Source organism: Anticarsia gemmatalis, chromosome 1 (genome assembly GCF_050436995.1).
Source record: "Anticarsia gemmatalis isolate Benzon Research Colony breed Stoneville strain chromosome 1, ilAntGemm2 primary, whole genome shotgun sequence".
Lineage (NCBI taxonomy): Eukaryota > Metazoa > Arthropoda > Insecta > Lepidoptera > Erebidae > Anticarsia > Anticarsia gemmatalis.
Window position 1 is genome coordinate 7,993,385 of NC_134745.1, and position 110,589 is coordinate 8,103,973.

At 36.9% G+C, this 110,589-nt stretch overlaps 9 protein-coding genes across 14 annotated transcripts; 4 read left to right on the top strand and 5 right to left on the bottom strand.

Annotated features, from left to right (window-relative positions):
- The first annotated feature begins 12,798 nt into the window (after positions 1-12,798).
- Positions 12,799-13,857, top strand: LOC142974350 (uncharacterized). The gene is made up of 2 exons (XM_076116627.1): positions 12,799-12,922; positions 12,999-13,857. Exons 1-2 carry the CDS (start codon positions 12,883-12,885, stop codon positions 13,604-13,606), a joined length of 648 nt encoding a protein of 215 aa, XP_075972742.1. The 5' UTR covers positions 12,799-12,882; the 3' UTR covers positions 13,607-13,857.
- Positions 13,858-13,943: 86 nt separating this feature from the next.
- On the bottom strand, positions 13,944-21,502 carry hui (hase und igel). Of its 2 annotated transcripts, none has more exons than XM_076116648.1 (4): positions 21,348-21,502; positions 19,986-20,138; positions 16,853-16,964; positions 13,944-14,335 (listed from the first exon to the last, which is right to left on the bottom strand). In XM_076116648.1, the coding sequence occupies exons 1-4, from the start codon at positions 21,400-21,402 to the stop codon at positions 14,212-14,214; spliced, it is 444 nt and encodes a 147-aa protein (XP_075972763.1). In that variant the 5' UTR covers positions 21,403-21,502; the 3' UTR covers positions 13,944-14,211. The 2 variants fall into 2 exon arrangements, with proteins under 2 accessions (XP_075972763.1, XP_075972754.1); XM_076116639.1 differs by having other exon boundaries at positions 19,986-20,141; positions 21,348-21,475.
- A 2,611-nt stretch (positions 21,503-24,113) lies between these two features.
- On the bottom strand, positions 24,114-30,204 carry TRAM (translocating chain-associated membrane protein 1). The gene is made up of 9 exons (XM_076116662.1): positions 30,047-30,204; positions 29,785-29,934; positions 29,492-29,680; positions 29,212-29,365; positions 27,452-27,629; positions 26,406-26,521; positions 25,773-25,918; positions 25,311-25,425; positions 24,114-25,133 (listed from the first exon to the last, which is right to left on the bottom strand). The coding sequence occupies exons 2-9, from the start codon at positions 29,917-29,919 to the stop codon at positions 25,036-25,038; spliced, it is 1,131 nt and encodes a 376-aa protein (XP_075972777.1). The 5' UTR covers positions 29,920-29,934; positions 30,047-30,204; the 3' UTR covers positions 24,114-25,035.
- Positions 30,205-30,644: 440 nt separating this feature from the next.
- On the bottom strand, positions 30,645-39,833 carry Pfk (ATP-dependent 6-phosphofructokinase). Of its 3 annotated transcripts, none has more exons than XM_076116674.1 (15): positions 39,757-39,833; positions 39,314-39,624; positions 38,903-39,107; positions 38,386-38,540; positions 37,487-37,595; positions 36,460-36,648; positions 35,537-35,680; positions 35,241-35,375; positions 34,754-34,917; positions 34,183-34,324; positions 33,613-33,795; positions 33,230-33,299; positions 32,791-33,015; positions 32,220-32,421; positions 30,645-31,884 (listed from the first exon to the last, which is right to left on the bottom strand). In XM_076116674.1, the coding sequence occupies exons 2-15, from the start codon at positions 39,595-39,597 to the stop codon at positions 31,743-31,745; spliced, it is 2,349 nt and encodes a 782-aa protein (XP_075972789.1). In that variant the 5' UTR covers positions 39,598-39,624; positions 39,757-39,833; the 3' UTR covers positions 30,645-31,742. The 3 variants fall into 3 exon arrangements, with proteins under 3 accessions (XP_075972789.1, XP_075972805.1, XP_075972797.1); XM_076116690.1 differs by lacking the exon at positions 37,487-37,595 and adding an exon at positions 37,916-38,024; XM_076116682.1 differs by lacking the exon at positions 37,487-37,595 and adding an exon at positions 38,131-38,239.
- A 434-nt stretch (positions 39,834-40,267) lies between these two features.
- Positions 40,268-43,583, top strand: ari-2 (E3 ubiquitin-protein ligase ari-2). The gene is made up of 9 exons (XM_076116755.1): positions 40,268-40,407; positions 40,475-40,745; positions 40,833-41,079; positions 41,490-41,665; positions 41,842-42,027; positions 42,443-42,625; positions 42,739-42,855; positions 42,949-43,101; positions 43,277-43,583. Exons 2-9 carry the CDS (start codon positions 40,530-40,532, stop codon positions 43,445-43,447), a joined length of 1,449 nt encoding a protein of 482 aa, XP_075972870.1. The 5' UTR covers positions 40,268-40,407; positions 40,475-40,529; the 3' UTR covers positions 43,448-43,583.
- A 526-nt stretch (positions 43,584-44,109) lies between these two features.
- Polr2A (RNA polymerase II subunit RpII215) lies at positions 44,110-51,720 on the top strand. Its single transcript, XM_076116702.1, has 7 exons — positions 44,110-44,236; positions 44,756-45,025; positions 45,107-45,413; positions 45,941-46,232; positions 46,339-49,766; positions 49,843-50,031; positions 50,142-51,720. The coding sequence occupies exons 1-7, from the start codon at positions 44,156-44,158 to the stop codon at positions 51,275-51,277; spliced, it is 5,703 nt and encodes a 1,900-aa protein (XP_075972817.1). The 5' UTR covers positions 44,110-44,155; the 3' UTR covers positions 51,278-51,720.
- nAChRbeta1 (nicotinic acetylcholine receptor beta1) lies at positions 51,721-56,086 on the bottom strand. Of its 2 annotated transcripts, none has more exons than XM_076116724.1 (9): positions 55,979-56,086; positions 54,834-54,970; positions 54,381-54,535; positions 54,192-54,282; positions 53,762-54,109; positions 53,476-53,669; positions 53,230-53,388; positions 52,878-53,121; positions 51,721-52,562 (listed from the first exon to the last, which is right to left on the bottom strand). In XM_076116724.1, the coding sequence occupies exons 1-9, from the start codon at positions 56,037-56,039 to the stop codon at positions 52,398-52,400; spliced, it is 1,554 nt and encodes a 517-aa protein (XP_075972839.1). In that variant the 5' UTR covers positions 56,040-56,086; the 3' UTR covers positions 51,721-52,397. The 2 variants fall into 2 exon arrangements, with proteins under 2 accessions (XP_075972839.1, XP_075972830.1); XM_076116715.1 differs by having other exon boundaries at positions 52,878-53,142.
- A 746-nt stretch (positions 56,087-56,832) lies between these two features.
- On the bottom strand, positions 56,833-67,661 carry nAChRalpha7 (nicotinic Acetylcholine Receptor alpha7). Of its 2 annotated transcripts, none has more exons than XM_076116735.1 (11): positions 67,098-67,661; positions 64,281-64,420; positions 63,646-63,690; positions 63,354-63,463; positions 61,806-61,986; positions 61,428-61,503; positions 60,622-60,816; positions 59,664-59,860; positions 59,205-59,449; positions 58,833-58,935; positions 56,833-58,747 (listed from the first exon to the last, which is right to left on the bottom strand). In XM_076116735.1, the coding sequence occupies exons 1-11, from the start codon at positions 67,174-67,176 to the stop codon at positions 58,595-58,597; spliced, it is 1,524 nt and encodes a 507-aa protein (XP_075972850.1). In that variant the 5' UTR covers positions 67,177-67,661; the 3' UTR covers positions 56,833-58,594. The 2 variants fall into 2 exon arrangements, with proteins under 2 accessions (XP_075972850.1, XP_075972858.1); XM_076116743.1 differs by having other exon boundaries at positions 59,238-59,449; positions 67,098-67,660.
- An 8,369-nt stretch (positions 67,662-76,030) lies between these two features.
- bbg (PDZ domain-containing protein big bang) lies at positions 76,031-109,861 on the top strand. The gene is made up of 8 exons (XM_076116766.1): positions 76,031-76,469; positions 83,781-85,510; positions 96,737-96,801; positions 104,525-106,905; positions 107,131-107,256; positions 107,519-107,600; positions 107,941-108,129; positions 108,375-109,861. Exons 2-8 carry the CDS (start codon positions 83,832-83,834, stop codon positions 108,545-108,547), a joined length of 4,695 nt encoding a protein of 1,564 aa, XP_075972881.1. The 5' UTR covers positions 76,031-76,469; positions 83,781-83,831; the 3' UTR covers positions 108,548-109,861.
- The last annotated feature ends 728 nt before the right edge of the window (positions 109,862-110,589 follow it).

Here is a 110,589-nt window from a genome sequence, read left to right on the forward strand (position 1 = left end):
TTTTTTGCATTCTGTACAGGTCTTTCTATACAGTATACGCTTTGATTAAAAAAGGATGGCGGACAAATAATTTAATGCTTACTTAACTTATTTTTAACTCTGGCCACGACTTTTTTGACAACAGACTAATTTAAGTCTACAGTTATCCTAGTTACTCCTATTAAACAACAACTAACATAATGACGCTGAACAACAATTATCCCGTTTTCTTAATTATAACGGTTTCATATCAATAATCTTCAGCGTCGACTTGATACATAAGTGCGTCAACATTCTGGATTTCCCACAAAAAAAATATAGATATCTAAATGGCCGAGGAAAGTAGTAAAAAATAAACGTAAACATTGATCTTTTTCTGTTAACGTCGAGGACTATATTATTTTTCACTGTCGGGTTTATCCTTAAAACCAGTTAATATTATTTATACCTGTCTGCTTTAAACATTAGGTACCTATACCTTCTAGCTCTTCTATCATAATTCATTTACATAATATCCTTAAAATGGCATGCAAAATAAAAAGATGAATACCCTTATCAAACAAAATTCGTTTCGGTTGGATAACTCTATTAATATTTTAATTCAATGTATAATACAAGACCATATATGGAAGCGAAACCATTTAAGCATAAATAACGATGAGCTCCACCCACGTTAAAAATTGGACGCACGAACTAGTCCTGGGTGAGATTGTTATCAGGGATTATAATAAGACGAAGCAATTTTATTCAAACATTTTACCAACCGATATCCCAGACAAAATAAAGAAGTCATAACTATAGGAAGACCTAAAGTTTCTTTAGCGAAATTATTTAACTAGGTTTAAATTGGGTGTTGGTACTTTGACTAGACATAAAATATATTGAGGCCAGACGGTTGCTACGTGAGTCGCATTAACTTGAAATGCAAGCTGACCCGCACCTAATTGAAAAAGTTTCGGCATTAGAGTGTTTAGAGATGCTAAATGTTTGAAATTGCTTTTTTTAAGCTTGGTTCGTTCCTGTACTTTGTATTTTGAGTTTCAAAGTCATTTTACTTATTTATTGTATGCCTAATTTGTACATAGTATACCCAATAATACCCATATCCATAGTAAAAAGAAAAATGAAAGCAACTTTGTAAAATTGAAACTTTTACCATAGACCTAAATACTGTGAACTTTCTGCCTAGACCAGATTATTGTAAAAATGTGATATCTGAAACGGGAGCAACTCAATCAGCAGTCAGGTATTTGATAAGATTCTATTAGCTATGAGCATATTAAACGTACGTACATTGCCATTGCACATGCACATGGTTGAATCATATTGAAGTCATATTGTAGTCTTCAATGGCCGGTACCTACTCTACAACCTATTTTTAGTGTAAAATGAACTCAGAACATTAACTTGTACTATCGTGGGCGGCAAGCGTGACGCGATGACCCTGATTAGCAAAAACAATAAAGTTCTACAATGTCAGATTAGATTCCTTCTTATTAATAGATTAAATTGATAACTGCGTTGTTATTTTTTTATACAACCTACTACTCCTACGCGTATATTTTTTGCCCTTTTCAACTTAAGTAAACTAAGTCAACGCTTTTTGTCTAAACCTTTTAAGCCGCGTAAGTACCGGAAACATAGTTCAACTAAGAGGCTGATAAAAAGATGTTGGTACTTAGTTATAATACGCGGTTAGGTAACAACTTAGGTACAACTAAAAAGTTAGTAAAAGTTTCAGATGCTAGGTCAGTACACTAGCGTCTGAAATGTCACAGGTTGTACCTATTTTTATAATTTATTTGGCAGCTTATTAAAAAGCAAGCACGACAATGCGTCAGCAATAGTGAGCAACATATTTATCTCGTATCCCGCTAAACTGTGAACATTGCTGATTCATAAGTTGGGACATTAACCAAAGTGCCTACAGAGGTAAATAGCCTCAACTTACATTAAGCTCCATTATGATTCGTAGTTGAAAGTGACTGAAATTGTGCCTTTATGAATCACACAAGATCCTTGTTGCTATCCTATTAGCCTATTACCTAGAGCCAAATCTAGCGACTCATAATAATTTCCAGTCCAAATACAGGCACACCTATTTTATTTTTTTGTTATGGTTTTTTACACCTTTTAAATCCTGTTATGTGTGCTCAAAATAGAAAAAATGACAAATTACGCTATTTTCTTGATTAGCCGTTACGAATCTCCAAGCATGAGCAGTCTTTAGTAACAAAACAACTTTGTTTACGGACTAATAGTCTTTTTACGATTCTATATTAGGTACTTTATGAAATACCGTATATTTTTAGGTAATTTCTTCTGTAGATGATGTATGTATATTAACATCAAAGTATCACATTGAATATCGTATTATTTGCAATATAGCTTGACTAAGTTCCACGGACAGGGGCAAGCAGAACTCTTATAAATAATAAAATATTCCGAACTCGAGAGCGATACCAATAAACTAATATAATTATGCGAAACGTGTCACGAGTGCAAGTACAAGACGATTAAATAAAATGAAAATATCGCAATAATACATATTTTATTAAAATTTCCTTTTATTTATTCAAATGACCTTACTACCCATAGAAAGACTACCCACGCAACCTATCGACCATCAGGAAAAATTGCAGTTGGTGTTGATATTCTTAAAATAACATCTGAACGAGTATCTGCCTCCGTGGATGCAGAGACGACTACAGATTAAGATGTATTGTGTAGAGTTCGATTGCTGAGATAGACAAAATATTCTTGTGTTTAAAGTATATACTTAACAGATTATTATTGCTAGATATATAAGTGATAGTCTGTAAACGTGTAGGTATAGTAAAAAAATATTAAATTCGGAATTTGTAAATACTTTGTAAAAAGTAATGCGTGATCAATGTGATCATACCCAAAAAACATATTCCTCCTCCGTTTTTTTCATCGGTTACAAAAAAAGAAGATCGATATAGAAACACATCTAAAATTACCGAAACAAATAAATCCGTAGTCTTTATGCAGTCTTAGAGCAAATATTAGTTTATGTCATCAATTGCGGTGCAGTCATGAAACCTTATTAAGCAAGTAGGTGTTATATTTCTAAGAAGAGTCTATTTGCGAATCCTACATCATGAACAGATTGCAAATTCCAGCTAACACAACAGCTAAGTATTGCTAACTATTGATTTCTTTGTAACTACAGCCACGCACTCAACAACATTTTGCACGTAATCAAAATATCCGGCTTCAAAAAGCAATAGTAACAATTCAATGTAACCTTATTATAATATGACTCAGCCGGTATTTCACTGCGACGTCATCACAAATAATAATTCATTAAAATTTGCTACGTAATAAACATAATTATCAGACTGCCAAAATGTATAATGCTCTCAATAATACATCCTACAATTGGGATAGAATATATCTTAAAGATTAAATTAGTGTTACCGCCAGATTTCTTTGTTCCTCCCGAAAATTAAATTACTAATTCTTAATTGTTTTTTTATATAGGTTCCCAATATGCGTAATATAAAGAAATATATTAACTTTTTGACATGTTTTTGAGAAATAATCATTTAGCTTGGTTTAGATGAAATTACACATAATTTGTAGGTATCTAAAATTTAACTGTGGAGTAAAAATCTGACAAACATCCTTTTAATTAAAACATCAACAGTCTATTAGCTTCTGTTGCAGTCTCCTTCGCTTTTCTTAGATCAAGCTAAAGTAAGTGTATCAATGTACTAACTACTGGCTGTCCAGTAAATAAAGTATTAACACTATTCCGTATGTATTAGAATACTAGTAGAGACATTCACCTAGGCCACCTGCGGCATTCCTTCTAGTTAGATCTACGTGAATACTGGAATTGAATTCATATAGTTCGTCGCTCCACACCCACACAATATCGACTAAGGTTGGTCAGGGCCACATCCTGTCATACAACATTACATCCGTATAAGGAACTCTACTATCAATGAATAAACATCGCGTATTTACTTTTACGTATTGTTCTGTTTCATACGCTATTCAGTTCATTCCTATGTTATTCGCCATAATCTTACTTATTATGTGTAAAAGTCGACTATTTTGTTAGATTAGTAAGAAACTTAAATGATATTTAATGAAGCTTGGTAGGTACACAGAGCTGTTTTATACTTACTTATGTTCTATCAATGGCCTAGCGTACTCAATTTTACGCATTGTTAAGTAAATATCATTATTAAATTAATTTGCCTAGGAAAAAAAACATCTTAAAATCCATACTTTCATACTAATATTATAAATGCGAAAGTAACTCTGTCTGTCTGTCTGTCGGTCTGCTACTCAATCACGCCTAAACTACTGAACCAATTTGCATGAAATTTGGTATGAAGATATTTTGATACCCGAGAAAGGACATAAGCTATATATCATCACGCTACGACCAAAAGGAGCAGAGTACCATTAATTAATGTTACAAAAACGGGGAAAAATTTCACCCATTCTCTCTTATTGGACACAAGCGCGGGTGTCAAGTTGCGCGGGTCAGCTAGTAAAATATATGTAAAAGTCGACTGTATTATTACCTTCATTATTTTTGATGTAATTAACACATTGATGTTTTCTGCCTTATATTATGTTTATTGTAAGTGGTCAGCTCTACCTGTAGGTATTCATTAATCATCAATGGTGATGACATCTGAAGGTAGTTTATTAAAATTTAATCTTAGGATTAAATTAGAGTAGACTGTTGATTTGATTGGTTCTAAATCAAAGTTATTTATTTATAATAGAAATACAAAAAAACCTTTATATTCATCTCAGAATAGTTTAGAGCAAAACTAAATATCGTTGATTGTAATTTAAGTAAAGATTTCCAAACAAACTTTCACATTGCCTTCATAATTAAGAATTTTCGAATAGACTAATCGCTTTGTGTAATTATTTCGTAGCTTAGAAAGGTATGTGGTGCCTAACGTCTGTGTCCACAAACCCCAGACTTATTACTCAACTAAGTCAACTTATTGACTTAGCTACACATTTTACCAAACGTTGCATGCGATATCGGTTCACTAAATAACACAGTCATAAACGCATATATAAAAAAAAACAGCACATATATAGCAAAATACGGTACCGGTAAGATTCAATCCGGTACGGTAAAATACCTTCCATATTATAGAACATTATTACGATTTCAATATAAAAAATCGGATTCTTTTAAAATATTATTAATCAAATACCCATACGTCATAGATTTATTTGAGATTTATTGAATTTAAACTAATGGATATAAAAAAGAAATAAGGCAAAACAAATATAAGCATTGTTTTGCAAAGCATTTTGATTAACCTTTCGAAGATTTACCTACAGAATAACTAAACATTTTTTGTTGCGGCCACGTCATCGTGTGCTCTATGGTGTATTTAGTTTAAAAAAATTATAATACGAACTCATCTTCGCGAGTCACCTTGTGTCACCGTACGATGACCGCAGTTTTTTATTAACTTTAATAACACCAGGGCTGTCAGTTTTTTAAAAGCTTACGCATAATATCACTAACTTGCCAAAAACACATTATGCTTGAGACTGCATGGTAAAAATATCATGTTGTACATCTATAGCCGGACAGTTTAGGGGTTCACATTTCACACGATATCGTACCTATGATGATCACATAATAAAGGTTTTCATTAAAGTAATTTAATCAAATCATAAGCTGTTGCCTAATCATTTATATTTTTTTTTACGTTCTGTCCAAAAACCCCAATAACACTCTACATTTTAACGCGGAACTTCACTATGAGTGCTTGCGAATGCGACCTTCAAATAAATGATGCAGTCTCCAGCGGTAATGAAATCATTATTATATTTTCTGTTTATGAATATAATATTCCTCCAATATAACTAAGACTTTTTTACGGAAGTTCAAGCATATTATGACTTATTATCATCAGCAGCAGCCTAACAAAAAATAACATATTATTATTTGCACGTTTGACGGTGACAGCCCTGAAGAAATGTTCCTTTAGTTATTATTGCAATCTTAATAACATCATCTAATCAAATGCCAAACCCATATTGAATAAATAGGATGTACATACAATACATTTGTTCGAAGTACAGAGGATTTAAATCAGTTATGCTGTCACCCTACAAATTCATCACAAGTAGTTCTCCAAGCAGTTAGCATCGCTTGGCACTCGAATATAATTAGCCAAAAAACAGCGAGAGAACATTAGCACGTGTTAAAGTGTAATTGGTCTACTCGTCACCTAATATACTATAAATTATGGAAGATTACAATGTTGTAGCAGCTATATTAATCTACTTTAAGATGCTGCACCTCGGACTAAATAATAGTACCTACCTATTTACATCACAGGTTGCGAATTACATTTTGTAATCGAATGATGGAAATTCTTACTTGGAAGTCTTACTAATGTTATTAATGCAAAAGTTTGGAAATGAGTCTGGGTGTATGTTTGTTACTCTTTCATGTCAAAATTATTGATCAGATATTGATAAAATTGGTACGCAGGCAGTTCATAACCTGGAATAATCCAGGTAAAAAGTATCCTTTTATAAACCAAAGGATACTTTTTACCCCCGGAAATCAGTTCACACGGGCGAAATCACCTGTGTTTTATACCTTGTATGATATGTTAATCGTATTTCGTGACGAATATTCCTGTATAATTTTGACAAGTAACGTAACCTTTACGTGGGTATTGGTATTCCAAAACAGGCTTGCGGAATTAAATGCACTATATCTATTGTCGTGACTAATGTTGTTATTACATCATAGACACTACAGTTTGCACATTATTAATGAGATTTATTTAAAATGAGCGATAATTGTATTAAACTGGCGTCTGCTCGTCGACGACGTCTTGGTGAAAAGATTTCCTAGGGTAAAGTTTTTTGTATTAATTCAGGTTATAAGCTGTTTATGTGCCTAACCTAACATTAATGTTTTTTATGCATGAAGGAATGACAGCCACATTTCTATCCTCACAAGGCTTTCGCACTTATGCTAATACCGTACGTTAGGTACTAATCGTTAAATTACGAAAAGGAAAATAAGTATTCTCTATAATCAATTTTATAAATATAAAAAACCCCGGTAAATAGGTAAGGGAAATACATTACAATGTCACCTACTCTCCTACTCATCTATTCTCATTATTTCCTCAAAGAAAAAAAACTCAAGTAGAATTAGATAACCACGACCAAAGACCTCTTTTTTGCAGAATAAGGAAAATTGTATGAAATACTTCTAGGTATTCAATTTCGTATAAATCTTTCTTAAATTTGAACATAATGCTTTTTACATTTTAAAACAAGAAACAAATCAAGTAACTTCGCGATAAATACACCAATTACAGAAGTCTTTAAGTAACATAAATAATATAAAATCCAAACTAAGCAGAGCTTGTTCTATAGTAATATGATAACTGGTAAATGTACTTATATTCTTCTAAATACATGCTTATAAAGACAAATTAACTGCCGCAAAAAAGGCAAAATTTTGCTAAAAGTTAACCATTTAAAGCATTGACTATAAATTGCTTCAATGGATAGAAAAAAGTTTCTGAGTTTCAACCCAAGTCTGCACCGACTTCATAAAACATAAGGTTCTTTCCAATAGTCTAAACCAACACTGTATAGAAACTGGAATTATCTGACTTGGAATAATAGATGGTACTTTCTATAATGCCCTCTGCCTTACCGATGTTATAGGAAAGTAGTCAAACAAAACATACTGGTGTAAGAACAGATGTGCTGTGAATATCAAATTACTTTTAATGAAAATTTGCAATTTACGATACCTTGAGATGAATTCATGTAAATAGGTACAAGGCAAATGGAAAGATGGTCTGAGGAAAAATTTTACAACAGTGTTTTTTGGTATTTACCTTAAATGAAACACAGATTATAAAACTAGCTTTTTTTTTTCAAAGAAACATGTGACCATGTAAACATGTCGACGGTCCCTACGTACAATAACCTAATTGCAAAACGCAAATTTTACAGGAGAGCGGTTTGAAGTTTCAAACACTTGTAACTCAAGTTCTATCAATCGCAGAGCTATGAAATTTTGCACGAAGTCTAAAAACGTTAAAATATATTCATTTTATGTTCCATTGGTCACAACCGTCGTTTTAGATCGGAACATTCTGACTAGCATTTACCTAAGTGGTACTTACTGATCTTGATCTTTACTGTACTTGGGGGATTGAACAACGATCAAAATAGTAACTGCCTTTTACTAAATTTTACGTTGAGTATAATATTCAATTACGGTGTTTTCATACTGGGAGCCATGAGATAAGGGCTGATAATAAAATAAAAAGAAATATTTTTAAAACTTTTTTTATTAAATTCACAATAGGCAACCCTTTTCTTCATCATAAAGATATAAAATATTACATAGTAATAATATTGAGCAATCATAATTAAGTACTTGTTGAATATGGTTGCTCGAGAAAAATGTTTCAAGTATACATCAATACTTCCAAAGAAGGATGATGAAGCGGAGATCGAGAAGAATCAAGAAGCATACACGTTAATATGCCTTCACTTAGAATCTCATCTGTATCCGAATGTTCAAAATCTTACTTACGTAAAAGAAGTGTGGGATGCATTGACAATAATTTTTAAAGACAAGGAAATAAATAGGCGCATTACTCTGATGAATTGTCACTTGGATGAGAAGCTGGAAAACCACCGATCTGCTGTCATGAGTCACGCTCAAAAGCGTAAAGAAACCAATCAAAGTTTCGATGACAATTTGGTTGCCGTGGTACTTTTGCGAGGTATGCCTGATGTTTACCGACCATTACGGATGGCACTAGAGCATTCAGGAATGAAGATTACTTCTCAAAATGTTCGGCAAAAGCTTCTACAAGAAGATAGCGCTCAGTGCTCTTCAAATGATTCCTCGTCGAACTCGGCTTTAGTAGTGAAGAAACAACAGTCAGTATTAAGGCTCAAGTGCTTTAACTGTGGAAAGAAAGGTCATAAGAAGTCCAATTGCCCGATGCTGGACAAAGATGTGGATGGTGCACGCTTACCAACGGTATCCTCGAAGTCGAAGAAAGTTGCGTTATGCTGTTCAAGTGTTCACTGTCGGTGCACAAATCCTTCAGCCCCTCGACGTTTTATCTCGATAGTGGAGCCTCGACACACATGAGTTTTCAGAAGCAGTGGTTTAGAGACTTTAAGGTTACTGATAAGAATGTTGTGACGTGTGCAAATGATGATAGAATGTCAAGTGAAAGCAAAGGTGATATTATAGTTAATGTGAAAGGAGTTTTGTTAACTGTAAAAGATTGTTCCTTTGTGCCTGGCTTGAAAGTTAATCTTTTGTCGGTATCTAAGTTGGTACAGAATGGATGGAGAGTTATTTTTGATTCTGATGGCTGTAGGATGTTTCACCAATGGACAAGCGGGATAACGAGTAAACTTGTGGTTACTGCTAGTGAAGTCTCAGGTATCTATAATTTGGATGATTGTTTTCCTATTATAGATGGTGTTTTGGCTACGGTTCAAGTTGAAGACTCGTTGGCACTTTGGCATCGTAGATTAGGGCATGTTAACTTAAATGATTTATTTATTTGTTAAGTTGCCTAACATTGAGGTTGGAGGTAAAAGTGTAATGGAACCTTGTGCTGCTTGTATAAGAGGAAAGGCACACAGAATAACTTTTCCAAAGGGTGAAGCAAGGCGAGCGAAAGACAAACTCAGTTTACTACATGCTGATTTGTGTGGTCCCATGTCGGAACGTTCTTATGGTGGAGCTCGTTACACGTTATACGTTCGTAATAGTAGACGATTTCACTAGTAAATTTCTTTCTCAGGGAGAAATCTCAAGCGTTGAACATTTTCAAAGACTTCGTGAGGCATGTGGAGAACGAAACACGTCATGCAGACCAGACAGTATTGAAGATGCGGAGGAGAGCTCAGACTCAGCAGATGTGGATACAGATCCTTGTGTTGAATCTGTGGAGCCTGTGAATTCAAATGAATCTGATGCTGAACATTGTGATACAAGAGTCAGAACAGTAAGTGTGAATATCGAGGAAGAGCCTAGGTATCCTCTGAGGAATAGGCTTCGTCGCGCACTAAGTGGACTATATTGCTACAACAGTACATGCAAGTTAGAGGAAGAACCACGTTCGTACAAAGAAGTCCTTCGAAGACCTGATAGCCATGAGTGGATAGCAGCGATGAAGCGAGAGTTGGAGTCCATGAAGGTACACGGTGTTTGGAAGGTAATTGAGAAACCCCCTGCAGCCAAAGAGAAGACGTCGGTTGTGGCGATTCCAATATTTCTACTATACCTGAATCTGACAGTAATTTATCACCGAGCAAATTTGAAACTAATGGAGCTGAGGGTGGCGTAGGACTCATTTTTGCATGGATTTGAGCCACGGCTTCAATCGATGTATCTTAGTGTTAGCAAAAATGGACCCGAAAAAATCACGTAAAATAACAGAAATGGTAATTACTTACATTTTTAATTTAATATTCCCGATGTAAAATAACTTAAGTGGCAGTTACTTAAAACAGTAGTATATGTTCTCCCTCGTAAAAACATTTATATAACACTTAAGACTTTTTTGATTCAAAACATTCCCAAGTAAAATAACGTAACTACCAAAAGCGACTAATTACGTCGGAATTGAATAAAGCTTGTTTAGATTACCAAAAAAGTAATTTAAGTTGATAATTTAATTAAAAATATACTTTTTACTGACTAATAATTAAACTTGAAGAAGGTACAATAAAATAAAACGTCAAATTCAGCTTACCTGATGATATTTTGATGGTTTTACCTTTATCTTTTACATTTTTCATTTTCTTTTTTGCGCGAGCGGAACAAACCCGCATGTGGGAGTTACGGGGGAGGCGCGCGGGGGTGTTGTTGACTTGCCAATGTAAAATGACTTAACTCTCACTAGTGACATTTTACATTGGAAGTGTTGTAGTTCTGGGGTTTGTCGAGTGTTGATTTAGGGTAGAATTAAAGCATTTTTACTAATTTTTTTTTAATCAATCGAAAGTGTATGACCACCGGAAGGTCACGGAAACAAAAAAGGCAAATCCCGTAAGTACCACTTGAGGGAATGTACGTAGGGACCGTCGATGTAAACTAGGACGACCTGCGCCGAATCGTTAACACTCTAAGGTGAAATGTTTGCGTTAAATCCAGTAAAATACGCTAACTTTAAACATCTTCCTGTAATAGTCTTCTAGTTATAGCCATTAATCCCATTATTGTGAATGCATATTATTCATATTATAACACAAGCAGACAATGCTTCTTTTACATGTCTGAAATAGTGAAATTACTTACAGCTTAGTGATATAGGTACTTAGTGTAGAAATCGAAAACTCTTTCTACACAAGAGGTCATCATGTTACAAAATTCCAAAAAATATTCATCATTTTTTTTCCAAATATCGAAATCTAAAAGGAGCTACCGTAATAAATATGGCCAGTAGCTTAATCTATGTCAACAATAACATGACCGCACACGCAGTGAAACTCGACGCGGGTCAACTGACCACTTTCCCTAATACCCACTCTGATTGAACTTTAAGCTGGTCAGATCTTTAGATAAGATCTCTGACCCCTATTAATCAAACAGACTTAATTCAAATATCAAACAAAATATTGCAACTCTAAGGCACATTATTGTTGGCGCTAAAGATTGATATAGTCGTTATTATCTCTTTACAAATTAATTTGGGTTTGTAATGACGTGTTTGTTATGAGATTATTGATATTATTGAGAAATAAATAATTTCCTTCATATTACATAAGCGCCTAACAATAAACATTTGCTCTAGAGAATAATATCTGAGGTTCAATGATTGTCGATTCACACGTACAATAGACATAAACGCGTTATGCTTTAAAATATGCGCAGGCGCAACTTAGTTCTAGATTTCAATCTTAAGCACTAAATTAGTATTCGAACATACGTAGCATGAATCAAAACCGTGTAAACTTTCATGTAGGCCTACAATGCGACGCAAATTATGAATAAGTGTTCACGAATTTCGTGGTATTGGAGAATCGTGAGGCGGGACCGTGTAAACATCCTTATCTATTCCGTATGAAGTCTGTGTTCGTATGTGAAGCTCTGTGTTGAGCAACGTTTCGCAAAACGCTTCTGCGGGCGACAATACCGTGACAAGCGGCGAAGACAAACACCTACCTCGTTATCTTATGAATAATGCCGATTATGTTGAGTAAACACACGCACACGCGACCGAGTGCATTTTTCACGAATCTTTATCATGTACAGTATGTGACTTTTTGTTTCGATAATCCAGGGATTAACATAAATTATTACTTTAAGCAGTTTAACGTTGAACTGCAATTTTGAATGGTTTCTTAATTAGCGTTGATCTGAAGAAAGGAGATGTAATATTCAAAATTTATATAAACGGCGGTCTATATTTTCATAGTAGCGTTCAGCGTAGTTAAAGTACCATTTGATTTAAGTACTTTATAGGTTATTCAACTACTGCCTAACAAAATTGAGGATCAAAAATATATATTATGGATTTGTTATTATGCCACTTTCTGATTATTTTTCTCTATTTCTGAAAATTTTGAAATTGAAATAAAGGAAACATTCTGACGGCTATTTTGAATACATAAAAAATCGTTGATTTCCATACAGCCTGTGTGTGGCCGGCGGGCGGCGGCGCACGCGTCACCTAGATGTCGCACCTATTGTCCACGGCGGCGTCCAGCACTGGGTGAGCCACGCCATTACCTCACACTTTCAATACTGGGTTACGAGAATTTTACTTCAAGGTCCTCGTTTAGGAGCAAATAGAAGAGGTATAAATGCAAAGACGAGCAACAATGGCACGCAGTTAGAGTTCAGCAACTCGTCCGAAAATGTATGCGTACATCGGTTTAGTAATGTGCTTTTTTGTGGGTACGTGCAGTGAAATTAATTATTTGTGAATGCAATTGTCTATTGTTACGATTTAACGATTTGAATTTGTTTATAGGTAGTAGTGTGGCGTACTATCCGCAAAGAGAGGTGCAGTACCAAGGGGGACCGAACGAGCTTTATGCTGAAATACTTAACTCGAACTTCAATCAAGAACCTTCGCAGCGTCTTTTCTGGGGTAACCAAGGCAGCAACCAAGTCGGAGGAACGGGATTCTGGGCACACTTGACCAATAAATTCCCGTTTCTTGGAAACATGTTTGGACGAATGGAATTGCCGACACAATATGGTGCTCCGAATCAGTACGACGTGCCTTCAACACAATACAATGTACCTTCAACACAGTACGGTGCTCCGGGCTTCAACCAAGTGCCGCACTATCCGCAACAACAGCAGCAGTTCTATCAACCAGGACAGCAGTACTACCAACAGCTCCCACAACAATTTACGAGGCAATTTGTTCCATCGGCTCGTGACGTAGGGATAACTGACGACGCGATTATCGTGACTCCTCCGTTTGTGCCGCCAGTGCAGCCCGCACCAGCGCCTGTTCCAGTTCCTGTGCCAGCGCCAGCGCCAGCTCCAGCCCCTGTACCTACTCCAGGAGGTGACCAGGGGTACTCGTACAACAAGCCACAGTACAGATTAGAACTACCTCACAAATAAACAGTAGGTTTGAAGGCCCGACTGATCGTAGGCAATAAGTACTTTTTCATCTAATTTAATATGTAGAAAATCTAATAGCAAATGTAGCAACGTGATTTGCTATTATTAAAATGTTTGCTTGGTAACTACGCTTTACTGGTTGTAGATATGCGATTTACTTTGTCGGTTGATTTTAATTCGATACATCGATTTAGCAAAATTATTTAACACTTATTCATTGTTCTTGTAGCTTCTGTCGTCTGTAATAAGTATACATTTTTAAATTATCATCTAATAGGAATCACGGGTATTATATTAACTTGAAATGCACGCTCTCTCAAATGTGAAAAAACACACGATACTTAACAAAAATAAAAGTATTTTTATTTAAATTTCTTATTTAATCAAGTCCTCAATTCCACCCTAAATGCTATTGCTATGTTTTTGTTTATTAAACCATTGGTATTGCATATAATTAAATGTTAAAACATCCCTAAAAAATACAGTCATTCGGAAAAAATATGAGAAAACGTCTCTACAATGTTTATTAGTTATTATATTCTTAAGATTATGGTTTGTCCATTGTACGCAAGCATTGGTTTTGTATATATTGTATCTGTTCGGTTCTAATTCCCCACTGAAGCGCTCTGGTCATAGTATCCGCGTCCCGAGGAGTCCAAGCCAATAGAAGAGCTGGCGCTCAATGATCGTCCTTCCACTGGTCCAGATTGCCTGCGTGTTTCACCAGCTCTGTAATTATGTAGTATATAAAGGACAGTTAACAACAGCCGCGCGGATCGATCTCTGAGGTTAAGCTACGCTTGCTGAGGTTGTTCTGTGGATGGGTGACCATCTTATACATATCGGGTTCCTCCGTGTTTCGGAAGGCACGTTAAATTTTGGGTCCCGGCAGTCAATTTCGAAGATCTTTGACAGTCGTTAACAGTAGTCAGAAGCTTGAAAGTCTGACAACCAGTCTTACCGAAGGGTATCGTGTTATAACCCAGGTAACTGGGTTGTGGAGGGCAGATAGGCAGTCACTCCATGTAAAACACTGGTATTCAGCTGCATCCGGTGAGACTGGAAGCCGACTCCAACATAGTTTGAAAGAAAGGCTAAGCCATGATGTTAAAGAGCAGTTCTATTTATAATAGAGAGTTTACAAAGAAGTTTTACCACGATACAGGCAATGACTAGTGTGGCTATCAATCATTGTTTTAAAAATATTGTAGACGTGGACAGAAATAAATGTTTTTGATCTTTTTTTTTTAAGTGTGGAGATGCGATGCACAACACGACCGTAACATAGCAGATAGAACTTCGTTATGAAATAATGTGTTAGTAAGTATAATAGTATATTCACATTAGTATACCTATTGTAGGTCATATATATACTTATTATGGATAGATACATAAAATCTATTTTGTATCTGACTCTAGAAAAAAATCTTTGCTGGTGTAAATATGTACTCTACTCTATGTAGTGAAAATAAATGAATTATCATGGACGTAGTTAAGCAGAAAGGACTCAATCCACACTTTGACCACAATGGAGTTAAGTATGCAATCATTGTCCTAAGGGTCAAATCTATGATGTAGTGAAATCCCTATTTTTAAAATGTACATGAACATTACTTTTCCTACTACCTCGACTTAACCCACAGTATCAAGAGTGTCAAAATTTACCCTCAGGAGAGTCCAAAGAAAAGACCCAGAGAAAAGTCAAAGTGTGGATTGAGTCCTTTCTGCTTAACTACTATCCGTTATCGTATGACACGACATAAGTTTTATGTTAATAAATGCACTTTATGCACAAGATTCACATTGTGAACTATTGACAGTCAAGTTTATTCACATACGAACCGCGCTATCGGGGTAACAAACTATAATAACTAAAAATACGCGGTTACGGGGTGGAATAACGTAGAAGGTTCCATCGTTCCAACTGCTTCTCTTCTGAGCATACTGTCAAGTCAATAAAGGGATTTGAGAGTCTTGGTATTTTGTAGGCGATGGGCTGACCTCCTGTCAATATTTTTACCAATGTCTTCAATCGCGAGCAGTCGCGAATGGCGATGTTATAAACGAAAGGCTTAATATATGTATAAATATGCAGGGAAAATAATGTGTGAAAATAATATCAATCATCATTTTTTTTAAATAAAGCTGTGTAAAAATTACAAAAACAATAATGAAAATAAAGCAATCTTATTTAACACATTTATTAAGCTATCAATTTAGAAATTTTAATTATTACAATAAATAGGAAAATTATCTTCCGGCAGTTGCACAGCGAACTCGTGGGTGCGCGGGCGCGGGCGAGCGCGGCGCGTGCGTGCAACTGATGGAAAATACGCGTTCAGGGTGGATGAGCCGACACCATGGAGTTAATCTACGTTATGTTGCCGCCATACTAATGCCTATGAACACACAAAATTATCATAGTTAGTTACGAAAACGTATAAAAGCTATTATTATATATGCCTGTCATTGCCTGTCTGATGGGAGACAGACCTCCGCATCTGTGACAATGATTGTGAAAAATCTTATAATTATCACAATAACAAAGTCAAACTAGATTTCAACACTTAAGTTTGCAGTTCGGCTAAAACCATAAGGTTACTAAAGCACAAGTGCATTGCCATCAATGTCAATCAACCTTAGATTACATTAGAATTTCTAAACAGTGTAAACTAATCTTTTAGTCATTATAACTTGGGTGCCAAGCGTTCATGGTAACACGTTAGGTAATAATGAATTTATGCATGGCAGAAAAGTAATGAGTTCCTCTTTTACATAGCACTTTAAAATCATGGGAAAATTGTAAATATATAATGTTCGTTACTAGTTAACGATTCAATATACTTAGATCACTTACTATAACTATAAAAGAAATCAACGTGAAGAAAGGTGATTAAGAGTAGACGAAGGGAAACCCGTTCTCAGCAGAATGCCGGATATAATTTAATTGCCTTTAATAGAGACTAAATAAAACTAAGAACACAAAGCGTTCAACGAGAAATGTTTGGTAGATCAAGGATTAAATTCGTCAAGGCAAATTAAAATGACTAAGGAAATAGTGAAAGACGGAAAAGTCATGACGAGCATACGTGTTCCCATAACAATGCGACAAAACAATCATAATTAGGTACTATTATTACTGTAACGTCTGCCGTATAGCCTATTTGCAAATCTATTTTGCGTCTACCAACTACCTAATTTTAAGATAATTAAAATTTGTAAATTTTTGTCTTATAATGTTCTTACCTAAGAGCAGGGTTGGAAGAGCCGTAGATTCCACCAGGAAGAGCCCAGACAGGTCCTCCCACGGCAGCTTGGGCGGTGGCATGGGCGCTTGCGCCAGGAACACCAGGGCCCCCTGAAAATTAAAAAAAAAAGGTTAATTTCTTTATTGTTATTAGGTATAAACGATTACCAATCATACTAAAATATTGTAAACACTTAAAACTTTAAACAAAATTTCAGGTTTTGTAAGAATTTCTTTACTGCGTCGAAGAAGTCGAGGTCTTCAAAAAGATTCTGTGTATAAATAACACCTATACAAAATAATAAACAATCTACATCTTACGAGTACCTATGTCGTATCAATCTTTACGCTCAAGTAGGTCACAATTATAGACATTAAAAAGAAATCTATGGCGTAGGCGGTGCTTATTCTACTTTTAAATTCGTTGGCCTAAAGAAAGTGACGTTTATCGATCATGTTTTTGTGCGTATAGATGACCGGCTGACCGGTGGCTCGAGAATTCCGAGACCGTTAGACGAACGGCGCGACTCCGGTGGGACGCAAGACACGGCGCTTTTAAGCTCACTCTACACGTAGTGTTCTACATTTACTAACAATTATATTGCGTGTATTTTACCATGTTTATGCAGACAGTGTTAGGAAATGCAGTTAGTGCGCATAACAATGGGTTAACTGGAATTCTTATGTGACGATGTTGAACGGTTTCGTTGAAGTCTTTAATACGCACGCACATGAATTTGAATTGCCTTCTTTTGCTTATTCAGTATACAATAAAGTGGATAACAGACAGTTAATTTAAACTATTAAAGATGTAAGCCATGACTGACTACTTAAAAAATACACGTAGGTACCACATACCTATACATTTAATATTAAGAAGATCGTGACTGCGGAAAGACTTCTATGCAAAATTCAAGGATCACAAAATTGATGCTACATTCAAGTCAGAAAATCAAACATCACGCTTGTTATCTTCGCGTGTATTAATAAATAAATAACAAAATTATTACATACATAGCCTTGGCATTCATCAATTCATTTCTACAATAACCATATTCTTTTCTTGTCGCTATTTCAAGTACAGTTGCTTCATCAATCTTTCCAACGGAACGATGTATAAAATCCTTGGTAATTGTCAGTGCCTAATTAACAAACAGCGTCAATGTTGCCAGTGACATCTTAAGCTCTATTACTAACTAGCTGACCCGCGCAACTTCGCTTGCGTCACATAAGAGAATCATAATTTTCCCCGTTTTTGTAACATTTTTCACTGGTACTCTGCTCCTATTGGTCGTAGCGTGATGATATATAGCCTATAGCCTCCCTCGATAAATGGGCTATCTAACACAGAAAGAATTTTTAAATTGGACTAGTAGTTCCCGAGATTAGCGCGTTCAAACAAACAAACAAACTCTTCAGCTTTATAATATTAGTATAGATTACGTACTTGAAAAAAGTACAATAATGAGTCATTCGTGTTTATAACATTTTATCAAACATAGCGGTAACTTGCCGCGGTCTCACATTAACTAGATTAACATGCAAAAGTCGTTGAAACATGCTAAATAAAAACACGCAGACTGCAGGATGTCTATCAGTGATCACATATAAACGTAATGAAGCTCTTCCTGATTCAGTTTTCATTTGTTGCGTAGCAATTATATTGCAAGTAAAATAATCCTAACTTACATTGCTAATTATAAACAATTTTCCGCGGTAAAATGTTATTCAAATTCAATTATATAAATGTTACTCCGAAAAAACTAATTGAAAGCTACAAACATGTACCTAAGTGAATACAATTTTCTTGAACGGGTTTTTCATACAAAGCAATTTTAAAGTATTCGCTAAAATAGACAGCTTACTTAATTTAGCATGATCGATGCATTTTTTTATGAAATTGACTTCTAGAATTATATATCGTTTACTAAAAACTCAAATCGATTAAAGTTTTAAAGTTATTACCATAAATTATATGCATCACGATCGATGGTTATTGATAAGATGATACGCTCCTTGCAGAACAAATTCGTCATCAGTAGTAATTAAAATAATAAATAAATATTATTGTACAACTCACACACGGTCATTTGATTCCAACCTAAGCAAAGCTTGTACTATAGTTACCAAATGATAAACGTACTTATATACTTCTAAATATAACGTATATAGATAAATTGACAACCAAGCTCAGAGCAAATACTCTTGCTCATCACACAAAGATTTGTCCCGGGTAGGATTCGAACTCACCACACGCGGCGCTACGGTTGTTGCGGCGAGATGACCGCTTGAACCACTGCGCCAAACGTGCAGTTAAGTTAATTAAATAGATTGACAGGGCCATGCAGTAACCATGCATTTCTTAAAAAGTATATAAGACCAACTGGACTTGAAAATTTTTACGAAATTAATCGATCAAGATAAGTATTGACAAGATAGATACGCTGGGCTGGCCCGATTAATATTATACAGGTACCGCTCCAAACAATATGCAGCGTCTTTTTTGAAAAATATAGTAATTATTATTTTAGTTGTGTCTTAAATATCCGGTAACTTATCACATAATATCTACTCAATTTAATTTTATATTGAAATGAATTTAAACAAGGCAGGTACGTTGTAAAGTCAAAGAGATTGAATGTCTGTTTGAACGAGCGTTGTCTAAAGGGTCCTGTTTGAAAAGTCGGATGATACAGCTTATCCCTAGCTGCTAGGCGTTAGTTAACTAGTTATTAATAACCAACCTGGCGTTTAGATGAGCTGAGCCAGAGACCGGTAGGCTCGACTATGCATGAGTACTTACTAAGAAGCCTCGCTTCATAAGACTGAAGAATTTACTGGGAAAAGCCTACTCAGTTACGCCAAGAACACGCTAACTTACTCCGGTACTCGAATTCGTATCTAATCGTGTTCGTGTTTGTCAAATCTGACTCTTATATTCCAAACGTGGTTTTTAAATCAATCAATATTATTGTTGCATCGGATTATTTCCATTTAAAATCACCGGTAAATTTCTGAAGCGCAAGTTTCGACTAGAAATTTAATTTTGACGCTTGAATCTGATTGGGTTCGAATTCATTTCGGGAGTATGCCAGACGGCATATAAATAAAGAAAACATTGAAACTACTTACAAGCACCAACGTTTGAGCCTGCGTTGGGGTTTCCATTACCTCCGACGTAAGGGTAGGGCTGCAACGATCTGCGCAGACGACGCAGAGGCACTCGGGCTGACTCGTGTCCTTCCGCATCAATAGTGTAGTATGCGCGAGGAACATAGTACTGACCTTCTGGAACAAGGCATGTGTCAAGCGATTTATACGAACAAAGCATGCACGTTGCGATTGTAACAGAGTGTACACCCGTCGTATCGCTGGAAGTCCATAGAGTTCAATGACATTTTAAGATTACAAATGCAATTGTTTTTTTTTACACTCTCATTGAGCAATCTGACTTGGTTATTGAAAAGTTCTATGAAACCTTATGAAACTAAAACGCTTTTAAAAACTGTCCTTATAAATCTTTCAACTTCATCGACGATCACCTCATGCTTGCACCACCTCAGATTGTACTTGATACCTATTAGATCTATCTGACGATTGTTACTAGAGATCCTTAACGCACACCAACGTTGTTTGTTATAACTAAGTTGTTATTTCTTAACAAAAAAAGGTTACACGGTGAGCAACAATAATTTAACAAGGAAGCTCTTCGGTATTACACGTTGAGATCATCGCTAATCACTGTGGTTAGTTACACGCACGAATCTCCAGCTTTTAACTATGACCTCAGCAAGTCGTGACCGACAGGATTTGAACATTCATCGCTTAGAAAAAACTTGAATATAATTTATATACGCATATCGTAATTAAAAGCTTAATAAACGATAATTACAAAACTATAGACATTTTTAAATCTATAATTTTTATCAGACTTCTAAATCAGCTCTACGTCTTCGGTTGCAAGGGTAGGTACCTCAGTCATAATATAAGAAAAATATTAACTTTTTGTATTTATTAACCGTGGTTAAGAATTGGGAATGAACCAACCAAAATAAAATTGATTTGTTAGTCACTGATTCTTGTTTAATGCTGACACTCATCGGCTTTCGTGATAAACCCTCAAGAACGTTTCTGACTCATTCTTTATGAGAAAAAAAACGTTAATGGAACAAAAAATTGCCTTACAATTAATAAGTCTTTGTGTGATTTTAAAACTCTTCAGAAGTGAACACAGGCAGTCGAGGTGGAAGATCTTGGTTGGCACAATAAAAATATACTCAGTAAAAGGAAAACTAGTAAAAGTAAAAAGCATCAACCCTGTCTCATAAAAAAATGAAGTTGTCGTTCCGAATCCATTAGTTATGTTTCCTCGCTATGCGTTAACGTTGTATGTAACTAATGGGAAATCGTAGAGTGACATTTTAAAGTAAACTATGTACCTATGAGTACACTCGGACCAAACGGCGGTGGCGGTAAAAACTGGAGGGCACTAACCTGCGAGAGCTACGGCAAACACGGCCGCCAAGATGAACAAGGTGATTTTATGCATTTTCAACGTCTAGACTCTACAAATGTCGAACAAGAACTGGCTTCACCGCACTCACTCACACATTTTATAAGGCTTTATATATCGCGGCATTGGAAGCGTCTCGGCGGAAACTCACGCGCATCTTGATGCACGGCCCGACAATAACGGTCGTCGCCGGTAAAAAGCTATCACTGAATTGAATGGAAACCAAAAAATACCAATTTGCTTGGATGAAAAGCTCAGGTTTAAAATGAAAGTAAGTAGACACCGCTTAACTGGGGTATCAGAATACTATACTAGTATACTTACTCGTTTTGGTTTATAAATAGCTCAAGTGAAACTAAAAATAGATTATGTACTAGCCATGGTATTTCTACAGCTTAAACATCATAACTGTAAGTAAAATATCTACTTATTTTATGAAGTATCCCCTTGAACAGGCGGGCATTTTACTTGTTGTGAATTTCCAACTATTTGTACTCTGTATGTTACTACTACAACTGGACAAGTTCTAAAGTTTAGGATGCTGTGACCGTGTCACCTAGAAATATCGTAGCCGAGGCATGAAAATAACCAAATATGCATGAAGGATTTAAAAAATATTTATTTAGAGAGTGTTGAATCTAGCATTTTTATTGTTAACAAAATATTATTACAATAGTTTGCGTTTTTATATAGCGTTGTTCATCTAATACGCAATTTCGTATAGACCTGCCAAGATTGGCAGTTAAGCTGCTGGCTGGTATGCTTTTGCGACGCAGATTAAAAAAATGGAAATATATTATAACAAGGAAGTATTCATGGATTACCTATTGCTCGTCTTCTGATAGTCACGTTAGTTAATCAATTATGCCGTGACTCCTAGAATTTTCCAGATTTCTTACATATTTCAATGTTGTTTTATTCCTTGTCTTACTTAAATAAATAAAATCTCTTAGAATCTACACGTTGTGATCCATAAGGTAAGAGATGTTCTCTGCTCAGAGACAATCAGTTATAATATCGTTAAGGAGTACCTATGTATGTATGTAGGGAGCAACTACCAACAGTGCCACTGATGGATCATTTGGTTTTGGGATGCCCCGAATAACTTAGTACCTATATGCCTTTTGCTTTATCTGGTCATAGTGTAAAAAAAAGTGCACGTCGAATGATTTTTAGGTAATTTCGCGCTCCCGTAACTGCTGAGAATACGCGCCCTCGTACCCAGTATATTCTGCATCAAATGGGGATTTTATGTCGAAAAATGATTAAACCTAATTCGAGCTATCATGAAAAGACTGGCTACCGTTAAAAGGATACCTGTGTATTAAATTATTTTTCCTTAATATTGATTAGCTTCTGTGAAATAATCACATAAATAGGGTTAAAGTTTAATGCCTCCTCGTAAAAATAAGTACTTTACTTGGTAAATACACCTATCTAGCCCATCTCATGAGGCACTTAATTGTCCCGTTAAAGTTGGTTTAAATTAATTCTTTGTTTCTAACAATTGTTATTACCCATTACTATTATTGATTTATAAATGACTAATAAATACTAACACTAGCTAATACACAGTAACGCTGTAAAATCTGTAAATTGACGTAAGAACATCCATCGATATTTTATTACTGGTTTTTTAAACAATGAGCGCATAAAAGTTAGTGTTCATATTGTGTACGTTATTTTCCATAGCGTATTTTCCAGTAATATAATCATGAAAAGAATTGTCTTTTAACGGAGGTTTATAAGTCTAGTACCTAGATCAGAGGAGAACATTAGTCTAACTGCCCCCGTAAGGTACCTACCTATAAACTAATTAACTAAAGTGACCATTCGCCCCGCTTAAAAAGGTATTTTTCCTCTTTCAGGCTGTGCTCTTGCAGGCTACCCTGACTAGTGAGAATATAAATGACCCGATTTTCAGGTATGAAATGCGATAACGTGTGTTTTTTTTTAATAAAGGTACTTATAACTTTATATGTAATTGCTAGGGTGATCAAAGCGCTCAGAAATTCAAGTCAAGAAACAAAATTAAATAAAACATAGTCATGCTAGTGTAAACTCACATCGGCAGGTTCGCTTATAGGGCCTTACATAGCCTTTAGGAGTCAAGCTTTTGTGCTAAAATACTTTAAATTTTCCATTCACGTTCCATAACATGAATAAAGAGAGCAAGTGGTAAGATACAATGTATTCGTACCTGCACCGTCATTACCAATGATGGGAATATGTAAATTCGTAAAGTACCTACTTACATGTTAACGAATGCAAAATAAGCTCGCTGTCAACGAAATGAACTTAGGAAAGCTTATACCTACCTACTTAGTACACCCGTTCTCATAGTTCATTGACCTTGTATTGATATCGTAATTCGTCTAACTGATTTGCATACCCTACTTGTTTCAAGTACATCTTAGCATGAAACGTCTCAAGTTAATACAAATAGTAGCGATTCTCGTCGAATTTAAGATAACGATTTATACGTACAATAAGAAGTCTGAGAGATGTAATTTAACAGCAATCAGTACAGTTTAATTATTTTCTGTGACGCGCTAGTCCAAAAATTTGTACCCACTTAACTAACTTTTTTTTTATTTAGTACTGCAGGCAATGAAGTCTTTGTAGGGGCCACTCAGATGTGCAACATGCAATTATTGATTCTTAGGTTAACTTCATAGCATCTTCTTGTAACATAGAATATTCTGTGCAGCTCAGCTCTAGTAATATATAAAATAATAACAAAAATCTTAATTCTTACAAAATTTATTTTGAAATAAAAATAACATCAAGCTTTTAAATTGACAATTCTCATTGAAAATTATATAATAATTTATGAGCACAATTTCACATTTAGGAAGAATAATTTCATTATTTCTTAATTCCACATTAAAGTATAACAATAATCACGGATTCAATCTCATAGTATAATACGAACTTGTCGAGACGATCACTCCAAGAACACTCGAAGTTAGAGAATGTTTGTAGAAAAGTAGAGCAGCGGAACTGAACAGCACCTCAGTAGAATGTTACAGCACGACACATTGAACATTTACGCGTTTACACATTTCGTTAAAAATATACAAACTGTTAAATTATTGTAAAAGTATATGGTAAATATAAAAAATATAATTTAAAATATAAAACTGTATTGGAATTCTTTATAACGAAAAATAATTTCTTTAAATATTGAAATGCAAAATAAAAATGGAATTTTCATCATTTAATGTGTATGAACACACAGTACTTCAATATTCTTATCAATATATTCATATAAACAACAGTTTAAACCTAGACATCATTTTTTACACGTTAGGAGATATTTTTACAACCCTGTATCCACTATACTTTTAATGACAATATGTTCCACAGTCTAAATTAATGTTCAATAAAAGAAAATACAATATTAATAACTACGATAAAAGTATGTTTTGTCACGTACATGCTTGATACTTACGATTAACATCAATTAAATAGACATCGTTACATCGTTACATATATGTATCGTAGACTGTTACGAGTCTCGATATACAAAGTCAAGTTTGTGCTATAATATTCTTGTTCGAAGGAAGATGAAGTAAATGTAGTAGTGGAAAGACTCAGTTACAGCGGGATGACGACACGGAGAACCTAATATTACAGATTAATGTCAAAATATTGTGTAGTGAGCGTTCACTTCGCCTTGGCGGCGGCGGCTCGCTGCCGCAGTGTCTTGTTTGTGTTCTGATCCACCTCGGGCAGGTCGGACTCCTCCAGCATGGACTTCTTGGCTGTTCACAAAATACAAACATATTTAGTCACAATACCTTCTACAAACTAAAAGTATTTAACAATACTTAATAATGTTATAACTTCACGGGACCAATAATTATGTTTCAAGATGTATCAGAATAATGCGCAAGGTGTCAAGTAAAACATAAAATCGAATGTCAGAATATTACAATTACCTTTCTCCTTCCTTGGCTTCTCCTTTTTCTCCTTCTTGGGCTTGGCTTGAGCCTGCTGGCGGCTATCCTGCCTTTGCTTGATGGCTTCAGCAATGAAGTTGAACATCAAGTATACCTGGACAACAAAACAACGGAATTAAACTTTTTGTTTTATTATCGTTTTTAAATAAACAGGTACCATAATTGGGCTATAAACGCGATGAATCAGAGTCAAATATTATAAACAGGAAAATTTAAACTTAAGTACAATTAAATTACGATATTTATTTATCAATTTGGTTCTTATCATTTATTAATATAAAAAACTAAAATTATCGGTAACATGCACACATCAGCTCATAAAGCAAAATATTTTATTTTACAAATCTAAACTCTGGTCTCAACACCTCTGAATAAATATGGGTTGGCTGTCCTTAATTCTAAAAATTGTGTAAAATATAAGTGTGGTGTGTTGTGTTTTACCTGGAAGGACACGAGCAGGGAGAGAGCAGCGACGCGCAGCACGAGGGGCGCGGCGCCGGCCAGCCCGAAGTAGAACGTGAGCACGCCCAGCACCAGCGAGCACAGCCGCACCGCCACGAACACTGAGCCGTTGATCACGCTCAGGACTACACGGAAATAACAACAGTATTGTATAACTTCACCAATTTATAGACTAAGTAACTGAGTTTGCAAAACTAAAATAAGCTTTTATCAATTGTGTTGGTTTCATATGAAAAATAATCGAAACTAGTTCATATTTCCACTGTCAATGTTACCCAAATGATTCAAAGTTACCCAAGATGACTGTAACAAATGGCTAATGTAGAAGCCTTTTTCTTCAACTCTCAATCTAACAAGTATTGCCACAAATCCTATGGGACCGAAATTATACGACGGTTTATGAGTATTTACTCTTTATTATTGTATGACACACCTTAGGCTACTTTAAGAAGATAAAAATGGTAATAAAATAACAACATCTACATAATGTAGAGATACTACAACGAACAAGATAAGCTATCTTCATTACACACTAAACAAGATCATTATCTTGATATTATCTATATTTGCTCTATCATTGAAATGTAAATAATGAATAAGTGATGTACTTACATTTATCTAAGAAGTCTTCGAGCTCTCCCCTAAGAATGCTGTTGAGACGGTAGCAATGGGCTACAAACTCGGCAAGAGAGTGCAGCACCACCAAGCAGACGCCAGCACGTTGGAACCTAGGAGTAAAGGTAACACATACGTTATTACACATAAAAAATATCACGCCTTCTTTCTATAGGGGTAGGCAGAGACCAGAGACACCTATATTTTTCATTGTTAATACGTCAGAGCTGTAAACACCCGAAGATGTAGACAAAAGTGGAAGAACCCTTTTACTACTACTATTGAAAAGTCAATATAAATTGAACAGAGGTATTGCCCTTCGTCCGAGCCAGAAATCGAACCCAAGATCGCTATCAGCAATAGCATAGATATATGGCCTAACGGCAGAGGTAGTTCAAGTAGCTCAGTAAGTTCAGATCAGCATAACACCTAACAAGTGTAAATAAAACCTTATCTTCAGTGTACAATTACTAATAATATTTACTGATTATGCATTCCCATTGATCCAATTGAACATGCTTCTAAAACAGTAGTAGTACTTTATCATTTTATACACAATATAGTTGAGCATTAGAGATTTATATCATCCGTGTTTTAGTGTTCGGAAGATGTAGATAAACAAACAAGTCAAGATAAACTGTGATATATAATAGATACTACAATTATGTCTTTATCTTATTACATGATGTATTGATACATTGAACTGGAAATCACCAAAAATATACAACCATCTCTTTAAAGTCTCCATTTTAACAAGGGCACTGTTTTAAAAAATTTCTACTGCTGAAGTTTTAACTCAAAAATCATCTGCATATTTCTTTTGTCACGCCTTCATTGTCATCTAAAAGCATCACCTTAACCCTTACAGTAGTCAGTCCAAAAACCAAGTCTTTAATATCAATATGACAATAATTGTGCACAATTCCCTGAAATCCTTTTTCTTCTTCTTATCGTATCGTTAGTGGTCAACCTAGTGCCAAAGTTGTTCAGGCCGCCCGAAATTCCGGAATGGAATCTAAAGCTAAAGCTGTGTTAACACTTACTTGAATCCATAAGCCAGAGCGACGAAACCGAATGCAGCAGCAGCATGCCTGATGCGTCCAGCCCACTCGTCCTTCTTGATGCGTTGGAAGTACAGCTCGGGAATAGTATGGATCCAGTACGAAGCCTGTACAATCCACCACAACTTCAGCAGGAAGCTCATTGGGTGGTTGGGGTAACCTACAAAGAAAAACATCCTATATAACAAGAGTTTACTGCCTGGCATCACTATTTACAGATAAGGGTCAGTTAGCTTAAGAAGATGAATGTGACCAAACATTTTCTTGCATTTATGGCCAGTTTCACCACTCTAATATAAGTATTGTATAGCATCAGGTGGAATGTGTAGTAGTTGATAGTATTTTTCATACATTTTCTTGCATTTTATGTATTGGATAGGGTATCAGCCACATATCCATAAGAACTTAACGAACAGCCATTTTATCTATTACATATTTCTCTTAAATCATTAAAGTGGCCCCAAGGCTTTGCACTGCTAAATTGATTTAAACCTACATAGGTTTGAAAAAGGTTTTTTACACTATATATTGATTTTCTAAGATACCTTTACAATTGCACCGTCTATTGTAAATTACATTCCTTTGAGAACAATTATTTGTGAGACAATGACATAATTAACAATGCATTTGTATTAGGTGCATCAGGTGAAGTCTATGATGTGCTCAGAGTTGTATTCGTAGAACCCTGTACAATACAATATGATATATCTATGTTTAGAAATGTTCAATTTTCAAAGAACAAAATCATAATAAATAATAATATATTGTAACAACCTTAAGTCAAGTTAAAATCATATCTTTATTATAACTTTACCCCTATTCATAATTAATGCTATTTATGTGAAAATGTGTTTGACCATTACAATGGCTAAACTCATTCACATAAAATTCAACAGAGTTGACAAATTACAATCTGAAGGTGTATATAGGTAACTGATTCCACCAAAAACAATACAGCACTGAGAGAATTGCAAACATAAGCTGCTACTACTGTAGATACTTATCCTTATATAGCATTAATGAATTATGTATTAAGTTAATATTATCTATGCCTAACTACAGTTATAGTGACCCACTGACAAGAGAAAGTTCCATTTCTATGTAAATAACATATTAGCACATTTCAATGCCATTTCCTGTAGATAAAACAAGCAGTTTAAATAAAGAAATAAAATTATCTTTAATTGGAGCTGAAACAATATTTGCCTGAGGGAAGTAAATTTTTGAACACACAGTTGTATCAATATAGTTTGAACAATTACCTTGAATTGCATTTCAAATTACTCATTAAAATGTTATCCCTAATTTAATTATATCATTACTAAATGCTACCAGAATGGTAAAATAATTAGGCAAGGCATTACTGCAACTGATATCATATCTCATTATGTAATCGGTCATTCATCAATTGTGTAATAAAAATAAAAAGATAATACTGGCTACTGAGATAAAGCACACATTGTTTTATACTACAGTGAAAGAATGCATCGCTATTAGCTTTCTGCCTTCATGCTGGTCACATATTATAAAAACAGGTTATATTCTAAAATATTAAAAACATCTCCCATTAATATTTTTATGACTCATAGTCCGAAATGGGATAGCGTTATTGCTATAACATATCAAACCCTTTTCCACTATTTATATACTGAAGCGCTTATAGGATTCTGCTTACAAAAAAACTATTGAAATATTGTCATGTAAAACCTAAGACTGAGAAGAAACTGCTAAAAGATTCTTACCGTCCCACAGCTGAGAGATATTGAAGACAAATCCTTCACGCAGAATAGCATCACCACCCCAAAGAAGGGTCACTAAGTGGAACACAACCAACTGGCCAGATTCATTCAGGGCGCTCAGTCTTGATTTGGACAGATGGAACTTCTTCGAGATTTTCTACAAACAAACAGCACTATTAAAATCAAACACCTTTTTTGGTTTTTGCAACTGTAGAGAAAAATATATTCACATGACTTTTTAATGTATTAACATATGTTATGACAATGAATTTGCAATACTCACATCTAAGACATATTCCTGTAGAATAGCATGCATCACAATGCAAACCAGCGAGTAGAAGAACACAGCACAGGCATCTTTCCATCCAGCTTCATAGAAGAACGGGTCTCCCTTTGGTGATTCTCTGGTTGGCTCTAGTCCACTTACATTGTGATGTAGACTGATGAATAAACTCGCGATGGGACTGGTCGACTACAAGATAATTATTACGAATATAGCATGTGAATAAAACATACAACAATCAGCGAATTTTTCGCAGCGGTACCTGGCATACGTGGCACCTATTTGCTACTCACCTGTACCATCAGTCCGACCAAAAACACCATAACAACACACGACACAATGTCCGCATGATTCTGAATCACAAATTCATGACTGAAAATTGGTGGGTTTTTGTTATTTTTTCTTCCAATCGCAGGCTTTACAGGCATTTTTCCGGCGATAACCTAGGGCAGAAAAGTACTTATGTTTTGACAAAATTGAATGTAACAATCAAGTTATAAATGAAAAAAGGATTAAACAAATGTTTAATTCAAAATACAGAAGTAAATATCGTACCTTCTAGCGAGCAAAGAGTAATAATCCCGATTAATATTATTTCTGACAGGAATCCAATCGACGTGACACTTTCACTTGCTACGCGGTGAAACGTCAACGTCGTTTGTTGATTACGGAAACACGAAAATTGTTGTGTTGGCAGTCGACGGCATCATACACCTGCTTTATTATTACTAAAAGTTGCGAAAATTATATTATAATGCTAAGATGGTTGCTTTATCCTAATTTGGTTCTTAGCAATGCATTATAGATGAAAATTAGCTCACATGTTTTTTCCGGCTAAGTAATAAACCGGATGTCACTAATTTATGTGACTCAAAAGACAGGTGTCCACAATGTAAACGCAAAAAATAATATATTCTCGATACATTTTTCGAATTGGCGGGACAAAAAGATCTGAAGATAATCCAAAGATGCTTTTATTTATAACCGACTTACTACTGACATTTTTAGACGAATCACAGAGTTTACGAGCTTAATATAATTCCACTTCTACTAAATGTTAGCTATAGGCATTCTATTGTAAATTTAAAAAATCTATTAGCTTAGGACTAGGTTCCCAACTTCCTATTAGGGACTTGAGAATAAAACAATAAAAGCTAAGACAAAAATTTATTACAAATTTCAAAATAATTTTAACAATATATTCAAATATATTTATTTTCATGATTAATTTCATGTATTATGTAGCCATTGTATTATGATTGCAGTAAATTAATTTACCAAAAATACTGTTCAACATAGTAATCTCATAATTTATGCTTACAAGCCTAATAGTCATATTTTATTAAATCTCGGATAAATACTTTATTGCCAATTAAATATATCAAAATAAAAATATTATCCTTATAATAATAACCTATTCACAAACAATCATCTCAAAATAAATTAGTTTGATCCTAAAGATTAAAATAAATTAACACCATTATTTGCACAAAATTAACAGTCTGTCCACAGCCACTCAGTTGTATAAATCGGTGTAATATTAGTTCCTGCCTACGCCCATCGGTAGCAGGTGTGATGTTAGCTATGTTTATTTAAATTATCACTGCATACAATGTGTATCGCATTAGAATCACTTTGTGGTAACTGATATTAATGCCTCTATAAAAATAAATAAAAATGTATTATAACAAAATATAATGAGTGTCATGAAGGGTTATAAAATATGATATATATTCTAAAAACTTATATCAAACTCGTCTTTTTATTTTTTAGTCGTTGTTAATACTTTTGTTAAAACACGAGTGATAATTGTATATTTTGCGTATCTAATTATTCCTAATATAATTTCAAGTGTGAACATACTATACCATTCACTACGAGAACACAACTACTAGAGATTACAGTAATAATGACGTCTATCCAAATCATTATAAACAATATGACACTGCACCATTTCGAAAGCTTTACGAAAACGAATACATATAAATGAACTATTTGAGAACAACCCAGAGAACTTTTATCAAATCAAACATTACAATCAGCTGGTTTAGAAACACTCATTTTACGAACACTACATGTGTTGTATTAGTATACGTAAGCACGTATACGTATATACGTAATGCGAATGTTCGGACGCAAATCATTATTCTTAGCCTCTATCAGTCCAACACTACAATCTACATTCCACCTTCTAGGTTATGTCTCAAATAGTCCAAAAACACATTCATAGCTTTGATAAATTCTTGCTGATTTATATGACATTCTCAGAATCAATTTCTCCCTGTTCGACGGTCATGTACATGCCCTCTTCTTCGTAGGTAGACTCGTGCTTGGCTAAGATACGGAGTAAAGGACGCAGTTTCATCCACCATTGCTGCTTTGGTATTCTTTGACTGTAAAAAAGGGGAAGCAAGGCCTTTTTATAGTACCTATACTTTTAGTATGCCACTGCGGCATTGAGGAGTGCAATTATTGTATTAAGATACGACCTGCAGTCAGTTCTTTTTAAATTTTCGTGGTTTTTACAACAAATGAAAAATCCCTTCTTTTCCATGTTGCTACGTGTAATATTGTGTAGCCGACACAGTAACAATTAACTATTTATCTTGATTTATACTGCAAATTTTACTATATTAATTTGTATGAGTAATTCAAAATCTTTTAATGATAAGTGGTAAAAACATTAATATATCTAGACACTATATCTAGATACAATATATAAACTTACGCAAAGTTAGTTTGAGCCTTCAAATCCTCAAGGGGTGTGAATCTGTACTGTCTCTTGACAACACCGAGCAGACACGCGGAGTCGGGCGTGTTGGTCGGTCCCTTTTGAATGGTCTCCACCAACCAGTGGAGGCACTTAGCTGCCATCTTAGTGCCCATGTTGCGGTCGAACGGAGTTGGAGAACCACCTTGTTGCATGTGACCTGACCAAAGGAATAATTTTATAAATACACTGAGTCATGAGCACAAAGTTTAAACTTTAAGATTAGTTCAAATTCAAATAATCTATTCAGACATACAGACTCCATAGTGTAAGTGGTCACTTTGTGATCATTATAAAAGTATTAACCAACATTTTAACTTGGCTATTAAAATGGAAACATTTGGTATCAAAAATTGGATCGAAATTTTGAATAAAGCAATATTGTCTATTTTTACTTCAAAAATATATTTTCAGTCTACAGCAACATTTATCTAGAGCTCTTTTGACAATTTTGGTTTATCTTTACAGCTATTAAAAGGTTAGTTTCGTACGTAGTTTTATAGACAGTGACACAACTATTTGAACTTACCGAGCACATTCATCCTGGCAGTGAAAAGTCCTTTGCCCTCTTCAGAATAAAGGCGATAGATGAAGTCAGTGTTATAATTGTCATTGGCCTTCTCGTTACGCAAGATAAGACCGCGTTGAATTCCGCCCGTCATCTTGGACGCCATGTGGTACACGTCTTGTTGCAAGTCCTTGATAGAGAACTTCTCTTCGTAAATGTATGCAGCGTCAGCGCCACCCGCCAATCCTGAATAATAAGACTACAATTTAAACTGCGTGAGAGCAGGGATATTGTATTACGGTGACAGCCACTTAGGTAATACCTTTACGTATGTAAGAATGTGACTGTAAATTGCACCTATTTTAGAAGCGTATAAATTAAGTATACAAGCCATAACACGCACTTATACGACATCGTACGAATATGAATGCTGTTTTTTTTATGAAGTATTGAACATTACCTGACAAAGTAGCTAAGTAGCCGCAATAACCGCCCATAGTCTCGATCACGAACACACGGCGTTTGGTTCCCTGTAAAACAAAGAAACAGCTTACCATGAGTAATGGTATACATAATATATGTATTATAACGCGTTTAATGTGATATAGTAGAAACAACAGTGATAGCCGAGTGGTTTAAGTTGGTACCTTCCACGCAAGTGGTTGTAAGTTCGAACCCGAGACAACACACCAATGACTTTTCGAAGTTATGTATGTATTAGAAATAATAATTATCATTTGCTATAACGGTGAAAGAAAACATCGTGAGGAAACCTTGCATGCCTAAAATATGGAAAAAAAATGGGTTAAAATAAATGATGACTAGAGAATACTCTCCACGTACCTGTGCGGATTGACGGATGCGGTCACAAATCTCAGTGATTTCATTGAGAGCGGTGTCAGCGCCGAGCGAGAAGTCAGTGCCGGGTACGTTGTTACTGATCGTCGAAGGTATTATCACCAGCGGAATGCAGAACTCCGGGAACTGAGCGCGAGCCTCGTAGATCTCCATACCGGCTTGGTAGGCCTGATGATATAGTAAAAAGTCAATTTTTGGAAAATGTACGTAAGACATTTGATTTTAGCGTAGCGTAGTTTAACAAAGTAAGCGAAAATGTTTCATTTGAGTCCATACTAATATTATAAATGTGAAAGTAACTCTGTCTTCTGTGTTACTCAATCACGCCTAAACTACTGAACCTATTTGCATAAAATTTGTTATGGAGATATTTTGATACCCGAGAGAGGACATAGGCTACTTTTTACCCCGGGAAAATTCAGGTTGCGGACGAAGTCGCGGGTAAAAGCTAGTACGATATATTTATGACACATTTACTAACAGTGTGGTGAAGCTATACTTCTGGGGAATGTACATTGTAAAAGGTAAAAAATAAGTATCAAAATCATATCGTACCTCAAAGCCTCCAATGAGAAGTAATCCTTGAATATTGAACTGCTTGATACGCGCTGCTATTTCACTCTTCTTATCGCCGGGCAGAGTACGCTTAGTTCCCAGGAAAGCACCGCCCTGTGCTACCCAACCGGTCACGTCAGACCTGACAAAGTTCATTTTCAAATAGTTATTATGTTCAGTTGACTGCTTTTACGACGCTATTTATTTTGGCTGGCTATAAAGAACGCTATTTGATTGTAGTAGAAACGCTATAATATGCAAGCGTGTCTTTTAAATAATCATGTTTAGAACTTTAAGATTCTTGATTATTTAGCATAGCTTTAGCATAATTCCTTCATATCATGCTATATATAAACGTATGACATAAGAATAGAAGTAAATCACTACAAAAGAGTCCGAGAATTTACGAGAACACGCATTTAACTTGGAATGCGTGATGTTTTAGCGCAGGTTACACTGGCTGTGGCCACGACCAGTCCAAGTTATGGAAGTAAATCACTGCCAAGTGCCAAGCAAACAATCTTTCTAGGAAACTTTGATATAGGTATGTAGGTAGTGTAGGTCCACTCACCAATCCATCTTAACGATATTGCCGCTGATGAATCCCTCAATACCGTCGTGAATACCGAGCACGGTGTCGCCGCGGTAGATACAGTTACGTACGAAGGAGCGCACGGCCGCGTTCATGCCGCAAGCGGGCGCGCCCACGTGCATCACCGCGAACGTAAGACCCTCCTGTAGCAAAAAATAAGCACAAATTGGCACTAAATTCAAGATGATCTTGAACTTTCGCACCAACAGTGAATCTGGTGTTGCAAGAACTTTTACAATCACATAAACAATGGACACAAAGTACAACCAGCCCCGAAACAACTATCTGTGAATCACAGATATTTGTTCTGTGTAGGAGTTCCGAGTGCGAAACCACGACCTCCTGACGCACTGGTAGCGGCTTGGTGACAATCGTAACCACTGAGCAGCGTATGCCATAATTTTTGGCTCTAGATTTTAGGCCTCATATCTATATCTGTGTGTGTTGTTTCTTAACAGATACTTACAGCGGGTTTGCCAGATTCATCGAAAGCTTCCTTAGGAGGTTTCAAGCGCGTCAACATCTTGTATGTCTCCAAGTTGCGTGCAAAACTGCGCCCGCGCAGTTGCACTGCCAAGTCCCAGTTTTTGTCTGCCATAGCCTGAAAATAATAACATTTAAGAAGATATAAATTTGTTTACCCGTAAAATAAGAGTTTATGCGAATCATTGGCATACATACATAGGAATCGAACTAACTACTAATGAACTACGAACTAACTCGAATATTTTAGACAATAGTTTTTTTTTTTGTTATTTTTACCTGAGCGACAGCCTTAGTACGTCGCACGCACTCCATGAGAGGCAGACGTACGGCCTGGTTACCGTCCAGGGTGACCACACATGGCTCAGTGTCTGGAGACGCCTCCATCAAAGCCATTACAGCTTCAGCACCCATACGACATCCCTGGAAAAAAGCATCCCATCAGTAGCCGTAACTTAAAAATATAATTATTCAAAGATAATCAATCAAGAGAATTATTAGAACTTTATTTTTTAGTAAACAAAGACCATTATTCTAAATCTCTATTTTTCTTTATGCTCTGATAAAAAAGGTCGTGTAGGCGTTCTTTATCGATAAAATATACGTCACAAAATAGACACAGGCATATAAAAAATAAAACGAATCAGATAACATTATCTGTGTTCAAACATTTTCCTTGTATCTATGTTTATTTATCCTTAATCGGGTAAGTTTATAAATAGATAGTAATTGTATTCGATTTTGATGAAAGATTAACTCTGTCGCAACTACAAGTATTTACTTTTTACTTCTACTTATTTATATCAAAAATTTCTCAAATTTATTTGTCAATAGAATTATCTTTCGTTTTCCTAGAAATGCTCTTCAATAGGTGTTGTGTTTGAGCTTACTGTAATTAAACGACGTCTGGTTGTGAATATGTGTGGACTCATAATTTGTCATCCTCGTATCGGTCAAATACTTAATATTATCAACGACAAGGCAACGACAAGATATATAACTTGAAATACTACACTTACTATACAATAAATTGGTATAAGGCCCTTAGATTAATTTATACGAATGACAAAGGAGAGTGATAAATATATATCATCACATTTATTCCATAAGTAGTAAGAAAGGTTCATTAGAAAATTGGCATAAAACTCTACCAGGTTAAGACTACTTTATGCCTTTTTTCAAAAAGTAGGATAATTCCTTACCAAGATCCTATCGAAGGCCGAAGGTGAACCTCCTCGCTGCACGTGACCCAGTACAGTGATACGGGTGTCTTGCGCGAGATTGTCTACAACCACCTTTTTGACCAACTCTGCAGTGATAGGCTTGCCTTCGCGGTCAATCGCACCTTCCGCAACTATGATAATGTTCAAACGCTGACCCGACTTCCTTTCCTAAATAAAAACTATGATTACAAATATGAATTGTTCCTACTTAATTCAATACAATGAATTAGGTAACAAAAGTTAAGGTGCGAGCTTGGAAACAGTGATTGTGAAAAGAAAAGGCAAAGGAGGTTTATAAGAAGAAGCTACAGTGAAGCATCACATTTAGTAGACTCATGCAGATATAAATATAGGAATGTAGGTATAGTGTAAAGAGTATACATTGCACAGGAACTACCACCATTACATTTACATGTTTTATAAGCTCTTTGAATAACACACAATTGAAGCGCTTTTATTAAGAAAGGTTAATTGAAGACAATTACGTTTTCAGCCACTGCAAATAACTGAAAACAGCTTCAATTAGTCAATTGAAATTAATCAGAAGTCACTAACAATAAAAGCTAAGAGAAATTACAGTACTTTTGCTATGGATTATATGAAAATAAATATGCTTTAACATCTTAGTTGCCATTAAAGGTCTCATGTGATGATCTGTAAGTACTTGGACTGCATATAATCTGATTGATATGGTGTATTCTGCTGAATAATCTGATTTAAATAGCGCTTTATTCTGTGCAGGTAGGTAGTACCTTAATTTATTTTGTATGCAACTTAGTTTTATTATGCTGTTACCTCAGCAGAAAATGTGTATCCTCAAAATTGTGTTACTTATCAATAATTATAAACATTGAGTTCATTGGCATATCCATAAGTTCATAGCAGCCCTTATAAATAATTATTTTCATGTAATGCAATAACATTATATCTAATTTAACATAAGAAAGCTTACTTAAGAGCATTGTGTGTTATTAATTTACAGTGCCACTCAATTAAGCCTGCATACCTGCTGCAATCGTTTGCAAAGCTTTTCGACCCAATTATTGGGAACAGGGTCCTCAGGAATGAATACTTGGTCTGCCTCGCTTGCCAGAGCGGCCACTAATGCCAGATAACTGCAACAAGCAGTGCCCGTAATGGTTCATGCAAATGTTCCCAAGTTATATTCTAAACGAAGATGACAGTTATGAATATCATGAATTTTGAATTTCAATAGTATGCGTCCATTACAAATCGTCCCCTAAAATTATATTGACATTATTGACCCCTGTTCATTATTTAGTAATCAGTAATGTTAGCATGATTTCAGGAGACTATTTATGCTGAACATGGAACACTTGTATCGCCAATGGATTTGCCAATTCACATAGATGAATGTTAAACCTGGTATAATATAAGTGATCCTGCTCCCATAGAAAACAAATTAAATCCTTGCCTCAGCTATCTTTTCACACAACTTTTTATCCCAATTGAGAGGCGCTGGGTCTTCGCAAATAAAACTATAAGTAGCGTCCGTACAGAGTGCCGTGTAAACTGCAAGAAAACTAAAGGGATATTTGAGTTATAGAGTAAAGTGAAGGCGGTAATGTTGTAGAGGACAATCGAACTGACGTGAAGGACAAGGACAAACAAGATGGAGCCAAAGCTTGCCTGTTCTAATTTATCACAAAGTTTATCTCTCCAGTCAACAGATGGAGGCGCTTCTGGGATAAAGACAAAATCCGCTTCAGATGCCAAAGCCGTGACCACAGCGAGATATCTATTGAATAAACAACCATTAGAATATAACAAAGTCTTATTGAATTGGCACACATCCATTATCTGGTATAACACACTCATTTTATAAACGGCTACATTGTAGAACATTATATTATTATCCATACATACTTCACAAAAATATCTTACCCACAATGCCTTCCCATGACCTCCATAATAAAAGTTCTTTGATGAGAGTATGCAGTGCTCACAATAGCATCGATGGCTTCAATAATGCGATGCAGTGCAGAATCCGTGCCTATTGTCATGTCAGTGCCGCAGAAGTCATTATCAATTGACCCTACCTACAAATCAAATAATAATTAAAGTCATTCTACGAGATTTTTGCATCATTGTAAGAAAGTTGAAATTAAGGCACATGTAATTTTAGACAGTAAAAACTATGTCCTACTTGTTTACAGTTATTTTATTAACACTGCAAAAAAAAAAGAAAATAATGATGTCCACATATTATTATTAATGAGTTGTTTCAAAGTTTTGTAACTTTTTAAGATATTTAGTAACATATTCAAGAATAATTCTTGAACAAGATGTAAATATTTTTAGGCTAGAAACTGTTAAATTTGGTATATGGGTATCAGTTTATTGACTTAAAAGATTTTCACAATTTGATGTGTGATTGAGTCATAATAATTTGAATAGTTACCATGCCAGCGATATGCAAGAACTTGTATTTCTCCCTCTGGTCTTTAGTAATCTTGTTGTTTGCAAGCAATTCATCAAGAAGACTTGCCCACTCTTGACGGAACAAATTGGCACCAGTAAGGGACCCATCACCACCAATTACAACTAAATTGGTGATGCCACGGGTCACTAAGTTATATGCCGCTTTTAACCGACCCTCTCTCTTACTGCAATAAACATATTCAATTATAGAGTGATAAATGTTCTGCACATAAAATAAAATTTGTAACTTTCATAATTATTTTATTTATTGTTTGTATTAAAACATTGGCATTGTTTACATACAAACAATTGTCTTTGTTTTTCTTATCTATTGCAATCGCAAATCACTCAATGAAGATCAAAAACAAAACAGTAAACAAATTAAACCTACATGAACTCCATGCAACGAGCTGACCCAATGATGGTTCCTCCCTTATGGATGATGGAACTGACTGAGGACCAGTTTGCTTCTTCGATATTATCACCACCATCCACCATTCCTTGATATCCTTCGCGGATGAAGTAGACTTTGCAGCCCAAGTATATGCCCATTCGAACCACAGAACGTACGGCAGCATTCATACCCTGAGAGTCTCCTCCGCTTGTAAACACGGCCAGGCCTTTCCCTTTGTGGGAACCACGGCCAATAAACCGTTGGGTTGTGGTGGTTTCCATGTTAAAAGTTACAATTTCACCCGACACCTACAAGACCATAATAAACCAAATATTACTGATATTACAAATGAAAGCACTTTTATTTTAGCACGACCGATTCCGCTACACTTCACTTAACCACTAGTATTTTTCTGATCGGCACACTATTTATCTACATACCAGAAAAAAATTATAAATTTTATAAATTCAAATCTTGAACTTCACCAAGGTGACCTTTGTGAATGACATGAAATGTCAGTTGAATGATGAAGCGAACTTTTTTTTACAACTTTTAGGGCTAGTCTACATGTTTATTTATAAATCTTTCTAGTTAGGTCGCTTAGCACTAAATACGTAGGTAGGTCAAAAATTATGATGGCAAATAAATAAACATGAAGCGTTTATTTTTTTCTTCAAATATATATTAAAAAAATTACATCTAGTTTGTGAATTATGACTCGAATCGATTATAGATACGTACATATATGTCAACTGATTTTAATAATCATAATAAATTACAATGGAGAGAAAGCGCATGTACTCAACTGCAGCTCTTACAACTTTGTTAGTCCTGGTTGTGCTGTCTGTTGACTACTTATGTGTATATTGTGTTAGGTAACCTTATTATTTAAGATTTTTAAAATAATCGCCTAAAAAAAATACGGTTATTCAACGCTATATTGAAGTCTCTTGTCTCATCTCCAGTCTCCCACAGAGCACAGAGTCCGTCAGTCAGCGTCAGCGTAAAGAAAAAAAAACAAGGAAACGAGACAGTGAAGTACCTTGCGTTGTTGTTGTTATTTTACAGAATTCTTGGATTGCTTTTAACAAGTATGTAACTTTTATTTTGCATTGGTTAATGTATAAAGAACATTTGAAACCGAATTATATTTTGCAGTGATTTTCTTCATCTTCGTTTCGTCTTAAAATACGGCAACCAGAAAACCAACAAAATGTCTGCGGAATCTGATATGGAATATTCGGACAACGACGAGTACGATTATTACGGAGAACAAGATGACTGTGACATGGAGACAGTGGATCGTACTAAGTCAGACCCTGAATATTTTGCTTACAACTGTCTCAGAGTAGAAGAAGTGGAGAAACTTCTGAATGAATCGATTGAATTGCTCAGCAATAGCCTTCAGATAACGCCGTCGCTGGCCAAGGTTTGTACCTATGTTACGAGCAGTTGCAGGTAGTTTGTATGTATATCATTGTTAATTCGTGGTGTATTTGAAATTGGCGTATTGCAGGTAACACTTCATGCATATGAATGGAATGCTCAAGAGATTATAAATAAGTATAAAGAGAACGCCAATGAGGTGTTGGTGTTTAGTCATGTGAAGCCGCGCGTGCCGTCGGCCCTGGCTGGCTCCAGTCGAACCAGCTGTGCTGTATGTGCTAGCACTCCAGCATTACACAAGTACAGTGCACTTGCTTGTGGCCACTATTTCTGCAATGACTGCTGGGCGATGCATTTTGAAGTACAAATCATGCAAGGTAAATATTTGGTAAACAGATTGCTTACACATACACTACAGACTTTAAAGAGTATGAGAAGTGTCCTTGTTAAGATACAATGATAAGAAGAATCAGGAATGAAATCTATATAATCTTGCTAATGCATCTTCCTCTACTCTTCAGTTAAAAACTCTATTAGCAGCTAGACAATTCATGTTATTATTATGACTAAGACAAGTAACAACAATAACATTATAAATCTGTATGGTTACTTAAATCTACAAATTACTCAAATTAAATTTAATATAAATACTTATTATCTTCATTTTGGTGTTATGTAATGTGACATAATGCAGTCCTGAGCTTTTCATTGAGTGATTTATGGAAATAGGTAGGTGTATGTGTCATAATAGCCACTATGCTACACTGATATGTATCTGCTTTCCCAGGTGTGTCCAACACTATTCAGTGTATGGCCCAGGAGTGTGAGGTGAGAGCTCCTGAAGACTTTGTTCTGTCTCATGTTACTAAGCCTACGTTGCGTGACAGATATCAGCAGTTTATGTTCAAGGATCATGTTAAGTCACACCCTGAGCTTAGATTCTGCCCTGGTCCTAACTGTCAGGTAAGCATTATAAGTGGCTGTTGTATTGTTAAATAAATATGTTGCCATTATCTTTTTAAAATGCATACAAAATGTACTCACTTATGTAAAATCAACTTGATTATGTCATATATAAGTCTAAATTAAAAAAAAAAACTGATATATTTGTATCATGCTATTTACTATTCTAATTTTAGTGGATATTTCGTGCTGGGACTCGTGAAGGCGCACGTCGCGTGGAGTGTCAGGGCTGTGAGCTGCTGACATGTTTCTCTTGTGGAGCACCTCATCATGCACCTACTGACTGCTCTACTATTCGTCGCTGGCTTACCAAGTGTGCTGATGATTCTGAAACTGCAAACTATATAAGTGCTCACACTAAGGTAAAAATGTGAACCAGAATGCTCATGTATACTGTATATTTTTATGACAATATCAACATAAAAATATTATCAGTATCTTAAACTATGGCTTTGTTCCATAAGACCAGCATTTAAACAGACATTTTGAACAAGAGCTTCATATTAATGTGGATTGTTTTATCTTGAAAAGGTATATCAAGGAATTAACTATGAAGAATATAATTTTAAAATAATAATAACTACATATTATATAGACTTTTCTATCTTAGTTCTGTAAACCAATGAACTATGATAAATATAATAAATTGAACCAGTAGAGAATTTTACGAAAATGAGAAGAAAAATGTTGAGAACTGATGTACCTTTCAGATGATAAGACATTTCACGTAAATCAGTTGCGGCTGTACTAAGTACAGCCTGTCTACTTTGTTTTCAGGATTGTCCTAAATGTCAAATCTGCATAGAAAAGAATGGTGGTTGCAATCATATGCAATGTGGTGCATGCAGGCATGACTTCTGCTGGGTCTGTCTAGGAGACTGGAAGACCCATGGCTCTGAGTATTATGAGTGCAGTCGTTATAAAGAAGATCCCAATCCTAATGATAGTCAGCATGCTCAAGTATGTATAGCAAACCATGACAGATGTGATAACATATGTGTTAAAAAGGGTAAATTTGTTTACTGGTGGTTATTTTCTATTCATGACATTGAATAATCTTATTAACTTTATAGGCAAGGGAAGCTTTAAAGAAATATTTACATTATTATGAAAGATGGGAGAATCATGCTCGATCTCTAAAACTGGAAGAACAAACTTTAGCTGAGCAGAAAAGTCGCATTAACCAGAAGGTTGGACTATATTATTTGCTATTTAATTGCAATAATAAAACAGATACATAAAATTGTAACTTTAATCATGTTTTATATAATTTTTCTAAATAGGTGATGGCAGGAGAAGGCACTTGGATTGATTGGCAGTACTTGTGGGATGCTGCAAAGTTGTTAAAACGCTGTCGCTACACTTTACAGTACACATACCCTTATGCTTATTACATGGAAGTTGGGCCTCGTAAGGAATTATTTGAATACCAACAGGTAGGTTTAACATTTCGAAATTAAGAACTTATAATGCCCAGTGTTGAAAGCTGCAGGATATATTTAAAAATAAGAAAATGTATTACATTAAATATTGATATATCATGGTAACTAGCCTTCTAGATATATATATCCTTCTTTTAATGTAAGAAATAACTTTATTTTCTGTCTTTAGGCGCAACTAGAAGCGGAAATTGAAAATTTATCTTGGAAAGTTGAAAGAGCAGAAACAACAGACAGAGGTGACCTAGAAAATCAAATGGATATTGCTGAAAAAAGACGAACTACTTTGTTGAAAGATTTTCTTGAATTCCACATCAGTAATGCTTCGAGCAGTAAAGTATAGTGTAATAGGAACATCATGAGTCCTTTTAAATACATAGTTTCTATACGCCGAGTTTGTATAATATTGTGAATGCTAGAATCTTTTTGTTCTGCCAAAGTATATTTATTAACATAACTTTGCAATAAAAATAGTAATAATATAATATTGTTTTATTTGTGCCAGATTAGTGTGTATCAATTTACTGTCTGTATAAATTGGTTCAGTTGGGATAGTTTAGACTTCCGGAAGCTTTAGATTTAAAATAAATTTCATTATTTTGCCCAGGGCCTAACAAAATGAATATGTACCGAGGATAAGTATAATCACATTTAGGTATTCTAAAAAATAATAACTATCAATAAAATTTATAATCATAATTTGGTATAACTTATTTAAACCATGAGTACACTTGCGTAGTTATAATGTTTAAATGGATATTATGTAAAATAAAATACGAGAATATTTGATTTTTGTATAATATTGTACCCAATCCTCTTATATCCAAATAATATTTATACCCCAATAATACCTAATCGTTTATGAATCTAAAAAAGACAAACATAAACCGTAACTTTTAATAGTAGAGTATTATGAGAATGTCGAGAATATCAGCGTAGATTTAACAAACTATCTCTTTTAGTATGTTGAGGTGCAACTCTAGCAACGTACCATAGACTAATGACCTTTAAAGCTGCTGATTATGTTTGAGCAACACTAGTAGCCAACAAAATGGCTACCACGAATGACTCGAAGGCGCCTTTGCGCCTGGTAAAAAGAGTACAGTTTGGTATATTATCGCCAGATGAAATCGTAAGTAATGTTTTTAGACACATATTTGTCAGTAGTTCGGAATCACACATAAATTGTCCCATTGTAGACGTGTGTAGGGCACGATAAAACGAGTCACTGAAGTGGCACGCAGTTCGCGTTGTGGGCCATAAGTTTCCTTATTATATTAACTCGTTTAGTTCCAATAAATCCTACAATGTTTACGATGAACAATATCTGATTTACTATTTATTATAATGGGTAGTAAACAAACCGTGATGCACATGATGCTTGTACTATTAAAGACCTATGGCATTTTATTTTCATTGGACAACTTTGTGCAAAAGTTTACTTGTGCTGTAAAATACTGTTATTTACTCTTATCCGAGTTATTATTAGTTATACGTATTTGTATGGAGCTAACGCGAGCGACGATGCTATTATGAATGGTATCAAGTGGGTATAATGAGTCAGATAATTATACATAAAGACATAAAGATAACACTGATAAGTTTGTACAGCTTATTGTAAATCTGCTATAATATATAATTTGTGTTTTAGCGGCGTATGTCAGTCACAGATGGGGGTATTCGCTTCCCCGAAACCATGGAGGGTGGTAGACCCAAGCTTGGTGGACTTATGGATCCGAGACAAGGGGTGATTGATCGGAGTTCCAGATGTCAGACTTGTGCAGGAAACATGACAGAGTGTCCAGGACACTTCGGACATATTGACTTGGCAAAGCCAGTTTTTCACATTGGTTTTATAACCAAAACAATAAAAATACTTAGATGTGTTTGTTTTTATTGTTCCAAATTACTTGTCAGCCCAGTAAGTCCATTCTTTTTCTATGGTAATAAATCAAGATGACATAATAATTACTTTAAACTAATGATGTATATTATCTTTTAGACAAATCCAAAAATCAAAGAAGTTGTAATGAAATCAAAAGGTCAGCCTCGTAAGAGGTTAACATATGTCTATGATTTATGTAAAGGCAAGAATATTTGTGAGGGTGGTGAAGACATGGATATAGGAAAAGAAGGAGAAGAAGGTAAAAAAGGTTCTGGCCATGGAGGTTGTGGACATTATCAGCCATCCATTAGGAGACAGGGTCTTGATCTCACAGCTGAATGGAAACATGCCAATGAAGATACACAAGAAAAGAAAATAGTAATCACAGCTGAGCGAGTATTTGAAATTCTCAAACATATCACAGGTGGGTATTTACCAGTGTGAAAACAATAATATGATGCAATATTTCAACATCTTGATCTTGATATTGAAGTGAAAGGTGTATTTATAATTTATTTTGTATTGGTTCATTGGATTATTGGATAGTATGTTTTCACCCCCAAAATTGAATTTATTGTGATATTTTAGATCTTACATTTTAGTAAAATTATTATAAATGTAACAGTCTGAGTGTAGCTACGATTGTCGAGAAGATTAGAACAAAAAAGTTATACATATACTGTTAATTTAGATAAAAAAATTCTTATCAAGTTGTACATATTAATTCATTATTGTGGGTCAAAGACCTAAAGGGTTGCAGTTACTAATAAATAGTAATCTTTGAATATTTTTTTAAGGATCTTCTAAGGTTTTCCATCCATTGCAAATAACAATATTCCTCATATATAATATTGACTATGATTCATACATAATATTGACATGAGTACATGTTGTTTACTTGCAATGCAAAAGTACTTTTTTCTAATGTTGCATTTTCCTTGTACATTGTAGATGAAGAGTCATTTATACTGGGTATGGATCCTAAATTTGCCAGACCTGATTGGATGATAATAACTGTACTGCCAGTACCTCCACTGTCAGTGAGGCCTGCCGTAGTGATGTTTGGTTCAGCCAAGAACCAGGATGATTTAACACACAAACTTTCTGACATTATAAAGGCTAACAATGAATTGATGAGGAATGAACAGTCGGGAGCCGCAGCCCATGTGCTCGCTGAAAATATAAGACTCCTGCAGTTTCATGTAGCCACATTTGTAGATAATGACATGCCTGGTATGCCCAAGTAAGTATTTTTTATCACTTTTTAGATTTATAATGAGATAGATTTATTTTTGTTTTACTTTTGTTTTAATATTTCCTTTTTCTAATGTTTGTTTAATCATTTACAGAGCCATGCAGAAATCAGGAAAACCACTCAAAGCTATCAAAGCCCGTCTCAAAGGAAAGGAAGGCAGAATCAGAGGAAATCTCATGGGAAAACGTGTTGACTTCTCAGCTCGTACTGTCATCACACCAGATCCTAATTTACGTATTGACCAAGTAGGAGTTCCAAGGTCTATTGCCCAAAATTTGACCTTCCCAGAATTGGTGACACCATTCAATATTGACAGAATGCAAGAACTGGTGAGGAGAGGCAATGCACAATATCCAGGAGCAAAATACATTGTGAGAGACAATGGCGAAAGAATAGACTTGCGGTTCCATCCAAAACCATCTGATTTGCATTTACAACATGGTTATAAAGTAGAACGTCATCTAAGAGACGACGATCTGGTTATATTCAATCGTCAACCGACGCTACACAAAATGAGTATGATGGGACACAGGGTCAAAGTACTACCGTGGTCGACATTCCGTATGAACTTGAGTTGCACATCTCCATACAACGCTGATTTTGATGGCGACGAAATGAATTTGCACGTGCCCCAATCTATGGAAACAAGGGCAGAGGTCGAAAATATTCACATAACACCTAGACAAATTATCACTCCACAAGCCAACCAACCTGTTATGGGTATTGTGCAGGACACACTGACTGCAGTCAGGAAAATGACAAAGAGAGATGTGTTCCTCACTAAAGAGCAAGTCATGAATCTACTCATGTTCTTACCCACTTGGGATGGTAAAATTCCGCAACCCTGTATTCTGAAACCGCAACCACTCTGGACTGGAAAACAAATATTCACTCTCATCATTCCCGGACCTATTAACATGCTTCGAACTCATTCCACACATCCTGATGAAGAGGATGATGGTCCTTATAAATGGATTTCTCCCGGAGATACAAAAGTCGTAGTGGAGCACGGAGAACTGCTCATGGGTATTCTGTGTAAAAAGTCTCTTGGTGCGTCGGCTGGTTCTCTGCTTCATATTTGCATGTTGGAACTGGGTCACGAAACGGCCGGTCGCTTCTATGGTAATATTCAGACTGTGATCAACAACTGGTTGCTACTCGAAGGTCACTCTATCGGTATTGGTGACACTATTGCTGATCCTCAGACCTATCAAGAAATTCAGCGTGCCATCGTAAAAGCCAAAGAGGATGTCATAGAAGTCATTCAGAAAGCTCACAACATGGAATTGGAGCCCACGCCTGGTAACACTCTTAGGCAGACTTTCGAAAATCAAGTAAATCGTATTCTAAACGACGCTCGTGACAAAACTGGTGGATCAGCCAAGAAATCTCTTACTGAGTACAACAATCTAAAGGCTATGGTGGTCGCCGGTTCTAAGGGATCCAACATTAACATTTCTCAGGTTATTGCCTGTGTGGGACAACAGAACGTTGAAGGTAAACGTATTCCGTTCGGGTTCCGTAAAAGAACTCTGCCGCACTTCATCAAAGACGATTACGGTCCTGAGTCTAGAGGTTTCGTAGAAAATTCATATCTTGCCGGTTTGACGCCTTCGGAGTTTTATTTCCACGCTATGGGAGGTCGTGAGGGTCTTATCGATACTGCTGTAAAAACTGCCGAAACTGGATACATCCAGCGTCGTCTGATAAAGGCTATGGAGTCTGTAATGGTACATTATGACGGCACCGTGCGTAACTCTGTCGGACAACTGATCCAATTGAGATATGGTGAAGACGGCTTGGCGGGAGAAACTGTAGAGTTCCAAGTTCTGCCTACAATTAAACTGTCCAACAAGGCATTTGAAAAGAAATTCAAATTTGATCCATCAAATGAGAGGTATTTGAAGCGAATATTCTGTGAAGAAATTATAAAAGAGTTGACAGAATCTGGTTACGTTATTAGCGACCTGGAGAGTGAATGGGAGCAACTGTGCAAGGATCGAGAAGTATTACGACAGATTTTCCCCAGTGGTGAATCCAAAGTGGTATTGCCTTGCAATTTCAAGAGAATGATTTGGAATGCACAGAAGACATTCCACATTAATAAGAGAATGCCCACAGATCTTAGCCCCATAAGAGTAATTCAAGGAGTCAAAGATCTTCTGAACAAATGTGTTATTGTGGCAGGTGAGGATCGCTTATCGAAACAAGCCAACGAGAACGCTACTTTACTATTCCAGTGCTTGGTGAGGTCAACTTTATGTACAAAGTTTGTGTCTGAAGAATATAGGCTCTCAGCTGTAGCTTTTGATTGGTTGATTGGAGAAATCGAAACCAGATTCCAGCAAGCGCAAGTGAACCCTGGTGAAATGGTAGGCGCTCTAGCCGCCCAGTCTCTCGGTGAGCCGGCCACGCAGATGACACTGAACACTTTCCATTTTGCCGGTGTGTCGTCCAAGAACGTAACTCTCGGTGTACCGCGTCTTAAGGAAATTATCAACATCTCAAAGAAACCTAAAGCTCCTTCACTCACTGTGTTCTTAACGGGAGGCGCAGCAAGAGATGCCGAAAAGGCTAAGAATGTACTTTGCAGACTGGAACACACTACTTTGCGTAAAGTCACAGCCAACACGGCAATTTACTATGACCCAGACCCTCAAAACACTGTCATTGCTGAAGATCAGGAGTTTGTCAACGTTTACTATGAAATGCCTGACTTTGACCCCACAAAGATTTCACCGTGGTTGTTACGTATTGAACTAGATCGTAAGAGGATGACAGATAAAAAATTGACTATGGAACAGATCGCTGAAAAGATTAACGCTGGCTTTGGTGACGACTTAAACTGTATCTTCAACGACGATAACGCCGAAAAACTTGTATTGCGAATTAGGATTATGAATAACGAGGAAAGTAAATTCCAAGATAATGACGAAGAAACAGTTGACAAAATGGAGGATGACATGTTCTTGAGATGTATTGAAGCTAACATGTTATCAGACATGACCCTTCAGGGTATCGAAGCCATCGCTAAAGTATACATGCATTTACCACAGACTGAAGCCAAGAAGCGTATTATTATCACTGAACAAGGAGAGTTCAAGCCTATTGCAGAATGGCTATTGGAAACTGACGGTACCTCATTAATGAAGGTATTGTCTGAAAGGGATGTGGATCCCATTAGGACATTCAGTAACGACATTTGTGAAATATTCCAAGTGTTGGGCATAGAGGCTGTGCGTAAATCCGTTGAAAAGGAAATGAACGCTGTATTGCAGTTCTACGGTCTATACGTGAACTACCGTCATCTTGCGTTGCTTTGTGACGTCATGACTGCTAAAGGTCATCTTATGGCTATCACTCGTCACGGTATTAACAGACAGGACACTGGTGCGCTTATGAGATGCTCCTTCGAAGAAACCGTGGACGTGCTGTTGGACGCCGCCAGTCACGCCGAAGTGGATCCTATGAGAGGTGTATCTGAAAATATTATCATGGGCCAACTGCCTAGGATGGGAACTGGTAAGAAATCATTTAGAATCCTTTTCAAATTAGTAAGAGTATTTTTAATTCTGGTGTGTAAATTGTGGTTGTCCAGGTTGCTTCGATTTGCTACTCGACGCTGAGAAATGCAAACACGGAATGGAGATGGGCGGCCTCGGTGTGGGCGGAGTCGGAGGCGGCATGTACTTCGGAGTGGGCACTCCGTCGATGACACCGTTAATGACGCCGTGGTCTACGCAAAACACACCCGGATATGGCAGCAGTGCATGGTCTCCTGGCCAAGGTAAGAACCAAACTGACAAATGATTATGAACATATCGTTCTTGTATTAGATTACCAATCCCTAATTGGAATTGCAATGTTATTAATCGTTATTGTGTATTTTATTTGCAGTGGGAAGCAGTATGACGCCGGGTGGTCCATCATTCTCGCCGTCGGGCGCATCGGACGCTTCAGGCATGTCTCCCGCGTACAGCGCGTGGTCGCCGCAGCCCGGCTCGCCCGGCTCCCCCGGCCCGCCGCTGTCGCCCTACACGTCGCCGGCCGCCGCTTCGCCCTCGTATTCTCCGACAAGTCCAGTGTACGCGCCGGCGTCACCCAGTCTCACTCCCACGTCACCGCACTATTCTCCTACGAGTCCTTCATATTCACCGACTTCACCAAATTATTCGCCCACGTCTCCGATCTACTCGCCGACATCGCCCAGCTATTCTCCCACGTCCCCCGGCTACTCCCCGACATCACCGTCGTATTCTCCGACTTCGCCGAGCTATTCACCTACGTCACCGAGTTATTCTCCGACCAGTCCCGCGTATTCGCCGACGTCTCCGAGCTACTCGCCTACATCACCTAGCTACTCGCCGACTAGTCCATCATATTCACCGACGAGTCCATCGTACTCCCCGACCAGCCCAGCGTATTCACCGACTTCTCCCGGCTATTCGCCGTCTTCACCGAGCTACTCGCCGACGAGTCCGGTCTACAGTCCCGCGTCTCCAAGTTATTCTCCGTCGTCACCGAACTACACACCCACGTCCCCAGCGTATTCGCCTACAAGTCCGTCGTACTCACCCACTTCACCGGCGTATTCACCGACGTCACCCAGTTACTCCCCATCATCGCCGAAATACTCTCCCTCGCCTAACTATTCCCCCACATCACCATCAATCGCCGGAGGAAGTCCGACGTATTCACCTACCAGCCCGCAATATTCCCCGACGAGTCCGCAGTACTCTCCGGCGAGCCCGGCCTATTCACCGTCATCTCCGCAGCACGCGGGAAGCACGCGGTACTCACCGTCTTCACCGAATTACTCGCCGTCTCCGCCGAATTACTCCCCGTCATCCCCGGGCTACTCTCCCTCATCAACCAAATATTCACCGACGTCTCCGACGTACACACCGACCTCATCCAACTACTCTCCCTCATCCCCCGCCTACTCTCCGTCCGCCGCCGGACCCACGACTTACTCCCCAACTTCACCTACATACTCTCCTACTTCACCTAACTATGACGACGGCGATGATTAGATTAATTAATTTCTTTTTTTTATTTCTTTTTAGTCGTTACATGAAAACTTCTTGTAAATATTTTCAATTTCCAATATTGGAAATTAAAAAGTAAAAAAAAAGAATGTATTTTAAGATCCGTAGATATAATTAGGCTAAGTTTCTATCAAACAATGTTATAGTTATGATATCTTTCCATCACTTTTATGATTTGTTTGTAATATTATTGTTAGTTTCAGCATTTTGTGTGAAATACCCGTTCACGTGTAAGTTGTAGAAGTGTGTTGACACTCCGCCACTTAACTTACTGTACCTATGATTTTATTGACTTGATTTCTCTGAATAGGCTTTAGTGACATAAACTTTCAACATAAGTATATTCAATAGTGTTACCTATTATAATGATTATGTTATAATTCAATTGTTAAGCATTTTTTGGTGGAAAATAAACAACAATATTTATATTTCGAACTTTTATTTTATTAGTAATGTCCCAGTTTTAATACATACTACCAGTAATTGTAACTATCGCAATTAAGATCTGCGATCTCACGACAACGACGTATTCGTAGTTGGGGTTTATAAAACTTGTATAACAAAAACAATGAACATTATTAAATATTTTAAATTAAACATTAACAATTCAAATGATATAACGACAACTACAAAATAACAAAAATCTCAATGACCACAGTGTAAGCTGCTTGAGACATGCCTTAAAATAGGGATAAAATTAAGAGTGAAATAATTGGAGAAGTAATATCTACTATCTACATTCCTATAGTATTATATCTTAATACAATTACAAAATACAAACCACTTATTACTAATTATCTATTGTGCTTTTATAAACTTCGAACACAGCCATTTTATATTCTTTAAGTTACTTACACACTAAGCCAGATATTATTATTAGGTAATTTTGGTAGTTATTGCAACACAAATATTTCTTCGATGGTAACTAGAGAAATAAATGTTTTAAATGATATTCTTTTTCTGTGCTGTATCTGTCTACCTAATAGCAATACACCTTACGTACATTTATATAAAACATGAGCTACTTACGAAAAAATACAAATAGGTAATGAATATTATGGAAGCCGTTTTTAAGCAATTCTCTTTCGTACTTAAGACTAAGTATTTATTTCCCTCGATATATTTCTATGATACGATCCTGGTCGACGTACTCGAAGATGTGCGGTGCGTCCATCAGGATACCAACTGTGCCCGCAGTGGTCACGATGAAGAATATGTACAGCTGTAGCCTGTCGATCACCATTGCTACGTACTTCCAATCTTCACGAGTCTGTAAATAAATAAAACGGATCGTTTACTGGGACAATTGTCAAACATTAGAGTGAAATTGGGAAATTTGAAACTTGGGAAAATCAAACAGTGTGTTTATTGTAATTTATCATACGTTTTAAGTGCCTTCACTGTAAAAATAAGTGCGGTGCAAAATGTCAAGTTTTTAGTCTCAGTACTTTGGGGGCTGCGCTCATATTATGTTAATCAGTCAGTCATTAAATCAATACTGCTGTTTGCACTGTATAGACAGATTATTGATTATTAATTAAAAACAAAAGTACAAATTAATGTTATGTTGTTTTTGATAACTAACCTGAATATACAGATCTTCATTACGTAGATGTTCAGCGATAAACTCCACCGCTTCTGTCGCCTTCGCTGCTTCAGGGGACAGTAAGAGCGAGTCGGAGCTCTCTGATTCTCTCCTCTCCCCTCCGAGGCCGAGGCCGCCCAGTGCGCCGAGACCTCCGAGCGCCCCGACCTCACCGCCACCGGCAGCACGGTTGATCTTGCAGTTCGGGTGGTGCAGGTCCGACATCTCCATCGCCTCCATTTTGCTTTGTTTTGCACCAATCGCACTAAGAAGTTAGTATATGCACAAGGTTCACGTGTCAGGCATGAACTGACTAACAGCGTTTAGAAGTGATAATTATAGTGTTACGTACCTGATGTGCTTAGGAAGGTCGTGTGGAGCGGCAGCGTGTGGCGGTGCCCCCATGCCAGGCATCTCCATCATCCATCGCAGCCTGGTCTTCCGTGGACGACGCATAAGCAGTGCTGCTGGCAAATAATGCAAGAACACACTTCGGATCCACAGTGGCATCCTGTAAAAAGAATCAGTTAAGTACAACAATAAATATCAAAAATTTTAAACATTTATCGGGTATCAAACTTAATGAAGTATACGTCACCTGTGCGTTCTTGGACCCCTGAAATTCCAGTTGATGATAATGACGGTTACTAGGATACTGACGGTGTTCATTATGAATGTGAACAGCAAGTACTTAGCAATAAGCGGCAGCACGAGAGATGTGGGCGGTAGAATCTTTGACACCAGCAACAAGAACACAACCAGTGACAGTAAAATGCTGATACCCAATGTTACCTGTAAAACAAATGAACAATAGGTATATACGCTACCGAAGAATAAATACTCAAGGCTGGATTTTAATTATAAGTAAAATATGTTAGATATACCTTTTCACCAGCTTCGGCAGGCAAGTAGAATACTAAAACGCAAAGGAACGAGATCAAAACCGTTGGCAGGATTAAGTTGACGGTATAGAACAAGGTTTTCCTTCTAATGATAATGTAAAATGTAATGTCCGTTTCAGTCGGATGATTGCCTTCGTAAATATTCAAATAAGCAGGCACTTCGATGATGTCCCATGTGCCTGACTTCCAGTAATCGGACAGATCTACAAAGTTCTTGTTGTTGTATAATGCAAGGGATACTTGGTCGCCGTTGAAGGTCCATGATCCGAATTTCATAATACAAGTTTGTTGATCGAAGGGAAAATATGTGACGTCGATAGTGCACGAGCTCTGAAAACAAACAAAAGAGTTAATATCATTTTTAAAACACTATCTCTGTTATACTTACTCGTAAGATTTTAAGATTAATTACCTGGTAAATAGCCGGCGGTACCCACAACACTTCACCGTTGGGATAAATTAATACGTTAGATTTGTATCGCACTTCGTAGTTTCCGTCGGCGCTGCAAAGTAGGAAACAATGTCACATTGCGGGCATATACCTACCTATATTATAATTTATCTTATTCTTAATTTATAAACATGTAATTGAAACACTTACTTGTTGAAAAGTACTATGTCGGGTTTCCAGACCTTGTCGGGTGGCAGACGCAGTACGCCTATGCCGCCGTAGTCGGCCTCATCCCACATCAGCTGATAGTCCATCCAAACTAAACGAAGCCAAACATTTGACTTCATAATCTGATTCTTTTCATTCTGAAAGCAAAAACAACACCACATATTCACTCACCCTAATATTACTTACATTTACTAACATATAGTAAGAGAATATCCTGTTAATTCGTTAACCTTATAATTAATCGGCACTGATTAAGAAAGTATTAATGAGTGAAAAGCGCATTACAACAAAAGGTTGGAATCAATTACAGCAAACACTTAAAGTAGTGAAAAGTGTTTGTTGACACACCCTCATAGGACTCGTCAATGTACCAACACAGTACATCACTAGTAATACATAATAATGTTAGTGAAAAACATAAAAAAGGTGACATACCACGTTGATGAGCTGTACAAAGGCCAGGCCGAAGCGCACGTCGACCTTCTGAGTCATGTTTTGTACTGGGCGGATGAGTTTGTTGTAGCCGCGAAACAAATCGCGGACCAGCCGCTCTTCGTCTTCTGAACACCATCCTGAAACAACACCCTTGGATTTAGTGCCTTTACGAATTAACGTATCTTAGTTTTTTTTTCTATTATATAGTTCTGTATCGTGTATACTTGGTTAAAACCCTTATTTATTATTTTACACAATCGAATCGCGATTCATGCATTCGTGCATCATTTTTGTAATCATTAAAGACCGTATCTACACGCCGCGCCATTAAAAAGCATACATATCTGAATAAAGTTTTAATTAAGCCTTTTTCTATAACAGTATAAAGTACAACATTCGTATAAAGTTTAATAATCTTCTAACTTATAATATTGATTTGCAAGCCCGTAAGATATGATAACAATTTAAAGGGCGTGCTTAGAATCCTATATTCATCATCGACTAGCAAAACGTATACATATTACGATAGTATACATCCGTATTCATAAGATCACCTGAATGCAGATACCTAGTTATTATTTATTTCGTATTAGGTACTTAAATTTCACAGAGACATTGAAATATATTCATTTTGATGGAGAGGATTTCTCAGAAAGCTTTTCACGGAGAACAACGTGTATCTCAACCGAGATGCTGCTGCGACGACAGATCAATAAAGAGCGAATCGCGAGATAATGTTGTTTGGGAGAACACTTTTCTCACTGTTTTTGCTTTTAAACACTCCTACATGTTAAACTGCTTGTATTTAAGAAAAATAATTAATAGTTCGATTAATAATAAGGTGATTAGCAGTTGTTGAATTGTAGTCGAAATCTTGAAGTACACTCTTAAAAATGTAACATAAAAAACATTCGAAATATGGCCCACATGTGCCTTTGCGTAATTAAAAGAAAATTATATGTAACTTTCAGCTATTATTTTGTTTATAGGTGTTTAAAGCACTTATTTACATGACAAGCCGGTAGCAGAATTTGTTTAAAAAATATTATTATTAGTATAATTGCGAATTGTGTTAATTGCGGTTATTGAGCGTGTGTAGTGGAGTGTAATTGATGTCTGTGTACGTATATATGAGTTCGTAGTACCTGAGTATAGGAGGGTGAGCAGCGCGGCTGCGAGGAGACAGGCGCGCGTCCCGCCCGACATGGCGGCGCGCACTGCCGCACGCAGCGCCCGCCGGCACCCCCGCGCCTCGCCACACACCCTCCGCCCTATGCAGCCCGCCCAAACGCCAACACCAACTTACTGCATACTATGCATTTTGCACAACTAATAACTAATATTAGATTACGACAATTTGATAGCGCTGTAAAGTGACACAGAATGCATTAATTTGTACTTGCAACTACGTACAGCTTTATCTTGCCCTACATGTTTAGTTGAACGTTTAATTATCGCTTGAGGTATAATTAAATGTAAATTTAGCTTCTATACTTACTATATAGTCTTACTCAGTTTGTCATATTTTGTAAATTTGAACTCTCAGTATTCGTAAAATGTTTGCGCTAAGGCTGTGTAAGTAAGCGGTTGTTATGCGCATGTGCGGTTATCCCGCGGGATAGCATCGATTGCTGTACCGCTCAGCTCCAGCGACGCCTCACCGGGAATATTATGTAGGTCAGGGATGGTTTATACATCACTCTTAAGTCTTCGATCTGAGAGGTCCTCTAACACCGAAACTACTTTCAGCATATTGACATTATGTTTTATGCTTGCATTTTGTGCCCCTATATTCTTAACTATTTCTTTAACATTTTTCGATAGTCATTATATGTATTCAAATTGATTTCATGTTGTAAATAAATTCGGTAGAATTGATTTATTAAGTCTCATATTAGATATCATTTCAAGACCCTAGACTGTCCTAGAGTTAAGGTTTCGTTGTTCAGTTAGTTAATAGGGACTGGTAGGTAGCTGTCGTAGTAAATAAAACACAGGCTTGTTTCATTCGTTTATATTTAATAAACAAAGTGCAATTCAGAGTATTAACCCTAACAATTGAACAAATCTTGGGGACATCGGCTGTCCCATTGCCGACGGAAAGATGCCGCACATCGTCCTATCTAATAAGGAGATAGAGTCCGCGCGGGCGGGTCCGTGCGCGGCGTCCATCGTCCGGGTCGTCACACAACCTCTAGCGAATGGTAAGAAGATTATATAACAGTAAATAAACGCATGATCGAAAACATTGACGCGTAATCATATCCGGTCCGCAACTTCCAAAGGGCCGTCTAAGATTACTTACAACACTATCCCGGAAAAGGAAAACATTACAGGAGCTTTGCGAGGGTACATTCGTGTTGTCGGGTGTACCCGCACATTCTCGCCGCTTACAACACGTTTTCCTTTTGAGGGGCTCACAATGTTTCGCTTTATAACATAAATCAACAATGACGGAACAAAATTGTTTGATTATGATGGAGCGTTAAATCAACCGTGTTGAGAGTGTTGATAAGTTCTGTTTTGGTGTGGCAGACGAGCGGCAGGGTTGGGCGAGATATACTAGAGGTACTCATCGACGGATCCAACGTGTCTCTGTCAATAAATAGGCACCTTTGTATTATACCCTCTATGTAACGAAAAACCGGTTCATGTTACAACTTCTTTACATAAAAAATGTTGTATATCTTATAAAATGAGTTATATATACACGTACATGTCTGAAACGATGGTCGTATTTTGTATTAATTTCCGAAGAAGAAAATTTTTACAAGCTAATATTATTTTCAGCATATGAATTACTGTAACTGTATGGAAAGAAGTACAAACGTGATATTAATATGTAATTTAATTATTTGTATAAGTCGTTCCGAAATGTCCAGTTATGACTTTATTAAAATAATATTTGTTTAACTACAACTTTTAACGAACGTTTTATTAAGCTATAGCCTTGGATATTTACCATTTATAACAATATCGACCCGTTCACAACGAGGCATATCACAACCTGTACCAATTGAATCAACATTGTTTGTAAAGTTCTATACTAGCTACTGACACAAATATATCCGAAAATAAAACTAGGGATTATAACCACGATTCATGGAATCGAACAAGGAGGAAACAAAGGGCCATTGTTTCACCGCCCATAGTCTTAACTGTACAATAGATCTCAAGAATCGAAGAAGTTCTAACAAAGTTTAAATTTTAAATGCGAATCAGGTCGTTCAACGGTATGAAGGAAGACGTTTTTGTGCTAAATTTTGTGCCACAGTCTTATGTAGTCGGTGGCCACTTGTTGCGGAGAGTAGTCTAGCGCGAACCTCTCCGGCCCGGCCAGCGCTCGGGCGCCGGCGCCTGTAACATACACAGCACGTACTGCCACAATATCGCTGCGGGCGACTGTTCCACGGACGGAACGTCTATGTCATTACTACTCTTACGCGCCCTAACGATCGGTGCAGGGCGCGGGGTTCCACTGAGCGTGACGACCATTCTTATCATTGGAAGAAAAAGTACACAATCGCTGAAGGTCTCAGAGGATTAGAAAGACGTTAGTCGGATAGGCAGTTATTTGTTGAGCGTACAGGGTTGGCAGTCAGCGGTAACTTATGTCTACAGGGGGGCGCGGGCGACGAGGCAGGCGGCGGCAACTCCGGCGCCGCGGCGTCAGCGTCCGCGCCGCATCGCACATCACAACTTAACAAGTATTCGCGGTATCACAGAACGTTACGCATGCGCAGCCGCAAGCGGGCGGGTCGCTACGACACCATGATGTGTGGCGCGGACAGCAGCACGGCTAGCGTGGCGATGATTGTGAACAGGGTAAAGATAATAAGGCACAGTCTGTCCACGACCATGGCGGCGAACTTCCAGTCGCGCGAAATGTCCGCATCTTCGTCGTCCTTGCGCATCTGCAACACATTCAAACATGTACCAATTGCACTAAGTACTACTTCGTACTCTCAATCACCCTGACCGACATTGTCTGACGTTTACCTGATCTGTGATGACTCGAAGCTCTTTGAGAATGAGCGAGAGCTCGTAGTCGACACCGAAGCAACTGTGTGCAGCCAGCCCCGCGCCGTTCTCTTCACCACCCCTGCAATAAGTAAGTGTCTGTAGTTATCGGCTACGTGTGGACTCTACACTAAAGGTGGAGCCGAGGAACGAAGGGCACTACGGGAGTTATGCCGATTAGATGTTAAAGACCCAAGACCCGAAGTAGAAGTTAATTCAAAGTGAAATTTATGTGATGGCCCGTGAAACAGTGTGTCATAAATGTCAATGCTCGTTCGTGAAAGCTATTAGGGTCGGGTATACTGCGGAACGTTCTAGGCTGGGGTGAATTATCGTAACCGTGCTATTTACGGCGAGTAGTGTTCGTGTAGATCGTCGAGGGACCTGTAGTATCGGCAGCAGGGCGGCTGCTGCGAGTGCGCGTGGCGGAAGTCGTCGTCGATGTCGAGCACGTTCGCGAGGAGCGACTTGGAGGAGCGCTCGCGCAGCTCCAGGTCCGGAGGGGGCGGCGCGCGCGCCGGCGGGGGCGTGGCCGCCGAGCCCGGCCGCGACATGCGCAGGATCCACGGCAACCAGTACAGGAACACGCAGCGAATCTGTCACAACCACTCACACTCAACACACGGTTTTGTTTACTTCTCATCTCATACCACCAAAAATTAACAAAAACAGAATACAATTTTATTTCTTATGACACATTTAATTTTCCTGTATAAAAATATAGTCCAAATGTGCGCTATGAGACTGCACTCCTGGAATAAAATGTAAAAAAATAAGAACGTAAACATTTGATAGCAATATAAGACGAACCCAATCACTCATTTCGTGTGTGTCGGCGTGTCGGTGGTGGTAGTTGAGGATGAGTATGGTGGAGACGACGGAGGAGGCCACCATGAACATGATGCAGTTGAAGTAGGTGCCGAGGAGCGGCACGGCGTCCGACGTCGCGGGCATCGTCTCCGCCACCATGTTGAGGAACACCGTCAGCGAGAGCAGGATCGTCACACCTGCGTATTGTAACCGACATTGTTTCTAGGCACATATTTATATCGATCGTATGTGTCACTTTTCAATCGTTAGATGTCTTTATTCTAAGAGCAATGTAAAAATTTTTGGATGATAATGCATAGCATATATCAAAAATCTCAAAATTTATCCTTGAAACTGCTCAAATAAGCTCTGAGACCATATATCGAAATACCTAGTAATAACGGCACGTGCTGGTAACTGTATCATCTAAAATGTTAATTAAAAGCTCTGTTTGTCTGTGTCTCATCAGCAATCTACTAATAAAACATTATCGCTAAATTCTAATATTGGTTTATAGCTGTAATTTATAAATTGCTATTTTATTTAAATCCAGATAAACTAGAACTTTGAACAGGAAGTAGTAAAATATCAATTGTACAGAATAAATTCATCCTATTATAAACGATGTATAAATAAACTTTTAAATATGTATACAAACTTTCAAAAACAAATAACGCTTGATCGTTGATGTCTTTTACTTGAATTTTTGTAACCATCAAATAAAGGTAATATTTTACTTATCACTATCCTCTATAAGTCCATTGTAACTAATTAATAAGAAGGAGATAAATCTAAAATTCCCAGAATTGTATGCCAACAATATGGATTATTGTATTTAAATAACAAAAAAGGTAACACCATTTACGATTGAATGGTAAACTACAGACGAATATTTACAAGTACAACACTGGACATTAAAAATAGTTAATTCCTGCAAAGAAAACATATAATAAAGTACCTAAAGACAACTTTTCGCCGGAGTCTGGAGGCAGCGTGAACCCTAACAAAGCCATGGAGGCGATGAGCACGCACGGCACGATCAGGTTGAAGAAGTAGTACAGCGTCTTCCGTCGGATCACCACGGCGAACGTGATGTCTATGTACGGCTCCGGACAACAGTTGTAGTAGATCTCATTGCGCTTTCCCGGGACCCCTGCACCAAAACACTTAGTTCACCTGTCATCCTGTACTTAAATCTGATTTCGAAGTTTTAAGCTCTACAATTCGCTTGATCACTCTTTATTGACTAGTTTTAGTCTTAGTTGGTCTTTACTGACTGTTGACAGACATTTCATTGCCATATCATTTTAGTGAGTGACATGTCTAAAGAACACGGCAATATTTACTATTTGGGCATAAATATTGAGCAAAAGACCAACTTACTTAGGTTGCTAAACTGCAACAATATCCCGAATATTGCTTCGTAACGATCATTAAACGAATTTGAATATGAATATCAAAATAGAAATAAAATTGCCTATTCTCTCTTTAAAATCAAATGTTTGTGGACAGTACTGTGTCCATAACGACCTGTGTCTATTTGTGTAAACACAAATGCAATGTTCACACGACCCACTGACGGGAATATTTAAATTGCAAAATTTTCTGCTAGTTTTTTGTATTGTTTTATCGTATCCCACCATCATGTTTATTTGAATAATTGTTAAATAGACTTAAATTGAGCATACAAATGTATAAAATAAGTAATAAACTATTAATGTAATTGATCTACAAAGAAGAAATTATAATATTTAAATATCTTACCTATTAATTCCCACTCGCCATTCGTGACAAAACTGCTTATATCTCCACCACCTTCGTCTTGTAATTGTAGATCCAACTGCAATCATAAATATTATTGAGTGCCCACTAAATAATAACAATAAAAATGTCAATAATAAAGTTATATCATTATTAATCTTATTAAGTGGTACTCATTTATAAGTGTCGTTTAAGAAGCATTTTTATTACTAGTTCTTATTTAATTAAGGTCGATTAAAATCAAACGGTATTGTATAGCATTTTCCCAAGCCACGTGCATCTTAAAAATTGCATCATAATCTTTTTAAATTGTCGAGTTAAGTTATATATTTAAATGTTTCATTTGTTGCAGGTCTCGAATAGTTATCGTAGTGGTCGAACCTGATATCCATCATAGGTCCAGCTGCCAAACTTCATCTCGCACCGTTGGTCATCGAAGGGAAACCAGGTGATGTCGATTTTGCAGGTGCTTTTGAAAATGCCAGGCGGCACGTATAGGCACGAGCCGTTGTTGCGCACCACCACGTTCGTCGGATACGTGCTGTCGAACCCTTCGTCCGCGCTTCACAAACAAACAACGTCTGTTAAACTACATTACCGACGTACACTTCACAATAGGGAATACTTCACTGAACCCGATGGCATCAGTTCTCAAATATTCGCATAGCAATCGGCGCAAGTACGCATCCGATTTGTCTCTTTATTTCTACGTCCGCGTACAAAGCTTTTTGGGTCGACGATTTCTCACTCTATCATCAACGTATTGTTGTTTCTCTGCGACACGAGTCTCGTCTCCGAATAAGATAGGTTAAAGTCGTCCACTATGCTACTAAATACGGGTTGGCAGGCACACATTCAATAACTATTTAGAGAATGCTTAGACATGCAGGTTTCTCACGATGTTCTCCTTGACCGTTAAAGCGAGTGACAATTAATTGGTACTATAAACATTAACTTATGAACTTGAAAGTTTCTATGTCAATCAAGAGACTTCATGGCAATTATAATTCTAGGTTTTGTATGTGGGTGATTCATGTCATTGTTACAAATTAACTGATTTATTATTTATTAAATTTGATGAATAGCACACTTAAGATTATTAATTTGATTTACAATAAGACGAATTGATCATTGAATTAATTAAAAGAAACCTTAATTGATTGCTATCTATGAATATTACAAAAAGTACATTCATGTTTTATTGATTGAAAACGATAAAGTAAATTAATCCTTAAAAAAGTTGTATTACATTTTTATGAATACTTTCCAATTTTGATTAGTTATTTTGTGTTTATCGATAGAAAATCGTTAACATTGAATGCTCGCAGCTTTATTATTGACAATGAAAGCGAACGCGTACGATATAATGCTATTCATTTTAAAACAAACTAAATAAACCTAACAATATGACACGAACAATATAATTCTTATAGTACAGAGAGTTCGATAAAGCAAACGAATTAGGGTACCCATTCTAGTATTTATTAATATCGATTAATCTATAAATATATATAGTTGCGATCATCTCTCCATGCCTCTATAATTTATCTCGGTTTTGAAATGTTTAATATTTATATTTACCTTGAATGTATTTATTTAAGCGTTAGTTTTATTAGCTAAGTGCGCTAAGATACTAGTGCAAGCTTAGAATAATTAGAAATAGGGGTGTATCAACAAGAGCCAACTAATAAATTATACTAAGAGGTTGAGCATTAATTACACCATGAAAATCTAATAAATATAGACAGTAACTACTGTAGTACAAGGGCCATTAGCTGGATTGTAAATATCTTGGGATTTGTCGTGCCAATTCTTAGCTTTTGACGCAGCTATAAAGATATAAATTTTCTACAACCGATATTCGACCTATAAAGTATCTGTAATAATTACTACTGTAGTAGGTGATCAAAGTATGGTGATTATACGTACCTGTTGTACATAAGGACGTCTGGTTTCCATAACCTATGGGGCGGTACTCGCAAATCTTTGACGCCGCCGAAATCCGAAGTGTTCCACCTCAAGTTCATATCATTCCACTCCTGAACAAGCAGACAACAAGTGTATATTACAGTACATTTATGTAACTATAAGTAATTAATATAATGTAGTGTGAACTGACGTGAGACAAAACGTAATAAATAATTAAATCTCGTTTCAATGTAAAAAATATTAATTGCTTTCTTGTTTGCGTACACGTACAGATGTAAAGAGTAATACTCACTAGTTTAAGCCAGATGTTTGTTATTAATAGCTGGTTCTTCTCGTCCTGGGAACATAAATTTTGCATTTTACTAGTGCCACTCTGTCCCGTTTCTTTATAGTTTGAACTTCGATTAATCATTATACAGGCGAGAGTCGGTCAACAAGGATTATAGAAAAACCTGTCTGCCAGTAACTGGTTCCAGGACGTCGTTTAGACAAAAACTATCAATAATGTTTGGCCATTGTACGCACACCAGTGTATCACTATGTGTGAAATTAAAACGTGAGGACTTATTTAGAAGACCTGATTGGTCAGTCGGCTTATTTAATCGTTCTCGAAGCGGCTTGACTCGTTGTAGTTTATTTAATAAACGGTATATTTTAATCATGAGAAAACCATTAATCGCGTTCTGAAAGTATAATTTGGTTGAGACTATTATACGGTAGGAAGTCGGTAGCCTGTCTATCATGTGCCACTGCGAAAAGTTGGCGGTATATTAAATAATTAGTGAATGCAGAATCGGGACAGTCTCTGCTAAAATATTCAAAGAGTATGCACCGCGCGGTCACGTTTCCAGTCCGGTCGCTGAAATTTATCCTTGTCCACGTATACTTAGGTTGGGTGGTTATGTTTATAAAATAATGTAGGTTTACCACGTCAATGATCTGCATGAGCGTGAGGCCGAAGGAGAGCTGCAGCGGGTCGCTCTCGTTGACCACGGGCCGCTCCAGCACGTTGTAGTGGTCCAGCAGGTGGTGCAGCAACCGTTTCTCGTGTAAGCCGCAGCTTGCCCCTGACGAACAATACTCTTAATAGTACGCTTCTACCGCATTCAGATGGCGACTTAAGTAACGCTCGGGGTTCCCAGGAGAGCAGTAGCGCGTTCGTGAACCTTCAATAGTATCGACCCCGTCTCGACCAAATGACAAACAATCCGTAGTATCAGTAGTACTGTAGCGCGTTCTGAACTTGCCATTTTGGTCCATATTAAATAAGTTGATACGACACAACGCTAGTGATTCTGTTCGATTTCTCTGGGTACTCTTTTATACAAGTCACCAACACGTTTACATTTAAATAAAGCGATTGGTAATAATGTGGTTTAAAAAACCCTACGTGGTACCTTAAAGAGCACTGTTGGAGTAGTATTTTTGCTCCAGACAAGCCCAGTACTGTGATGGCAATATTATTACTATTGCGCAATCGATGCATGTAAATCTTACTGAGGTAAGGAGATATCAGGAAAGACAGATTTGCATTACCTATCCCGTCAGTATCTACCATAAAATAAATTACTATGATTCCATCTGCTTATTTGAATAAAAGAACCAATCACCCTAAGATAAGTGTCGTGAGAACAATAAATGAAGTGTAAACATGTGCACTTATAAAAGCTACAATATAAACGATGCTAATTAGACATACATTGGAACAATTAGGATTCAATAAATGCCTGTATTCTAGAGAAAACACACAAAATATTTAACGAACCGTGTAATTGCTTTGAATAAATGGCTACGTGTTGTGATAAGTACATCAAATATCTTTTTTTTATTGCATTTGATGATATGTGTGTTGGGACTAGTTGTTATTACTAATTTGACTTAACTAAGAACATTATTATTGAAAGGTTAAAGATTGATTTAAACATTTTTATTGGAATGTAAAAGTATCAATTGAAATTAATCAAAAAATTACGGAACCTGGAACTATTCCAAATGAAAACTGTGGGTCTTATTCTATTTTAAATACCCAATTGCAATTAACTGAATATTTTCTGCGATTTGCAGTATAATACAATTATTATTAGTACCTGTTTTAACTTATTGGATAATATTATGTTCTGAAGAATCCATTCCACTACAAAATTATAGGAAAATCCAAAAATTTCTAGTATGAACATACATGAGAGCCGAAAAAAGAATATTCGCTTAAAGTGAGACGCAGTAAGATGCTCAAATCGTTACTGTCCCAGTGGGAGACACAAAGGAAAATGTACATGATTGTTTTAACTATTTTCGTTGTTTATATCACAACTACGTCCAAATATAAACTATTATCACCAAAAATATGTTGATATTAACAGGTTTTATATACAAATAACATTTACATTATATTATGAGTAAGAAACGTGTATTTTTATGATAACATAGTGTAAGGTAAAGTCGGTTACGAGACAGTGTTATTGACCGTTCAATATGCTTGGCGAACAGAAAGTAATTAGCTTGCTACGCTGAACCTATGATCATAAAGGAATATCGCATCTCAAATGCTATATAGAGACAGGTACATTTATGTGTAATTTATGCAAATTGCTTTATACAAGAAAGTTTAAATAAAAAAGTAATAATAACATAAAATCGATAACGCGTAGCCGTTTGAGGCGGGGTTGTATGACACTAAGAAATTATCTTTGTTTTAAAGAAACATTCACGTATGGACTATGGGGAGGGACTACTATAAAGCGTTGTAATTTCATCAAATTGTCGTTTTGTAATGTGTCTTGGATGCTTCAGTTACTAAAAAATGTGGTCCATTTCAAATACGAACAGCAGCGATCATCGAGAACGAACGAAAAGTATTCGATACTCGATTTGTATGGAAAGTTTGAAAACCTTTATATTTTATTGATAGAACCATGTTATAGATGGCAAATAATTTCGTGGTTAGTGAAATTGTATTGTTTTTTGTTCCGGTAGTAATTTTGTCTTGATAGAATATATTGCGCTCTGTGTAATTTCTGTTATTGTTAATGTAGGCAATTGGATATTAAGTATTGCGATAATACAGGTAATTGAACCGAACATAGGTTATTGGACGGTCAATTTCAGATGATTATATAGCTGGGGCCTGCGGTACAGTTATAATAACGTCTGCTTAAGAGTATACACGATGTTTCCCATTCATTTGTGCAGAGATTTCTATCTCATAAGCTTTACAATCGAAATGGTCCAATTGTTAATAAGGGTATAAGTACATCACCATAATGAGCATATAACATAAATGCACACTCTCAAACATCGCTGGGCAGCTTTTATCTTCCACTTGGTATACTTGAGATTATTCAAGAGCCAGCGATCAAATCTCAGCTTTGCTGCCTTTTCGAGGACCTTGTTGTTATTTGAGTTGTAACAGGGACGCCTATATAATACCCGCTTGAATCTTTCACTTTGATGTACTCGTAAATGCTGGTCTTGATTATACACGAGTAAAAAGTGAAGAAATTGCTGAACGTTCGACGCTGAGTGCTGCATTTTGAGCTTCGTACAAGATGGCTTGATTATAATCAATGTGAGACAAGATATGAGTTTATTACATTGTCATATGTTTGTGAAGTGATCAGGTGTCAGGTGTACGTTTTTCAGACATGTTATTGTACAACTGCGACAGGTAGGTTGATTCTACGAGTGGACTACTTGTAGGGGAAGAAGGTGAAAGGCTACAATAGTGAAGATGAGGCTGGGGCTTACCCCTCGGCCAGAGCAGGCACAGCAGCAGCAGCAGGCCCGCGGGCGCCGCCAACAGCGAGCGGCGCGCCCGCCCGCCCATGTCAGCGCCGCGAGGCCGCGCCGCGCGCCGCCGCCGCCGCCGCCGCCCCGCGCCGCGCCATCACCGCCCCGACCCCCGCGACACCGACCCCTCCCTCCCGACGCCGCACTCCCGCTTCTCTATTAGGATCTATCGAACACGATCGGCTTAAAATTCAATCCTTTTATGGTTTTCATATGTATATCGAACTATGTTCACGACCGCTCGCCGACGGCCACGCGTGCCGTCCGATCCTTAAGCATCGCCTACCGCGCCGGGGTATGTTAGTCGAGTCACGGCGTGTTTTTGAGCATTGTTGTTCAGCGGAGTGCGGCCGACCGTGGGGCAGCGGAGCCGCCGGTGTGCGGACTGACGGAGGCAGCAGGGGCGCGCAGCCGCGCCGCCCCCGCCGCTCCCATTCAAGCGCCGCGCCACGCCGCTGCGCGATGCTCTCGCCGACCTTGTCTCCTTCGCAGCTCGCCTGCACGAGGTCCTCGATCCGAGCCCCGACACCACTCATCACGCCGCTGCCTCACGCCCCTCATTGATGCATATTACTACTCAACATTATATTACATATTAAACATATACAAACATACAGATATACGTACCTATACTGTACCGGAGAGAGCTTTCTCTGCATGTTACGTAATTGTTTGAACTTTTTATAAGTACTCGTAGTACCCGTGATTTGGTTTTAATTACTTTCATTCTCAGTGTACCATGTACTAAGGTGCATTACATAATTGTTTATTTTCTAAAGAAGTAGGTAATTTATGAGGATTCAATTTAAATCAATTTATTCCGTAACAAAACTAAAGTTAGAGATAAACACGAATCCTTCCGTAGGGGTTGATAGGCTTGAGTAGAATACATGATGTAAACAATAGTGCATATGTGAATGGCGGGTGTATTTTGTTATTATTGTAAGTGAGAAGGGCGAATGATTGTAGTGCAGTGGTCGTGAGTGGTGGTGCTGGGCGCGCGGCGTGCGGCGTGCGGCGGGGATGCGGCGACGGCGCGCGGTGTCGGCGCGGGTCGCGGCGGCGGCGGCGGCGCGCGATCAATGAGGGCGCTCTCTTCCCTGTTTCAGTGCCTCCCTGCAGCCCACCCGCGCCCTTACCTTCACCCTCACCATGCTGAATTCATCCCGTGACTATGGCACTTCCAATTCGAACATTAATTTAAAAAATATTAGCTGACACGCTTTTTTACGGTGGGCCGAATAAAGTAATGTTGAAAAGGGATATCTTGATAACAGTCCGAGAGCCATTAAACCCCATTATATTATTTCAGTTTACAAAGCTGTAATATAATTTCTATTTATGAGGGAGCCTTTGACAGCATTTTTGCTGGGTTGTTTAAATTTCTAATCTGTTTTGAAAATAAAAAATTCTGTTAAAAATATTCTGAAAAATATAAAATAATAAGCTTTATTTTTTTTATAAGAGTGCTTATTTATATTTATAAGTATTTATTATTCTTTAATATAATATTAACGTACGCAAATCGTTTTAAAATAAAATAGTAAATATAAAAAATCGTAATATGGTAAAAACAATTTCGTGCCAACTCGTAAAAGTCCATTGCTGACCATGAGTTTTCCCTTTACACCGCCATAATTAATGGTTTTGAGGGAGGTTAGGGGTCTCGCAATCACCACAATGAGCACACGGATTGGTGATCACAGCGTAATGTTAAGTAAACGTATACACGTGACCTGTTTGCCTTACTTCATACACGAGCTAGTTATGATTTTTTAAAGAAAGATTTATGTGTTTTTTCACACTATATGTTTGATTTACCGATAGTAATATGTATATTAAGTATATTTACCTAATAGTAAAGCAACTTATTAAGTAAGAGGAAACATAATATAAAGTGATCACATCAGTGTGTTAGTGTGTAGTGGAGATAGAAGACGGCGAGGCGAGGCGTGTCGCAGAGAGAGTCGACGAGGCATGCCTGCGCCTAATGTCGCAGAACCTGATAATGAAGGGTGTTTGCTCATTACCGCAACCACTTTACGCTCCTACGCGGCTGCGCTCACCGCCACTTAACACTTACCAGATATTGAAAAACTCACACACACAAACACTTTAGTGTTAGCTTTCAGCGAGTTCCATTCTGCAGCTGAATTATATAAACGGCTACGACTGCATCGTTCTAAACGAGATAAAATCATTTACTACCTCATTAATTCCCTCCCTGAAATAATTAGTACCTTGAGATAATTAGTGCCGTAATGCAGGCAATTAATTATCCACAACAAAGTAAAGGACGGGAACAATGCTATACTCGGAGTTCACGATCGTACCGAGTCTTTATTAGGCGCTGGATATGTTTTGTAAATGGCAAATGTGTTGAGAACTAGGAAGTTTGCGAAACTCGGAGAAAGCGACCAAGGAGTAGGTACGTAGTGTTGAATAGCGCACTACGAACAAAAGCGGTTCATTTGCTAGAAACTAGGCGAAATAATGAACGTCCTATACCTGAGTGAAATGTCAAAAGTAAAGGTTAAAAGTTACGAGTGCACCGGCTTGTCTATAGGGCTCGGTGGGTCTGACTGCATTAGGCACTCGTCACCTGCCTCCTAACACATGTATCATTTTTGTATCCACGTTTGTCGGTATCTGATAGACTTACTCGTACAAAGCTTAAAGCTTACCGTTTAATGAGAACTGTATTTTCATCAATTCAATAATCTCAATTGAGAATCAATGCCGCGATGCTACATTCAATTTTTTGGATGAAGTAATGTGTTTACATTAATATTGAAAACTTATCGATCTGCTAACCATCTATCGATTGCGCCTTACCAAAGTATTGGGTAAAAACGGTTAAATCTCTTATTTTAGGCCCTACTCTAGCAAGAAGGAGATTCTAAAATTGTCTATACGGAAAACGTCATGATTCGTTTTTAAAAGTTTAATTCATTACGTGTTTGCACTGAGCTGAAATCTTCTATAGATAGAGCCATTAAATACAGCCTACGGAAACTGATTTTCTCGCACTGACAAACACTCTGTGCAATTGTGCATTTTCAAACTTATATTTGTATATTAAAAGTACCCATTATTTGAATTGAAAAACCATTTTAATCATTCAAAGTTAACGTTAGCCTTTTACACAGTTTTAAATGGTCTCCAGTGCTTACAATCCATTGCCCCTAACTGTATCGGACTGTTTGTACTGCACATTTTTGACGGAGGAGCAAATACCTAAGTGGCGAATCGCCTAACGTAAACATTTGTAAGTTGTTGAGATGACTTATGAAATGAGCGACGTAAGTACTTAGTGCATATTTAGTAGTCGACTTTATGAACATTATAATTTAATACATAGCACATATCAGTGTCAATTTTGACTGTACGTGACCTCTACTTTTTTTGACTGAAGATGTTCAAATATAAGACTAGTTAGAAACTTTCACGGGTCAATAAAAGGAAAATCTAGGCAAATATAACTTTGAACGTTCGTTTGTAAGTAGGTAAGTTTAATGTAGGTAATATAAATGGCAAATTTACTTTACCTAATTTATTTAGATTTATGCAGTATTTTATGGTCTTAACAAAGTAGCGAAAGTAACATGGCTATCGATAGAAACTGTATACTTACCAACGCAGCATGTCATTATCGACAAAATAACAACTGTTTAAAAACTAGCTATTTTAGGTACAGTTTTTTGGTGGCGACAAAAAGTGCAATGGTAGAGCAAGAGCTTACAATACATATAAAGGTTTATGTGGCGGCGTGGCGTGGCTGTGGCAGTGCGGCGCGGCGTCACGGCGTCGCGTGACCGCTCGATGGCTGCCTGCAAATTGCACATTACACGCCGTGTTCGCTCTGCAACCGACCATTAGTGCATTCCCGCAGATTACTTCATAGCGAAACCGACCATGGAAACTGTTACAATTTTTTACAGTCTAGCGAAATTACTTTTGTAAGATACTTCCACAAATCAATACAAGTCATTTCAGTATTTCAGCTTCAAAATAAGTTTGATGTTACAATATGTACTACTCCTTTTGCTTTCATGTATTCGATCAGTTTGTAAAAACTAGTTAACAAATATCTTTGAAGCAAAATTAATGTGGACATCGATTTTCTAATGACTCTGTTAGAAAATCGATGTCAACATCGTTTTTTAACTTTTCGGGTATCAAAACACCTCCGCACTCTAATAATACGCTCTTTATGCAAATAACTAGACATTGTCACTGTTTATAGAGTTTTTGCGGGAACTAATAGTTTTGTTTTTGTACAGTTTCAAATGTTTCTATGAAGAACTGTATTTCATTTTCATGATTGCTTCATTTGATTTATGATTGTGGAAAGGGTGTCGTTAATATTGCACGGACTATGAAATGTACCAAATTATATTTATGTGTTTGTATTGGTTGGCGACCGAGGGCGACGGGTTGGTCGCACTGATTACTTATTAATGACCTGCCAACCCCCGAACGCCAATAAATTCTGTACAAAACAAATTGTATCATTGCCAGAAAACAAACGTTAAAAGAATTCAGATTCAAAAGTGAATCATAAAGGTAGGTACCTATGTCATTTATTAAATTGCAGTCTAACTAACTTCTCGATGCATTCTCTGATGACATAGGTACATATTTTTAAAATAACATCACAGGTTTGTTTTTAAAAAAATATGAGAATTTTCTGAATTCCATTACCATAAAAAAACTGTTTATCTTTTACGAATAAGGAAAAATAGTTAAATTGCATATTATTATAATAACGAAACGTTTATTCATTAATATTTATTTACTGTAAAAAAGTCATTCCAAAAGAAAAGGTAAAGAGCGAGCGGGAAATAAATAATGTAGCCAACAATATATTCTGTTTTTTTTTCTGTAAGTGACTTTTCCAATAATAAAACTGGTCGTTTCGTAACTATCCCTTGTGATGTAACTCTCACAAATGTAATATACAGCGGATAGAAATGCCCGCAGATGCCAGGAAGGGGTGTTACCAAAGACATTTATTACGTGACGTTTCCTACGGCTGAAAGTCAACCGACATTTTCTAAGTGCATGGTGTGCTTATACGGAAAATCCACACAGGAATGTAAACAGAATTCGATTTTGAAATATTATTTTTAAAGATATGTTCATTTTATACTTATACGGAATATACGAGGTTTTAAGCGGCGAGAATATTCTAAGGACAGATTTATCGAAGCCGCGGTAAGTGACTGGGGTGTTTGCCTTCAGAGCGCTGAGTTCCGGATATGAAACTCGTGACAAATTGTGGAATGTTATGTGTCTGACGGTGACATATGGTTTTTATAGCTCAAGAAGTCTTTCATTTTGTGAGACTTATATTATGTGACAACAAAACACTCGGAGGTAACGTTGAACATGTAGGAATGTATGTCTATGTCTCACGCTTTTTTACTCAGCAGATGTAAGCAGAAGTGCGCTTTTCACCGTGTGTAGCAATGAGATGGCTATTAGTTATGAGGTCACAAGTAATGATGATTGCTAGCCTGTCGCTACGTGCAAGGAAACCTGCTTTTCTCATTTGACTTTTACAACTTCGACGAATTGAGATAAAATGAGCGTATTTAATGTGTTACCTACATAATTCTGCTTCATTAAATTCAAATGGAAATACTACAGTATGTACGTGCCTAGTCAATATAGATATACATTATATTATTTAAGTCGAAAATGTAAATAACCATAACAAATTAATAAATGAGTACGACGGAGATCGTCAGCTTGACATTGATTCTTAAGGCTAGCCTAGTGGATTTACATTGTCACTAATGTAAATCGTGTTTAAGATTAATTCACCGAAATACTTATTACTCCAAGGTACACGTAGTGCAAAACAAAAGCAATGTAAAGGCGTAATTCGGAGATAGTTGTACTGTTTAATACAATTATTTGAGTAAAATACAGAAAAAAGTAGTAGAACACCCAAACAGAAAACAAGATTTAAAAACATCGAAATAAACCGCCATGGCTGTAATTACACATAAGTGCAAAAATGTTTAGGTGTGTTCATTACGATTAAGTTCTCTAAGTATGTAGGTAACTCACACGTGTAGAGAGTATCTCGGCACTCGGCAGTGTGAGCCTTACCGGGTGTAATTGGGTGAGCCTCTCACGCCTCCTATGGAAGAAGTCGGCGCGATTTTCATTAACCTCAAATGAGAAAAATGCCGTCGTCGTGTTTGTTCCTCAGATAGTAAGCTGTGAACGCCATGCATTCATTCTCAAGATGATGAAATGTTTTTCAACGAACCAATAGTTTTAGCATATTAAAACTACTTACTACTACTCTTTTCTCTATCACGGATCATTTATTTACACATCGAAAATATACTATAGCACGAAACAAATATCTGCAGCAAAATAAGCATAGGTATATACAATACGCATACATGTTGGTTCACCCAGGAACTATATCGATGATTGAAATAGGCTTTTGAACGTTACAGCTCAAAGTGGATCGATCGTACATATGTACGATTCGCGCTTGACTTCTTTTTTTAATTAAATCTTTTGGACTATCAACATTTTGAACGCGCGTAATTGGCCGGGCCACCGTAATATCGGCTATGTATAATTTATATTTTTGCCTACACTGTTTAGCTAATTAACGCTGCGGTACACATGTATATATGATAAGCTTGTATAAGACGACCGCAATAATTTAGGACAGCCGTTAGACAGCACTACAAAATTAGCTATATCTAACGGCTAGGACTATAAAGATTATTTTATATTTTCATAATTATACACCGCAGTAACTAATATGGCAGTTAATGCTTTATGTAAATTATAACTTTTTTATTTAATCACTTGTTTTTGTACATAAATATAACTAAGTATGTAGGTAGAGTTGTCTATATGAAATACCTCTTGTTAATAATTGTAATATTATAAAACTATACGTAATACAACACAATTTGTGTAACGGTATTTTAACAATAGATATTGATTTTCATAGCTTTTAGGCTATTTGACACCGGAAATTGGTATTGTGCTACTCATAATCTCTCTTTTATAACATACTACTTGATTCTGTACAAAAAGCTATATGTATATTGTGGAGTCGTACATATTTTTTAAAATTATTTCAAAGAAATTGAAACACAGTGATTTTTCAGTGTAGTCTCTATTATTATATTCAGTAAATGTTCAATTTTGTACAGTACATGACCAGTGAAATGTTCCATTTTAAACTTCACTTTATTTGGATGAAGTTTTGTATCATTAAAAGCTTTAGGTTTACATCCGTTCAACTGAACAACTGGGTCTTGTGATCTCATGCCTTTGGATGAATGCCAAATGCATCTTGCGACATACACATACTAAGAATGAAAAATGTATAGATGATGGGCACATAAGAGTTAGCTGAACTTTGTATAGTGCAAGTTTTGATAAGTTTGAATTCTTAAAGTGTTCCATTGTGACTTGTATTAATGGCGACTCGAATTGTACAAGCAAGTGAACTTTACTATAAATGCTTGTATTCGAGGTTGTTTTTATGCAAATGTATGACAAGACTCGAAGTAAATTGTTGTAAAAATAATAATGTTGTAAAAAGAAACAAAAGCCGTTCATACTTATATTTCTATTTCTTAACGGTAAATTATAGGTTTGGTGTCTATGTTTATATAACAGCACGATCAATAGATTTTTTGTATGGCATACCACTCTAGAAAGCCCAATATAGAGACAGCCATCATTTGGATGGCTTTGGAAGATGCTATCATTTTATCGTAATGGCATGCAGGTCATCAGAATCGTCTCACTAATCAGTACATCTTGACACCATCCATTCATATCGCTTTTAAAGGAATAAACGTTTATTTTATTCATTTTATTCTTACAAATCATGACACATTTTTGTTGTAACGAACTGTGACACAGAACGACAACCCGGCCAATGTTATACCTTGAAGATAATGGATTTGGCAAATGCCTTAATAAGACAAAATGTAGGTTGTACATTGTAGTATTTGCTTCCCTTGCGACTTCACTGCATGCAGAATGAGGATTTATTTTTTTATATTGCCTTTACTCTTTACCAACATTTTATGTATTGCTAGAAAATTCATTCAGACCAATTTACTCACTTATTATTTTGCTTCAACTAAAGTAAATATTATCATACTTTAATAGAATTGTGCGTATCGCATTGAAACAAATAAATTGTATGATTGACAAACGTTTTGACCCACCCAGTGCCAGTTTAATAGAAAATGATAATATTATGGCTTTTATTGACATGATAAAATAAGTGCTCCGTCATGGTGATACTCCCGGCCACCTCATCAGCTACGGCTCGCAGTAACATACTCAGGCTTGAGAAATTTTAAATTAAAATGTCTATCAGTTATATCTACTATTTACGAAATCATATTGTTTTCGTTTGCTTTGATGCGTAGTCCATTCAAAGATAAATTATAGTTTGTGTTTCATTTAGAGAATTAGCACTTAGAGCACCGAATAATTGAATTAGCGGTTGATTGTCTGCATGACAAGAAAGAAAAGTGGTTGCAAAACTTATCTCTCGTGTTATCTCGCGGAGAGAATTGCCAATTACTTTCACTGTCTTTCAGTTCGTCAATGTCTAATAGACTGATGGTGATCGAAGTTTAGAAAAGTTTTTTGTGTGCTTGACCTGCCTATTATGTAAATAAGTTTAAAGCCTATTCGATAATATAATATAATAAGTAAGTGAGTGTGCATGCTCATGATATCCAAGAATCGTGGAATTAGTTAATTCAATTAGGGCCGAGTTGGCTTCGTGAGTGTAAGTCGAGGGTCGTGTTCAGTTAAGTCTGTACAGTCTGTACCGCCACGTCGGATACTTAGGGTAGTTAGATATTTTGGAGTATATCTTAGGACAGAATGATGTTCGTCGGACTTTCCTCTCATTGTGGCATAGAAATGTGAAACTTTCTTGTAGATCGAACGCGGCACGGTGTCAAGTGCGATTATAGCGAACATTGTGGCAGGGCGGCCGGCGTGGTGAGAGCGCGGCCCGGTTGCGACCGGTCGGCCCCACCGCCGGCGCGGGCGCACACGCCGCTCTGCGCCGCCGACGTCGCGACGCTCGCTCGCGTTGCGCCCGTGTGCGCTACACCGTTGAACTACATCGTTGCAATCGAAAGGATTTTAAACGAAATATCGTGAAACCCACACACACGAGAAGTTACGATGTTTTGAACGTTGTTATGTGTCGTGGGACGATTTCAAAACAGTGATTGTTGTTTTGGGGAAAATTTGTGAACGAAAAAATATTTGGCATCTGTGGTTATCAGAGGGAAAACTGACAGGGTGAGTATTATTTGATGTAATTTGTTTATTTTCGGTTACGTCGGAGTTATAACGAATGCGTGATATAAACAATGGTGTGTGGAGCACAATGATTATGCGGGTTCCCATGTCGGGTAGCGGGCTAAGGTCAGCGGAGCAGCCGTGTGCGCGGTAATGAGATTAGGGACGGCGCGTCGAGGCTGCGATCCCGCGTCCCGGCGCACCCCGCCGCGCCGCCCCGCCCGCGCCCCGTCCGCGCCCCGCACACGCCGCGCGACCCGCCCGTCGCACTCCTTGTTTTATTTTCCCGCCCGCCCTAATGATACGTCATATATTGAAGCTTTACTTATCAGTTTTCTAAACATTATATTGAAATTTTTACTTTTTTTTATTTAAAATAATGCCATTATTTGTTTTGTTCATAAACAGTAGATACTTACGATATAAATTGAGTTCAAAATGATTATTAAATATTTAAATAATTAAAGATATAAGTCGGTTATATTTGTTGGTTGCATTACATTCGTCTAAAGACATATTTTATGGTCGCTCTACCAAAGCCGACCGAAGTTAACTTTTACAATAAACCTCGCCTGCATATACAGTTCAAATGAATAAGAAAATAAATTCATAAAGCTCTTCTGCACAAGAATACAAACAACTTTTTGTTTCATGGTAACTTCAATGAAAAAGACAATCGTTTATGTAAGCTTTCGTAAATACTTCTAAGATTTAGAGAGAGTTTTTTTTATTACATTTTACGAGTATCTTTTTTAATTTAGGAATACGTAATGTGTACATCTACATCTCTACATCGTTCTGAAATACTATTTTTAGACGCGAATGAACGTTTGGTTATGAGAATTGATTTATGAAGGGAATAGGAAAATCTCATTAATGCAAGCTCACTCCTGGTCAACGAACTACTATGTAAACGGCGTTTGTACTAATAATAATTATCAATGTTTGATAAACAAGTATGTTTGCTTTCTCTACAACTCGTCAAAATACTTATCAATACACATAATTGACAACACATTGGCAAGTTGGTAGATACAGATGTTGTTCCAATTATTAAACGGGCCTTTGATATTAGTTTAAATAAATCAATAATTATTGTAAAATCAATCTTACAAATTGTTTTGTAGAAATGTTATCAAACGTCAAGGGTTCTGTTCTGACTTATCATCGATTAAGTTGAATGTATTAGATGAATATGAATCGACCTTCATAGTAGGTACATAGGTATCGTACGGTTTACTAGTCGTTATGTATTTGAAGAAACTGATATCTTGTATCGTATCGATTATCTCAAGTAATTATATCAGCCCACACCAACGGCTTTATTTATTGCTGTCTATATTTGAATTCTATGCAAAATGCACCAATCTCTTTCATAATAGTTATCTTTAAATATTATTCAACAATTTCAATATTATTTAATAGAATATAGACAATTAAAATTAATCTTATGATGTGACTGCTATAATATGTTGTATTGACTCTAGATTAACATTTTAAAAAGTTGCGCATAATAACGTGTATAAAAAACATATCGCTTTAACAGATTCATTCATGTCGGTCGCGCGGAGAGATTAGCGGTGTTTCTGTCTGAAATTACTTGTTACGAGTTATAAAATGGTCATAAAAATCCTTATGTCAAACTGGCTTTCGATATTATTTGGGTATAGACACAAGCTCATTGGTCCATCGGCTAGGCGTGGACGCTCGTAGGATGTTCACCTCTAGGCGTCTGTGGTCCGATCGGCCGCGCCGCAGCTGATGTCATGCCAACCGATGACACCGCCTACGGTGTCCGAATATTTTAAAACTATCTCCTTCTTAATGATTTCCTGCTGCAACTTTGACACCCATTAAATTGAAATACATTCTACTTCATTTTAATTTAAAATAAAACTATTTTTCGTCGCCTAATATTTTTATAAATTCTGCATGCTCACAAAATTCTTAAATCATTTTCGCTTTTTCTGTCAAGTGCCAATTTCAAAGACGAACGAGGTTTAAATGATGTGATGAAATGGACATTATCCTTTCATTTGTCACGATCGAGTTTGTCAGGCTTGATCAATTTACAGTTACCTTTTAATTGAATTTTTCAAGTCTCGTCTGTTCCTCAAAATAGTTTTCTTAAAAGTAATTTTATCAACCTAGGAGTATGTTTTTGTGATGAGTTATTACGGAGAATTTTCACATCAACGCGGCCTAAGAGTCTTTTAATAAATAAATTACTGCTTAATCTGGTGGGCGATATTGCTCAGCGGGAGACCAACTTATTAAGTTTCTTGTTTTGTATCTGACCAAAATGGCACATTCACCTTTTTAGTCGCTGAACATTTGCACTTTAAAGTGTTTTGCGTGACTTAAAGGTCTAATGTCGGAGGCAGAGATTCTAAATAAACCTACATCGGGTAATATGTCTAACGTATCTTAACTGTAAACTTAGAATATGATGATCTTAATAACATTGCCCTTAATTGACATCATGGTGCCACAAGAAACTTCTGTGTCTAGGTCTAGTAATACATTGTATGAGTAGCTAATGTAATTTATTAGCCGTGTGCAGTGCACACCTATGTTTGCGATAGGAGTGGCGTTTATCTATTACCATGATAAAGGTAACATAATACAGATATGATTTCATTAACAATATTAAAACTTTATAAATATAAGTGTATCCCAATATAAATAAAATAACACTTTTTAGGATGCTAAAATAATACTCAAGGGTCCCAGATCTAATATACTTTTTTTACGTGGTATTTGAAAAAAAAAAATGGTTTTAAATTTTCGTTTTATGTCGTACTAATAGAGTTGTTTGGTATGTAAATGCGAGGTTATTTTTGAAACGGCTGTAAATTTGAGGAATTCATGTTTTTGAATTTCGTTTTGGCTATCAGATTCTGTGATCCGCGGCGTTCGTTTGTTACGCCTCCGTGGCGGCTGTTTTCGGCGACACATATCTAGATAGCGTCCAGAGCACTCGCCTTTTGCGGTCCGCTTCTTCTTTATAAGCGGAGATGTTATCAAACTTATTTCAATTTCGTGTGAGATAAGTAAAGGAGGGTGCCGCGTGATAGATTGTACATACCGTTTATACCTGGGTATAGCGGCATGCTAGTTATTGAGTATTATGACGCGAGAGGTTGCCGCGCCGCCGCCGCGTATGTAAATGTCGCGTGCCGATGGAGTCATAGGTTCAAAAACCAATATATTTATTGCAAAATTGTTTAGAAAACGTTGTTTTACATAATAACCGATCTTAGAAATTGATAGTTAAGCGTGGGTGGGTAACTAGACAACTTAATCTATCAGTGTAATCAATTGTTGAAAAAAGGTTGAATGTATCAGCTGTTCATCGTAGTGTGCAAGTAGTAAAATTCAATTGAGGATGATGACTAACATTGTAAAAGTGGAACGATGGATCTATCTATCGTCTATCACTGTACTGGTACTGTTGTTTAATTCAATAATGTTTGTTGCACTAGCCCGTGGTATGTGGCACCCGCGCCCCTGACTATTGAGAAACATGAATGGTAATTAGTATTTCATTAATTTATGTTAATAACATTTTTCGTATATGTATAGTTTTGGAATTATTATTTAAATTCATTTTATTTCTCTATTCTTTACTGTTGTACAGTTTGCTCCTTTGTTATAATAATATTAAGTCTATCCAAACAGACGAAAAATAGACAAACAACATTTCTCAAGAAAGATATATTATTGCATACGAGAACGAAGACAAAAATTATAATAAAACCCCTCGTACAAGAGTCTAGACCGAGCTGATCCCCCAATCTTTCAAAACCTCTCTCGCTTTATTTCAGTAAATCCTAGTGATTTGTTTACAAGTCACGTATCGTTAAGTATCAGTTGCATTAAAATAAACTGAACGTATGGCATTGCAGCGCACTTAACACGGGGCGGTGTAATAAATAAGACGAGTATTGTGTCAGTGTTGGTTACAGCGAGTGTTGCACTTGCATGCCAACACACAGGAGTTGCGCAACCCGGGGATCCTCTAATTAGATGAGTCGGTGCGATTGGCCACCGCCTGCTCGCCACGACCACCAACACTTGAACCACACATCGTTGCGTTACACTTTTCCTTTTATTTTTCATGTCTTAATATGCATAGCTAATAGTGTTGCGCACTAATCGATCACGATTAACACGTGGTTGTTTTTTGAAAGTGGTTGCGACATACGCAATCAATAGGCTTATATGGCTAAAATTGGAGATTAGGGTAAACACAGCCAATTATTTGTTACGTGGAAGTGCTACTAATCTCGATGAAGAAGTAGGTTCTTTGTATTGGGGTTATATTGAATCTTTGATAATGAAACAATGCATTAAGTGGCGTTTAGCATCGCTTACAGTAAAGCCTTGTGTTGGGTGACCTGTCTCACAGATACCTGCTATGAAATTACCTTTGTAGAAATTCTATTAATCAAGTCGACCAATGCTACACTTGAGGTGGTGAAACAGACCATAAAAAGTACAATGCTGTTAATAAAATCAGTAATAAGTGTTAAAATTCATACAATATAGTTATTATGAATTTAAATACAGTAGCGATAAACAATAGGCCGACTATTGTGTTCAGCGTCTCAAAGTGGTAAGTGTGTCCAATCAATGTAAAGTGATGCTTACGCTGCTTACGTCACGGTTTGTTTATGCCCTCTTAGAGTTAATTAGATTTTGCTGGCATGATTGTGTGATAAGTGGAGCATCTATGCAAAGTGATAGCAGTGTTTGCGTGCGAGATAACCGATAACTGCCACATTCGCCTGCAAACCGCACGGGTGCAGTGACTGTTGTGTTTGTTTCTAACGTGTGTCATTGCGCTCGCAGACTCATTTCTTAGACGACTGTTTACATATTGCTATCTTTCATCTAACATACTTACTGTTTTGTTTGGGAGATTAGTTCACAATATACTGATCTTGTTTAGTGTGCCGGCCGCGAAGAATATTATGAATATTAGTTTTTGTGTGGATTCATGTGTTACATTTCTCGCCAAATTCTCGCGGTGAAGGACGTGTGAAGGTACAGTTTCTTTATTTATCTATATATAATGTTTATTCACTGTATTACATGGCATTGACCTTTGGGAATAATCAAGAATTTTGTGGATTTTCGTATTACCCGTTAGCATTTTCTGACTTAGATCCGACTCATTAGGCAGTACAAGTGTATTCCATTTAAATGTTTCAATTTATTACCAATTATGTACGATAAGTTATCAAAAGCTCCTCCTTGACTCATACTGTGATCCTTGGTCGCCGGATTCTGAAAATAGGTCCGTTCTAAATATAATTGATTAAGTGGCCTTATTACAATAAAATGTAATGATACATTCTGAACATAAATTGAAGCAATATGAAAGTGGTATGCAATTAAGGAAAATGATGTAAAATCGATTAATAGTAATGACATTTTTGTCAGGGCAATCAAGAAAGTAATTGCCTGGAAGCAACTAACTTGTACAATATTAAACAATGCCTTCCACAAATTCACGACGCACACGCAGGTCTCTACATCGACCGAGTAACTTATAGCTTGTATACATACAACGAAACAAAAGCAAAACGTTACGTTTCACCCAGTTGTTCATAAGCTGTGTAATTAGCGATCTTCAAAATTCGGTCTAAAACAACACGCTTACGCCAGATTACCGGCGAGTCGTGAGCACAATGAATATTCATATGTAACGCCATTACTACAACATTATGAATGGATTAGGCATGTGTTATAATATCCCAAGTTCATGACTGACTAACGGTACTTTTAGATACATTCTCCAAATTCGACTCGTAAAACTACAAGATTTACCTACTTTCCATACGTATTATTTTTTTTATAACTGGTCGCCGAACATCTGTAAATAACAAAAACCTTCTTTGTATTGTAGGTTACAGTGTACAGATTCAATTATGAGATATCGCTAAACAATACCATATACGATGCAGCAACCTTTCTTTGTTTACGCGGTAACAAAGTGAAACGAAACTGATTCTACCGACCGATGTGTTTGTTTGTATTTACTCCCATTCTACTTGAGCCTCGTTAGTCAAGGTCATGCACAACTTGATCCGCCGATCAGGATATTTTATAAGTTTATATCAATTTAAAAACTCGTTCCTTCGTTACAGCCTTAAAGGTAGCAAACATGTAAGTAGTTGAAAAAAAACAAGGATTCACGTGAATTTCATTGCCATCGTCGTTAGCGTTTATTTTAGGTTCCATAACAAGAGCCTGTTTCGAACAGCTTTGTTTAGATCAATTAACATTACCCATCTCATTCTTCACTTTGTTTCCGTAAATGTCGAAGGGCAAAGCTAATGAACTTCGTTATGGTATCAATTTAATACAATTTTAACTTGCACAACTTACAGAAAAAATCTATGTTATGAATTTAGTGGCTTCACAAAATAGTTTACGATTCATTCGCCTAAAAATCCATCAATGAGGTACGAGTATTTGACCTGAATTATTGAATTGATCTTTACCTAAATCTTATAATATACCATAGATCGAGATTTACTAGGGTTCAGATTTGAAGCGAACTTTGTGACATGGGCCACATTTGTAGTCCGCAAATTGGGTGAGAAGTCGTCAGACACAACAGCAATTTCCTAAGAAAATTATCGAGAGTCGTGAGAATGAATGGCCCTTCAGAACGGGTCCCAGGAGTAACGGGCCGCACTGCAGCCCCGGGCGATATGCTAATGCGTTGATTCTCCGCGAATACGTCGGCGACGCCTGTACTGACTCTGGTGCTACTAACCCACATCTCGCCCATTCCAATGATGCGACTGTTTGTGGTCAACACGTTCCCTCGCCACGAACACGCTCGTTATACTTTCATATCGATCAACGAAAGTTTTTGAACGATCGTGAGTAGGAAGTAGGTGTCCGTTTGTTAACTAACGAGAATGATCAATGTGATCTCAGATACCTGTCGCGGGTGTGAAGGAATTTTTTGTTAGACAGTAGCTGGCTGAAGGCGAAATACGATGATTTAGCATTAATCGCGAGTGGGTATCGTTTATTTTTTGTATTTAGTGTTGCAAAACTAATTCCTATTTTAGTGTCTTAGTTCATTTTTGGTACTGTGGTTTTGTATCAATAAGCATAACGGAGATAGACGTTTCCGATCTTGGCTCATCTCAAAGCGTTCAAGTGCAGCGCAACGGTGAAAGAGAGAGGCCGCGCGCAGTTGTTGCGTGCCGTTCGTCGCGCGCGCTGCTCCAAACATTAAGTATTGCATTTTTATTACGTAATCTCATTAATATTTTTTGTCTGCAGATTCGAATCCGAAAGTGGTGATTGAAACTGCGCGGGCGCGTTTCTCGCGGCATGGCGACGGACGCGGCTGCGGAGGACTTCGTCACCATAGTTCCGGTTGGCGAGGGTCGACCTTCCATCCGAGACCCCTCTTTCGTCACCGTCCTCACGGTGGGCGCTGCGACTGGTGCGGCAGAGGTCACAGTACGTAGACCGCGTGGTGAGCGGTTAGGTTTAGGGCTCAAATTTGAAGGTGGCTCTGCGGCCGCTGAAAAAGTAAGAAGGCTCTTGGTGCAATCATGTGCAGAGAATAGTCCAGCAGCGAACGCTGCAGCACCTTGGGGAAAACTAATACCCGGAGATGAAATATTAGCAATCGATGGCGAATCAGTGTCTAACTTAACAAGAATCGATTGTGTTCGACGGCTCAAAGATTCTGATGAAACACTGACTTTGTTAGTGCGACATTTCGAACAGGAAAATAAAATAGAACGGAACAACATGGATGTAACAGATTCAGTTCCAAATACGAAACAATCGTCAGATATCGTACGTCCTACTACACTCCCACCTCCTGTACCTCCTAGGAAGCTTGGAAAGAAAAACTCATTTAAAGACAAACCAACTCTACTGCCTGTAGGCGAGCAGAACAACAACGGTGATGGACAAATTGATTGTTTGTTAAATGGCAAACACAACGGCATTTCTACCATAACTAAACTGTCAAGAAAATCTTCGTTTGATAGTCACATTCATCGGCAGGCTAAAGAGGGTATAGCTTACCTTAAAAAAGGTTCTCCTGAAGAAGTCAGACGGCTAGTACGACGTTTATCGGATGGTAAAGCGATGCCGCCTGAAGCAGAAGTTTACATAGATCTATTGTCAACAGAATGGGAGCGATGTCTTGTTCTAGCCGATGCTGAATCTGACGATACCGGGAGTTCCATATCTACAGTTGTAGATCGATTGGGGTCCATGGCCAGCTCTGTGGAGAATAGTATACCGTCGACTCCTACGATGCAACCTAAAACTATAGACATTCAGAAAGTATTAAATTGCATTGAAAATATTGATACAAACATCTTGAAAGATATGACCAGTAAAACATTTCTAGAGAAACAAATTGAAATGAATACAGAGTTAAAACTAATAGATAAAACTACTAATGGTTTCAATGGCCACGATAACTCAACTCAAAATTCCTTCTTGACGGAAGAAGTGATAACAACTTCGAAGAAAATCTTACAAAATGATAAAAATAATAACAATACAGTTATTTCGAATACCGGTGATGCAACACAACAAACACAAGCAAAAAAAGTAGAAAATAAAGTCGAAAATGTCGCTGAGAAACCAAAACCAATGCCAAGAAACACAAAAATCGAGCGTTCTGCTAGTGAGAAAAAACCGAGGCCCACGCCAGTACCTGAAATTCCGCCACCACCCGTCCCAGATTCTTTATTAACTCCGACAAAAAAGAACTGCATAGAGACTTGGTTACAACGTTCGGAAGCTGAAATGAATAATAAAACTGTTGAAAAGTTAGAGGACACGACTGTGCCCGAAATTCTGCCGCGTCTGATAGATTTTGTACCGAAACATCAATTTAAGGAGAACAGCAGCGAAGCACCATTAACGCGGCCGACAACCGCTCCGCCACCCCCGCCCACCGAGACCAGGGAAGATGGCTCCGGAGCATCTCTAGACACCATCGGCGAATTGGATGAGTCAGCTGACGTCACTGATAATGGGTAAGTACTTTTTCAATTGCACTTGTTATGAGTAGTGCACTGCTATAGAGTATCTTGGAATAGTACTTAGTAACCAATGACTTTCCCGTGTCCTCAGTAAATCATACTGGAGCTGAGACAAATGGGTTACTAGGTTAGGCTTATGCGTCTTAATGTCTTGCTGAATCGATGCGAGGTCGTTTTCAAATTCAAAAGATTTCATGTATTTTAGCAGTGTAGGTAAAATCATGTGCTAAAATCTATCGTTTACAGGTTATTTCAAAATCAATCGCAGTTTAGCACGCAAACAGTCATGCGAATAACCGGAAAAAACTAAAATCAATTATAATTTTATTATGAATATGCATGTATTATATTTAATTAACCGTACAGTGGTCAGATTTACGTCGATTTAATATCAGAATTTAATTTTATTACAATAAGATCAAGGTGAAATACGATTACGACATTAGATATCATTAATATAGCAGAGTAACATAAATGTGCCATACCATAACGTGGCGGGTCAGGTTCACTATTATAAAAACGGGTCCTGAGGATTACCTACATCTAGGACTTACCAGGAAGAAATAAAATAGCACAGATGGCTTTGGCGGTGAACAATAACCTCTCGTGGCGCGACAAATGCACCATCAAAAGATTTGTTCCGCGTATCCGTCACCGGCTCCGCTTGCTTGTTAAAATAAATACGAGCCATTTGGACGTAAACCTGGCTATTCGTCGTCTCCAGTTGATGGCCTATCTCGTAAAATATACTCAACGTGTATAAGTTTTAGTGTAGGGCATATATTATGTGAACTACAGTCTACCACTACCTTATTTTATGATTCTAACCATGTTACTTATTTTAATACACATAATAATTTACAGAACTCTAGTTTATTACAATGATAAGATTTTTAAAATTTAGTTCCAGTGAAATTAATACTTTTGCATCTAATTGGACCATACTAAAAGAATATTACCTATTTGAGGTACTCATATTTTATTGACCAAACACCGTTTCAATTTTAATTATTTGATTAATAAAACTGTCAAGCCGTGAGCAGGGAAACCTCTTTGCACAGAAACTCGGTCATTAATGAAAGAAAGTAAATTTTCACCTAAGGGGAAGTAATCACTGGTTGCAATTGAAAATATCCATTTACAAGCCGAGCGAATGGTTAGAAATTAACCTAACGTTTCCAACAGAACTGGAAGCAACTTTTATGTTTTCTCTAGTTTCTTGCGATGGGCGGGCATGGTCCGCTATGATAGACGATTCATGATTGCTCGGAGGCTTACATTGTATTCAACATATTTAGTAACTAATTAAAGTTTACTGGGTCAATAATTAAAATCGAGAAAGGAGTACATTTCTACAGTTCTCAAATTGATGATAAAAGATGTCTGCGTACAAATTGAGTTCTAGATAGTAGATATTTATTTTTGTAATATTACATTCCGTACTTGCGATACTCTACTCTACTAAAATAAACAACTCATTTTAGTGAGTGACTATGACAATGACAATCAGAACAAAATGTTTCGAAATAATTATCTTCAATCTGTGATATTGCTCGTGAGTACGTTATATTAGCATGAGGTAACAATAAACAGGTACCTAGTTGAACCGCATTTGTGCTCTGAATATCTGAAAACAGGCTTGCATACAATGATTCATGTAAGTACACTGGTAGATAAACGCGAACTAGATTCCTTCTAATTTATTCCACTCGGTTAGCTTCATGTGCAATTGCGCGTCTCCAATAATAATATTACTTAGTGTAAAGGTTTTCTCAGGATTGATTGATAATCGCAGCACATTAACTCTCATGTGTTACAGAAGCAACCGAGTGTGTAATGTGTACAAAAACGCTCTTTTAAAACCAGTAGTATAAGTATTTTTAAGTCATAAAATAAAATGTGTTACAAATATTTAGGTAAAATGTCGTCTTTTTTAATATAGAGAAAGGGAGTTCAAGCAGGAAGACATTATCCACTTAATATGTAATTTTATGAAAGCCTCAACGACTCCTGTGAACTTTTTTACATAACCAGCGAAATTGTTTCATAAAGATTCCGCTAAATGATAAAATACCTAACTTCATTGTTTTCTCAGCAAACAATACTTTTACTAGTTGCGCAGGAACAACGGCTATAAACAAAGAAAAGAATATTTTATTCGGAACGGCGACACACATGGCGAGTTTTCTCTATTTTCATGCAAACTAGCGGGTAACAATAGCTGGGTGGCGGCGAGGGGGCGTCGCCGACCATCTGCGCCCTCGCCCTCCTGGCACACTCTGAAAATGCACCTAGCATAGCCTACTTGTGCCTATACGTAGTGACAAACCAACACTGAACGCCGCTACCGTAATATCCCGGAAAAATATATTTATGCCGCCATAAAGTGTATAACATAAGACGGTATCTGCGCCCTCTACATTACTTATGAGATGCTTCCTCTACCCACTGTCCGGTATTCTAACAACTGTCTCGAGAACACTACACAGTCAACGGTAACATTAGTGAAATGAAGAGCTCCGTCAAATATTTGTGACCCACTTTTTACAATGTTTGAGCGCTAATGTACACAAAAAACCCATGACTGTTTACGAATTCTTTTCCAATTAAGATACTGTACACACACATTATTATTGCCAATTTTTGATGATAAAACAGTTTTTTTGCGGCAAACGTAGTTGACCTACAGTCGAAAGCTAAGCGGTTTAAAGTCTTATTCTTGTTGAAATTTTTAGTTTTTTATTAAAGGAAAGCAATTTTGTGCGTCGTTTTTAAACAGAGAAGATGACATGAAAGAAATTGGTATGAAATAAAAAAAAACCTCGTCAGTAATTGCATTATTTGGTTCAACATTTATGTTTCGATAAACCTCATTTTTTAGCAGGTGCCTATAATCAAAATAACTAAAATACTTACAGCTTTATGTTGTTACATAATTGAACAATTAAACATCATAAAGAACATGTAATCAAAGGAATCGTCATGGCTGTAGAATATGAAATAGAAAGTAGATAGCGATCATTGTTTGACCACTCAGCTGACGCAGTCGAGTTTGATCTCTTACATATTAGCATCAACCAACGCACGCATTGATTCGATATTTACTATAACGGGTTAATAAACTACAACTATAATGAACGCTATAAAGATGAATGAGGGTATAAGATTTATTAATCGACATTATAATATATCAAGCTTATTTTGAACATTAGTTATCGAATTAGATTTTCAGGTTAATGGTAGAGAGGTTGAGTTAATGCATATTTCACTCAGATGTGTACTTTCAGTTTGTTATGAAATTTAATTCCTATACCCTGTGTACGTGATCAGGATATGCGATATTACTAAACACTTAGTGTTGCAGATTGCAACAAAAACGAGTACAATACGTACTGCACTTTACTACGCAGCTATAAACTGTGTAAAATAAAAGCGTTTTGTCAAATGTTCATTCTAAGTAATATCGCTATACAAAATTTTACGCTATAAAGTGTATTTGACGTTTGAGAATCTACGCTAGTTCAAGTTGCGTAATCTCCAACTGGAATTTCACGTTTCGACTCTACATTTGAAGCGTTTTCTGCAACGAATGCAGTGTGCAACACTCCTATTATTTTTATATGTGTGAGTAAACTCCACATTTTGATTGCAAAACCTATTGTCAAGGAGTATGTTGTCAGTAAGCAAACAAGGACTGGCCACTCGAAATATATACAATTCCGTCTTAAGCAATTATAATGATTCCTTTGTTTTTTAATAATCCTAGTACCTGTGTCACGAGTGATATCATACTTTAAAATAGTTAATGCTTCATTGTGTTATAATATGGTATATTTACATTTTTTGTTTGTAAGTTATCATTAAATGTATGTAGCAATGACTCATGCCATTTATTTTATGGTCACTCCTCTTATGTGACATCATGCAAAATACTATAACTGTGCTTCAACTCATGACAGTAGGACAGGTGATTAACACATCCTTTATGTTTACAACAAAGAAAACATAATTTATTTAAATCGAATCAGTTTCCGGACAACAGTAATTATTGGACATGTTTAATGGTTAGTATTATAATAATACGAAGAAAGATTCGGATATCCTCCTACGCGATGAGCGGACAGTAATTTATTCAGCTATAAATTAAAAGTAAGGTCAATAAGTATAAGAAGAGTTCTCTGTATTTTTATTCAAATTGTGATCATTAATAATTATTTACTTAATAATATGATTCAATACATTAAAAGAGCACTTATTCATCCAGTTCCTCAAATGTCCACATGGACGTAGTTCCGGTCAATAATTCAAATAGCTTGAATTTATTCATGAACATTTTATTTCTGAAATAAAGTAGAATATTGTTATATTGGTTTGGTAAACGCTTCGTGTAACAAATATGTGTACAAAATGATTGCATTGGAGCTGTGTAATCAAGATCACAAGGTTCCACTAGAATTACAATTTAATTCTAAAGTCATTGTTCGTGAACATGTGCATTTTTATAAACAGCTTAACTCTGTACAGTAAATACCGTATTATAAATAGTGTAAAAATATCTGGTTGTACGAGTTTCGTATAGAAGGGCTTGTGCAGCCAGTACTGGTCAGTACCGCACTGACCGAGACAAACAATTTTGTGAAAATTGCCTATAGAGCCGCAACCAATATTGCGTTCACAAGTTGCTTTCTCCGTATATCTATATCCACATATAAGCTATATGTCTGTCATTCCTACGATAGACGTTGCATAAAGTCAGGAATTTTATTTTTAACGTTATGATTTTTCATTTTCAAATACTTATTAAGTAAATGGCAGCTCTAACCATTTACAATCCGACCGTACTGAGGATAGATCAAATTCGCAGTTAGTCTATCGACTATTGAGTGCAGCTGGCTGTAAGCACCCCATGTAGATAAGATTACGTGACTGGAATTGCGGGTAACTTACAACAATTCAAACATACCAACTAGCGCGCTACATATTCATACAATTTGATTAGTTGCTTCGCCTTCTATCTATGCATAAATTCATGAATTTACCTACGATTGCGAGGTGTATATGGACGTCTTTGAATCTGCCTGGAGATAGAGACTGGCAGTATAAAAACAACAAAACCGATAGGTGGCTTTATAAATAATTTTGTTTAATAAAGAATTGAGTAAACGGTGAGTCTGTTTCTAACGCAGAGGTATAGAGTGTTTCTACACGTACGTTTGCAGTACAGTAGCATGTGATGAATTGTTCAAAAGATAGGTCCTTAGAATACGGCTGCAATAATTACCGCATTGCGCCGCCTGCTATCTGCCCTGCGCGGTATAGACGTGCCAGCTCAAATGTAGCTCAGTATCAATATAACGTACGGACAAACTTCATAACTGCTCAAGTTTAGCACTAGGAACCGCTATTGAAAGTCAATTTGAATCACTGTTTTATGTCTTTTATTAAACTGCTCGTATCTTTTACACTACCGAATTCATTTCAGATTGCTATTATAGACTGCTGTGGGATATAGTGTTGAATGAAATTATGGGGCGTTTGACAGATATAATTTCAGTTAAAGTTTATTTATATAATTTCAGTTAAAATTAAATGTATTATGTATGAATACGTTGTTAAAGAAAAAATATCGGTAATTTACATTGTGATTTGGCGTGATTATACACAGTATATTTATTATCAACATTGTATTTAGCACCTATTATTTTTAAGTATGTAAGTATTACCTCATTACTGCAGTACAGATTCAGCACCTTATTTCCTATATCATAATGTGTATCACTTTAAAGGTTATAATAATTGGTGCTGAAATAAGGATACTGTTCATTACTAAAGGCTATTCTCACCTAAATATCTGCAGAAAGTTATTACTGGAATTATAATAAATGCTATCTATTGACACACTGCAAACAACTACGAAACTCTATTTCTACAACTTGAATGCTCAATATTAACGTGTGATCAATTATATTATCTACGAGCGTAGTGTACATACAAGTAAACGGCGAGCGGTTTTAATAAAAGAAGGTTAAAAGCTTTTAGTGAATTGCAAATCTTTCAGTTAGCGTTTGGGACGTATATTAAAAGATACCGAAAATTTCACGGTACATATAATTCGAGAACCATTTCGAATCGCGTAAGATGTCGTAAATACGTAATAATAAAAGGAAGATACTGTACTGTAAGAAGGGAGAAATTTAAATTGGTTTTCCTGATTCCGCATGTTCAAGTTTGTACTTAATGTTTGACACATACATGCATTATTCCAACTTCCGTGCTGTCATTTCAAGATTTTGCTAATAGTTGCACATCCGCGTTCAGTCATATACCGTCAAACTTTTAGTAATTGGAATCGAATTTTAATCGATTAGGCAATGAACATCGCTAACAGAATCGGTCCCAGTCCCACATATTTGTAAAGGCAATGTTCTTTTATAGATAATCAAAGCAATAACGATCACGATATGACCTACATACTAGTTTGAAAGAGAAAACATGCTCAATAACGAATACCACAATAATGAGAACTTACAGAGCTTTCGATCTGACTTCATAATGGATAGGTGTAATGTAAATGATCGTTGTAGGTACACAATATTGACTTGTCCTAGAATGCGACCGGGCGTGGTCACTGCATATAATCAGTTATTAGAGCATAGTTTTGTTTTACATGAAGGTGCAAGTCATCGCGGCCAGGCAACGAGACAACGTTCGAGGTCATTCAGTCATGTACTCTCTAACGGAGCATCTTCTCAGTGTTTGTATCGTATTCTGTTAGCGTCTGCACGTGTAACACTTATCGGACGTAAATGTTGGCCACCGATTTCAACTAGGTTTTGTCATTGAATTCCAAATAGCACAGTTTGTGCTCATTGAGATTTAGCGAAACGAAGATTCGTACTACTTACACGATTTTCTTTTCTTTCATGGCGTGTTCGGTTGCATTTATAAGTCTTGTCATTCCAATATTATCACACATGAGTGGTCCATTATCTGTTATTAAGTAGGCTGAGTCGTCTGATGTCGGCAACATGCGGCCGGCCGCGGCCAGTAACGGTACTCGCGTAGCCCGTCGCCGGCCGCACTGATTGGCCCTGCAACTCTCAGACGCCGTCTCTGCAATCCAATACATCTAATACTGTTATTAAATTTATGTTTGTATCTGCCCATACTTTCTCCCATGTGATTATAATCATAGGCATCGATCACGGCGCTATCGTGATGTTGTTTCTTATCCGCTTTGCATTATTTTTACACCCACGCATCTCGACGAACACAATCATTTGCAAATCAAAATTCTTTTAGGTGTTAACGATGAACTTGTGATTATTTCATTGTGCGTTTATAGATATTATGTTTGCATATTTATTTGGTTTCAAAAGCTTTAATAGCTATAATAACATTCTAATTGGCGATATGTAAATTTGCTAATTGTGAACATACAAGCTGGTTTGAAACCATTGCTATACTTTTAAATAATTTAAACCTCGATACATATATTATGATATACCTACATATATTGCTATTTTGTGTGATAAAATATAGACGTAAATGCAATTAAATTCAGTCGACTGTCATTCAATTAAAGTTTGATGCACGACAACAAATTTAAAAACATAGTTGCGAATAACCTTGTTACAAAATGGTTTAATTAAGTAGGTATATAATACTTATTTTCTCCTCACAAAAGTAGGTTTTAATAAATGAAATATTTGCAATAACGCGGCTGCGTATAGCGCCGCATTCTAACTTTGTCATTTAATTTAACCCGTATCGACGCGTCGAATGTATGGAATTCCAAACTGGAGAGGCGGAAGCGGTGAACGAGGCGCCTTGATCTTGTTCATATACACTTACCTATAATGTGTGTACACGTGTATACTATATTCAAGTGTAGGAAATATCGCAAAGTGACGTTGCGGTGACAATAGCACGTTCGACCCTGTTCGCACGCCTCTCCCACTTTCCATTTATCGACTTGTTCGCTGCCCCGTTTATAAGGGGGCTATTTAGTCATTTACATGTACATCTGTATATAGCTGACACCTCGTAAGTGCTTACAGACAGTTGAAGGGTGCTCCACTCTTCATATCTTGTGTTATCAAGTTATTAATTAGCTACCAGCATATACATATTTTAAGTTGAGTGTTTGACTTGACACCCTCTGAAAATACATTCACACGGTTTATTTGTGTATATTTCACCTCAAATATTGTTTATTGGGTGTATGAGTAGTCTGAATTCATGGAATTATTTTATTTGTAGTCTGCTGCATGTATATCACTCACATGTATTTAACTTCCACTTCGCCACTTCTAGATATTGCTAGTAATATTTGGATTCTCAGATTATTTATTAGGAGCCAGTCGTCCGTAGTCCGTCGCAAATAATTTGTTCCAGGGGAAGCTTAAACGAAAAAGCATTTTACTCACGACCTTGTGACTAATGATGCAAATCGAAAATTTACTAAAAGGTGCAAATGTTATTCAATCTTTACCTAACATTATTCATTTCATATAATAACTCCCATTATGAATGCAATGCCTGACAATAATTGTATACTAACTGATACAGGTGTTCGCTGAACATTATCCGCAATCATAAAACTCAGACCAGGAACAGAATCAGTAGTCTCAAACAAGTTAGATGATATAACACCGATTATGTATCCAAGTAAGTTATTTCATGGCGGCTCTATCATTACATGCAAATCAACCAATAGATACGGATGCTATTCACACTGAAACGCGATGCGTCCTTGAACATTAATCACGCATCTCTTCTTATTTTGTGGGATTCAATTTGCAAAAAGTAGCATTCAGATGAGCGTTCCGAATTGTAAGTTCAATAAACGCAGCTCCGTGATAATGTCATTCAATTTAAGATTTCGTGTTTTTATCGTTCGGGATTCACGGATTATTTACACATCACAGACTACAATGACTAGAAGAAAGTAATAAAATAAATTATTTAATATCGCAGTACCTGAACCGGATTTTAAATTAAGTGGATTTTATAAGTTATATCACATAGGTAAGAAGTTGCAGTACAGTAACTCATAATGGACTATGGATAATGTAGAAGACTGATGCAGTGATTCCGCGAAGTGTGTGTAGCTTGGGCGCCTTCTAACGGTACCAGGCCCCGCACTGTCGTCGTTTGATCTCAGCCCACCGTGTTTATCGAACCTACAACTTTTTATATAAAATAGGTTTTTTATTCATGAGCTCTACTGGGAACTCTATAAAATTATATTTCAACACGTTATACTCGCTACTTGTAAAATTGAACTCCGTTTTACCAACACTACTAACAGTAACTAAGCAAAACTTTTGCTTAAACATTTATGCAGGTTAAAGTAATCATTTCGACCGCACCTATGAAGTTAATTTAAATCTTTATTCACATAGTTGAGATTCCTATGTTAATAGTTCTCTTTAGTTCCTCATTTCAGTTAAATATAGTTATCATTGTATAATGAAATAATTCATGGTTTAACATTAAGTGGTATGAAGAAAATTTTAATGAAGTAAGAGTATAATTTTGTGAGAAAGTTGACTGCTGATGTAGGAAATATTATTATATGAACTTAACATTGATCGGTGAAACCATATACCTCGCCTCGCACGAGTATGTGAGTGTGTGACAAGTCATTACGAACAGGTACCGGTTCAACTAAAGAAGGTTTAGGTGATCAAGTAGTTCGATGTTTGTAACTGAATAACAACGTGAAGGTTTTCCGGTGAGCGAGTGGCGCACCACAAGCTGCGCCTGCGCCCGCGCCGCCTCACCGAGCAAATCGGCGAGCGCGGGGGGAGTCACGACGTGGTTAGCCTAGCTAGGCTTGATTCCATTTTGCCTTTCCCCCGTATAGGTTATCAACTTGACCAAATAAAGAGCTTTATAAATGGAAGGATTTCATTTTATTCTCTACTCGTAAGCGAATTTTCCAATATCAATAGATTGTTTTACATTATGCCAAGGATTATTGAATGTAATTCAAAACCTTACATAAAATATTGAACTATTTATTGATAAAGCCTTCTCGTGATCACAATCATTTACATTTGCTCTTGAACATTTATATTGAATTTTAATTAAGAATTCAGATCCTTTGATTTCGACCATGTTCAGGTATTAGGTTCGCTAGTCTGTTGGCATTCTGAGTCTATTCGTCGCCGGCGCGGACCCTGACATTTCGATAAAGGCAGCCGATGACCTGTTTTCGATGTTTCGTTGTCAAATGTTTTAGAATGAATTCCAATAATGTCGAAATACTCTACGTCGATGCAAATTATTTGATTGCATTTAGTCAAAATTGATTCAGTCAGTGTTTAATTAAAGTTGATTAACGTTGTGCACATGAGTAGTGTTCAGTGAAATAATATTGAGATTATGTCTGGGTTTTAATTCGTGCCAAAATTGTGCGTACCTATTGTTTTTTATGGGTAAAAATTTACAAAATTTAGTTTTGACCGCCAAAACACGTTTGCTATGGGTATGCTACTAGTTACGTATATTTAATAAAGTGAAGTTACATATCTACTCATTTAAAAAGTTTGGTACATATTAATTGCTGTATAAGAGCGATTATAATTAAGGATAAGTAGCGAATACTATGTCCACGTAAAAATGCCGTTAATTAAATTAATATCCACAGTTATTTAAGTATTTGGTTAACAGTGTGTAGTTCTGATTTCGCGTTGAATGTGTCAACAGTAACGCATAAATGGTGTACATTCGATAAAGGTAGTGTAAAATGTCCAGTAATAAATGGTTTAAAATAGTGTTGGTTGAAGCGGGTAATGGCGATGATGGCGGGCGGTGCGTGGAGCCAGGAGGCGGGAGCGCGAACCACCCGCCGCCGTTAATTGTTACTATTACAGAAATTGGTCACTTAAAGCGAATTGCGATAAATCACTACCCGCCGTGTACTCGTGTACCCTCAAAGCGAGCACAAACGACGTTTATTCGATTAGTCGAACGCTTTGTAAATAAGCCTCGCGTTATTTTATTGCAAAACATTTTATTATTCATTATTGTACGCATACCGACCAGTTCTTGTAGCGTGACTGTAACTTACCCCGATTTAACGCGATTGGCTATCACTAACATCTAATATTTAATTATTTTACGCGTTGACGCAATTTCAGTGCCCCAAGACGTTGAAATACTACGCTGATTTTAGATACTGATACATAATGTTTCGTTTTTTGTTTACAGGAAACCGGTGGATACGATCAAGAAGAAAGAACGAAAATCATCGTTTGAAAGAAGTTTTTGGGAAGGTGAGTTTGAACCTACTTATATGTTATATTTATTCAGTACCTCACTTGCTACTGTTCCATTTAAAAAGCGAAAGAACTAAGAACCTCACAGAACTTTTCTAGCCTGGAAATTTGCAAACAATAAGTTGACACGTCACAAACTGTGCGTAATTTCATCACTTTATTAGCGGTTTGGTGGTAGAGTCATTATGTAAACAAGCGAACTCTCAGGTCAGAGAATTAGTAAAGGCAAAAAACAAATAACATTGTGCCTAGAAAAACAAAGTCAGATAGCTGTTGCAAGAGGCGTGAGTCAAATAGGCGATAGGCCAACCTCTCACTACTTATGCAATTTCGCGACCACTGGGTCACAAAAGTCATGTTCACTTTTATCGAAATACCGGATTTAGCTTCAATTGGTTGGTTATGTATACAAGTTGCAGTTCTTTCTACAATGGAATACAATAAGTGAAATTACAAGTTCCTTGTACAGATTCATCCGATGACCTTTCTGTTATTGTAGGCTTATTGTTATATCGGCTTTACAACAAAAGTTAAGCAGACGTTGACCTTGCGGACCTAAGTCCTAAATAACTGAATCTATTGTGAGCTACCTTACATAATAAACAGCAAATCTGTTACAAGTATAAACAAGTATTTAGAATTCTGATAGAGTTGTGTGATAAAGTAGTAAATGCAGCACGCGCTCCACTCAAGCGAATACCAAACAGCGGCGTCGATGGAAGCTGCTCCTGCGCACACTATTGTGATGGCCAATTAATCGGATAATTATAAATAATCATCATTTATTCATCGCAACCGATTTGTTTCTTCTCATGCAATTCATGAGAAGTTGGTGTTTCGTTACTTATTCGACAACACGCATATTTACCCACAATATTATTTAGTATTTTGAAACAATTGAGCAGGTATTTATTTATAACGAGCCTTACTGATTACAAGTTATGATTTTATGTCTTACCTACGGTAAAGGAGAGCAAACTATTATTGATAATGATAATATTAAGCGATAATATAGAAGTCAATATCGTGGTCACATATCATTATGCAGATATCGCATGCCCACGACGATGCCAAAACTTGTTCTATTATATGCTATTAGGAAAACATAATCGTCTCAAAATAATGTTTATGTAAATTTCTCATTCGTATTGGTGTTGTTGAACTCATAGAGAAACTCGTTATTTATCGCATCCTTTGCGTTAAAAGTATTATCATAATAAGTATAGTTATATCAGAATCCTTGTATGTTTGGGCCGTGAAAGTGCACCTTGCGCAGGCGCGGCCATCGTCGCACCTGCCCGCGTTTAACACATGGCGTAATGCAGTTTCGGTGCAAGGCTTGGACTGCATTGCTAGCGTGCCGTCGGTGCCGTACGATACAATATCAACCCGGTAAAACCTTTCAAGTGTTCCACTTACACGATACTTCTTGCATTCTTGACAATATTACATCAACATATACTAGGAAAATTACGTGCAAACATTCTTTTGAAAGGTCAGTGATCAATTGATTTGTATAACAGATGTATGTTTCATAATAAACAGTTGGTTACGCTATAGTTTTATTATTACTTGTCCGATGATAATATAAACATATTTCGATAGGTTTTTTGCAATAAGTAGAGATGGACGAGCTTTTAACAAGAACTCATCGTCAACATAAATGCATAATATGTCAAACTGCATTGAAATGGTTAATGCTTTCGAATACTTATTTTTTTATGTGCTGGCTTTACTTTGGAGACATCATATTAAATAAAATATATGAACATCCATCGATTTATCATTATAGCTGGTTCTCGACCTACGTTCTGTCAGTGATTAAAAGCAAACCGGATTGTGACCTTTGAAGATATTAAGTTCTGAAGTTTACCGTTATCGGATGGCCTAAACAGGATGTTCTTAATTTATAATCACTACAATCGGTGGGCTTATTATTTTTTAATAATCGCAATAAAATGTTGAGGATGTCGTTGTTTAACCACAATTCTGATTGTTAGTCCAAGTTCTGACGCACTACTACAGTTATCTTTACAACACTCACCGGAAATAGTATTTCCTTGACAAATCAAAAATGTCCCCAGTGCGGAAGAGGTGCAGTTTGTATTAGTATCTTCAGTTCATAAACATAATCTACTTATTTTAATCAACGGTTTATTAAAAACGCTTAATAAATCGCATTCCAAATTAGAGGATCGCGTCAGTAGGTGAATGTGTTGATTAGATCTTGCTAAATAAAACCATTTAACGGTTTTTCTACCAATAATTTAGAAAAAGTGTAATGCTAACGCGAGTCCTATAAGATTTTGATTTGTGCAAATAACTTTTTGGTTCACATAGCTTAGGTTTTCTTGGGGATAGAAGTTATTTTTTGCTAAATATCGACATCAATGTGATTTAAGAAAGTTTTCACATGCATTACATGCTGAAGAAAATGACCAGCTAATAATATCGATCTGTAACTATTACTGTTGATAGTCGTAGTCGATATCGATTGCGTGCATTCAAGTATAGCTTTAGAATGCTTGTACATGAAATATGTTCGAAAATATTTAACTGCATGACCACGACTTTCAATCAGGCAAAGAACAATTGTTTTTTTTTTCAAGCCTGAACTCTCTACACATAAAAGTACTTTCAAATGAATTCCCGCGAGGAAAGTAAGGTGGGCTGGAATCCCGCTGCACGATCATTAAAGTGACGACCACGACCTGCCCGTCGGCTTTCATTGTTTAGCCAGCTTTGCATATCGCTTTAACAGAATCATTTTATGATTGAAAGTGATTGTCAATTTGGCGAGCTATTCAATTCTAAATTTGGAAACCAAAAGATGTAATTCATCGATTTTTGTTAGGCAGAGGGGTAGAGCTTTGGTCAATGGTCCAGTTCCAAGGAATTCGGACGAGACGAGAAAAAATTCAAAATTTCGCTGCAATTTCGCTGGTCTCAAAAACATACCGATGTGCTTTAATTTATCCGGTTGCCATTTAAATTGGACGGCCCGGCATTTCCTGCGAACAAAGCAAAAAATAACGTTTTAAATAGCTATACTGATATATGTCTAAATGTGAAGGACATAAAGTCTTTATTTAAAAGGAAAGATTCGAGTTTGTTTGGTGAATCCCAGGGCATGTCCTGGTAAGTTTGACTTCCAGTTAACCACATACCAAGGGCAGAGTATTTTATTCATCGAACTATAAGAACGTTAAATCAGGTATCGCTTTGATGTCCACCTTAACGGTCATGTCCTGTAAGGAACTTAAAAACTTTTTAGCTATGTTACATAAAGCCAGTTTATTATCATTTTATACGAATTTATATTGAATATGACTCAGAAACGAGTGCACATATACAGATGCTCACCATATCGAAGCTATAATAAAATAATTTAGCATTGATAACTCTTAATAAATGCTGCCTGACGACCTTTGCAGATATAAATGTTGCGGTTATTACTATCTTGTTTTGTTCAGATTATGTAAGACATGTCACTGGAGAAAGTTAATTTAGTTTTGAAAGTGAAATCGATTGCACTTTCTTTCACTTATCCATTTCATAGTTTCGCCATTGAATCCATCGGTTATCAGAGAACCTGTAAAGTTACAGAACAGTGCATGTAATGCCTTCTGAAAATTGCTTTGCCATGTATTATTTATGATAGAGTTCAGAGCAGAACGCGTTTTTAATCGTAAATATTTATGAACAATAAAAAGAACAAAACCTGTAGTCAAGTAACGACTCCACAGATCTATTCCTATATTGAGGTAGGTATTACAGGAGAGCTTAATAAAAGGACGGGAATGTAAAAAAATGTGCAAACAACTCTGCAAACACGTCGGAGCGGTTTAAAGGCCGCGTCCGGATTGCGAGGGGCGGCGGCGGCGGAGGGCACAGGCAGCATTCCAGCCTCCCGTGGCCACGGCGACGTCACTCCTATATACCTACAAGGCGCATTCCACGATGCCACTCGTTCTTTCACTGCAAATATGAAAAAGAAAGCAAAAGAAAGCGGGCATAAAGGCATGTTTAAGATGAAAAGCTCTTAGTACGTTTTGTAAATGAGATTTACGACAGGATCTCAGTATATTAACATGCGGACGGAAAAAGATCATGTCGGACAAGGGGCGCCGCGACCCTGACATCTGTGGTGCGCGGGCGCCGTCTGCTCTACGCGAGAGCTCACGGTCGCCGCCCTCCACTGCCTACTGACTAAAAATAGCTCTCGATACCGATCGAAGCTTATTGCTTATCGAGATCAAAGTTAGAACACTAGAATTAGCGCGTCTGCGTCTCGTGGCTGAGGTTTCAGCGAGCGCATGTTGTAAAAGAGTGGTACGTGCGCGTGTGTAGGTCAAAGTGTTAGTGAGGTCGTCGGCGGCGGTTAATAAAGATAGTTTTGTGGATGGTGATGGGTCTGTGTGCCGGGTGACGGGTGTGCGGTGGGCCGCGGGGGAGCGTCGCGTGCGCAGCTCGGTGTCCGTCCCTGGCTCGGAGCAACGCCCCCGTCAAGGGCGGCGACGCTGCAAATTTCTGCAAGTCCAACGCGACTCAGTGCATCGCGCCATGTCGCGGCGGCTCCGCGCTCGCCGCTCGCCGCTCGCACACCGCCGTGGGCGCACGCCGCTGCACGCACCGCCCTATGTAAAATAACTGTTATTTCGGTCGTTAATGGACACGTTCCGCATTCTTAACTCGATCCTCTTTCTTCGGACTTTTTGAGATCCGTAACTCTGTTCCGTTGCCAAATAAGCGGTTAGTGTTTTTGTTTACGGCAAATTATAAGTTTTTTCTTGATAATTTTCTCAGTGCACAATGAAAGTAAGTTTTCAGAATGAACAAGATTCCGAAACTGGTTTGACGAATGAAAGTGTAGTGTTATGAATTGGTTCAAATGACGATCACCTTGGAAGTGGCACTTTGTTTTTTTCACAATGTTGGAGTCGAGGAAACTGCCGAGACGCTCGGTGTCGCTTCATGGTTCGTATGAAGGAATTTCTTGTTTATATTGATTTCAGTAATGTTATATGACTCTACGTAATATATTTACAGCATTTTTGAGTCACGTTACGTTCAGCCTATCTTAAAATATGTATATGTATTATTATGTTCGGTTGAAGTAAATCGCTAAGCTTAGAGACTGGTCGCCTACACGAACATGACTGTATGTATACACTGTAGCTATGTAGTGTTGACCTAGCGGTCACCTTCTTCAGCCCGCTTCCTAGGACTTCAGTATAAAGACAATGGATGTAGCTTAACTACCTTAGTGCACATAGTTAGCAAACAAGTTTGCGAAAAAAACGTATTAGCGAATCGAATAATTGAATTCAAGTTTGAAAAGCACGTACGAGTAGGTGCTTTTGTCTGCAGAATAAATTAACAAAGTGAACCAGAATATTTGCTTTTGCCAAACCTTGATACCTACCTGAAGTGTTCATGGTTTGCTTGTTTGATTCGCTGTATTATTTACATAAATCTGGTATCATACGAATGTTGTGACAAATATAAAGATGTACACACATTAGCTTGATTTTTTTGACTCTCATTTTGGCTTCTGCGTGGTAGAAACTTATCGTGCAAAGCATACTGATTGTATTCTAGTAGAACAACCACATTATCCTCATTCGCTTTCATAATTACAAAATCATGTCTTAAACTAATTTTTGGTCGTATCCATATGGCTTTCTTTTCGCCATGGAAAAGCAAGCAAGTAAAAATGTTCATAATAATTTGACAATAGATGATGACAAAGTTTCAGAATGGTTATCTGAATAGATTATCAACAAAAATAAATAACTATAAATATATATTTTACATTACCATTACATTTATTATGTTCGTTAGGAATTTTTTATACTTTTCGTATAAGAAGATATATCAATAAATAGGTAAGGAGCAACGAATACATTAGATCTCGGAGAAATCTTTTCTCTAACAGAGGAGAAGACATACAAGAAGTTTTATTCTCCGCCTGATATTAGCGCTCCGATTTGAGAATAAATTCCACTAATATAAAGTAATAAAAAACAGGAAGTTGCAAAATTGATTTCCTGTATTGAATCGAAATTTGAATAACAACATTTATGTTTTGTAGTAATATGAATCTAGTTTGCACGTTATAGGTAGGTAATACAATTCAGAAATATTTAATATCTCTATGGGTAAGCACAAAAACAATTGTTAAAATGTTATACACATATTACAGTTAAGTACGTTATTTAATTGTATTACTATCGTTGGTACAATGTGTGTATGTAGTATTTTTATGTACGTAATATGAATCGTGCTACAGTTTTAAATGTTCACCCGCTGATCACGACGTAAAGTTTACGCAACTGTATAAATTAATTCAATGTCTTTGTTCCAATTTATTGACGACATGAAATTAATAATATTGTAGTACCTACCGTTGAGGTTGTCCATTCTAAGCCTGAATTTTTCAGTAACAGTTGTTTAAATATATTGAAGCGTGCCGTCGCTGTAAAATAAGTATACATAAAGTGTACTAGGAACAAGATAGATTGGAAATACGTCAGTCGTGCCGCGTATTTCTTTACGTTTGCACATTTTATCTATTGCACAGATGTAGTTTTTTAATTTATAAATGTCACGGTGATCTAGTTAATAAGCGGTCCGTTCGAGAATGTTAAAAAAATATATTTGAAAAGAGTCTTCTGTATGCAATACTAGTTTCGTTAGCTGCTGCAATGTACACTCAAAATGTAATAGTGTTGGATACAAAATCGTACAGCATTGTTAAAATTCGTCACTCTCGTTGTTTACATCGTATCGAAGAGGAAAAAGAAGGTATATTTTTTACAAATTTAGTAAATTGGTAAAAGCTTTATAAGCGTTGAGTCAACTAAGTATAATTCACCGAATTATACTTGAATGATTGTTTATAGATACTTTATATTATTAAGCGTTTGAGGTTTCTTTTCATTCAAAAAAGTGTTTAGTTTCACGGTAAATTCAGCCGACGAAATGATTCTAAAAGTCACCCCACATTAGCGCAGTTACGTTATCATTTATAGTTTCCATGTAAGATGTTAACACTTATGTTTGCGCATTACACCAGCTAGTTGTGACTAAGTTCAGTGTCACTTATGATGGAATACGATGACGCATCATATTTGCTAATACTGTGTTGGTCAATTGTAATAGAACACTATCCGTGAATCATAGCGCACACTGATTTTCTTAATTTTATCAGCCGATCGCTGTCATTTGTATACTTGTCCGACTTAAGTACGAACGTTTTATAATTCTATAGTGTCATAAATGTTTCCAATTTAAATGTTATTGCCATGTATTCGGTATAAGTTGAAATATTTACGATAACACTGGCAGCGAGAGTTGACCTGGTTTTAAATATTTAGTGTGTCCACCTGAATATAAAGATGCTGACTCTACCCATAGGTATTTATCATTGTCATTGGTAATAAACAATAGAGCATTTTAATGACAGTTACATTTTAAAATGCCTTTCACATTTTAATAACACCGTCTTAGCATAAATAACATGGCTACTTAAGATATCTTTTTATTTTCATACGATCAGCTGTTCTTATAGACTTCGCTCAGACGAGATTGCGTGCTGTTAATAGCACAGGGAACCTGCAGAGGCTACAAGAAGCCCTGTTATTTTGGGACTGTATGCGTAATTAAGTGATTTTGTATCATTGTTTGTTTTTTAAATTATAAATCGTTTCGTTTACAGATCGTGTCAACAAAAGCGATGCTGAAGACAAAAGTCTATCTAATGACGAAACGCCTCTGCCATCGTGCCCCCGACAGCCTCCGGACGGAGTAGAGACACCCTGTGACGCTGTTGAGAAGGCACCGGAGCCCGCGTCTCGACTGCCCCCGAGGTTGCCCGCCGGGTGGCCTGGCGCAAGGCCGCGATTCTCTTATACCTCGAGAACACAAGATGCTCGAAGTGAGGCCAGTGTCAAAGATAAAATTGCCATGTTTTCAAATGACCGAGCAACATCTTCAGATCGACTGGATAAGTGTGGCACTTTGCCAAATAGAAACTCTTCAACTGTTAGGAAGAGTACGGCCCCTTATGCAAACAGTTACTCCGACGTATCTTCCTTGGATAGACGTCTGACAAAATCTCAAGACAACCTTGATGAACTACCTCGAACATTCAAGAGACACACTGAGAGACCGGAAGTTTTAGGAGGTGTTGAACGAGCGTCAACCACTTCGAATTATAGTTCAGCTAAGAGCAGTAACGCCTCCCTTTATACGGACAGTAAACCTTTGTTTTATGGAAGCACAACGACGTTACCTTCTACCCCTGACCCGGCGTTTGCTAAGAATATATATCACGTGCGAAGCGTTAGTGACGACAATGGAAACAAAAATATATCCACACATAAGTCAAACCTGGAGTATTTGATTGAACAAAGGAAAAAGTCCATGTCTAAATTAAGGGGCTTAGTGATACCGGAAGTTCAGACACCAATCGTGGATTTACCTGAAATTAAAGTGCAAGACCCAATTTCTAAGTCATTCTTATTGAAATCAAATCAAAGTGGTACGAATACTAAAGCCAACAAGACAAATCATGCAAAACCATTAAATTTAAATGACGCGAAATGGAATGCTGACCTGCTTCCGAATAACTTGCCGAAATACTCGCCAGCCTTCAAACGCAAATCACTTCAAGTTTATACTCCCTCATCTCTTTCTAAAGAATCCACACCGGAACCTAACTACAACGAAAGAATTGACTTGCTAAATAAAATGAACTACAAGTCTAGTGGAGTGAAAGCACATAATACTTTGAATAATGGGTTAATCAGTCGATTATCAACTAACAACATTGGAACAACTAAACCGTTAACAAATGAAGTTACAAACTCATCGAGGAAAGAACACAAGGATATTTTAAATTATATACGGGACTACAAAAATATGGATATTAAAATATGTACTGCAACGGATGTGGTAGACAGTGATAACGATTCTGCAATGAGTTCCACACAATCCAGTTACCGTTCATCAGCTTCTTCTCCGATGCATAATATTGAGAATATAGAATCCGATAGTTCACGCTTATCGCCCCGCGGTTCCCACTATGCAACATATTCAATATTTAAATCCGAGGTTCCGAACAAGGCAAATGTTACAGAGAAGAATCCTGAGGAATATATAAAACGAAACGTCTGTCGCTCAGTGTCATCTGATACAAATGTGTCTCTCAGTTCATCGGCAGGCTCGGCAGCTACTTCTGGATCGCAAGCGAGTTGCAGTTCTCTTGAAAGTTCTGTCGCTGACTCCGACAAGAGAAAAGTTTCAAAGTCGTATAATATAGATACGATAAATAGGCGTAATATTTTGGCGTCGGCAAAATGCCGGAGCGGAAGAGACGCTAAACTAAAATCGCCTGTTGTTGAAACTAAATTCTCACACGAGTCGTGCGACAGGTCCCCGAGTCCAGTACACAAAACGTCTGAACGCCTTTCTACGCTCACGCCATCGGTGAGTGTTGTGTCGAATAAAGGCGAAAACAGACGGCGCAATAAGGTAATTGCCGAAACTGACTCAGATAGTGACAGTGATGCAAACCTGTGGCAGCGGAAAAATGATTTTAAAAACACGCGACTCAAGCGAAATTCCAGTTCAGCTACTAAAAACAAACAAAACGATATTTCTTTAGAAAGTCCCAAAATGGAAGACGGGCCCAAAATTATTTCCGAAAAAATTATAAAAGAGATTAATAAAGCTGGGCTCGACAACTACAATAACAACAACAGGACAGCGAACTTGTCGCAGAAAAATGACATTGCTGTTAAGAAAACAGATATTATTTTATCTAATAAGCTTGAGAAAATCAATAAACCTGATGTAAACGAATATCACAAAACAATCGATATTGTGGATGGTAGTGGTGCTAATAAACAAACAAGAGAAAAACCATTAGTGATTAACAAAAAGATTGAGAACGAGAAACCGAATGAAAAACTGAACAACAGCCCTGCTGAGGAAGTTAAAGTATCAACTCAAAGTATTAGATTGATGCGAGGAGCTGGTACAGGAGTTGGAGTTATTTTGGCCGGTGGAATCGACTGTGAAGCGAAAGATGTAACGGTGAGTACGATTTCAAAACAATAAAGTCTTAAGTTCAACAAACTTTGAAGAAGGCAATCATATGCTTAAATTCAAAACAAAGGAATATGTAAAGTAATTTGCAAATCTAAGGGCAGTAAAAGCATGTGCATACCATAGTCGTCCGTAATGTGATCAATAGTTGCATACGTTGTAATACGCTTGATCTACACTTAAACAATATATATTTATTTGTATTCTTTGCAGGTTCATAGAGTTTTAGCAGACAGTGTAGCGGCTAAAGCAGGACTGAAACGTGGAGCAAAAGTCCGAAGTATTAACGGTTGCGCTATGGCAGGGTTGACTCATGCGCAATCTGTCACTATCCTTAAGGTAAATATAAATATTTATACAACTTAATCTACTAATAAGCTTAAGTTGTGAAAATAAAACAACCTTGCGTTGTTAGCGCAGTCTTTTGTTATGACTAGCTCATGTGCTAAGCTTTAGATAGTGAACTTCTCCATTAATATAGAACCAGAATTTAGCCTCATAGTACACAGTAAAAATAATAGTATAAATAGTATTACAATACTACCAAGACGTTTTGTTTTATATATTATAGATCTCTCATGACAAATATTTTCATTTTCAGGAGCAACGTTCTGAAGTTATAATCGAAATAGAGATCGAAAATCGACAAAATGCAAATGGTGCTGGATGCGGCTCTGACAAAGGTAAATAACAATTTAACATACTTACATCGCATACATTCCCCCTTTACTGTCCCATTGCTAGCCAGGGGTTTGCTTCCGAATTGAGAGAGAGTTAGGCCTTGAATCTATCACACTGGCTAAGTGCGTGATGGGAACTTTGCATGCACTCCAGTCTTTTGAGTTGCAAGGTTTCTACACGATGTTTTCCTTCGCCGTTGGAACAAGTCATTTCTAATACGAAAAGTCATTGGTGTGCTGTGTGTCACTAACGTGGGACGCGCATGCTTTGGCCACTCAGCTGCTTTGCGATAATAATTACAATTTTAAAACGTATATTAAAATAGTTATTGTATACTTACAGCGGAGTCGAAGGTCCGACACGAGGCGGGAGATGTAAAAAATATGAAAGACGACAACAAAGCTTCGGGCTCTGTGGTGACAGTGTTACTGGAGAAAGCCGGCGGTGGTGCCGGACTCGGCTTCGGTTTGGACGGAGGCCGAGACTCACCGCGCGGTGATCGTCCTCTTACCATTAAGAAACTATTTGCAGGTACGTTTAGAACCTAGTTATTCATTTACTAAATCTATGGGAGAACTCGATACAGCCTTTCTAGCTGATTTTTATTTTTAGTTAAACGCTTTTCCTTAAACGTTTTATCAATATCTAGAACATAGGTAGATAGTAATTATTTATATGATTTGTCAAGCGAGAACCAGGATTATTTTACCAGCATTTAACTCATTAAACCTCAATACGAGAAGCAAATAACGTAAATCTTTGACTATTGATTTCAGGAGGAGCGGCAGCACAAAGCGGTCGTGTTCTAGTCGGTGCGGAACTTCTGTCAGCTGGAGGGCAGTCGATGGAAGGTTTCACGCGCACACAAGCCTGGGCGGCTCTCAAGGCTTTGCCTGCTGGCCCGGTTACCCTTGTACTTAGGAATCCTAAAGGCAATATCGAAATGTGATTACGAACGAAAAATTATAAAAAACTGCACCTACACATGAATAAGTGACATACATTTTTTTAAAACCTCCACTTTCTTGAACAATTTATCTTGGTGATGTATCTTAAAGCTCAGTTAGCATTTCGCTTAAGAGAATCATTTATTTGCGAGTGTTCGTTGAAGGGCGAAGTAAAACGGCGCTAACTGACACCATTCAATTTAGGAAAGTGCGCTGAAAGTGTAGGGTTTCTGAACTGTTATTCGTTCTTCTTTTATTTACAATTTGCCTCATTCATTAGTCACTGTTTCTATAAGGTTGTAAATAGGTAATTTATGTTCTGTCTGTAACGGATCGTCGTAAGGATAGGATTATTAAGACTGTGTCTCATTGTTTGTTAAAATCGTTTATTTATTGATTAATTCGGTTTAATTAACTAGTCTGGACTGTAAAAATGTCGACGGAAATTTAATATTCTACTTTTTGTATGTTTGTATGCGCTAAAATGAATATCAAAATTGTTTAGTGCCATTTTATGTTTGACGAGTTATTTTGCGCACACATGATGTACATAATTTGACATACTTAATGTATTCTAAGCTTATGAAGCGTCATAAACAAAGCTTGGCTTTCAAAGTAAGTACGTAAAGTATAATAAGTATACGCGTGTTTTCAGAGAAACCCTTTTTATGCAATAATTTCAGCTTTTTATAGTACCTACATTTAGAAACTATAGTCAACTATGCGACATTACTTTATTTTGAGTATCAAAATGAAATAACAAATACTTTTTAAAAATCTTTTTACGAGTTTATAATACAGACCATTAACTTGCCATGATAATAATTTGCCAATAGCGGTACCTATCATACCATTGCTTAGTTTTAAAACATCGAACTATTTATGTAAGGAAGTGTAAATATTTTGTTATTTATTAATAACTGTTTTATACTATTGGATTATTAGAGTACGCAGCCACTTGAAACGACGAATTTTCTCGAATGTAACATAAGTTCTGAACAAAGATATGATTAATTATTTTGGGTACAAAGACTATGTCACAGAAACATGTGACGATGTAGACATGTCACTACATTTTTGGATCTCTTTTCTATTGATATTAAAAATATTTTATAAGAGTTCAGAAAGTTATGTATTTATAATGTTAAGAAGAAAATCAATAACGAGTGGTTGCTCGTCTTGACATTAACATCTGAATATGTTACTCTTTATCGAATATACGGTATATTCTTTATTTACATTAGGTGGTATATGTTATCTTAGTTACTATTAATCTTTCATGTTACTATATTATATTATATAATCACAGTAATTAATATTGTTGTTTTCTTTATAGCTTATAAACCCCACGCAATTCCATAGCAGTCGATTAAGTTCATAACATAAAATGGCAAGTACCACCACAGTGCAAAAGCTCTGGTATCCGACTAACAATCACTGCATGAAAAAGGCAAATTTTTCATGCATCCCTTGTAGGAACAACCAACTTTGGCACTTATTTATCTACCTCATTAAGGAAAAAAAGACGTGGCTCTGTGAAAATAATCAAATTATCTCCAATATTCTGTAAATTAACAGCTCCTTTACATGTAATTACATTTTCTCGTCGATAACATCGACACCCCTTACATTTCACTTATGTAATTGTTAATTAAATGGAATAAATTTGATCGCGTAATCACGTCGTTGGCGCTGTCAGGTGGTTAATGTTCGCTAGCGACAGTCAAGGGGTTAATGAGGTTTGCACGTACGAAACGAGAGCTTTATATCAAAGAAGCGAATACTCCCGACGTGAAATAAACTTATGTCCAATAGAATGTGCTTCATATATCTCCGGAGGATTTTAAATGAAACCCATTTATTTTATGTGGAGGTGCATATAGTTATATTGAAGTGTATTTGCAGCTTTCAACGTCTTTGCCGTCCAGGTGTTAATTTTGTTCTAAGCAAAGTGTGGTTTAGTCCAACAGCAAGCCTTGCATGAAAGTTGTGCTGCCTGCGGACGTATACAAAATTCAGAATTTACAACATCATCGACTCGTAG

Bases quoted from the DNA above. Each gene is read 5' to 3' on its own strand.
- nAChRbeta1 (XM_076116715.1), bottom strand. From the start codon at position 56,039: ATGTCGGGCGGGACGCGCGCCTGTCTCCTCGCAGCCGCGCTGCTCACC. The intron at 53,143-53,229 runs GTACGTAACACT...CTAACTTCTTAG, and splicing joins GACCTTCCTAAGCACATCAG to TGCGATTGGTGCAAAACAAA. The intron at 52,563-52,877 runs GTTAGTTATCAA...ATTTATTTACAG, and splicing joins ATGAAGATCTGTATATTCAG to ACTCGTGAAGATTGGAAGTA.
- bbg (XM_076116766.1), top strand. From the start codon at position 83,832: ATGGCGACGGACGCGGCTGCGGAGGACTTCGTCACCATAGTTCCGGTT. The intron at 107,257-107,518 runs GTAAATATAAAT...TTTCATTTTCAG, and splicing joins AATCTGTCACTATCCTTAAG to GAGCAACGTTCTGAAGTTAT. The intron at 108,130-108,374 runs GTACGTTTAGAA...TATTGATTTCAG, and splicing joins CATTAAGAAACTATTTGCAG to GAGGAGCGGCAGCACAAAGC.
- ari-2 (XM_076116755.1), top strand. From the start codon at position 40,530: ATGTCTGCGGAATCTGATATGGAATATTCGGACAACGACGAGTACGAT. The intron at 41,666-41,841 runs GTAAGCATTATA...TTCTAATTTTAG, and splicing joins GCCCTGGTCCTAACTGTCAG to TGGATATTTCGTGCTGGGAC. The intron at 42,626-42,738 runs GTATGTATAGCA...TTAACTTTATAG, and splicing joins ATGATAGTCAGCATGCTCAA to GCAAGGGAAGCTTTAAAGAA.
- TRAM (XM_076116662.1), bottom strand. From the start codon at position 29,919: ATGCCTGTAAAGCCTGCGATTGGAAGAAAAAATAACAAAAACCCACCA. The intron at 27,630-29,211 runs GTAAGAATCTTT...TTTTCTTTGTAG, and splicing joins TATCTCTCAGCTGTGGGACG to GTTACCCCAACCACCCAATG. The intron at 25,426-25,772 runs GTAAAACACAAC...TTTGTTGTCCAG, and splicing joins CCCTGCTCGTGTCCTTCCAG to GTATACTTGATGTTCAACTT.
- nAChRalpha7 (XM_076116735.1), bottom strand. From the start codon at position 67,176: ATGGGCGGGCGGGCGCGCCGCTCGCTGTTGGCGGCGCCCGCGGGCCTG. The intron at 64,421-67,097 runs GTAAGCCCCAGC...ATTGTTCGTCAG, and splicing joins GTGCCTGCTCTGGCCGAGGG to GGGCAAGCTGCGGCTTACAC. The intron at 58,748-58,832 runs GTAAACGTCAGA...AATGTGTTGCAG, and splicing joins TTCGAGTCATCACAGATCAG to ATGCGCAAGGACGACGAAGA.
- Polr2A (XM_076116702.1), top strand. From the start codon at position 44,156: ATGGCTACCACGAATGACTCGAAGGCGCCTTTGCGCCTGGTAAAAAGA. The intron at 44,237-44,755 runs GTAAGTAATGTT...TTTGTGTTTTAG, and splicing joins TATTATCGCCAGATGAAATC to CGGCGTATGTCAGTCACAGA. The intron at 46,233-46,338 runs GTAAGTATTTTT...AATCATTTACAG, and splicing joins GACATGCCTGGTATGCCCAA to AGCCATGCAGAAATCAGGAA.
- hui (XM_076116639.1), bottom strand. From the start codon at position 21,402: ATGCATAAAATCACCTTGTTCATCTTGGCGGCCGTGTTTGCCGTAGCT. The intron at 16,965-19,985 runs GTAAGTAGTTTC...TTTAATTTTCAG, and splicing joins AGGCTCAAACGTTGGTGCTT to GGGGCCCTGGTGTTCCTGGC. The intron at 14,336-16,852 runs GTAAGAACATTA...ACATAATTACAG, and splicing joins TCTTCCAACCCTGCTCTTAG to AGCTGGTGAAACACGCAGGC.
- Pfk (XM_076116674.1), bottom strand. From the start codon at position 39,597: ATGGAAACCACCACAACCCAACGGTTTATTGGCCGTGGTTCCCACAAA. The intron at 38,541-38,902 runs GTAACTATTCAA...TTTGATTTGTAG, and splicing joins TCTTGCATATCGCTGGCATG to GTAGGGTCAATTGATAATGA. The intron at 32,422-32,790 runs GTAAGTTCAAAT...TCCTTTGGTCAG, and splicing joins TGCCAGGATGAATGTGCTCG to GTCACATGCAACAAGGTGGT.
- LOC142974350 (XM_076116627.1), top strand. From the start codon at position 12,883: ATGTATGCGTACATCGGTTTAGTAATGTGCTTTTTTGTGG. The intron at 12,923-12,998 runs GTACGTGCAGTG...ATTTGTTTATAG, and splicing joins AGTAATGTGCTTTTTTGTGG to GTAGTAGTGTGGCGTACTAT.